General features: G+C 38.3%; 14 protein-coding genes, 2 long non-coding RNA genes and 1 pseudogene across 28 annotated transcripts; 11 read left to right on the top strand and 6 right to left on the bottom strand.

The window, feature by feature from the left end:
* Positions 1-9,153: 9,153 nt before the first annotated feature.
* LOC126588510 (histone H3.2) lies at positions 9,154-26,305 on the top strand. The gene is made up of 2 exons (XM_050253615.1): positions 9,154-9,260; positions 25,735-26,305. The coding sequence occupies exon 2, from the start codon at positions 25,755-25,757 to the stop codon at positions 26,163-26,165; it is 411 nt and encodes a 136-aa protein (XP_050109572.1). The 5' UTR covers positions 9,154-9,260; positions 25,735-25,754; the 3' UTR covers positions 26,166-26,305.
* LOC126588509 (histone H3.2) lies at positions 9,257-9,832 on the top strand. Its single transcript, XM_050253614.1, has one exon. The coding sequence runs from the start codon at positions 9,281-9,283 to the stop codon at positions 9,689-9,691; it is 411 nt and encodes a 136-aa protein (XP_050109571.1). The 5' UTR covers positions 9,257-9,280; the 3' UTR covers positions 9,692-9,832.
* Positions 18,043-22,326, bottom strand: LOC126588494 (beta-glucosidase 12-like). Its single transcript, XM_050253587.1, has 13 exons — positions 21,837-22,326; positions 21,609-21,678; positions 21,439-21,497; positions 21,252-21,327; positions 20,868-20,945; positions 20,512-20,599; positions 20,119-20,374; positions 19,877-19,992; positions 19,272-19,492; positions 19,150-19,181; positions 18,953-19,055; positions 18,715-18,823; positions 18,043-18,453 (listed from the first exon to the last, which is right to left on the bottom strand). Exons 1-13 carry the CDS (start codon positions 22,011-22,013, stop codon positions 18,228-18,230), a joined length of 1,611 nt encoding a protein of 536 aa, XP_050109544.1. The 5' UTR covers positions 22,014-22,326; the 3' UTR covers positions 18,043-18,227.
* A 147-nt stretch (positions 26,306-26,452) lies between the features above and the next one.
* Positions 26,453-28,919, bottom strand: LOC126589216 (G-type lectin S-receptor-like serine/threonine-protein kinase LECRK1; annotated as a pseudogene).
* Positions 28,920-29,533: 614 nt separating this feature from the next.
* LOC126588495 (uncharacterized) lies at positions 29,534-35,436 on the top strand. Of its 2 annotated transcripts, none has more exons than XM_050253589.1 (18): positions 29,534-29,746; positions 29,835-29,925; positions 30,029-30,082; positions 30,185-30,237; positions 30,328-30,361; positions 30,495-30,585; positions 30,970-31,061; positions 31,452-31,526; positions 31,797-31,888; positions 32,007-32,136; positions 32,803-32,892; positions 32,993-33,058; positions 33,318-33,409; positions 33,828-33,893; positions 33,998-34,064; positions 34,250-34,338; positions 34,640-34,766; positions 35,074-35,436. In XM_050253589.1, the coding sequence occupies exons 1-18, from the start codon at positions 29,547-29,549 to the stop codon at positions 35,116-35,118; spliced, it is 1,554 nt and encodes a 517-aa protein (XP_050109546.1). In that variant the 5' UTR covers positions 29,534-29,546; the 3' UTR covers positions 35,119-35,436. The 2 variants fall into 2 exon arrangements, with proteins under 2 accessions (XP_050109546.1, XP_050109545.1); XM_050253588.1 differs by having other exon boundaries at positions 29,829-29,925.
* An 8-nt stretch (positions 35,437-35,444) lies between these two features.
* Positions 35,445-38,270, bottom strand: LOC126588500 (G2/mitotic-specific cyclin S13-7-like). The gene is made up of 9 exons (XM_050253596.1): positions 38,011-38,270; positions 37,527-37,590; positions 37,384-37,438; positions 37,042-37,272; positions 36,827-36,955; positions 36,496-36,744; positions 36,254-36,415; positions 35,978-36,159; positions 35,445-35,883 (listed from the first exon to the last, which is right to left on the bottom strand). Exons 1-9 carry the CDS (start codon positions 38,051-38,053, stop codon positions 35,742-35,744), a joined length of 1,257 nt encoding a protein of 418 aa, XP_050109553.1. The 5' UTR covers positions 38,054-38,270; the 3' UTR covers positions 35,445-35,741.
* A 1,194-nt stretch (positions 38,271-39,464) lies between these two features.
* On the bottom strand, positions 39,465-40,178 carry LOC126588512 (histone H3.2). Its single transcript, XM_050253617.1, has one exon. It carries the CDS (start codon positions 40,076-40,078, stop codon positions 39,668-39,670), a length of 411 nt encoding a protein of 136 aa, XP_050109574.1. The 5' UTR covers positions 40,079-40,178; the 3' UTR covers positions 39,465-39,667.
* A 1,989-nt stretch (positions 40,179-42,167) lies between these two features.
* LOC126589215 (G-type lectin S-receptor-like serine/threonine-protein kinase LECRK3) lies at positions 42,168-44,653 on the top strand. The gene has a single exon (XM_050254419.1). It carries the CDS (start codon positions 42,168-42,170, stop codon positions 44,544-44,546), a length of 2,379 nt encoding a protein of 792 aa, XP_050110376.1. The 3' UTR covers positions 44,547-44,653.
* Positions 44,654-54,880: 10,227 nt separating this feature from the next.
* LOC126589214 (G-type lectin S-receptor-like serine/threonine-protein kinase LECRK3) lies at positions 54,881-56,579 on the top strand. Its single transcript, XM_050254418.1, has one exon. The coding sequence runs from the start codon at positions 54,881-54,883 to the stop codon at positions 56,531-56,533; it is 1,653 nt and encodes a 550-aa protein (XP_050110375.1). The 3' UTR covers positions 56,534-56,579.
* A 1,599-nt stretch (positions 56,580-58,178) lies between these two features.
* LOC126589213 (G-type lectin S-receptor-like serine/threonine-protein kinase LECRK3) lies at positions 58,179-60,581 on the top strand. Its single transcript, XM_050254417.1, has one exon. The coding sequence runs from the start codon at positions 58,179-58,181 to the stop codon at positions 60,579-60,581; it is 2,403 nt and encodes an 800-aa protein (XP_050110374.1).
* A 419-nt stretch (positions 60,582-61,000) lies between these two features.
* On the top strand, positions 61,001-65,945 carry LOC126588514 (serine/threonine-protein kinase BSK1-like). 6 transcript variants are annotated; one of them, XR_007611491.1, is made up of 9 exons: positions 61,001-61,462; positions 62,497-62,565; positions 62,931-63,021; positions 63,162-63,216; positions 63,553-63,626; positions 63,944-64,027; positions 64,786-64,919; positions 65,110-65,665; positions 65,802-65,945. XR_007611491.1 is itself a non-coding variant. In XM_050253620.1 (3 exons), exons 1-3 carry the CDS (start codon positions 63,934-63,936, stop codon positions 65,140-65,142), a joined length of 261 nt encoding a protein of 86 aa, XP_050109577.1. In that variant the 5' UTR covers positions 63,680-63,933; the 3' UTR covers positions 65,143-65,383. The 6 variants fall into 6 exon arrangements, 1 of the variants encoding a protein (XP_050109577.1); XR_007611490.1 differs by having other exon boundaries at positions 63,550-63,626; XR_007611489.1 differs by having other exon boundaries at positions 63,162-63,626; positions 65,110-65,205; positions 65,553-65,665.
* A 2,650-nt stretch (positions 65,946-68,595) lies between these two features.
* Positions 68,596-71,798, top strand: LOC126588485 (G-type lectin S-receptor-like serine/threonine-protein kinase LECRK2). Of its 3 annotated transcripts, none has more exons than XM_050253578.1 (2): positions 68,596-68,677; positions 69,408-71,798. In XM_050253578.1, exon 2 carries the CDS (start codon positions 69,600-69,602, stop codon positions 71,772-71,774), a length of 2,175 nt encoding a protein of 724 aa, XP_050109535.1. In that variant the 5' UTR covers positions 68,596-68,677; positions 69,408-69,599; the 3' UTR covers positions 71,775-71,798. The 3 variants fall into 3 exon arrangements, with proteins under 3 accessions (XP_050109535.1, XP_050109533.1, XP_050109532.1); XM_050253576.1 differs by having other exon boundaries at positions 68,602-68,677; positions 69,413-71,798; XM_050253575.1 differs by lacking the exon at positions 68,596-68,677 and having other exon boundaries at positions 69,276-71,798.
* Positions 71,799-71,898: 100 nt separating this feature from the next.
* On the bottom strand, positions 71,899-76,882 carry LOC126588491 (DEAD-box ATP-dependent RNA helicase 20-like). The gene is made up of 14 exons (XM_050253583.1): positions 76,729-76,882; positions 76,305-76,624; positions 75,976-76,155; positions 75,705-75,857; positions 75,312-75,475; positions 75,021-75,113; positions 74,709-74,794; positions 74,395-74,627; positions 73,776-73,994; positions 73,152-73,204; positions 72,857-72,949; positions 72,492-72,735; positions 72,322-72,388; positions 71,899-72,205 (listed from the first exon to the last, which is right to left on the bottom strand). The coding sequence occupies exons 1-14, from the start codon at positions 76,779-76,781 to the stop codon at positions 72,163-72,165; spliced, it is 2,001 nt and encodes a 666-aa protein (XP_050109540.1). The 5' UTR covers positions 76,782-76,882; the 3' UTR covers positions 71,899-72,162.
* A 9,826-nt stretch (positions 76,883-86,708) lies between these two features.
* Positions 86,709-90,462, top strand: LOC126588517 (uncharacterized). Its single transcript, XR_007611502.1, has 2 exons — positions 86,709-87,060; positions 87,609-90,462. It is a non-coding gene; the product is annotated as an uncharacterized LOC126588517 (long non-coding RNA).
* Positions 90,463-100,400: 9,938 nt separating this feature from the next.
* LOC126588516 (uncharacterized) lies at positions 100,401-104,441 on the top strand. 5 transcript variants are annotated; one of them, XR_007611498.1, is made up of 3 exons: positions 100,415-100,839; positions 101,036-102,541; positions 102,642-104,441. It is a non-coding gene; the product is annotated as an uncharacterized LOC126588516 (long non-coding RNA). The 5 variants fall into 5 exon arrangements; XR_007611500.1 differs by having other exon boundaries at positions 102,639-104,441; XR_007611499.1 differs by having other exon boundaries at positions 100,418-100,839; positions 101,036-101,524; positions 102,276-104,441.
* A 3,814-nt stretch (positions 104,442-108,255) lies between these two features.
* On the top strand, positions 108,256-111,205 carry LOC126588488 (G-type lectin S-receptor-like serine/threonine-protein kinase LECRK3). The gene has a single exon (XM_050253580.1). The coding sequence runs from the start codon at positions 108,525-108,527 to the stop codon at positions 110,922-110,924; it is 2,400 nt and encodes a 799-aa protein (XP_050109537.1). The 5' UTR covers positions 108,256-108,524; the 3' UTR covers positions 110,925-111,205.
* A 1,732-nt stretch (positions 111,206-112,937) lies between these two features.
* LOC126588487 (G-type lectin S-receptor-like serine/threonine-protein kinase LECRK3) lies at positions 112,938-115,615 on the bottom strand. The gene has a single exon (XM_050253579.1). It carries the CDS (start codon positions 115,501-115,503, stop codon positions 113,101-113,103), a length of 2,403 nt encoding a protein of 800 aa, XP_050109536.1. The 5' UTR covers positions 115,504-115,615; the 3' UTR covers positions 112,938-113,100.
* Between the last annotated feature and the right edge of the window lie 551 nt (positions 115,616-116,166).

Below are 116,166 nucleotides of genomic sequence, written 5' to 3'. Positions count from 1 at the left end.
CAAGTAGGGTTGGATACGAGTTCGAAGGAGAAATTTTGGGAAGATCTTGGAGACTTGGTGCAAGGAATTGCTCAGACGGAGAAGTTATTTATAGGAGGAGATTTAAATGGACACGTGGGCAGGGAGACAGGCAACTATGGAGGTTTTCATGGTGGCCATGGTTTTGGGGAGAGAAACGAGGATGGGGAAGCTATCTTGGATTTTGCAATGACATATGATCTCTTCTTAGCCAACACCTTCTTTAAGAAGAGAGAAGAACATGTGATCACCTACAAGAGTGGGTCGTCAAAAACACAAATAGATTTTCTCCTAATGAGGAAAGGGGATCGTATAACTTGTAAGGATTGCAAAGTTATACCAGGAGAGAGCGTGGCTAATCAACATCGCTTGTTGGTGATGGATGTACATATCAAAAGAGTAAGACAAAAGAACAAGACTTGGAAGTGCCCAAGGACTAGATGGTGGAATCTAAAAGAAGAAAAACAAGCCATTTTCAAAGAGAAGGTAATCACCCAATGTGTATGGGATAGAGAGGGGGAAGCTAGCCAAATGTGGGATTCCATGGCTAGTTGTATCCGAAAAGTAGCAAAAGAGGTATTAGGAGAGTCCAAGGGCTTTGCCCCACACCAAAAGGAATCTTGGTGGTGGAATGAGGAGGTACAAACAAAGGTGAAGGCTAAGAAGGAATGTTGTAAAGCCTTATACAAGGAGAGGACTGATGAAAATGGTGAAAGGTATAGAAAAGCGAAGCAAGAGGCGAAGAAAGCTGTCAGAGAAGCTAAGTTAGCGGCTTACGACGATATGTATAAACGACTAGATACCAAAGAAGGAGAGTTGGATATCTATAAACTATCTAGAGTAAGGGAAAAGAAGACAAGGGACCTAAACCAAGTGAGGTGCATCAAGGATGATGATGGAAAGGTTCTTGCTACAGAGAACGCGGTTAAAGACAGATGGAGAGGTTATTTTCATAATCTTTTCAATGAAGGACATGAAATGAGTGCTTCTTTAGGGGAGTTGAGTAACTCAGAAGAGTGTAGAAACTACTCTTTTTATCGTCGAATCCGGAAGGAAGAAGTGGTTGTAGCTTTGAAGAAGATGAAGCATAAAAAAGCAATAGGCCCAGACGATATACCAATCGAAGTGTGGAAACTTTTGGGAGAGACAGGTATAACATGGCTCACTGACCTTTTCAATAGGATTTTGAAAACGAAGAAGATGCCAAATGAGTGGCGAATGAGCACTTTGGTGCCTATCTACAAGAATAAGGGCGACGTACAAAATTGCATGAACTATAGGGGTATTAAGCTAATGAGTCATACAATGAAGCTCTGGGAGAGAGTCATTGAGCATAGATTGAGGCAAGAGACACGGGTTTCGGACAACCAATTCGGGTTCATGCCAGGGCGCTCAACCATGGAGGCAATCTATCTCTTACGAAGATTGATGGAAAGATATAGAGATGGGAAAAAGGATTTACACATGGTCTTTATAGATTTGGAAAAAGCGTATGATAGGGTCCCAAGAGACATTCTTTGGAGGATTTTAGAGAAGAAAGGAGTACGAGTAGCATATATCCAAGCTATAAAGGATATGTATGAAGGAGCAAAGACTGCCGTAAGAACTCATGAAGGACAAACCGAAAGCTTTCCCATAACTGTAGGATTACATCAAGGCTCATCCTTAAGTCCTTACCTTTTTGCGTTGGTAATGGATGAGTTAACACGACATATTCAAGATGATATTCCTTGGTGTATGCTTTTCGCAGACGATATAGTGTTGATAGATGAAACTCAGGAAGGGGTAAATGCAAAGCTTAACCTTTGGAGAGAAGTGTTGGAATCTAAAGGTCTTCGCCTAAGCCGATCAAAGACAGAATATATGGAGTGCAAGTTCAGTGCAAATGGAGGCCAAAACGAGTTAGGGGTGAGGATCGGAGATCAAGAAATACCAAAGAGCGACCGTTTTCGTTACCTAGGATCTATCTTGCAAAAGAACGGAGAATTAGATGGAGATCTCAACCATAGAATACAAGCTGGATGGATGAAGTGGAAGAGTGCATCCGGCGTGTTGTGTGACCGCCGTATGCCACTGAAGCTCAAGGGAAAATTTTATAGGACGGCAATAAGGCCGGCGATGCTGTATGGCACAGAATGTTGGGCGGTGAAACATCAACACGTACACAAAATGGGTGTAGCGGAGATGAGGATGCTTCGTTGGATGTGTGGGCACACGAGAAAGGATAAGATTAGGAATAAGGATATCCGGGGTAAAGTAGGAGTAGCCGAAATTGAAGGAAAGATGAGAGAAAATCGGTTACGGTGTTTTGGACATGTGCAAAGAAGGCCTACTGACGTTCCGATTAGAAGATGCGACTATGGGACAAAGGTTCAGGGCCGAAGGGGTAGAGGAAGACCTAGGAAAACTTTGGAAGAGACTCTAAGAAAAGACTTAAAGTACTTGGATCTAACGAAGGACATGACACAGGATCGAGCACAATGGCGTTCTAAGATTCATATAGCCGATCTCACTCAGTGACTTGGATTTTCCAAGTCTCCAACCGAGAAGTTTTCCTCACTCGGGAAATTAAGGGAACACTACCCCAACCTACATGCTCCACTCAGAAAGCTTCAACATACAAGCTTTAACAAAAGAAAATTCAAAGAACTTAGCGAAGAAGGCTTTGGTGTATTTAACACAATACGTTGAAATGAAGGAAAGCTTATTTATTGATATCCCCGATAAGCTACAAATATGTACATATACATGAGTCAAAATAAGCACACAAGAGGGAGCCTTCACAAAGGTTGCTTAGGAGAAGTCTCAGCAGTCGGTAGAGCCCCAGAAAGAGAAGGCACCGGAGGGGGATCATTTGGAGCCTCAGTACTGGACAGAACCCTAGAAGGAGGAGGCATCAGAGGTTGATCATTTGGAGCTTCATTACGCGGTACAGCCCCAGAAGACGAAGGCAATAAATGCCTTTGGAACAAACCCACAAATATCTGATGATCAAGTAAAACCTGACCATCAGTTTCCTTCATCTGGTCAAGCTTCCTCTTCATGTTTGTAGCATAGTCATGTGCGAGCCGGTGCAACTGTTTATTCTCATGCTTGAGCCCTCTAATCTCCTGTTTGAGACTCATCACTTCAGCCGCCAATGATTCAACTTGGCGGGTTCGAGCAAATAGGCGTTGGGCCATATTAGACACAGAACCTGCACACTGAACACTGAGAGCCAGCGAATCCTTAACAGCTAACTCATCAGACCGTTTGGAAAGTAGTCTGTTATCTTTGGGAGTGAGAAGGTTCCTGGCCACCACCGCAGCGGTCATATCATTCTTCATCACGGAATCCCCAACGGTAAGAGGACCAGTAGGGGAGACGAAGGATGGGCGCCATATGTTGTCTGGAGAAGGCGGGGCTGCCTCTTCAACAAGGTTCAAGTCAAAACGACGGTCGGAGGGGCCAGACATTTTCAAAGGTGTTGAAGAGAGAAGAGGTCGGACAAATCAAGATCTTAGAAGTGCAAGAATGAAGCTTCTACTGGTGGAGATTCAAGTGTGCTTTGGAACTTAATGCCAGCCCCTATAAAAATCTGCACTCGACGAAGCTTCAGAAATCGAAGAGGCGCCTGCTCAGAAATCGAAGAGGCGTTTGCTTTCTCAAAAGCTGGGCTGCTTAGAGATCACGAGGGTTGATCTCAGAAATCGAAGAGGCGTTTGCTTTCTCAAAAGTTGGGCTGCTCAAAGACCACGAAGGCCGATCTCAAAAATCGAAGAGGCGCTCGCTTTCTCAAAAGCTGGGCTCCCCAGAGACCACGAGGGCCGATATCAGAAATCGAAGAGGCACCTACTTTTCCAGCCTTTTCCAGCCTTGTCAGCACCTGTCACACGCACACTCAGTTTTGCGGAAATTATGGGCATTCTGTCAAAGACTTCTAGGGAAGTAGAAAACATATGAATCTTACTGTTCAATCACCCACTTCCCACACGCAACAATAGCGCATGGGTACCACAGATAACTTTGCCAAAGTTCTCTGCCAAAGTTGAGCACGTGAAGCTTGCAGCTCCCACTACATCGCTCTGACCAAGAAGGGTAAAAGAATAGCAAAGAAACAACACTAACAAAGTTTAGACTCATAAATTTTGAAGGTCTAGCTACCATATTATTACCCACAAGGGTAAAGGAACAGTACCACTGCTGGATAATTGGAAAGTCCCTGTGTGTCAACCTCTGTGCTTCGTGGCAAGGTAGACTAGCAAACATGCCCAACCTTTACTCACATTCGAGAAAACACTCCCAATAAGATTGCTTGCTCCAAAATCGAAGAGGCACCGTCCTCCGAATCTCGAGAGCCAGACTCCCAACATGACTACTTTCTTAAAAATCGAAGAGAGGGTAAAGGAACAGTACCATTGCTGGATAATTGGAAAGTCCCTGTGTGTCAACCTCTGTGCTTCGTGGCAAGGTAGACTAGCAAACATGCCCAACCTTTACTCACATTCGAGAAAACACTCCCAACAAGATTGCTTGCTCCAAAATCGAAGAGGCACCGCCCTCCGAATCTCGAGAGCCAGACTCCCAACATGATTACTTTCTCAAGAATCGAAGAGACACTGCTCCTCGAATCTCAAGAGCCAGACCCCCAGCATGATTTCTTTTTCAAAAATCGATGAGGCATCGTTCTCCAAATCAATCGAAGAGGCGCTCGCTTTCTCAAAAGCTGGGCTGCTCAGAGACCACGAGGGCCGATCTCAGAAATCGAAGAGGCACCTACTTTTCTAGCCTTGTCAGCACCTGTCTCACGCACACTCAGCTTTGCAGAAATTATGGGCATTCTGTCGAAGACTTCTGGTGAAGTAGAAAGCACATGAATCTTACTGTTCAATCACCCACTTCCCACACGCAACAATAGCTCATGGGTACCACAAATAACTTTGCCAAAGTTCTCTGCCAAAGTTGAGCACGTGAAGCTTGCAGCTCCCACTACATCGCTCTGACCAAGAAAGGTAAAAGAATAGCAAAGAAACAGCACTAACAAAAGTTTAGACACATAAATTTTGAAGGTCTAGCTACCATATTATTACCCACAACTGTAAAGGAACAGTACCACTGCTGGATAATTGGAAAGTCCCTGTGTGTCAACCTCTGTGCTTCGTGGCAAGGTAGACTAGCAAACATGCCCAACCTTTACTCACATTCGAGAAAACACTCCCAATAAGATTGCTTGCTCCAAAATCGAAGAGGCACCGTCCTCCGAATCTCGAGAGCTAGACTCCCAACATGACTACTTTCTCAAAATCGAAGAGAGGGTAAAGGAACAGTACCATTGCTGGATAATTGGAAAGTCCCTGTGTGTCAACCTTTGTGCTTCGTGGCAAGGTAGACTAGCAAACATGCCCAACCTTTACTCACATTCGAGACAACACTCCCAACAAGATTGCTTGCTCCAAAATCGAAGAGGCACCGCCCTCCGAATCTCGAGAGCCAGACTCCCAACATGATTACTTCCTCAAAAATCGAAGAGACACTGCTCTCCGAATCTCGAGAGTCATACCCCCAGCATGATTGCTTTCTCAAAAATCGAAGAGGCATCGTTCTCCGAATCTCGAGAGCCAGATACCACAGACCACTTTTTCAAAGTGCTCTGACAGAGTTAAAACATGTGAAACTGGCAGCTCCCACTACCGTGCTATGACCAAGCAGGGTAAAGGAATAGCATTACTACTTGTTGTTAGGGAGACTCCTATATATGTCGACCTCCATCCCCAACGGACAGGCAGACCTGCAAAAATGCTCAACCCTTCATCATATCTGAGAGGGCACTCCCAACGAAGCCTTTCGAAATATTCAGCTTTCTTTCCCCCCGATAATACCTCTGCAAACAAGCTATACTAGAGCAAGAATATCTCATATCATCAGGGTTAAAAGCAAGAGTATCCCATATCATGCTTTTTCCCTGTCTTTTCTTTTGGCCTTGTTTTTACCTGCAAGACAAGGAGAAAGAGAGCAATCAGTCAGCACTTGGAATCAAGCTTCCAGCCAGGAACTGACTGCCTGGAACCCTTACCTGATTACTTACCTGGCATTGCTCTCGAGTACTCATCTTCAACACCTTATGTTTCCAGGGAAGATTCCGCATCTGCTTGAGGAACAGATAGGGCAAGTGCGAAGGATACAAGGAAGCATGTGGAGACAAGCGTAACAGCACACGTGCCGATACATTCATTACTCTGTCAAAAGCAAAAGTATCCCATATCAGCAGGGTGGAACGTACTCTAGATTTGATGGACTTGTTTTGACCCTCAAATTCTTCAGTCGGCCTTATACTCTGGAGAAAACCAGAAAACCCTCCAGCTCAGTTCAAGAATAAGCATGTGGAAAGTTACTTCTTCAAAAGCAAAAGTATCTCATATCATCTCTTTTCATTTTTCTTCTCTTTATCCTTCATGCTGCTGCAAGATGGGGAGAAGGTGAACAATCAGTCGGAGCTCTGATTGCTTACCTTGTCTGTCACCTCTTTCAGCAGACCCCCTAGCTCGGCGACTTGGGGGACTCCTACTACATGGTTTGTATCGCGCTTGACCAAGCCTGAAACTACAAGTAAGCTTCAAGTGAAATTGATACATTACCTTGTGCATCTCCACCAGTTAAAGATACCACCCCTGGATGGAGGAAGAGTACTTCCAGAGAAGATGCCACATCTACCTATGAGACAGATAAGGCAAGTCAAGACGACACCACACTCCGATACTTAGAAGTTTCGTGATTACGAGATCATTCTCCCACAATATTTCCTAATGTCATTTGTACTAAATCATTCACTTGTACTCACTCAATGAGAGCTTGAACCTATGTACTTGTGTAAACCCTTCACAATTAATGAGAACTCTTCTATTCCGTGGACGTAGCCAATCTGGGTGAACCACGTACATCTTGTGTTTGCTTTCCTATCTCTATCCATTTATATACTTATCCACACTAATGACCGGAGCAATCTAGCGGAGATCACAAAAAGCGATCGTTTTCGCTACCTAGGATCTATCTTGCAAGAGAACGGAGAATTAGATGGAGATCTCAACCATAGAATACGAGCTGGATGGAAATAGTGCATCCGGCGTGTTGTGTGACCGTCGTAGGCCACTGAAGCTCAAGGGAAAATTTTATAGGACGGCAATAAGGCTAGCGATGTTGTATGGCACAGAATGTTGGGTGGTGAAACATCAACACGTACACAAAATGGGTGTAGCGGAGATGAGGATGCTTCGTGGGATGTGTGGGCACACGAGAAAGGATAAGATTGGGAATGAGGATATCCGAGGTAAAGTAGGAGTAGCCGAAATTGTAGGAAAGATGAGAGAAAATCGGCTCTGGTGATTTTGAACATGTGCAAAGAAGGCCGACTGACGCTCCGGTTCGAAGATGTGACTACGGGACAGAGGTTCAGGGCCGAAGGGGTAGAGGAAGACCTAGGACAACTTTGGAAGAGACTCTAAGAAAAGACTTAGAGTACTTGGATCTAACGGAGGACATGACACAAAACCGAGCGCAATGGCGTTCTAGGATTCATATAGCCGACCCCACTTAGTGGGAAAAGGCTTTGTTGTTGTTGTTGTTGTTGTTGTTGTTGTATCTTATATCCAAAATTAGTTGGACTCACATAATTAAAGTGTTCCTTAAGCAAGAAAGGAGCCACGTTCGGCAAAATGTGCGGATGGGAGAAAAAAAAAGTGTACATATTGCATATTGCAATCCACGTGATAAACATAAAAAAAAAAAAAAAATTGAGTACGTCGATATTTTTACACTAAGGGAGGGAGAGTTCAGCTAAGTCACACAATAAGCAACCTAATTTGGTGTCGAATTCGTCATCCACGAGATTCAAACCTAAGATCTCTCACTTCCAAGTGAAGAGGAATACTACCAAACCGTAGTACTGAGTGACATAAAAAAATAATTAAAAGTTTAATTTTGGTTCCAAAAAATAAAAACTTCTCACGTTTTACGCTATTCTGCACCTCTATTGCTTCAGCCCTGGTTTATGCTATTCTTCGGTTTTCCATATTAAAAACATAAAAATTAAAAAAATTAAAAAAAAAGGTCTCACGTTTCTTAACCACAAATCCTCACGAAACTCATCTCCACCACAAAACAGCCTCTTGTCCTCGTCCTCTCCTCCTCCCCTTTCAACCAAACTCAATTGGGGGTTTCATAAACAAGTTGGGATTCAATGAATCAAGTATCAAAATTTGACACGAAAACTTCACTCCACAAGCTATCTCTTGTCCTCTTGTCCTCATCTTATCCTCCTCCCCTTTCAAATTTTCAATCATACTCAATTAAATTGGGGTTTCAAAAACTAATGTTGGGGTTAAACGAATTTTTGTTACGCTATCCATCACTTACAGGTCATGCTATTCATAGAGTGGTTTAAAGAATTCCAAGGAGCTTTAATCACCCAATTTCTGCTCTTCATGTAAAAATTCTTTCAAAAAAGTTCAAACATTTTTTAGTGTAAATAACATTAACCTTCTTTAACAATCTCTTATAGCTTCGAAACATATTTTTTTCATGCGGTTTCTAATCCCGCAGCAACGCGCGGGCAATATTTCTAGTAACTTCCTAAAATAATCATCACATGAAATTTGATTGGGCTATAAACCATTACGAGGGGGCTCAGTGGTTGAAAACGAATATCAAACATGTATTCCACTTGTTATGTACTGGGTTCAATTTCCGACGCTGGTGAATCATAAGATGGTGGCGAAGGGAAGCAAAAATGTCTATGTGAGTCTTTTCAACTCTTGGAAAGATGGACTGTTGTAGCGAAATCATTAGCTGGTCTCATTTAAAAAAAAAAAAAAGAAATTGTTTGACTGGGCTGTATGTGTAAAACGGCCTGTATTGATATTTCACACACTAAGCCCAAATCCCAACAGCCCATATTCCCAGGCTCTTCAACCAACAAATAATAATTAAATTAATAAAACGAGAACCACCCCTCCCATTGGTTGAATCGTATAGCCACGGATCGAGAACTCAAAACCGTCGATTCGTATATAAATCAACGGCACATGCTCTCCCGCCGCGTCCTCTCCCCAAAACTATCACATGAAAACACAAAATTTCAAATTCCCGCTTTTTCTCTCCACTCCAAATCGTAAATAAATACCTCCAAAGCTTCCGCCACTTTCCATCCAATCGAAATCGAAATCTCTCAAATTTTCTCGAGAAACAAACACATCTTAAACCCTTCAAACCTCCACTTTCATTTTTCCAGATGGCTCGTACCAAGCAGACTGCTCGCAAGTCCACCGGAGGAAAGGCACCAAGGAAGCAGCTGGCAACTAAGGCTGCTAGGAAGTCTGCTCCGGCGACCGGTGGAGTGAAGAAGCCCCACCGCTTCAGGCCGGGAACTGTGGCTCTGAGGGAAATCAGGAAGTACCAGAAGAGCACTGAGCTCCTGATCCGCAAGCTTCCGTTCCAGAGGCTTGTGAGGGAGATTGCACAGGACTTCAAGACCGATCTGAGGTTCCAGAGCAGCGCGGTGTCGGCGCTCCAGGAGGCGGCGGAGGCGTACTTGGTGGGTCTGTTTGAGGACACCAACCTCTGCGCCATTCATGCCAAGAGGGTCACCATAATGCCCAAGGACATCCAGCTTGCTCGCAGGATTAGGGGCGAGAGGGCTTAAGAATCCCTAAATCTTAGGGTTTTGAATTTTCAGCAGAACGTAGTGGGATTTTTATGCTTTGTAATGGGTTTTGAAAATTGTTATGTAAAGTTGAAACCTTGGAAGATTTATGGTCAATCGAAGTTTGGTTTGATTTATGCACTCCATGTGTTTGTTAAAGTTTGCTTTGTAAGAGTCATCTAGAAGTATATTCCGAGGCTTAATGTCGCAATGTATGATTTGGGTGCTGCACTCCTCATGTAAATACAAGAGCCCTCTCGCGATTTCCTTTCTTCGATTCCAGTTTGGCCTTGACTTTTCAAAGAGACAGCTTGCTAGTTGCTAGTGAGTCGTTGCTCATAAACTCATACACAAGAATTCGGTGCTCTCTCGTTGCAGAATCCCAGCAGCTCGACTAAATTCCTGTGATTTGTCCTACTGATTGTGCTCAATTCATAGGTTCAATTTTATCAAAATTTCTAATATGTTAGACTATGTGTTAGTGCATTTATAATATATAATAGATGTTAGGGTTTTTATAATATATAATATGTGTTGGAATGATAATTTTGATAGAAAATTTTTGTTATATCGTAGGTAATTTTTGCAAACAAATTTTCGAAGCCATGTCTTATAGGAAACAACTATCCGGTAATATGAAAAGTAAAAAAAAAGCAAAGGATAATGAAATTACATAAAGTTTAAGAGGATCTCTTAATAAATTTTTTTCTACAAAGAATGAATCAATTGAAATTTTGAGAGAAACTGATGTTGGTGAAGAGTCACAATATGTTGGAGAGTTTCATGATCGTGAAATTGGTGGTTATGTGGAGAAAGATGTTAATGACGAGTCTCATGACCATGAAAATGGTGGTGATTTGGAAGAAAATGTTGATGATGAGTTTCAAGACCATGAAAATGGTGGTGATTTGGATTTAAATGTTGATAATGATCATATTGGTGTGGAGGAAAATATTGAATCTTCTGAACCTATTTTCCATTTAAACATTTATGATCCAAGAGTTTGGGATAATATTGTTGAATTGTGGCCAAGTAGCAACTCAACATCACCTTTTAGGTATTAAACAAAGCAAAAGAAAGAAAAAGACAATATAATTATGTCCCTTCCATGTTTTGGGGAGGAAAACATGGCACCTTGTCTAAAGTGAATTGTTTTGGCCATAACACCCGTGGGTTTTGGTTTTTAATATGGGGTTGTTGCCTTTGGAGAAATGATAGAGAGAAGAGAAGAGTGCATCAGAAAACAGAGAAGAAAAAATAGAAGTGGAGCATCCCCTCTTTGAAGAGAAGAAGAAAGTGCTCCTCTTTTTGGTTAGTAATCATCCACCAAGGTAGTTGTTGTTGTAATAGCTTTGAGCTATATGTATAGAGAATAAATTATTCATTATATTTCTTTCTCTATTTGTTTCTGTGGTGTATGAGAGCTATTGGGTGTATTGGGTTATTTGGGTTGTGAGATTGCCAACACTTTGTAAACTCCCATTTGGTTGACAGTGGATTCTTGGGTGAGCTCCTACTGCTCCGAGGACGTACTTCAGTTACATTGACTGTTGAGGAACCTCGTTAAAATCTTGGTATCTTTAATATTTTGTTCTTGCATTTTCATTTGATAAATTTCCTGTGGGTTAGCTTGAGTTGGTTCCAACGGGTTTGGTGTGCTATCCTAGCACAACAATTGGTATCAGAGCACTGGTTGCTCTTGGGTACTGTCTAGTTGCCAAAGATGTCAGACGGGCAAGATGAGAATCCTTTTGGAAGCAGCTCCGGGTTTGCAAGAACTACGGTGCAAAATGCAAAGTTCGAACTGGAAAAGTTTGATGGCACAAACAACTTCGGGATGTGGCAATGTGAGGTCAAAGATGTGTTGGCTCAACAAGATCTACTTGCCGCTTTGGGAGAGAAGCCGGAATGCGAAAAATTAAATTTGTGGGCTTGCTCTTCAATTCGGTTGTGCCTTGCAAAAACTCAGAAGTATTTTGTGATGCGGGAGACATTAGCAAGTGTGTTGTGGCAAAAATTGGAAGACAAGTATATGACAAAGAGTGCAGAGAACCGGCTACACTTGAAGAAAAAGCTCTACCACTTCCAATACAAAGAAGGTACAAAAATGATTAGACACCTTGATGCTTTTAATAAGTTGATTGCCGACTTGTTAAATTTAGATGAGGATACTAAGGATGAAGATAAGGCCTTAATATTGTTGAATTCATTGCCGGACTCTTATGAGCATTTTGTTACCACTATTATGCATGGTAAAGAAACTGTGAAATTTGAAGATGTGTCAAATGCCTTGATAAATTATGAAATGAGGCATAGAGATAAAAATCATGATAGTACCTCTGAAGCTTTATTTGTTAGAGGTAGATCATCGGAGAGAAGATCATCTTCTAGTAGGAAAAAATCACAGTCTCGACCTAGAGGAAACTCTAAAGGTAGAAAACCTTTGGAAAGGGATGAATGTGCCTTTTGTCATAATAAGGGCCATTGGAAGAAAGATTGTCCTAGGTTGAAGACCAAAGGCAAAGAAAGTTCTGAAGCTAATGTTGCTGAGGTTGAAACAGATTTTTCTGATTTTGCTTTAACCACTTCCTCATCATTTGATTGTGCTACTAAGTGGGTGTTGGATACGGGTTGTACTCATCATATGACTCCTCACAAGGATTGGTTTTCAAGCTTGAAAGAGTTTGATGGTGGAGTTGTGTTCATGGGAGATGACAATCCTTGCACAACAAAAGGGATTGGTACAGTTCGGTTGAAGTTGCATGATGGCATGGTTAAAGAGTTGACAGGTGTTCGGTATGTACCGAATTTGAATTCTTTGGGTACTTTGGAATCCGAGGGTTTTAGGTTTCATTCAGATGGACAGACATTGAAAGTTACTTATGGTGCACTTGTTGTGATGAAAGCTCCTAGATGTGGCCATTTGTATTTATTGCAGGGAAGCACTGTGACAGGTGAAGCATCTGTAGTCTCTGAAAATATGGGCACATCTGATTCAGATACTACTAAATTGTGGCATATGAGATTAGGCCATGCCGGTGAGAAAGCTCTACAAGGGCTTGTGAAAAAAGGTCTTCTAAAAGGTGCCACGACTTGTAAACTTGATTTCTGCGAGCATTGTGTCTTGGGGAAGCAAACTAGAGTGAAGTTTGGTACTGCTGTACATCAGACGAAGGGCATTCTTGATTATGTGCATTCAGATGTTTGGGGTCCTACAAAGACTCCCTCTTTAAGTGGTAGACATTGGTTCGTGACCTTTGTTGATGATTATTCAAGAAGGTCTTGGGTTTACATTATGAAGCACAAGAATGAGGTATTGAGCATTTTCTTGAGTTGGAAGAAAATGGTTGAGAACCAGACTGGGAGAAAGATTAAGATTTTGAGATCGAATAATGGTGGTGAATACACATCCGACCCTTTCTTTAAAGTTTGCAAAGAGGAAGGAATTGTGAGACATTTCAGTGTTCAGGGAACTCCACAACAAAATGGAGTTGCAGAAAGATTGAATCGAACCTTGCTTGAAAAGGTTAGATGTATGTTGTCTCAGTCGGGTTTAAGCAAGTCATTTTGGGCAGAGGCAGTTAATTATGCATGTCACATCATCAACCGGTTACCCTCAGCTGCTGTTCAGGGTAAGACACCAATGGAGGTATGGACTGGAAAACCTTCTTCTGATTATGACTATATCCGTATTTTTGGTTCACCTGCTTATTTTCATGTGACTGAAAATAAACTTGATCCTAGAGCCAAAAAGGCTATCTTTCTTGGTTTTAGTAGTGGTGTCAAATGTTACAGGTTGTGGTGCCCAGAGATGAAAAAACTTGTAATCAGCAGAGATGTGACATTTGATGAAGAAAGTATGTACAAAGTCTCTGAGAAGAATGTGAAAGATGTCCAACAGGTGGAGCTTGAGAAAGTTGCCTCTGTTACTTCAAATCCTATTTCCGCTGATGTCGAAGCCACTACAAGTGAAGAAGTTGGAGACCATGAGGATGTTGAAGAAGTTGAACTTGAAGATTCTATTCAAGTTGAACAGCAAGTTTCACCTCAAGAGTCTATTGCCAAGAACAGAGAAAAGAGACAAATTACCAAGCCAGCTCGGTATAGTGACTATGTTGCTTTTGCTCTTCCTATTATCATTGATGATATTCCATCCAATTTCAAGGAAACCATTGAGAGTGAGGAGAATGAGAGGTGGTGCAATGCCATGGGTGATGAGATGAATTCTCTCTTGAAGAACAAGACTTGGGAGTTAGCTAAATTGCCTAAGGGCAAGAAAGCTATCGGTTGCAAATGAGTGTATGCCAAGAAGGAAGATGCTGATGAAAAAAGCAATGTGAGATTCAAAGCAAGATTAGTTGCTAAAGGGTATGCACAAAAGGAGGGCATTGACTACAATGAAATATTTTCTCCGATTGTGAAGCACTCCTCAATTCGTATTATGTTAGCTCTTGTTGCACAATATGATCTTGAGCTTGTGCAACTTGATGTGAAGACGGCTTTCCTACATGGTGATTTGAATGAAGAGATTTATATGTGTCAACCGGATGGGTATATAGTGAAAGGGAAGGAGAACTTGTTTTGCAAATTGAAGAAATCACTATATGGCTTGAAGTAATCTCCAAGACAATGGTATTTAAGGTTTGATAAATTTATGAGAGGCCAAAATTATTCTAGAAGTCAATATGATCATTGTGTGTACTTCAAGAAGTTGCAAGATGGGTATTTCATTTTTTTGTTGATATATGTTGATGATATGTTGATTGCCTCAAAGAATGTTGAAGAGATTGAAAAATTGAAGAAGCAAATGAAGAATGAGTTTGAGATGAAGGATCTTGGTGAAGCGAAGAAGATCCTTGGCATGGAGATCACTAGAGATAGAGAGAAGGGTTTGGTCAGTTTGAATAAAAAACAATACCTTGAGAAGTTGATTCGGAAGTTTGGAGTTCATGATTCAACCAAACCGGTTAGTACCCCTTTAGCTCCTCGTTTTAAATTGAGTTCTCTACAATGTCTTAAAACTGATAAAGAGAAGCTGCAAATGAAAAATATACCATATGCAAATTTGGTTGGTAGTTTGATGTATGCAATGGTATGCTTTAGACCAGATATTGCTCATGCAGTTGGCATGGTGAGTCGATATATGCATAATCCAGGTAAATAGCATTGGCAAGCAGCTAAGTGGATATTGAGATATCTCCATGGTACTCGAGATGTTGGTTTATGCTTTGAGAATGATGACTCTGGTATTGGTCATTTTGCAGTTGGTTATGTTGATTCAGATTATGCAGGTGATCTGGATGGAAGGAAGTCTACTACAGGCTATGTGTTTACTATGGCTAAAGGGCCAGTTTGTTGGAGGTCCATTTTGCAGTCGTCTATTGCCTTGTCTACTACAGAGGCTGAATATATGGCAGTTGCTGAAGCTATAAAGGAGGCCATTTGGATACATGGGCTGATTAGAGATTTAGGGGTTGATCAGAAGCAGGTGGAGGTACATTGTGATAGTCAGAGTGCCATTTATTTGGCTAAGTATCAGGTTCATCATGCGAGGACCAAGCACATAGATGTGCGTTATCACTTTGTTCGTGAAATTGTTGGTGAAGGGGAAATCATTCTCCAGAAGATTCCAACTAATGACAACCCTGCTAATATGTTGACTAAGGTTGTTGGTGTCGCCAAGTTTGTTCATTGCTTGAACTTGGCTCACATTTTGTCTATATAAAGAAGGCGTTGAGCAATAGGAGTTTTTTGGAGCATTTGGCTCGGCATGAGTTGTTCTCTTGCTAGTGTTTGGGAGTGATTTTTTGAATCAATTGTGTTGGTTGGCTTATCATGGCTTTTTCGGAACTTGGCCAAGGTGGAGATTGTTGAATTGTGGCCAAGTGGCAACTCAACATCACCTTTTAGGTATTAAACAAAGCAAAAGAAAGAAAAAGACAATATAATTATGTCCCTTCCATGTTTTGGGGAGGAAAACATGGCACCTTGTCTAAAGTGAATTGTTTTGGCCATAACACCCGTGGGTTTTGGTTTTTAATATGGGGTTGTTGCCTTTGGAGAAATGATAGAGAGAAGAGAAGAGTGCATCAGAAAACAGAGAAGAAAAAATAGAAGTGGAGCATCCCCTCTTTGAAGAGAAGAAGAAAGTGCTCCTCTTTTTGGTTAGTAATCATCCACCAAGGTAGTTGTTGTTGTAATAGCTTTGAGCTATATGTATAGAGAAGAAATTATTCATTATATTTCTTTCTCTATTTGTTTCTGTGGTGTGTGAGAGCTATTGGGTGTATTGGGTTATTTGGGTTGTGAGATTGCCAACACTTTGTAAACTCCCATTTGGTTGATAGTGGATTCTTGGGTGAGCTCCTACTGCTCCGAGGACGTACTCCAGTTACACTGACTGTTGAGGAACCTCGTTAAAATCTTGGTGTCTTTAATATTTTGTTCTTGCATTTTCATTTGATAAATTTCCTGTGGGTTAGCTTGAGTTGGTTCCAACGGGTTTGGTGCTATCCTAGCACAACAAATCTTAATGCAAAAATGAGAGCCTTCTTGTAGAAAATGGACCAATTTGAGAAACTATTATCACCTATCCTAAGGACAAACTCTCTAGAAAATTTTCTTTACACTACTATGATCGAAAATTACGAACAAGCGTGAGGGCCTAGCCCCCCCCAACTTTGACTGAGTTTCAGCGCTCATTAATTTTTTTTTAAACATATGTTTCCGTACTAAAAAAGAGCACACTTTGAGCTTTCGCATTGGGCGCCCAAAAAGTTAGGATTGGCCCTGGTAAGCGCATATCTGACTGAAGGATCGATACCAATTTTTAGTATGTTATTGTACATATTATTTAAAGACATTGGAAACTTATGGATGGGAAATCCGATGTGCGGATCTTTCGAATTAAATTTTTAGGATTCTAAATTTGGTCATTGACCGCATTGACCGAGGGTTGACTTTTGGTCAAAATGTTATGAATCGTTTCTAAATATTGAAATTAACATTATTAGTTATTCGATAGAGCCTAGTGGGTGTAGTTTGGTCAGCGAGCCATTTTGGGGAATGTGTGCTTCGATTTGCATAAGGGTGGCACCTTACCGAAATTCACGTGATTATTGAACTATTAAAAGATATAAATGATATGTGTGATTTCTAGTAAGAAAATATGAGCTTGAACCATGTTAAGATTATTACGTAGAATTTGTACATATATGTGATTAGATATTGGATGTTGCCTATGGTCTTGTCTGATTAATTTGCATTGAGAGACCATAAGCATTCTAGGGGTGACTCCTCCTAGTTAATCCACATTTGGGGGTCACTACCTACTTTGTCACATTGCATCCATATGTGGTCCTGCCTGGTTAATCTGCATTGGGAATCACGTTATCGGATGGATGCCTATGGTTCGCTTGGTTAAACCGCATTTGGAGACCATACATATTCTAGAGTTAGGTTCCTTTGAGTGGTCCATAATTTATCTTCATTGAACCCTATATCTTGTGGATAGAAGTTACTCAAGGTTACTCTTGTGGTTGTAACTTAAGGTTATGATAATGGATATATGGAATGCATGTAGGGAAATATGGCAAACCTTATGGAGGTTGGTTTTATTAAACTATGATGTGATATTTGATCTTTGATTAATTAATGTGGTTAGATGTTAATATTGTGCATCTTTAATGCATTGAATATATTAGTTGATGTAGTTGAATAATTGTTGGTTGAAAGCAATGTGATATATGTGGAAGATGAATGACAATCTTGGCCGCTAGATTGTTTCGTTAAATAGACTGGAACCTAGTGAATCATATCATCAAGTTCCAGGAATTGAATGATTTTGAAACTCTATGTTTTTCCTGTTTAGAAGATTCAAGACAAACAAAACCTCATCTTAGGGGCAAGAAAATATAGTGAAGAAGTGTAATCGATGTGGTGGGACAACCCACAAAAGCCAAACTTGCAAGAATTCAATTACACTCTGTTCCAGCGCATGATTGTGAATGTTTTGCTTTGGGATTTATTACTTTATTGACTTTTATATTATTTGAGTTTAAGAACAAAAGATGCAAAGAGCTTATATGATATGTTTGCCAGTTTAACATATTGACTTTCAAAGCTTTGTGTTTTCAGATTATTCATGCATTAGTGTTCAAATATTTATTACTTAAAAAGGGTTTTTGTTTTTAATTCTTGCTTTCATCTTGGTTTAAACTTTAAAGGTTGCAAACATCTAAAGGTGTAGTTAAACGTTGCAGACACCCGAAGGTAGTTTAAAGGCTAATTTCTTAAATTCATGGGGATTAATTTTTCAAATTGGCGCCAATTTGCCAAAAATAATGTGGGAATTTGGAAAACTCTCTCATTCTATATTCAAATCTACAATATTATACTTGTGTTTTGGTAGTTGTGCGAAACCCTAATATTATGAATATATGAGAGTAGTGGCTATAACTTTATATGGGGTCTAAAATTTGGTTATCTGTCCAAATTTCCCCTCAATAATTACATTTATTATCTATTTAATTCATCTTCAAATTTGATACACAAACTTGGTGTTTCTAACATTTCGGATTGCGACACTTCTTGAGTCCTTCTTGAGGAAACTTTTGAACCAGTGTGCAGAGAGTTTCGGATATCTTTTCAACCCATTGTTGTAATCCACATAGTTGATACCAAATCGCACAGCGTATCCTATTTCCCATTCAAAGTTGTCCAGTAATGACCATGCAATGTATCCCTTCACTTTGGAGCCATTTCTACACCAAACAAAAAGTAGGAAAACTCAAAAAATTCAAGCCAATGTAATGATTAAATAAGGGGGGGTGCTTTTCACGCACCTCCTTTTACCCTTACACATCCTTGTTAATTTTTGTTCATTGATGCACTTCAATTCATTCGATTCGATAATCGAAAAAATTAAGAGGAGTGTGTGAGAAGTAAAAATGAATAGATAACACCACCTTTGAATAACCAAAGTGTGAGAAGGCCAACCATATATAGTGTTAATAAACACTTACTTGATTGCAGCTCGAACGTAACATAAGTGGCGATAATAGTAGTCAACTCTATTGGTATCATTAAGGGCTTCCTGGAGTGATAATTTAGGATCATTGAACTCGGATACACCTACAATATAAGATAGTTAAAATATGGGATACTCCAGAGTTTTCTACAATTTTTGTTTTCATATTGTATTTCACACCATTAATGTGAAATCTTGATGATGCAATAATTAAGGCAGTATTAGTTACGTACCACTTTCAGTAATGTAAATGAGTGGATCATTATACTTCTTCTTTATGTAGAGTAAAAGATCATAAACTCCTTTTGGATAAACGTATAACCAATCTGAAGCAGTCTGCAACTCGTACGAAAATAGTTTAGACCTTTAATAGTTATGTTTGAACAGGGAAAACAATTGAATTAAAAAACACTAATATATTGATGTGTACCGGTGGACCAATTGGGACGCCATTAAGCTCAACTGCCACAACATATATGAATATTAGAATCTAATTATATTGTAAGAACATATTTTTCAAAGTAAAAAAGCTAAATTTCAACTTGTGCTCACTAGTAACTTTGACATGAGAATCTGTTACGTAGCTTGCAGGTAAGGAAGAATTATCAGGTACGTCATTGCTTGAGTATCTAGCAGTATAATAATTTAATCCAAGAAAATCAAATGACCCAGTTAGCAACATGGATTCTTCGTTGGTGAATACTGGTAATCGATTTCCAACCAGAGATCGCATGCTCTGTGGATAATCCCCACTTGTCAATGGCTCCATAAACCTACCCAAAATCATGGAAATTTCAAACTCATAAGCCTAAATTATAGGTATATTGTCGACTTGTCCCAAAAACTTGTATACAGCTGCCAATTTTCCTTTGAACTTTAATTTTAGATGATTACTCTTAAAACTTTATAAAGAGCCAATTTCCTCTCTGACTTTGGATTTTAAAATTTTTTTATCCATCCATTTTGCCTTCATATAGTGGTCATGTGTTTGCCCACGTGATCAAGATGGATGTATAATTAGATGAAAATTTTCAAAAGTCAGAAGGGAAATTGGATAATTATAAAAAATCAAATTGATAGCTCTATACAAGTTCGAAGTGCAAATCAACAAATACATCCAAATTTTATTGATATGTATAAACTAACAATATACTTACCATCCAAACATAAAATCCAATGACCGTAATGCAGCATGTTTATCTTCCTTTGTCTCCGAAGCAGGAACAAACCAATATGTATTCAATGTTATTCCGATCAGACCCTTTTGAAATGCCTACACAAGAACATGAATTCGATTATAGCCAGAAGGAGATACAACCTACTACTATTTACTTGTGTAGAATTCTCAACTAGGACCTAATACATATTAAGAAAAACAAAAAGAAACAAATTAATACACCTGATATTTATCTTTGTACACTTTTACAGCAGCTGCATGAGCAAGAAGGAGATGGTGCGTCGCCAAGTATGGTTCGATTGCTGAATCTCCGCCGAGACAATTCCGATTTTGCCAATAAGAGCAACGCCCCGGTGCTTGAGACCCAACTGCAAAACCATTGTTTGAAACACTATGTGGCTCATTCAACGTGGTCCATTGCTTTACTCGATCACCAAATTCCTTATAACAAAGCTCTGCATAGTCTCTAAAATGATTGCTGTATATACACATTTAAGACATATTATATATACCGCCACAAAAAAACTTTATTCCACTATGTAAGTTGGCTGTATAAATCATAGAATGTCAATATTTATTTAAAATGGGCAGTTAGTTGTAAATTTGTTCACTTACATAATACGAGGGCTTAAGAAACCACCATATTCGTGTTCCAAAGCTTCAGGAACATCCCAATGAAAGAGTGTCACAACTGGATTTATACCTATATATAAAAAATTTGATTAAATTAATATTTTAATACTGCATGTAATTCTTGTTATATATTATTATTGGATAATAAAAAAAATGTTATTCTTATCACATTTGTGTAACATTTTTATAGAAATAAGACTTACATGTATGGGTGGACATCATCTCGAGATGTGATAGAAATATAGTAAAAAAATATGATAAATGTAACATTACTCGTATAAATTTTGTGTGCCTAACATTAATTTTATTTGATATGTAAATAAAGTAAGAGAAGTCACCATTGCGTAGGAGTTCATCGATGAGATTATTGTAATGTATGATTCCCCTCTGGTTCACGCCGCCGCTTAACTTTCCACCTGATGTTTAGTCAAAACAAGCAACTAAGCAAATAACACAAATTTTCACAAAAAAATAAAAAAATAAAAAAATAAAAAAAATCAGTTGTTATGTAACGATATTGATGATTGGTCTCAAGACTCCGAACCAAATAAGATAATTCATGCTACTTACTACCGTTAATTTTCTTCACTTGTAAATTAGAAATTTTAAATTTTAAAAATGACAAATTTCACAACAAATTTATTTTGGGCCCCTTTGTGTAAATGTATCTATTTGTATAAATAAGAACAAAAAAATACGATGAGTTGTTTGAATCAACTTACTTGGTAGCAATCTGGACCACGAGATAGAGAACCTATAAGCATCCAACCCCATGTCCTTCATAATCCCCACATCTTCCTATATAAATAATAACACAAAAAAAATTAAAAGAAAGAAGCTCAAAGTGAAGGTTCTTGTTTTTCAGTTTCGTTTGTTTCCATAAGCTCCAAAATTCTGTGATTATTTAACCTTATAGCGGTGATATTGATCAACAGCAACATCTCCATTGCTGCCATCTACAATTCTTTCTGCATTTAACCAAAATTTTATTTGGAATGAATGAATTCAATTTCACCAAATAATAGTAGCTCAAAATATTCATAATTTTAACTAATTGGTAATTAATTGACTAGAGAGACCTGGATGGTCGTGCGTGTAGGTATCCCATATGCTTGGTCCTCTACCATCTTCTTTTGCAGCACCTTCGAACTGAAATAATTTCACACAGAGCCAGAGGCACAACTTAGAGATCGATACAATGAAGAGATCGATGCCGATATTCATGCATATGGATGCTAATTGAAACAAAAACAAAACCTAGTACTAATATAAAGCAAAAGACAGAGTAACCTCCGAAGGGAATTGACCTGATAAGATGCTGAAGCTGTGCCAAATATGAACCCTGGTTCAAAACTACTTCTGCTGAGAGAGCCACAATGAATGGGCGGATCAGTACTGGCATCTGTGTCATTTGTCAATGCAACGCTAACTAGTAACACCAATAGTAACAAGCATACGATCCAACATCGTAATTGTAATGCCATAGTTTTGTGGTACAAGTATCTTCACGGGGTGACAGGAATCAAACACAAGACTTTCGAACACGAAATTATGAGTGCACGAGTGAATGCTCAAAAACTAGTTCAGCTACGTACACTGCCCTTACAATTGCAGGAGAAAAGCCTAAGAAACAGTTTAACTGGTACAAAAGAAGGGCCTGAAACCATGCCAAGAAAACAGAATGGGGAAGATCAGGAAACATCGCATCGCTTCATATATAGCAACAAGGGAAAGTATGGTGATCTAGATAAAGGTCGGCTTTTAAATCAAAAGATTTGGCTTTTGTCATCAGATCCTAATTAAAATAAGTACGTAAGTAGATTTTTTATGAAATTTATATTATCTCTTCGTATCTGATTCCGACTTTTAGTGCTTTTGGTGAATTGTATTTGTCTTCTTGTCATTGTCACATGGTTTGCGTGCGAACATTTTGTCCATTCAACTTTCTTTTAAGTCTTAAGAAATTTCAAAGAAACATTTATTCTATTCGTTGAAAGAGGGCATGAGAATGCTAAATAATTACATTTTTAATGTTTAGTGTGTTCGTACTTGGAAAAGTTTCATTCCTAATGGATTACAAAGGGGAAAGTAAAACCCTTAATTCACCTCGGAGCAAACCTGAAGTTGGTATACATCAAACAGATGATAAATTTTTTAGTGTGCCCAATATTCTAAAAGACGCTAGACGCTAGTCGAGCAGCGGGCGCCTAGGCGGATTAGGCGGATTAGGCGGATTTAAATAAATCCATTATATTTCGTTAAAAATAAATGTCTGTTTATACTTTAAATATATATAATTTCATCATAAACTACAAAATAGAAAGACATATATATTATGAAGTATTGGAACATAATGATCACATGGAGAACAAGCATATAATGTGTGTTCATTTAAGTATTCAACAAGTCTCTTATAATTTATTGAAAAATCAAATAAAATGCAAAATAAAAACTATCTATTTTCTGTCTAAATGAGTTGCAACCTAGGCGGGTCTGGGCGGGTTAGGCAGGTGCCTAAGCCGTCTAGACAAAGTGGCTTCACAACTTGTACAATAAGTGAATGGCTCTTAAGTTGGCTAATTGTTAGGTTTACATCACAATCACTCTACTATCGAAACTCTAATTAAGATCCATTCCAAATTCTATTGGTTTTAAAATGGGAAAATTTGAAATATGTCCAATTTTATAAGTCTACTTTTGAAATATGTCTAATTTTCAGTTACTTTTGACTTTTGAAATAGGTCTAATTTTCAGTTACTTTTGACCCATATCAAAATACCCCTTTTAAAATCCTCAAGGACATATTTAATTATTTACATGGATGAAAATATGAAGAAATAAGGATGTAAATGAATGAGTACGAGATAAACAATCTCCAATGAAAATATTCAAAACCGTCCTTACCACCGTATTTTCCTATATAAAAGAACTATAGAACTTCCAAGGAAGTGGAGCAGCTGTGTCTAGAGTACAGGAACTCACCACAGTATCCTTAAAAATCCGTACGTATAGGGGTTGCACAATGATTCCATAATTGGGGCCGAGATTGATTCTGGGTGAACAGAAATCCCACTGCTGTGGGCCGCGCAACAACTTCTATCATTGACCAGACAAGGCCCACATAATCTTATTCTTTTGTTTTTTTGAATTGATGGAAACCAACGATTCAGATAAATTTTTGATTTTGATTCTGATTTTGATTCTTATTGTTTTTATCAATGGTCACAATACTTTAACTAAATTAATAATGATTTTTTAATCTTTTAATCCTTATATTTGGAATTATATCTTAAAGATTTCTATTTGAGATAATATTCTTTTAAGGACTCGAATATTCTCTTAAAGTATTTAAATGAGTCATCAAAGGTGGTGGTGGAGTCCTAAAAATAGGAACTCTAGTTGAAGATGCTCTTTTCCGTCTTATAGTTAAGATATTTCTAAGAAACATATGTTCTGTTTGCGGAAAGAGGGCATGGGATTGCTAAATAATTTCATTTCTCATGTTTAGTATGTTCATACTTGGAAAGTTTTCATACGTACTGAATACAAAGGGGAAAATAAAACCCTTCATCCACCTTTGAGCAAACCTGAAATTGGTGTACACCAAACAAAAAATAAGGCAAACTCTTATCACACAAAATAGCTCCACAACTCTTATAATGAGTGAATGGCTCATAAGTTGGCGAGAGTAGACTAAAAGGATTACAACTAATCTCACCATCGTTACTAACCAAACTCTAATTAAATTGCATTTCAAATTCTATTGATTTTAAACTCCCCAAGACATATTTACTTATATGGTATTAGAATATGAAGGAACGATGGATTAAGAGGAGTGTTGAAGTAAATGATTGGCCATGAGATAAACAATCTCTTTATGTTAACATGATACATTTATTTACGTGTATCTTATATCTAAAATTGATTGGACTCACATAATTAAAGCACTCCTTAAGCAAGAAAGGAGCCACGTTTGGCCCAAGAGGCCGATTTCCCCACACGGTTTTTTATTTTTTGAAAAAGGGAACATATTGCATATTGCAACCCAAGTGATAAACATAAAAAAATGAAAAATAATTAAAAGTTTAATTTTGGTTCCAAACTTCTCACGTTTCTTAACCCCTTGTCCTCATCTTCTCCTCCTCCCCTTTCAACCAAAATCAAATGGGGTTTAAAAAACAAGTTAGGATTCAATGAATCAACCATCAAAATTTGACTCTAAAACTTCACTCCACAAGCAATCTCTTGTCCTCTTGTCCTCATCTTATCCTCCTCTCCTTTCAATCATACTCAATTAAATTGGGGTTTCAAAAATAATGTTGGGGGTCAAACGAATCATGTATCAAAATTTGACTTAAAAACTTCACTTCACAAGGTATTTTGTATGAGTTTACTTCATTAATTTGTTTTGGGCATTGTAATTTAGAATTTAGCTTTCCACTTTTGGAGAATTTTTATTCTATGATTTCTCCAAATTACATATCAACCCTATGTGTGTATATATAAGTGTTTTGTTTGGTAAACGGCAGTGTTATCCACAAATTCCATTTTACCATTTCTACAGTTCTCAATTTTTGACCGTAAGCGAGTGAAAATGAATTGAAAATGATCAAGAGACAAAAATTAAAAGGAGTGTGTGGATAGCACAACCTTAGTAAATTATTATAGTTTTTTAATTTGTGATTTTCTTGTTGAGGATGCCACTATCCATACAGATGCCTATCTCTATGGTTGATTGGGCTGTAAACCATTACGGGGTGGCTCAATGGTTGAAAACAAATTTCAGGCCTGTATTTCACATGTTACGTATTTAATTAAATTCTCGGCGGTGATGAATCACAAGATGATGGCGAAGGGAGGCAAAAATGTCTCTTTGAGTCTTTCCAACCCTTGAAAATGTGTCTGTGAGCCCATCTTCCCAGGTTCTTCAACTAACAAATAATAATTAAATTAAAAAAACCAAAACCACCTCCCATTGGTTGAATCCAAGAGCCACGGATCGAGAACCCACAACCGTCGATTCGTCTCGCCGCGTCATCACCCCGAAACTTTAACACGAAAACACAAAATTTCAAACTTCCCGCGATTCCTCTCCTCTCCAAATCGTAAATAAATACCCCCAAAGCTTCCGCCACTTTCCATCCAATCGAAATCGAAATCTCTCAAATTTTCTCGAGAAACAAACATATCCTAAGCCCTTCAAACTTCCACTTTCATTTTTCCAGATGGCTCGTACCAAGCAGACTGCTCGCAAGTCCACCGGAGGAAAGGCTCCAAGGAAGCAGCTGGCAACTAAGGCTGCTAGGAAGTCTGCTCCGGCGACCGGTGGAGTGAAGAAGCCCCACCGTTTCAGGCCGGGAACTGTGGCGCTGAGGGAAATCAGGAAGTACCAGAAGAGCACTGAGCTCCTGATCCGCAAGCTTCCGTTCCAGAGACTTGTGAGGGAGATCGCACAGGACTTCAAGACTGATCTGAGGTTCCAGAGCAGCGCGGTGTCGGCGCTCCAGGAGGCGGCCGAGGCGTACTTGGTGGGTCTGTTTGAGGACACCAACCTCTGCGCTATTCATGCCAAGAGGGTCACCATAATGCCCAAGGACATCCAGCTTGCTCGCAGGATTAGGGGCGAGAGGGCTTAAGAATTCCTAAATCTTAGGGTTTTGAATTTCAGCAGAATGTAGTGGGATATTTATGATTTGTAATGGGTTCTGAAAATTGATATGTAAAGTCGAAACCTTGGAAGATTTATGGTTAATCGAAGTTTGGTTTCATTTATGCACTCCATGTGGTTGTTAAATTGCTTGCTTAATTCAACCTGAATTAATTTTCTAAATTATTTATACTTTTGTTGGTTTGAGCAAGATGTGATCTTTTGCTTGATTGATCTGCTTTGTGATTCTATCCATGAAAGTGTTTGATGGTGTTTTGATTCGATTCAATTGAAAATACAGGATAAAATTGCTATGTCAATAAGTACTACTTGAGAGTATTGACTGGTTTGAACTTGTAATGGGGGATGGATCTGTTGGAACCGAGACTTGCTTGGCTCCTTTGAGCATCATTGTTAGTTTCTTTGTTGTGGGTCTCAGTGACGGATCCTCTTGAATGCACCACATTGCGATCATAACGTACTTCTCCATATTCTTGATGTCTCCCATTGCCTCATCATCATTCTGGAATAGCAGGTGCAGTTTGATTTGCTTGTAGCAATCGCACGCCCAATCCGCTAGAACCATTTGATCTTCATCCTTTGCCTCCTTGTCAAAGTTCCTCCTGCAGCATATAATCTCTAGCAGCATAATGCCATAGCTGTAAAAATCGACCTTTGCTGTGATAGGCATGTTTTTGAACCATTCGGGGGAAACATAGCCTCTAGTTCCCCTGATTCTGGTAGTAGTCTGAGTCTGGTTCACTTTAAAAAGTTTGGCCAATCCTAAGTCGGAAATTCTTGCTGTGTAACAGTCATCTAGAAGTATGTTCTGAGGCTTAATGTCGCAATGTATGATTTGGGTGCTGCACTCCTCGCGTAAATACAAGATCCCTCTCGTGATTCCTAAGGCGATTTCCTTTCTTCGATTCCAGTTTGGCCTCGACTTTTCAAAGATAAAGCTTGCTAGTGAGTTGTTGCTCATAAACTCATACACAAGAATTTGGTGCTCTCTCTCGTTGCAGAATCCCAGTAGCTCGACTAAATCCCAGTGATTTGTTCTACTGATTGTGCTCAACTCAACCTTGAATTCCAAATCAAATTCTTCAATCATAACGTTTAATCTTTTGACAGCAACACATTTCCCCTCATCGGACCCCAATACTCCCTTGAAGACGGTTGCAAAAGCACCACGGCCTAGTTCTTCTTTGAATCCATTCGTAGCCTCTTCTAGCTCTTTGTGAGTAAAATTTTTCAGATTCGTGATTTGATGAGGCTGACCCACCTTTGCTTTTCCGTAGTAGAAGCGAGAAACAAGAAAATAGGTTGTTAGCAATAACAAGAGGTTTAGAAATCCTAAGCTACTCAGCAGCACAGTTCCAACCATGATCAGAGTTGAATTATCTTTCTTTTTCATGTATCTGTCACCCGACCTCAAGGTCGAATTGTCTTTCCTTATTTTGACAAGACCTTTTACGCCATTGATGGGGTCGACTCTCCCGTTCAAAAGAGGGCTTCCCTTAAGCCAAAACTGTCCATTTCTGAAATTGGCCACAGCACAGAAACAATCAGCTAGGCAAGCCAGTGCGGTCACCAATCCTCCGTTACAACTTCATACTTTTCGTATTCAGACTCAGGCCAATCCGTGTTTTGCATTTCTTGAAAATGAAACTGATCCGTCTCTGGTGACGCAGCATCACAGCTTTGCGAAACAAAGTCCTTTTTGCATCCTTTCAAAACATCATCTGGATCAATGAAGCTATAACCAGGCGGACATTGTCAAATTATTCCTTGGTCATGTCTACATATGCTGTTGTAGCCACACGCGCCGCCGCCTTTCTCTTGCAGAATTGTTATGCAGATATTTGGCGATATGAAGGACAAACTAGTCCAAGCCATGATTGCCCCCTGCAGCACTTGTGCCAGTGCTTTTTGGATAGACATAGTGCCTCAAAACTCCATCATAGTCAACAGTTGCTCTCTGGTAAAAATCTTGGAACGAAACGGTGTTGCTTGATATCATATGAAGTATGCTTCTGTTCCTTGCAGTAAGGTAAATAGAGCCAGACATGTTGTAGATTACCTGAAAACAGCTATCCTTGGTGTCAGTTGACCAATAGATAGTAGTATTTGCAGAATCCAATGGGAAATGTGTTGTGTAAAGCAGGAGTTGTCCATTGGATTGTAGCACAAAGCGGAATCTTCCTTTCGAGTAATTTGTTGGCGTGTAGCGTGCGATGATTATGCCCTTTTGATTTAGAATCTGCAAAGGTAGGATTGTGTCGGTTGGCTGATCAAAACTCTGCCACAAAATGGTTGAATTTCGGTTAGCCAAAATGAAATTTCCAGTGTCGAGCATGGCTGCGTAGGAAACTCCTGTACCAACAAAATCAGCAACCGAAATTTGTTTGCCTGTTGCAACGTCATTGAGCATAAACCGGCCATCTGCAGTGAGTTCAACTGCGGATCCTTTTGAGACTAGAGTATCACCGTTGGCCGACCAGACAATGGTTCTTTCGGGTATTTTGTTAAACCATATGGCTAGTAAGAAGCCATGTTTACCGATTTCTTGGAAACCGAAAGCAAAGTCCCCGGATGGTGAGGCCCAGAAAGATTTATTGTGCAGTGCAGTGAGGGTTGATCCTAATGAGATATTTTTGGTTTGATCAGTTTGAGCTGCGGTGAAAAATGGCAGCAGTAGAAGGAGAAGCAGAAAGCACAAAGGAGATGCTAGTTCAAAGTCCATGATTGGAAGAATGATATCCTCTAGGGACGGAGGAGTTGATGGTGTATTGACAATTTATTTGAAGTTTAATTGAGACTTGTTCTATGCACAACAGCAGCTTCTTTTTTTCTACATCATTTTAATTGCAATAGGGGTAGAAGTCGATTTGTGTAGAATTAATTATGTACGTTAAACATGCAATAGGGGTGTTGGAGGCATCTGAAAAATGTAAAATATGTAAAGTAATGCATAATTAATGAATTTGCTTATGTGAATTTTAGTCAGTGCGTTTTCTTTGAGTATACAAAATTATGTCGAATTTTTTGTGAAGAAATTGATTTTATAGGGCTAAAGTTTAACAAAAGACACAAATAGTTTATATGAAGCTGTCTCAAATGAATCAAATCTTTTGCACCAAAAACAGGTGTGACCTCTTTGTGTCTCCAATTATTGTTTGACACATATTACATTTACGACAACAAAGTTTAAAAAAAATTAAGTTTATAAATACGTGTTAGTCAATGATTGAGGTCACAGAGAGACCACACACATTTTCGGTACATAAAATTTGACAGACTAGTATATAAATGAAGGAATAAGCTGTTGGTACCAATTCAAATGATTATCCACCCGATTCAATAGCCGGTTATGAATGTAGATGATCCGACACCCAAACCAACTAGAAAGCGCGCGTATGTAGCACACAAACAACATTACATGGCGGGAAAATTAAACCCTAAAAAAAACCCCAAATTCAAACCTCTCAATTCGCACACTGAAGCTCTCATGGAAAAATACTTGGTCAATCTCAAGCCCTCGTCTCAAAATCCCTGCAAGCCTATCTCACGGTAATTACGAATCGACAACCTTTTTCGATTTCCCTGCTTTAATTTTGTATTGATTTTCAATTGAGGGTTTTTGTTTGTTTAGGTGCAGATGGAGTCGGAGCATGATCGAATTGAACGGAAGATTCGAGCCCAATTACCGCCATTCCGTCTCCGGTTTACTCATGGAATCATATTCGGAGGTGCCCAGTTAGTTAATTTTGATATTCTTGAGTTTATCAGTTAGTTCAGTTAGCTGCATTTTGCAAGTACATTGATAGGTTGTTACTTTGATGTTTGATGTAGCTTAAGAAATTCCCGCATTTGTACCACGTCAATGGCGGACCATGTCAAACTCATGTATGTAGTGTTACAAACCCGGAAAGCGGAAATCCAATTTGTTATGATTATTAAGATTTAAAATTTTGATTATGTTTGTGAGGTTTTTTTTATTTTTTGTAGTTGAATTGGATCGATAATGGAGCATTTCTTTATCACCAAGCGTTAATCCCAAAGTCGGTAACTGTTGTATAAACATATATGTCCATTTACTTGTGTAGTTCATATGTTGTGAAAAAAGATTGCTCATTTAAACATCTTTACAGGCAAGGAATCTCTGCACTGGATTTTGACCAAAAGGTAAATACATTTTGAGTTGGGTTGTTTCAGTATGTGTTACTGTGTTCGTGTGCGTGTGTGCATGCTGGTTCTACTTTCACTTCATTTCTCGTATTTACATTTTGTTTTGTCTCCTTGATAACTTTATATTCAGGGAATATACCTGGCATCTGTGACAAAATCGGGGTGCTTAACAGTGCATGATTTCGAAACTCTTTATTGCCAGAGTAATGAACCTTTACTCTGTAAGTTTGTTCACTACAACTTTTTATCTCTTCTTTCGGCATATATTTATCTAGGCGCTGCTCATAATTTCTGGGCATATTACATCGGTGATGCATATTATATAGTCTGCTGAGCTTGTACAACATTGCACAAAACTAATGGATACAGTTCAAATGCACAAACCTTTGTATACATGCATTTTTTAGGTTTAACAAATCTCATAGCTTTGTCCTTTTTCCCTTGAGCTTATAGTTGATGTTCAAGGAAGGATGGAAAATAGTACTTAATTTGAAAAGTTGTAGCGCTTATCATGATTTATTAAGTGTGCTTGCAAATTACTGGTTGACACTTTTGCTTTAGAAACCCTCCTTTAATTAGCTATTTTCTTCCTCCTTTCCTGCTAGGCTTGAAGGAAGATGAATCAAAACATGTGGTGCACCTTTCTTTCGATCAACAACTAGACTTTGTACGGTGGAATCTTGCTAACCAAGATGAGGTTTGAGTTCAATACAAGTTTTACGATAGATACTGTTAATCTAATAAGGCTGCTTCATTGTGCTTTATAATTTGCAGTCGTGACTCCACAGAACTATATGCATAATGGCTATTCTTTTTCCAACTGATAATTTCTCATGCTTATCTTATGTATGCATAATTTTCAGCCTATTACTTTTATTTTACACTAATGATACATGGGGTTATTATTACTGTGTATATGCTTATATTCTTCTTACTTGAAAACAAATGGATTTGTAGTATGTTGTACTGTTAGTTTAGAAACCTTTGTTATGTTGTTAAGTACAGCACATTTAAGGTTGATTTGTTTTAATTGGTTTCTCTCTCGTGGGTTTCTAACATCAAGATTTTCCTAATTTGTTTATGTTAGGTTGTTTGCACATCTACAAAAAGGAATGAAGTACTTATATTTGATATTAGTTATATCTCATCTAAACCATCCCAGGTAAGTTTCTCTCCCTCTCTTTTCTTGGTTAAGAGAAAATTTAGAGGAATAAAAGTGCTCAATTGTACTCACAGACATAGTCACAGGCGCACAGATACGTATGTACCACATGCGTGACTTAAATGAGGATAATGTGAATTTTTAGATTTGCAGTTCCAGTCAGGCTATATAAACTTTGATATCTGATAAGCTTCTCTATACGATAAGTTTCTGTGGACATCTATGCGATAAATACTTATATTTGATATATATCCTTATTTTTTGATCCAGGTGTTAAGGACAAGACATAGTGTTTCCGTCTTTGGGTCTAATATTCATAAGGGCCTTACTGATATTGCTTCTACTTCACTTGATGATTCCAGGTTGGTGAAATAAAGAGACAACGTTATTCTTGGGACCATTTTCTGACTTTTGTACTTATTTTTTACTTGTATCAGTTATATTGTCTTTCTGACAGCCTTCCTTTTCTGGTGATTTTAGAATACTGGCTTCTGATACACATGGTGCAATCAACGTATGGGACAGAAGAAAGAGCACATTTCCATGTCTTGAACTCACTACAGATTCCCGTGGCACCCTTAATAGTATCCAATTGAATGTGGAAAATCAGGTCTGTAACAATTCACAACATTTTCTTCAATCTTTTACTTTTACATATATATGGGAACTTGAGATATGCACAGCTTTTAGGAAAGCATGTAACCATGCTTTTGTTTCTTTGTGTTATGAACCTAGTACATAATAAAAAATTATGTTTAATAAGTAGAAATCATCATGATTATGAATGAGGATTACTCATTCAAACTTATATATTTAGATACTCTAGATTTCTAGTTATGTCAATTATCTTAAGGTGAAAGATCATTTAGGAAGAAATATGTCAGGCAAGGCATTTTCTTAAAACCAGGAACTCAGTCATCATAGTTCAGAGGGTATGGTAATTCCTTTTCAAGTTGATGATGACCCAAAATTGAATTTAATTATTTTTTGCAGTTGCATGAAAAAGAAAACTGGAAGCGTCTAAATGATTAGACGCAGTGTGGTGCACTCTTTAGTCCCTATATGAGTGAATTTTCTCATAGTTTTCGTGTGAATATAACAGGAAAGAGATTCATAGAAAGACCCAAACTAACTCGTTATACAATAAGAGACTAATGCTTGGAAGTCTCAATTAAAGCTCTTGAATTTGGAAGCATGTTCTCAGTCGATATCCTACGCTTTCTCCTTTCCATGAGTAAATTTTTCCTCTAAACAATTTTACACATTTTTTTTTCAGATCGTTTTTGGAGCTGGAAAGAATGGATTTATTTATATATGGGATCTTCGTGGTGGAAGAACATCTTCTACTCTTCAGAGTAATAAAGAAGTAAAACAACAAGAACTGAAAATCAGCACCCTGACACAATCCTAGCAGTTCTGCAAAATGAAATACTAATTTTCTGTTTCATTTTTTTTGGTTTCTATAGATACGCCATCCACCTCTAACATCATTGAAGTTATCATCAATGTTAGAGAAAATTGGGCCTCTGAAGGTATCAAATATGTTTATTATTTACAAATACTGTTTTAGGAAAAAGAATTAGTATTGTTCATCCAAATTTTTTTATGCATGTTACCTTGTAAGTTTTGAGTATTATATATTGCTTCATTGAAGCCAAAAACTATTGACACATTAATATCAGGAATGTGAACTGTAAGGTCAATCATAGATTCATAGTAGACCTAAGTTATGTAAATGTCATGTTTTGCGTATTTTAATTTAGACAACTAAATGTTCTCATTATTTTTCAGGCACAATCAGACATTGTTTCTAAGGAGATACAATCCATAAATCTCGATCCATCTTGCCCACATCAGTTGGCATTCCACCTTGATGATGGTTGGTAGGTCTAGGGAGGAGTTTTCTTTCCTGTTATTATTGGTGTTGATTAATTTTGTATGCTAATTTTTGAATAAAAAACTTGCCTCTCGCTGCAAGTACCTAACAATATGAACCTAGCTGGAATACTGTTCTGAACACGTCGGACGCATGATAATTTCTCTTTCAAGAAAATATTATTTACAAGAGATTTGGTTTACAGTAAAAGGGAAATGTACCTTAGAAAACAATAGGAATGAGTGCTTGACATGTGACAATTCTTTTGGGGGTAAAGCAACTCTTCAACATATTCAGGACTTGCTGTACTTGACAATACAGCCTTTAATAAATTCCCGTTTAGAATAAGATATAGTTTTTTTTTACCGAAAGCATCATTCTAACGCACTCTCCATTGCTTCTTGCTCGTGCCTCGTTTAATGCAGGTCAGGTGTTTTGGATGTTTATAATTTCCAAGTTACACATATTCATTGTCCTCCGCCTGCTTGGTTGTAAGTGTTACTCATTTAATATCATGTGTTAACCTTAAAAACACTATAAATTTGTTTTTAATAGCTCTATTTGTTTAATGTTTCCCTTCATTCTGATGGCGTAGAAATGATTCTGGTGTGTCAGCTGATCTGTTATATTTGAGAAAACCTTCATGGCTGCCAATAAATTCGGTAAGGACTTACTGCTGCTTGCATACTCCAAGTCATTTCTAAAGTGGTTGATTACAATTGGTGGTACCTGGAGGCTGTAGCAATCCTACAAGATTTTCATTTTCTTGGCCTTAAAATTTAATTTTGTTGTGTCGACCACTAGTATTGTACAGAAAAGTCTTAAATCTGTCACTTTTATAATGCAGATCTATGTGGTTGGATCATCAACTGATAGTGGGATTTATATTTTGGATTTCTATCCCAATTCAAGCTCTCCTAGCCATGTGGACTACATGTAAGAAACTCTACAACTTATGACCTAAAAAAATTATAAGGTTGGTGATAAGAACAGTAATGTGACCATCAGCCTCTGCGGCTGAGGGTTTCTTATCGAATACATAATCTGAAATGATATGAACATTCAGCAGAACTAATAGCACTTTTTACTTTAGAAGGATGGTTAGATAAGAGTAGAAATGTGGCATTTACTTCACTTGCCTTTTCCCCTTCTATAATTGTCTCATTTTCGGTTTGGTCCTTGTGGGAACGTTGTTTATTTTGCATTTTGGTTAACCATACGTTTCTTAATCTTGTAGAGACGATGCACAAAATCTTTCTGGGGTAAAGAATCAAGATAAGAAAAACAGGTTTCTTCCATTGTCAGAAAGAGTTACGGCATGTGCAGTTCATCCTCTCAACAGTACCATCATTGCTGGAACAAGGGTATGTACTCTCGAAAGCCTACTTTGTGATTCAGTTTTTCAAATCCTATAGATTCTATAAAATCCTATGACATGGTTTCTACTTTCTACTCCAATTATACACACGTACGTGAAGGAAAATGGTTCGCAATGTAGGAACGTGTCTAAACATTTGACCCAACCTGTGCTTTCAATCTATTACTTTGCAGTGTTTCCGTTATGAATTATTTTACCATGAATCTCATATTCGTACACCTTTATACAGTAACACTGATGAGTTTTCGTTGTGAATACATAAGGCCTGATACTTTATGGATGATTGGTTTCAGAATTCATCTTTGCTCGTGATTTCGCAAAGTCACAAGTCATGTTAAAGTGACCAACTGATGCTGTGGTGACTTGTATATCTCTACCAGTGTAAGCAGAAATGTCCAGTGGTCAAGAAACAGCTGCAAAACGCTAAACCCCGAGGCTCTTATGATTTGTGCAGTTCATAATTTGTCAGCTCGTCTGCTCATGTGTTATACATATCCAGGGGACCAGAGGAGGAGTAGAAGTATTTTCTTTTGTAGATTGTTGTAGATCGTAGTGAATAGTTTGTTTTGAGAAGATTCTCAGAGATCGTGAAATTGTACGTTATGACCCAAAATAACATATACATTATTATGGATGAATATATTTTTGTCTATGGAGATCACAGTTGGTACTCGAATCAATACGACAATTCTCATTAATAATGCAATTTTGCACTGCAAGATCAAAACTGAAAATGCAGCTTGAATTGCAAGAAAAGATTGCACCAAATCTGGTGTTTACGGACTAAATTTCAACAGACATGACCATGGCTGTATTGTTGTAGCAACAACAGTGACAAATCGGAAAACTGATGATATACAGGACTAAAGATAAATGCCGAAAGACACTTGGTATTGTAGAACAATACACGGTTTTGAAAATCTTCGTCTACAAAAAGTAAACAGGACTCAGAAGCAACACTTCATGAAGATGGCTGAAAACTTTTGGCTGGAACGGAAAGAGCAACAGCACCATAATCCGGCCTTGAGAATTTCCTGTAAACTGCTTGAAGTTTACTTTCCGCTGCACTCAAGTGAAGGCCAACCAAGAGCTTGGCACAGTCCCTGTTGCATTACAAAGAACACACCCGAATTAGTAAACATACACAACTGTTTTGCAAATCACAGCTATACCACACAGATTCCAAATGAAATTTACCTCAACTGGTCTTCAGAATAGCCAGTGTGGTGCTTCAAAGTTTCAGTCCAGAAAGGATTCTTATTGAGAGTATAACGCGCAGCATAGACGGCGGCAGCAGATATCATGGATGGGGAGTACAGAATGATAGTTGGATAATGCAGGATTCCGAGCTCAGCTAGAAAAAAAACCATGTTCTTCGTCTGCATTAGATCAGTAAGTAAATTAGTACTTGTCGGTTCAACAAACAGAGTTTTAATGTTTCTGTTTTACTGAAAACCACAGAAAATTAACTACCTCCTCATCAGGCGAAACAGAAGCTTTGATGTACCGAGACAGGAAGACATAAGGGGTGGGAACTGTCAAATACCACTCCAGCTTCCCCAGGATTTCTTTCTCCATGCGTAGTATCTGATTGCTGGTGTATGCATAGTCTGACAAGCAAACAAAGTCATTCACCTGCATATCGAAAACCCCATTTCAGATCAAATTCCAACTCTCAAAATATGATGTCACTAAAACAACTCAAGGAACACTACCTGTGGAGCCCATATTTCCTCATATTTGGATGCTATGACCATAGAACTAATACCAATTAGCTGAAGTTCCCTCCTAGAAATAATCTTCTTCGAAAGGTACCGATCAATTATGTTTACAGTCAGGTAAAAGGTTTCAGGCATCAGTTCAAATTTCCTGTGAACATCTATCAACCAGTCTATGAGGATTGATCTCATCTTTGTATTTATGTCTGGCTGAGAATCCATGTAGTCATGAACACGGCTATCATCCTGCATTCCAAGATTTCATTTGGTAAGATACGAGATAAGGAGAAGGGGAAGTTGATGACTAGAGGAACAGAATACAACATACTTCAGTGAGCTTGTAGAACTTGTATAAATCATCAATGTATTCCACCACTGCTAATTCATCGTTGACATCAGCTGAATCGATTTCAACAATCTTTTCTTTTGGCTTGATGTTCACTCCAAGAGCCATAGCCTGCAGCAAACAAAAATTTCAAATACTCCAACAAGGAATACTTAAAAACTCAACACCTGTTATGCCAAAAGAAAACCAAAACTGACCTTGCTTCGAGCTGTGAGGATCGAAGTCAGAGTCTTGACTTCCTTCCGCCCTTCTTCTGGCTTGCATCGATTCACAGGCTTCTTCTTTTCTTCTCCTTCATCAGAACTAATAACAACCACAGCATCAGATTTTGGCTTGTCAATTTCCTTCCTGGGAACTACCTTCTTGGCAGGAACACGCTTTCGATTGAGAGCTAGCTTATCATCAAGTACCGGCAGCACCACAGGGTTCTATAATTTAAAGAATCCAGTTCCATGAGCACAATTAACTCCAAGTTTCAAAAATCAAAATCCATAAGAACAAAAATAATGTGGCAAAAAGCTGTGGTAAATTATTATTACCACATTGTTAACTCCTTTTTCTTGTCCCTTTGCTATCAGTTGTGCATGAAAACTCCTGCAAGTCAAGAATTTGTTAGTTGATTGCTTGTGTGTTTGCGGAAGAGAGAGAGAGAGAGAGAAAGAGAGAGAGAGAGAGTAGAGACCTAGTGATGGGGCGATTGCCAATGTCCTGAAGAACTCGCCTGTCCCTTCTGAGTGCATCACCACCTTCAGGAAAAACAAACGCGAAATACATCAATATCGAAGAAACCAGCCATTAAAATATGAAGATTTCCCAGAAAAAAAAAATAATAATCTGAATCGCTACAATACAACAACAAGAAAGAACACGAAATACTTCCAGAATAAAAAGCCCCAATTAATTAACCAACAGTAAACCAAATACCCAGAAGGAACCCATCAAATCCAACACTCCGAATTAAAAAATATGAACAAGAAAAGAAACGGGCAGATCAAAATAAACAAGAAAATTGATAAACCCCAGAAAAAATTGCATCAAAAGAACCCAGAAATTTAAATGGAGAATTGAACAAAACCCAGATAGAATCACATCAAAAGAACCCAGATTTTTAAATTTAAAAGATTCAAATTTTCAATTCAGAAATCAGAAATGGGATCGGCGAATACCTTTGGGTTGCTGTGGTACAACCGCTGGTTTGGCTTCCTCCATTGATGGCTGAGATCTCCTTATCGCCCTCTAGAGTTTCCGGATTCAGTGACTTTTCAAAGGAAAATCGCCTTCTTTCTTTCCCTGCTTCGCTCTGCGCTTTGCGTTTCTTGTCTCAGGAGCCTAAAAGCAAAGCAAACGGTAATATCTGAAGCTCGCGAACCGACGTTAGGCCACAACGGTCGAATTCTTTTATTCGAATTTCAATCGTTGGATTTTGGTGCACGGCTGCAATTCATTTTTGAGATTGGTTTAAAATCGTGGTTTACTTGGTAATTCAGTCATATTTGGCATTTGTCAATGCACAAATACGAACTTGGGCTGTTTTTACCATATAAGCCAAAATATGGAATTTTTATTTTATTGGTTTTTAATGAATTAATTGAATTTTATCTTATGACATGGACAAGTAATTAGGGGGATGTTAAAGAGATTACCTACTTAAAATCATATTCCGTGATCACATGATGTGGAGGTTGAGGGCAAGCTTTAGTACAACAAAAATGTTGCTTCTTTGTGATCAGGTTCGAATCGTGAGAACAACTTCTTTGTAAAACAATGATAAAACTGTGTACGATAAACATTCCCTCGACTCTCGCTAAACTAAAAGTCTTATTGATTTGAGATTGCCATTTTTAAGATGTGGAAGTTGATTGTTGGATTTATCTTAAATAATTTTAAATGAAATCCAACAACCAATCGTCTCATTGTATAGCCTATAAAATATGGTCTAAAAAATTTATCTGGAGCATACAATATATGTTCATAAGGGAAAACCATCTAATTTGCCAATTTTGGGCAAACCAACTTCCCCATATGGGTAAAGATATGGGCCTTGAGTTTCGTTGTTTTGGACCTCTCCCCAATGCACCTCCTCAAACCTGGCTAAAGCCCAATAAATTTGGGCCTTTACATTTTGACCTTGGGCTTCCAATGGTGACCTAAATATTGGCCCAGCAAAAGAAAAAAAATTGAAAAAGATTTAGGCCCGGCCAAAAGGTGGAGCTCATGCATGCGAGTAGGATAACAATATTTTTGTTCATTACCGTCAAATAATATTGATGTTGATCATTATATTTATCGCTATTAAATAAATTTAAATATCAAAATCTATGTAGTTTATAGATACAAAATTTTAAATTCATTAAATAATGATAAATAAAATAATAAGCATAATCATCACATAAAAACGGTAAGCTAAAAACCTGAGTGAGATGCACAGAAGAGAACAAATGCACAAGCATTTAAAATTTTAGAGTGAGTTAACTTTAGGGGTGAAACCAAAAATTCCAAACCGAACCAAAAAAATCCCTATCCCAAACCAAAAATCTAACTTGAAAGCACTGACGTCAAAAGAATGATTACTTTCATGATTAAACCACATTTTAAGACTAAATGGGAGGAAGAAATCATATAATTAAAACAACAAATCCAATTAGCCATTAGATTTCAAACATATTATACCACAACAGTTATCGAAACAAACGACTTGTCGTCTAAACACGAACCAAATCTTTAAGATCTGGAAATTCCAAAACAAAAGATCCGTCCACAACTAACTACACGTCGTTTAAACGCCAAAGGCTTTGAAACCCCGAAATTGCCCTCCAAATCTCATCAAGCCCTCTCGCCCCTAATCCTCCGAGCGAGCTGGATGTCCTTGGGCATAATGGTAACTCTCTTGGCATGGATCGCGCAGAGGTTGGTGTCCTCGAACAGTCCCACCAAGTACGCCTCCGCCGCCTCCTGGAGCGCCGCCACGGCGCTGCTCTGGAACCTCAGATCGGTCTTGAAGTCCTGGGCGATCTCCCTCACCAACCTTTGGAATGGCAGCTTGCGGATCAGGAGCTCCGTGCTCTTCTGGTACTTCCTGATCTCTCTCAGCGCCACCGTTCCCGGCCTGAAGCGGTGAGGCTTCTTCACTCCTCCGGTCGCCGGAGCAGACTTCCGGGCTGCCTTGGTGGCCAGCTGCTTCCTTGGGGCCTTGCCTCCGGTCGATTTCCGGGCGGTTTGCTTGGTGCGTGCCATCGAGAAAATTGAGAGGGATGGTTCTACGCGTTCTGGGACCTGTTTGTTTCTCGGGAAAATTGGGGAATTGGAAACAGGAAAGTGGTGGGAATTTGGATTGGATTTTGGTGGGTATATATAGGTGTGTGGGTGGAGGGAAATGTAGATTTTGTGTGCGTGTTTTGAAAAGGTTTGGAGGGAGATTTTGGAGCGTTGATAAGGTTTTAGTGGACGACTAGGATTGGTTAAGTGGAGTTGCCGAGATTGCGATCCGTGGTCTCTTGGACTGTCCAATAGGATTAATTTCTCTTTGGTGCATATTTATTTATAATTTTGTTTATTTACGATATCAAGAAAAGGAAACTTGGCACAATGATATTGGGCGCATGGCCCATTCCAACTTGGGCTTTCAAATTTCATACACACATGAATCGTGGTTTTATAGGTTAAATCGCTGTTCACACGGCACGTTGTGTCTTTGATTTTTGACAGTGGTGAATTATACGATGATGATCAAGAGGAGTTTATAATGCTTTTGTGAGTCTTTTTGGGCTTTAAAATAGTGAACTGACATATCAAAACCACCGACTAGTCCCTTTTAAAGAAAATAAAAAAATACTGATACGTGTACTATTTGACAACTTTGTTCAAAATTATATTGAAGGATATATGTGTATTATCCAAAATTTTAAAATTGTTTTGTTAAAATTTTCACTAATATGTTGGAAATATGTGTGGAATACGTGAATTCTACATGCATGACTGAAAAACATGTTAAAAAGTACGTGTATTAGGTGTGTATATACACACAAGTATAGTACTTTGGAGTTAAAAATATATGTAGTTCAATGAATCATTTGACGCGTACAACAAATCAAAGTATTTTTAAAACATATGATAACATACAAACAATTGCGACCTCAAACAAATTAGAGAAATTGGTTGAAATGATGAAAAAACAAATTCTATTTTCTAGAATAATTGTTTTTCGAAATTTTGTCAGTGTTCCATCAATATTAAATCAATAATAACTTAAAAAATAAAATTTTTCACAATTTCTATATGGTGTTCCACTTGTGTTCCCGTCACAATGAAAAATTTTCCTTGAAAGTCACCCCTCAAAGAAACATAGAGCGTACTTCAATTCGGAGACAGCGGAACCGTCAGCTTCTTGCTTGTATTATGGAATATTTTTACAAATGAAATAATATACTCCCAAAGATTTACATACACAATCTTAATTGGAAAGGTCCAAATTGAAGACTGCACCACCATTTTTTCCTATGGATCAAACTCTTGTTCTCAATATCCAAATTGAAGACTGCCCTACCGTTTTGGCCTTTTCTGCTTTCAATTATCCAAAAAACCATTGCTTGATGCATCTTTTAAGGTATTAAAATACATCATATTTAGGCTCAGACATTTATTTAGTGACAAAATCATTGGATCAAGAAGTCTAACAAGGCAGTGATAGATAATATCAATGATTTTATAGCAGTAGGAAATGCTTGTGGAATGATCCGTGACACCTTTTTATTTACATAATTTTGTACACATGTTTTTGTGAGACCATAATGTTCCGAATTACCTATCTTTTAGAACATTATTCATAGATCATCTTTGCAAAAAATTAGACAAGTCCAAAACCCCTATGACATTCATTTGTAGTGAAGAATATGGCCGAATACAGTTCTACAAAGAAACCCTACAGTACCCTTAATCCAACGGTTGTGTGGTTTTAGATTTGAGTATTTATTGTACACACAATCTTTGAGGGAAGATTTAAAAGATAAACGGTTTGGATGGTTAAAATACATTACGAAATAGGCAAAAAAAAAAAAACGTGTGTAAAATATTGTATAAAAAAAGGGGTGTCACGGATCCTTGCCCATTTTTAAAAGGATTTACTCTGCACTCAAAGTCATGTAGCTTAAATGGTTAAGAGCATTTATCCATAGAGGTGTCCATTAAGTTGTTACTTACACAAAAATGCATCAAACCCTAATGATATAAATGGATGGTCCATGATTTTAGAGCGAAAAAGATTTATAATATATAGGGATGTACATAATGTAATGCAATGCAAATGAGTAATATGCTCTGTGGAACCATGGCTTTTGTAATACCACATGCTTTATGCTTTCTTCTCATCCTTATACATCTTCCATTTTTCACCACCTCTCAAACTTACCCGAATATATCTTTAGGCTCATCCCTCACTGCTCTGGATGACAACGCCTTCTGGCCCTCGCCGTCTGGCGAATTTGCTTTCGGTTTCCAAAAAAATGGTAACGGCAGTGGCTTCTTACTAGCCGTCTGGTTTGATAAAATACCCGAAAAAACCATTGTCTGGTCAGCCATTAATGGAAAGCTGGTGCAAAAGGGATCCACAGTTGAACTAACTGCAGACGGTCGGTTGCTGCTCAATAATACAGTAGAAGAATCAATATCGATTTGGGATGATCAGCCTGCTGCTTCTGGAGTTGCCTATGCAGCCATGCTTGACACGGGAAATTTCGTGCTGGCCAACCGAAGTTCATTCAATTTGTGGGAGAGTTTTCAGCATCCAACTGATACAATCCTCCCCACTCAAATACTCTACCCAGGCAGCACACTCTTTGCGCGCCATTCGCTAACAAATTACTCGAAAGGAAGATTTATGTTTAAGCTAGAGGCTAATGGTACTCCTGCACTTTATACAACCAATTTCCCATTTGATTCTCCTAATTCTCATTACTGGTCAATCCAAACGGTGGGAAACTATCAGGTATTCTTCGACCCGTCTGGTTTTATTTTCCTTACAGACAGTGAACAAAACCGAGTTGCGGACATCGTACCACCCACCACGCAGTCATTCAAAGATTCATACCAGAGAGCTACTCTTGACTATAATGGAGTTTTGATGCACTATATGTACCAGAAAAAAAATGGCGGGCCTTGGTACAGTGTGGCATCCTTACCGACAAATATATGCACGGAGGTTGTGGAAACAACAGGCGGCGGTGCTTGTGGGTTCAATGGGTTATGTGTCTTGGGGGATCAAGGACCAACTTGCGAGTGCCCTGATGGTTACACGCTAAGTGATCCAAATGATGCGCTGAAAGGATGCAGACAGAACTTCACTGCACAAAGCTGTGATGAATCCTCACCAGAAACACATCTTTTCGAAATGAAAGAGATGCAGTACACGGATTTTCCTAACGGAGATTATATGCATTTTCAGCCTGTAAATGAGGATTGGTGCAGAAAAAGTTGCTTAGCTGATTGTTTTTGTGCTATTGCCATCTTCTTGGAAGCGAGCGGCGATTGTTGGAAGAAGGGGATCCCTCTTTCGAATGGGAGGAAGCACCCTGATGTTGGTTGGAAATCTCTGGTCAAAATAAGGAAAGACAGCCCATCAGCCCCTCGTGCAAGCAAGAAAGATGATTCAGCTATTATCCTTGTTGGATCTGTTCTCATGCTAGTAATAACCCATTTGGTCATTTCTCTAATAACCTATTTGGTTATTTCGCGTTTTCATTATAGAAAATCGAAGGTGAGTAAACTTTACCCTGGCATTGAAGGCATTAATCTGAAATGCTTCACTTACATGGAGCTAAAACAAGCTACCGACGGATTCAAGGAGGAACTAGGTCGTGGTGCCTTTGCAACGGTTTACAAAGGAGTTCTAGCATCCGAGAATGGGAAATATGTTGCTGTCAAAAGATTGGACAGTATGGTCAGAGAAAATGATTTCGAATTTAAAGCTGAAGTGAGCGCAATCGGGAGAACAAATCACAGAAATTTAGTCCAGCTACTAGGTTTCTGCAACGAAGGGCAGCACCGAATTCTTGTGTACGAGTTTATGACCAATGGCTCTCTTGCAAGCTTCCTCTTTGGAGAGTCAAGGCCCAGCTGGTATCAGAGAAAGGAAATTTCCTTGGGAACCGCGAGAGGACTCTTGTACTTGCATGAGGAATGCAGCAGCCAAATCATACATTGTGATATTAAGCCTCAAAACATTCTACTAGATGAGTCTTTCACAGCAAGAATTGCCGACTTTGGGGTAGCCAAGCTTTTGAAGACGGACCAAACTCGAACAACTACTAGGTTCAGAGGAACAAAAGGGTATGTGGCCCCTGAATGGTTCAAAAGCTTGCCTGTCACAGCAAAGGCGGATGTTTACAGCTTTGGAGTTATGCTATTAGAGATTGTTTGCTGCAGGAAGCATTATGAACCAAAGATGGAGGATGAAGATCAAATGGTACTAGCTGATTGGGCGTATCGTTGCTATAAGCAAAATACACTGCGCCTGTTGTTAGAGAATGATAATGATGAGTCAATGGATGACCTCGAGATGATGGAGAGGTATGTGATGATTGCATTTTGGTGCATTCATGAAGATCAATCACTAAGACCAACCATGAAGAATGTCACACAGATGCTTGAAGGAACTCTTGAAGTCCCAATCCCACCAAATATCTCTTCATTATATGTTCAATCTAACTGATAGAAATTATTGGTTTCTGGATATCAAAATATGTCGATGTTCGATCATGTAATGAAGGACTTAAAACTACAAACTTGGTTAGTCCTTGGTGTGTAACAAATTTTCTGCAACCAGTATTTCAGAAGTTGAAAGCAAGTATATATCAATTTATGAAACATGTCAATTACCGTGCACGAACAAACTCAAGCCCATTTATAATTTCAGAAGTGCTAAATAATACCCAACGGTCCAAACCCAACCAATCCAAGAAAACATGATCTGGTTAGGAAGTTACAACAACAACAACAACAACAAAGCCTTTTCCCACTAAATGGGGTCGGCTATATGAATCCTAGAACGCCATTGCGCTCGGTTTTGTGTCATGTCCTCCGTTAGATCCAAGTACTCTAAGTCTTTTCTTAGGGTCTATTCCAAAGTTTTCCTAGGTCTTCCTTTACCCCTTCGGCCCTGAACCTCTATCTCGTAGTTACATCTTCGAACCGGAGCGTCAGTAGGCCTTCTTTGCACATGTCCAAACCTATTTTGTGTACGTGTTGATGCTTCACCACCCAACATTCTGTACCATACAACATCACCGGCCTTATTGCCGTCCTATAAAATTTTCCCTTGAACTTTAGTGGCCTACGACGGTCACACAACACGCTGGATGCACTCTTCTACTTCATCCATCCAGCTTGTATTCTATGGTTGAGATCTCCATCTAATGCTCCGTTCTTTTGCAAGATAGATCCTAGGTAGCGAAAACAGTCGCTCTTTGGTATTTCCTGATCTCCGATCCTCACCCCTAACTCATTTTGGCTTCCATTTGCACTGAACTTGCACTCTATATATTCTGTCTTTGATCGGCTTAGGCGAAGACCTTTAGATTCCAACACTTCTCTCCAAAGGTTAAGCTTCGCATTTACCCCTCATGAGTTTCATCTATCAACACTATATCGTTTGCGAAAATCATACACCAAAGAATATCATCTTGAATATGTCCTGTTAACTCATCCATTACCAACGCAAAAAGGTAAGGACTTAAGGATTGTTGATGCACACAATCAGTGAGGACTTTGGTACAACAGAAAGTATTAAGTTTGTGATCTTTGCTAGATTGCTCTGGTCATTAGTGTGGATAAGTATGTAAATGGATAGAGACAGGAAATCAAACACAAGATGTACGTGGTTCACCTAGATTGGCTACGTCCACGGAGTAAAAGAGTTCTCATTAATTGTGAAGGGTTTACACAAGTACATAGGTTCAAGCTCTCCTTTAGTGAGTACAAGTGAATGATTTAGTACAAATGACATAGGTTCAGGCTCTCGTCTTCACTTGCCTTATCTATCTCATAGGTAGATGTGGCATCTTCTCTAGAAGTACTCTTCCTCCATCCAGGGATGATATCTTTAACTGATAGAGATGCACAAGGTAATGTATCAATTTCACTTGAAGCTTACTTTGTAATTTCAGGCTTGGTCAAGCGCGATACAAACCATGTAGTAGGAGTCCCCCAAGTCGCCGAGCTAGGGGATTTGCTGAAAGAGGTGACAGACAAGGTAAGCAATCAGAGCTCCAAGCAATCAGTCCCAGATCAGAAGTTTGATTTCGAGTTCTGGCTGATTGTTCTCATTCTCCCTATCTTGAAGGTAGCATGAAGGATAAAGAGAAGAAAAGGAGAATAGATGATATAAGATACTTTTGCTTTTGAAGAAGTAACTTTCCACAGACTTATTTTTGAACTAGGCTAGAGGATTTTCTGGTTTCCTCTAGAGTATAAGGCCGACTGAAGAATTTAAGAGTCAAAACAAGTTCATCAAATCTAGAGTACGTTCGACCCTGCTGATATAGGATACTTTTGCTGTTGACAAAGTAGTGGATGTATCGGCACGTGTTCTATTACGCTTGTCTCCACATGCTTTCTTGTATCCTTCTCACTTTCCCTATCTGTTCCTCAGGCAGATGTGGTATCTTATCTAGAAGCCTAAGATGTTGAAGATGAGTACTCGAGAGCAATGCCAGGTAAGTAATCAGGTAAGGGGTTCTAGGCAGTTAGTTCCTGACTGGAAGCTTGATTCCAAGTGCTGACTGATTGCTCTCTTTCTCCTTGTCTTGCAGGTAAGAACAAGGCCAAAGGAAAAGACAGGGAAAAAACATGATATGGGATACTCTTACTTTTAACCCTGATGATATGAGATATTCTTGCTCTGATGTAGCTTGTTTGCAGAGGTATTATCGGGGGGAAAGAAAGCTGAGTATTTCGAGAGGCTTCGTTGGGAGTGCCCTCTCAGATATGAGGAAGGGTTGAGCATTTTTGCAGGTCTGCCTGTCCGTTGAGGATGGAGGTCGACATATATAGGAGTTTCCCTAACAACAAGTAGTAATGATATTCCTTTACCCTGCTTGGTTATAGCACGGTAGTGGGAGCTGCCAGCTTCACGTGTGTCAGAGCACTTTGAAAAAGTGGTCTGTGGTATCTGGAAAGCTGATGTTGCGTGTGAAGATTACAGACAAACTTTATCCAAGGAGATCTGGCTCTTGAAGTTGAGAAAGCGGTGCCTCTTCGGTTTTCGAATAAGCATTCATGTCGAGGATCTGGCTCTCGAGATTCGGAGAACGGTGCCTTTTCGATTTTTGAGAGAGCAATCCTGCTGGGAGTCTGGCTCTCGAGATTTGGAGAGCGGTGTCTCTTCGATTTTTGAGAAAGTAATCATGTTAGGAGTCTGGCTCTCGAGATTCGGAGGACGGTGCCTCTTCGATTTTGGAGCAAGCAATCTTGTTGGGAGTGTTTTCTCGAATATGAGTAAAGGTTGGGCATGTTTGCTAGTCTACCTTGCCACGGAGCACAGAAGTTGACACACAGGGACTTTCCAATTATCCAGCAGTGGTGTTGTTCCTTTACCCTTGTGGGTAATAATATGGTAGCTAGACCTTCAAAATTTATGTGTCTAAACTTTGTTAGTGTTATTTCTTTGCTATTCTTTTACCCTTCTTGGTCATAGCGATGTAGTGGGAGCTGCAAGCTTCACGTGTCTAAACTTTGTAAGAGATATTTGGCAAAGTTATTTGTGGTACCTATGAGCTGATGGTGCATGTGGAAAGTGGATGATTAAACAGTAAGATTCACGTGCTTTCTACTTCACCAGAAATCTTCAACAGAATGCCCGTAATTTCAGCAAAGCTGAGTGTGCATGTGACAGGTGCTGACAAGGCTGAAAAAAGCAGGTGCCTCTTCGATTTCTAAGATCAGCCCTCGTGGTCTCTTAGTAGCCCAGCTTTTGAGAAAGCAAGCGCCTCTTCGATTTCTGAGATCGGCCTTCGTGGTCTTTGAGCAGCCCAACTTTTGAGAAAGCAAACGCCTCTTCGATTTCTGAGATCGGCCCTCGTGGTCTCTGAGCAGCCCAGCTTTTGAGAAAGCAAACGCCTCTTCGATTTCTGGGCAGGCGCCTCTTCGATTTCTGAAGCTCCGTCGAGTGCAGATTTTTATAGAGGCTGGCATTAAGTTCCAAAGAACACTTGAATCTTCACCAGTAGAAGCTCTCTTCTTGCACTTTTAAGATCTTGATTTGTCCGACCTCTTCTTTCTTCAACACCTTTGAAAATGTCTGGCCCCTCCGATCGTCGTTTTGACTTGAACCTTGTTGAAGAGGTAGCCACACCTTCTCCAAACAATATATGGCGCCCATCCTTCTTATCCCCTACTGGTCCTCTTACCGTTGAGGATTCCGTGATGAAAAATGATATGACTGCTGCGGTGGTGGCCATAAACCTTCTCACTCCCAAAGATAACAGACTACTTTCCAAACGGTCTGATAAGTTGGCTGTTAAGGATTCTCTGGCTCTAAGTGTTCAGTGTGCAGGTTCTGTGTCTAATATGGCCCAACGCCTATTTGCTCGAACCTGCCAAGTTGAATCATTGGCGGCTGAAATGATGAGTCTCAAACAGGAGATTAGAGGGCTTAAGCATGAGAATAAACAGTTGCATCGGCTCGCACATGACTATACTACAAACATGAAGATGAAGCTTGACCAGATGAAGGAATCTGATGGTCAGGTTTTACTTGATCATTAGCGGTTTGTAGGTTTGTTCCAAAGGCATTTATTGTCTTCATCTTCTGGGGCTGTACCGCGTAATGAAGCTCCCAATGATAAACCTCTGATGCCTCCTCCTTCTAGGGTTCTGTCCAGTACTGAGGCTCCGAATGATCCCCTTCCGGTGCCTTCTCATTCTGGGGCTCTACCGACTGCTGAGACTTCTCCTAAGCAACCTTTGTGAAGGCTCCCTCTTGTTTGTTTATTTTGACTCATGTATATGTACATATTTGTAACTTATCGGAGATATCAATAAATAAGCTTTGCTTCATTTCAACGTATTGTGTTAAATACACCAAAGCCTTCTTCACTGAGTGGGGTCAGTTATATGAATCTTAGAATGCCATTGTGCTCGGTCCTGTGTCATGTCCTCCGTTAGATCCAAATACTCTAAGTCTTTTCTTAGAGTCTCTTCCAAAGTTTTCCTAGGTCTTTCTCTACCCCTTCGGCCTTGAACCTCTGTCCCGTAATCGCATCTTCTAACCGGAGCGTCAGTAGGCCTTCTTTGCACATGTCCAAACCACCGTAACCGATTTTCTCTCAATTTTCCTACAATTTCGGCTACTCCTACTTTACCTCGGATATCCTAATTCCTAATCTTATCCTTTCTCGTGTGCCCACACATCCAACGAAGCATCCTCATCTCCGCTACACCCATTTTGTGTACGTGTTGATGCTTCACCGCCCAACATTCTGTGCCATACAGCATCACCGGCCTTATTGTCGTCCTATAAAATTTCCCTTGAGCTTCAGTGGCATACGGCAGTCACACAACACGCCGGATGCACTCTTCCACTTCATCCATCCAGCTTGTATTCTATGGTTGAGATCTCCATCTAATTCTCCGTTCTTTTGCAAGATAGATCCTAAGTAGCGAAAACGATCGCTCTTTGGTATTTCCTGATCTCCGATCCTCACGCCTAACTCATTTTGGCCTCCATTTGCACTCCATATATTCTGTCTTTGATCGGCTTAGGCGAAGACCTTTAGATTCCAACACTTATCTCCAAAGGTTATGCTTCGCATTTACCCCTTTCTGAGTTTCATCTATCAACACTATATCGTCTGTGAAAAGCATACACCAAGGAATATCATCTTGAATATGTTCTGTTAACTCATCCATTACCAACGCAAAAAGGTAAGGACTTAAGGATGAGCCTTGATGTAATCCTACAGTTATGGGGAAGCTTTCAGTTTGTCCTTCATGAGTTCTTACGGCAGTCTTTGCTTCTTCATACATATCCTTTATAGCTTGGATATATGCTACTCGTACTCCTTTCTTCTCTAAAATCCTCCAAAGAATGTCTCTTGGGACCCTATCATACGCTTTTTCCAAATCTATAAAGATCATGTGTAAATCCTTTTTCCCATCTCTATATCTTTCCATCAATCTTCGTAAGAGATAGATTGTCTCCATGGTTGAGCGCCCTGGCATGAACCCGAATTGGTTGTCCGAAACCCGTGTCTCTTGCCTCAATCTATGCTCAATGACTCTCTCCCAGAGCTTCATTGTATGACTCATTAGCTTAATACCCCTATAATTCATGCAATTTTGTACGTCGCCCTTATTCTTGTAGATAGGCACCAAAGTGCTCTTTCGCCACTCATTTGGCATCTTCTTCGTTTTCAAAATCCTATTGAAAAGGTCAGTGAGCCATGCTATACCTGTCTCTCCCAAGACTTTCCACACTTCGATCGGTATATCGTCTGGGCCCACTGCTTTTCTATGCTTCATCTTCTTCAAAGCTACAACCACTTCTTCCTTCCTGATTCGACGATAAAATGAGTAGTTTCTACACTCTTATGAGTTACTCAACTCCCCTAAAGAAGTACTCATTTCATGTCCTTCATTGAAAAGATTATGAAAATAACATCTCCATCTGTCTTTGACCGCATTCTCTGTAGCAAGAACCTTTCCATCCTCATCCTTGATGCACCTCACTTGGTTTAGGTCCCTTGTCTTCTTTTCCCTTGCTCTAGCTAGTTTATAGATATCCAACTCTCTTTCTTTGGTATCTAGTCGCTTATACATATTGTCATAAGCCGCTAACTTAGCTTCTCTCACAGCTTTCTTCGCCTCTTGCTTCGCTCTTCTATACCTTTCACCATTTTCATCGGTCTTGTCCTTGTATAAGGCTTTACAACATTCCTTCTTAGCCTTCACCTTTGTTTGTACCTCCTCATTCCACCACCAAGATTCCTTTTGGTGTGGAGCAAAGCCTTTGGACTCTCCTAATACCTCTTTTGCTACTTTTCGGATATAACTAGCCATGGAATCTTACATTTGGCTAGCTTCCCCCTCTTTATCCCATCCACACTGAGTGATTACTTTCTCTTTGAAAATGACTTGTTTTTCTCCTTTTAGATTCCACCATCTAGTCCTTGGGCACTTCCAAGTCTTGTTCTTTTTTCTCACTCTTTTGATATGTACATCCATCACCAACAAGCGATGTTGATTAGCCAAGCTCTCTCCCGGTATAACTTTGCAATCCTTACAAGTTATACGATCCCCTTTCCTCATTAGAAGAAAATCTATTTGTGTTTTTGACGACCCACTCTTGTAGGTGATCACATGTTCTTCTCTCTTCTTAAAGAAGGTGTTGGCTAAGAAGAGATCATATGCCATTGCAAAATCCAATATAGCTTCCCCATCCTCGTTTCTCTCCCCAAAACCATGGCCATCATGAAAACCTCCATAGTTGCCCGTCTCCCTGCCCACATGTCCATTTAAATCTCCTCCTATAAATAACTTCTCCGTCTGGGCAATTCCTTGCACCAAGTCTCCAAGGTCTTCCCAAAATTTCTCCTTTAAACTCGTATCCAACCCTACTTGAGGTGCGTACGCATTAATCACATTGATGAGTTCTTGTCCTATTACAATCTTGATTGCCATGATTTTATCTCCTACCCTCTTGACATCTACAACATCTTGTGTCAAGGTCTTGTCCACGATGATGCCAACACCGTTTCTCGTTCTATTTGTGTCCGAATACCAAAGTTTAAACCCTGAGTTTTCTAGATCCTTTGCCTTAAGACCAACCCACTTAGTTTCTTGTAGGCACATAATATTTATCCTTCTCCTCACCATAACTTCCACTACTTCCATAGATTTTCCCGTTAAGGTTCCTATATTCCACGTTCCTAAACGCATTCTACTCTCTTGAACTCTACCCTTCTGTCTTAACTTCTTCACCCTCCCCCGTCCCATAGGATCAAAGTACTTCTTTTGTGTGTCCTGTGTAAAGTTGATAGGAGCATATGCTCCCAAACAACTTTGAGTGGAGTCGTTCGAAAAGAAGTTTCTATGGCCCCCTTGCTCATTTAACACTGCATCCGGGTACCGATGGAGATACAACGACCCTTACTCACTTATCATTGTGCTCGGGCCACACAGCGCGCCACTTACGGGTGACGCCCTAGCTTTAGCGCGATTTCGTTCTGGATTCATTTTCATAAGGATTCGACGTAATTGAGGAGTGCCGGCTGTCGACTACCTGACGCCCTCCCCTTCCTCCTTTACCAACGAGGAAATTAGATGCAAATAATTATGTGATCCGAGAAGGAACGTTAAACAAAGAAAACTGCTGGTTAGGAAGAGTTAAGAGGCGTAAAACAAAAGAAAATGCGGATTAGGGTTCCTTTTACTTTTTCGTGATTTAAATTCATTCAATATTCTGCACCGTTTTCTTCTTTGAATCAAGCCATTGTTACTGGTGACGATCTATTGATTGTATAGCTTAAACTTTTATGCTTCCTCTTATCCATCCTCTGAAATCATCATAAGTTCCGAAGCTTGTTATTTTCTTAGGCATCAAATGATTATAGATAAATGCATTAGAAACACAAGAAAAGAGATGATCAATATGCCAAAGAAAACCTCAAGTTTTGGTGCATACACACATACATATACATATTTTATCCATACACACACGCACATATATTATATATTATCTCTACTAATTAATAAAACACTCATTGCCAACCAAAATCCTATAAAATTATTGTTTTATCCTCTAATTAAAACAAAACATGAATAAGAAATATGAGGCAGAAATGTAATTTCACACAACCAAATTTTGTTGTTTTTTTTTCAAAGTCTCATCTACATATAATCCTAACATATCTCTAATTTTTTTTTAAAAAAAGAAAAAAAAGAAAAAATCTTCCCACTCCCACATTTTCTATTACTCTCTTCCTCTCTCCTTCTATTTGAAAAACAATTTTTTTTTTTTTCACACACTTTGTGTGTGCCCATATGCTAGTGTTAGTTTAATGTTAGTCATTCGGACTTTGCTATCTAAAAGTGACGTGCATTTCAAGGCTAGAAAGAAGTGACCTCGCCCAATTAGAAATGAGTCGAATTGTTGTTTAAGTTAAACCGATTGTGTGGACGTCAAGCAATCCTACTGCATATGATCCATAAATTATGGACCATAATTAACAGGCCGGCAAATCACTGACTTTTCATTTGTCGAACCCATCAACTAGATGTTGCAACTTAGGTTTTAAGTAGATTTTAACTTGGATATTTCACTCTTGATACTTGCGTTAGGGTTTCGTTGAGAATTTTCGCTTTGTTTTGTTTTTTCTATATATTAGGATAATATTTTCAATTTTATTTGTCAACTTTGGATATGATTGAAAAATTAAGCGTAGCAAAATACGATTTTTGTGAAACTTGAGTATAGTAAAATGGAAATTACTCTATATTACATATCAATAGAGTGAGTACCATGTAAAACATCCATGGACCGAAAAATAAAATGTGTTCATAAAAATGAAGGGTTCTAATTAACCGAGGCATTAAGATTGGTTTCTAGCCAAATTAGAGTGAGGACGGCATCCTTCAGCTGTCCAAAGATTCTTTGAAGCTGGCTGCCAAATATGATCTCTCTTGGTTTTTCGTCCGGCATCTCATAAGCATTAAAAATATAAGGAAAACTAATGAAAATGACTTGAAAACTTTGAGTTTTAACGAAAATGACAAAATAAAGGGTAAAGTGAATAGTACCAGGATTGACTTTTTAGTGTAAAAATGAGGTTTTTCGTTAAAGTGAACATTACCGGCAACTTTTCATTAAAGTTTCTTAAAATATATCACACAACACCTATGCTTACATATAAAGAATCTAACTGAAAAATATTTGTGGAATAATTCGAAAAGGCCAAATCTCCATCTCTCTTGTTGCAGCAGCAGTTTAGTTTCTAAGACAGTTCAAGTAAACAGTACACATCATGTATTTGTAAGAAATCATTATCTAATTACAAGAGTGATTTTTCCAAGCAACGCATCGACAAGGGAGGACTGCATTCTTTTGGAATCTTAGAAAACTTAGGTGGGAAGCAAACGCGAGAAGAAAGTATATTAGCTTCAAAGGACCAGAACAATTCACATCCAGTTAAACATATTGGATGGATTGTCGATGATCTTAAGGTAGCGTAGATGACTAAGGATGGGATGTAGAAATATAAGGCAAATAATTCTGATCGACGGTTTTCATCATTGACTCTTTAGTTATGTACCATGGCTTTTCAACCACCATATCCTTCACCCTTTCTTCTTCTTCTTCTTCTTCTTCTTCTTGTCCTTCTTATACAGATAATGCCCTTTCCCGCCACTGCTCAAACTCAGAAAATCATATCCTTGGGCACGTCCCTCACTGCAAAAGACGGAAACTCCTGGACCTCACCATCCGGCGACTTTGCTTTTGGTTTCCAAGAAATCGTTAAGCATGGATTCATACTTGCCATCTGGTTCAACAAAATACCAGAAAGAACTATTGTCTGGTCTGCCAACGGCGATAATCTAGTGAAGAAGGGATCCAAAGTTGAACTCACGGAAGATGGCAGGCTTATGCTCAAAGATACTGCAACAGTCACACCAATATGGACAGCTGATGCAGCTAGTGGAGTTGCCTATGCAGCTATGTTCGACACGGGAAATTTTGTGCTGGTCAACCAAGATTCAAAGAATTTGTGGGAGAGCTTTAATCAACCAACTGATACAATTCTACCCACGCAGATAATAAATCAAGGTAGCTCACTCTTCGCTCACCGCACACCATCAAATTATTCAAAAGGGAGGTTCCAGTTTACAGTGAAATCTGGCGGAGATCTCTCGCTTTATAATTTAAATTTCCCATTGGATTATGTTAATCTTGTTTATTGGCCGCCAACAGGCACCAAGTACAATGGTTTTCGGGTCACCTTCAACCAGTCTGGATCCATTTACCTTACAGCCCAGAACGGAAGCATAGTTTATATGATCTCAAACAATGCAGTTTCACTGGTAGACTACTATCAAAGGGCAACTCTCGAGTATAACGGAGTTTTCAGGCACTACGTGTACCCTAAAAGCATTAACTCGAACAGTGTGAACACGGAGCATGTGGCTTGGTCCTCGCTTTCCTTCATACCTTCAAATATCTGCACGTCCATCACGGGGTACACAGGCCCTAGTGCATGCGGGTTAAATAGCTTATGTAAAAATGATGAGGAAGGACCAGTTTGCTTGTGCCCGCATGGATACAGCTTTGTTGATCCAAGCGATGAGCTGGAAGGATGCAGACAGAACTTCGTTTCACAAAGTTGTGATGAAGCCTCGCCAGAAGATCATTTTTATTTTCAAGAAATGCAAAACAGCGATTGGACTACCGCATCTTATGAGTATTTCAATAATGTAAGTGAAGATTGGTGCAAGCAGAATTGCCTAAAGGACTGTTTCTGTGCCGCTCTCGTTTTCACAGAGGATGTCTGCTTGAAGAAGGGAACTCCTCTTTTCAACGGGAGGATTGACCCAACTCTCAGTTCTAAATCTCTAATCAAAATGAGGAAGAATTCTACAAATGAAAGAAAGCATGACGGTTCAACTTTCAAACGTGTCGAACCAGTTCTCCTAAGTAGTTCGGCTTTTCTGAACTTCTTCTTACTATTCATAACCTGCTTTCTTGTTTTGCGCTTTCTCAATGACAGAAAAGCAAATGCGAATATGTTCTACCCGGTCATTCAAGGGATTAATCTGAAATGTTTCTCCTACATGGAGTTAAAACAAGCTACCAACGGATTCATGGAAGAGCTAGGACGTGGTTCGTTTTCAACGGTTTTTAAAGGAGTTTTAGCGTCTGATAATGGAAAATGTGTTGCTGTTAAACGACTGGACACGATGATTGGAGGGAATGATTTGAAATTCAGAGCAGAAGTGAGCTCAATGGGCAGAACAAATCACAGAAATCTAGTCCAACTACTAGGGTTCTGCAATGAGAGGCATAACCGAATTCTTGTGTACGAGTTTATGAGCAATGGCTCCCTAGAAAGCTTTCTTTTTGGAGGGTCAAGGCCAAGTTGGTGCAAAAGAAAGGAAATTGCCTTGGGAACTGCAAGAGGGCTCTTGTATTTGCATGAGGAATGTAGCAGCCAAATCATTCATTGTGACATTAAGCCTCAAAACATTCTTCTAGACGACTCTTTCACAGCAAGAATTTCCGACTTTGGAGTGGCCAAGCTATTGATGATGGATCAAACTCGTACGGCTACTAAATTCCAGGGAACAAAAGGGTATGCAGCTCCTGAATGGTTCAAAAGCTTGCCTATCACAGTGAAGGCGGATGTTTACAGCTTTGGCATTTTGTTATTAGAGATTGTTTGCTGCAGGAAGCATTATGAAGCAAAGATAGAGGAACAAGAACAAATGATACTGGTGGATTGGGCGTATCATTGCTCTCAGAAAAGTAAACTGCACCGGCTGTTCGAGAATAATGAGGCAAAGGATGACCTGGAGGAGATGGAAATGTATTTGAAGATCGCATTTTGGTGCATTCAAGACGATCCAGCATTTCGACCAACCATGAAGAATGTCATACGAATGCTTGAAGGAAATGTTGAAGTCTTAACCCCCCCAAGTCCATCCTCATTTTAGGCTCAATGGAATTGGCATTAGAATAATTTCATGTGTTTGATCATCAAGAACTCAAAACCACGAATTTGGTTAGTCCGATCGTCCTCAGTGTGTCAACAAAAAGTAGAAATATTTTTTTTTTCTCCTCTCATTTGTACTTTGAAAAATTTAATATGTTGTAACAAACTTTCTCCTCTGTAAACAATTTTCCTTGTATTGCAGCATTTTCTTTAATGTCTAGTTGTCTACCACCAAGATGAGCTTGCACGTAATGAACAAAAAAATGCTTACAATGCAGGTCTTGCATCAAAGGTAGCTAGACATGGCCTGTTTGAAGACAAACTGAAGTGAGATATCCAGAGATGGCATCGTTTAAAAATGTTCTCGACATTTGGGAATGCTTAGCCGCCTGAGAGTTCCAAGATTTACCGTCAAGTGACAAGAGTTAATTTGTGTTTTAATTTACAAGTAGAAATGTTTGCATTTGTGGAAAATGTGAATATATAATGTTGCACATAAGTAACAAATCAAATTACATATCAACCCATCGTTAATCAGTCAAGGTTATTTTCTTCGGAAGTGCTAAGTAATACCAGTACCCAACTAATAAAAAAAAAAAGGTCGTACCCAGTGCACAAGGCTCCCGCTTTATGCAGGGTCTGGGAGAGGTGAATGTCGGCTAGCCTTACCCCAATTTATGGAGAGGCTGCTCCCAAGTCTCGAACCCGAGACCTACCGCTCATGGGCGAAGGTACTTGCCATCGCACCAAGTGCGACCTCTTACCAGTACCCAACTAATGCCAAGCAAAATTGATCTGCTGCGGATTGAATCATACGATTTTGAAGCCTTTATACACACACACAAACTTCACTCATATTTGTATTGAAGCGTTTTTTAAGCCATTAAAATTACTTGGTAAAACTTCTGAATGCCAAAGCTGCATCAACATCCAAATCAATAGAGATATGTAGACTAATTTTCTAAGGCTAAATTTTCAAGCTTTCAACCGTATATAAAACCATTTGAAGTTTCGAAGATCCTGTGTTGATTTCTTTTATCCATCTTAAACATATAAAATACATCGTGCGACACACTTGTAAAACTCAGACAATAGTCAACGAGTTCCTTGTATGAGTCGGTTAAACAAGATCGATGATATAGAAAAATTAATGTCTTTTAAAACAATGTAGAAAACGAAGACTTATGGAATGATCCAAATATAAATCTGAATCTCCACGCCTATCTGCTTACACCAGAAGTTTATATTGTCTAAGACCGTCATTAAACTAAACATGAAATTGTTATTCAATAAATGAGTTTTTCAATATGCTGAACGAAGAATCTATTTGCACAGATTGTGAATATGCTGAACAAAGAATCAGTCTACACATCAAAACAACAAGAGATATCATTTACATAGTATTTATATATTAGTCTTGTTAGGGAACATTTGAGTTTTCTATTTGTCCTAGTATTTTGATGTGTATACCAAGGAAAGGACTGCATTGTTTGGCATTATCGCAAATTCAATTAAACCTAGTGTTGGGGCTGTCGATGATCTTCAGGTATTGTAGATGACGATTTCCGGAAATGATGGTGTATATATGAACATTGTGTAAATGGTTCTCAGCAGAAGCTTCACCATTAACTCCTTCATTATGTACTATGGATTTTGAACTACCATATAGTGTTTTCTTTCTACTTCTCCTTCTAGTGATACTACCAATTTCCACTCCAGCTCAAACTTACAACAATATATCCTTGGGCTCATCCCTCACTGCACTAGATGATAACTCATCATCCTGGCGATCACCATCTGGTGAATTTGCTTTCGGTTTTCGGCAACTGGGAGTAGATGGGTTCCTACTAGCTATCTGGTTCAATAAAATACCAGAAAGAACGATAGTCTGGTCAGCCAATGGGGGTAGTCTTGTGCCACAAGGATCTCAGGTTGAACTTACAAATGATGGCCAATTTATGCTCAAGGATAAAACTGGAAAGCAAATATCTTTTGCTGGATCTTTGGGTATTACTGGAGTTGCCTATGCAGCCATGCTAGACACCGGCAATTTTGTGTTGGCCAACAAAAGTTCAAAATATTTGTGGGAGAGTTTTGAGGAACCAACTAATACACTTCTACCAACGCAGACTTTAAATCGGAACAGCAAACTCTATGCTAGCTACACGGCATCAAATTACACGCCAGGGAGATTCCAGTTTGCGCTAAAATCTGATGGAGAACTGTTGCTTTATACAACAAATTACCCATTGGATTCCCGTAATCATGATTATTGGTCAACACACACTGAGGGCAGCGGTTTTCAGGTCATCTTCAGCCAGTCTGGCTCTATTTACCTTACGGGCACAAATGGTAGCATACTTAATATGCTATCGGACAATACTTCTTCAACGCAAGATTTCTACCACCGAGCAATGCTCGAGTACAATGGAGTTTTCAGGCACTATGTCTACCCTAAAAAAACTGGCTCGGGTAGTGTGGGAACGAGGCGCCAGGGTTGGTCTTCTTCCTCCTTCATACCTTCAAATTTATGTACCTCAATCTTAGAAAGCACAGGTGGCGGTGCATGTGGGTTCAATAGCTTATGTAGAGATGATACTGAAGGACCGGTTTGTGAGTGCCCAGATGGATACAGCTTTATTGATAAAAATGATGTGCTGAAAGGATGCAAGCAGAACTTCGTTTCTCAGAGTTGTGATCAAGCCTTTCCAGAAACACATCTTTTCGACTTTCAAGAACATGAAAACAGAGACTGGCCTCTTTCGGATTATCAGCATTTTCAGCCAGTAAGTGAGGATTGGTGCAAGCAGAGTTGCCTAAGTGACTGCTTCTGTGCCGTTGTCATTTTCAAAAATGATGACTGTTGGAAGAAGGGAAGTCCTCTTATGAACGGAAGGATTGATCCCACTGTTGGTAAAAAAGCTCTAATCAAAATAAGGATCGATTCTAACAATTCAAGAAAGCATTCCAATTCAATTCCCAACCTCGCTCGGCTAGGTCTCCTCGGTAGCTCCGCATTTCTGAACTTGCTCCTGCTAATCATAACCTGTTTACTTTTTTTCCACATTATCCATCACAGAAAAGCAAAGTTGAGTATGCTTTACCCGGGTGTTCAAGGCAATAATCTGAAAAGTTTCACGTACATGGAGCTGAAAGGAGCTACCAACGGATTCAAGCAAGAACTAGGACGTGGGGCTTTTGCAACGGTTTTCAAAGGAGTTTTAGCATCCGAAGATGGGAAGCATGTTGCTGTCAAAAGATTGGACACTATGGTCAGAGAGAACGATTTGGAATTCAAAGCTGAAGTGAGCGCAATTGGCAGAACAAATCACAAGAACTTAGTCCAGCTACTAGGATTTTGCAACGAAGGGCAGCACAGAATTCTTGTATATGAATTTATGAGCAACGGCTCTCTAGCAAGCTTTCTCTTTGGAGAGTCAAGGCCAAGCTGGTATCAAAGAAGAGAAATTGCCTTGGGAACTGCAAGAGGGATCTTGTATTTGCATGAGGAGTGTAGTATCCAAATCCTACATTGTGACATCAAGCCTCAAAACATTCTTCTAGACGACTCTTTCAACGCAAGAATTGCTGACTTTGGAGTGGCTAAGCTTTTGAAAATAGAGCAGACTCGAACAACGACTAGATTCAGGGGGACAAGAGGTTATGTGGCCCCTGAATGGTTCAAAAGCTTGCCTGTCACAGTAAAGGCAGATGTTTACAGCTTCGGCATTTTGCTATTAGAGATTGTTTGCTGCAGGAAGAATTATGAAGCGAAGATGGAGGATGAAGATCAAATGATACTGGCTGACTGGGCATATCATTGCTATGAGCAAAACAAACTGCACCAGCTATTCAGAAACGACGACGATGAGGCAAAGGATGACATCGAGGAGATGAAAACATATTTGATGATCGCGTTTTGGTGCATTCAAGAGGATGCATCACGAAGACCGACCATGAGAAATGTCACACAGATGCTCGAAGGAACTGTTGAACTCTCAAACCCACCGAATCCATCATCATTATACGTTCAATGTAAGGGATTGTGATCGTAATTGATTCCTGAAGTGTCTCCATAAAAATTTAGAAATCTTCATTTCTGCTCTATAAACACCATTGCTTTTTTCTGCCATAAACAAAAACATGCATGCAGACCTAGTTATAAACAAATGCCACCAATGTTTTAGGACACCGCCTTCAAGGGTTAAACGTCATCTTATAGTTATAACAACAAATTAAAGGGATTTTCCTCTGTTTTCTTTATTATTTATGGATATATTACTTTAGTCTAAAGAAAGCATTGCAATTGGCACTGTTCTTGACTGTTCATTGTACCTGAATTTCACTTTATTTACGAGGCTGCCACTGAGTCTCTCTGCCGCTCATTTTCACGCCGCGTGTTGATGATCGTGGGAAGGCAGGGGTGCGATGGGTCTGTAGGGTTTCGAACGGGTTGGCTGGGTTAGAGACTTTCATTTCCTTTCTTTGTGAGCTGCAGTGGGACTCGATGAGAGCATGCCGTCGGGAGAGAGAGCGAGTGAGCAAAGAGAGAATAGAGACAGGGAGGGAGAGAGATAGAGATTTGGTGAGAGGAAGGCATGCGGCTTGCAGGCAAACAGAGTCACAGGGGGTGTACGATTGGAGGGAGAGAAAGGGGTTGGTTTCGAAAGCTCTACCTTAGGGTTTAGGGTTGTTCCTGCAAGATTTCAACAGCGTTTTCCCTCTTCTCCACTATTTTCCTTCATTCCCTTTTCTCTAAACCAGAAAACTAGATTCCTCTTCTGGAGTCTCTCCCAGTGTGGAACCCCCGCCACCACCAGGCGCCACAGCTGCGTCAAAGGTTTGCGTGTTGAATTTCACATCAACGGCATCTCCCTATAACCTAGGAGCTTGGTTCGGATCGGCCGATTCCGGAGGCCCTACCATCGAGGTTAGTCTGAAGCGATTCCTATCTTATTGACTTATTGCATGTCAAAATCTGCTTCAAATTTGTGATTTAATATAATTGGGCTTTAGAAAAAAAATTATGATTTTGTCTAATCCAATTGAATGATTAGAAAAATTTTCATTAAATTTTTGGGTTCCTGGGGGGTTCTGAATCGTGATGTTGAGAGAGCTTGGTTGCTTTAATTGCTAATGAAATTAGCTCCTAAACGTTCATAATTTGCCTTTTTTATGTTCATTCTATATTTTATTTGAGTTCAGATATATATGTGTTTTTTTTTTTTTTTTGTGATATATTGCTGATGCCAAAATATCATATTTACAAGGACAAAGATAGCAAGGTTCTAAATCAAAATTTTATCCTGGTTCTGCTGCTGGGTTCACTATTAGTAAAAGGCACATGAAATATGGTATTGATTTCAGAGCCTTTGATTTCTCAGAATGTCTTCATATATCGAATGTCATATGAATTTAGTTGTAGTTAATTTGTCAAAGTTTGTTGTTGTTTAGCTTTTTCAAATGGCAGCCTTAGTATTTGCCCAGTATTATTTGTGAATTCCAAACTTTGCTTATAATTGTAGGTATGTAAAAGCTGCCAATTGGATTTGTTCCCCAAATGATAATGGCATACTAATGTAATGGTTGTTCTTTTGCTTTGATGTACGAGTAAGAAGATTGTTTTGCCCCTTATGTATCTTGCTTCTTTCTGTTCCACGAAGTTGCCAAGAAAAAAAGTACTTTGTGATCGTTTTATGGTGATGTGTAGAAAAATTTGTCTTTTTTTCTTTGTATTAGCAACCTATTACCCCTTCATGAGCATGTTCAGTTAAGAAACTTTAGATTTTTCTTCTGTTTAATTTCTCATCTGATAGTTTCAATATTAATAGAGTCCAATTAACATCCATATTGGAATGACAATCGAGAAATGCAATGACATACTTCTAATTCCATCCTCATTAAGTGTCTTGGTAACAATCAAGAATTGAATGACATGTTTCTCATTGTTTGTTTCTGTTACAGATCTACAAAGGATGATGAAAGCATTTCGTCATTGATCTTTGGAGAAACAGAGGCATGCATATAAAATATGTAATTACCCAGAACCTTTGTTTCAGTTGAAGCATGTCATCAAAGAGAGTAGTCAATTAACAGTTGCCAATTGATATTAGGTCTTAAATATAATTTTAGCTTTCATTTTTTTTTTTATAAATTAAAACTTTTTACAGAGTTTTATTTTTATGTAGATGGGTGAAATATATATATATATATATATATATATATATATATTGTAATATTACTTTGATTTGCAGATATGTCATTGCAGCAATAGTACATATATTTTCAATTTAAACATCCTATATATTTTCATACTGCATGTTGTCTGGGTAACCTCAAACAGATATGTCAAACATTTTTTTTCTAATTTGTTGTAGTGTTTCCATTTTTTGGTGCAGAGCTCCACGATTGGCTAACGTGAATCTTGGTATCTTCATATGCATGCAATGTTCAGGGATCCACAGTAGTCTTGGGGTACATATATCAAAGGTATAATTTTCGGTTATGCAAAAACTTCAAATTCGTTTTTTTATTTGTATGGTACTCAATTCCATAGTTTATGCGTTATGCTAATGAGTTTCGGTTCTATTTTTCCCTGCATTATTATGATGATTTGGATGCTTTTGTAGGTGAGATCTACCACTTTGGATACATGGCTCCCAGAGTAGGTTGCATATATCCAATGTAAGTACCAATGCTGTTTTACCAGCTTCTTTCCATTCTGGTAGTAAGGTCATTACTCTGTCAAGCAAGGTTGCACTGAGAGTGAGAACACCGAGGGCACACTCTCTTACCCTCACTGACCCACATTAAAAAAGAGGCACATTATGTTTGCACCCTATTTTCGCATATCTCTGTAAATTTAGCTATTTTTTATCCAGTTTTTTTTTCCATTAAGCTTTCATCTTGCTGTTAATTTAGGTGTTTTCTATCTGTGTTGGTCCATCTACTTATACTTTTCAAATGTTGGTTCATCTTATGTTACTTATGAAATGATAATTATCGCACGAGGAGAAGCAGAGGGCATTATTGCAAATGCAGTGGAGAGTTTTGGTAATAAGCCACAAGAGGGCCTAGAAGTGAATTCAAAGAAGGTTGGCTATACAATAGATTACTCTCTCTCTCTCTCTCCCCCCCCCCCCCCCCCACCCCCCCACAAACACAGATTAAATTACTATAAGTTGCTTAGTTGCAGTTGATTGGATGTATTGGTTAATCTTAATTTTAGTCCACATAAATTACCATGGCTGTGGAAATTGAACTAAAAAGTACATTTCTTTTTTAAAATTGAATTTTTTTTCCTATATAAGACTTTTCGTTTCTCGATACTAAGTCTAAAATAGAGATTTCAGAGCAAAACATTGATCCAGTATAAGTGAGTTGTGATTTTGTAGTTTATTTATGTTTCCAGATAAAATCTACGAGATTAGAAAGAGAAAAAGGGCAAAGGAAAGCTATGGTGACTCTCGGAAGATGGTTCAAGTCTCTGTTGGAGGTACATTGGATTTATGTTTATTACGTGTTTAGTACATTGTTTGGACTATAGATTTGGATTGAACTCAATGTTGTCCGTGTATATAAATATATGTGCATAAATATATTTTTGTGTGAATATATGTGTGCATATAGATTTATACATTGTTAGGACTAATAATGTTTGTGCTGTTGGGATTTTCGATTGGGATTGGGGGCTAACAAGGACTAGGGATGTTGGATAGCATCTTAATTTATATGGGAGTTGATCTTTTCTTCTCTGTGAATCAGGATTGACGATTTCATTTTGCACAGGCCATACTGATTAAAGATGCTATGGTGTTGTCAAAGATAAACCTGACATATAAAGTTGGATATTTCAAAGTTGCATGTTTTCTGTTTAACCATTTTGTTTTTCCTACTTCTTCAGTTTCAATCTTACTTTCGACTACTACTTTTAAGATGTTGTTTTGGCTAGACTTTTGGATGAGGCCAGTCCTGCAAATATATAATTTTCTCTTCTTTTACCTAAGATATTGATTTTTTTTGTCATTCATCGCTTTGAAGAATGCATTTGATCTGCTTGAGCATAATATTCTGATCTCAAACCACTTTCACAAAGCTGATTTATTATCTACACGTGTGCTATTTTCATTTCAAATTGTGACTGCTATTTTGCTTTTCCCATTCTCATATTCCTAACAAGTGACCTCTGAAATTTATTGCCTATATCTTTTCAAAGCGCTTCAGGTATAAATTCACCTCACACTTCCTTGACAGGGGAGAATCAGACCATTGAGTGGGCTATACGACTAACAGTTGCTCTGAACATTGCCAAAGCATTAGATCACTGCAGCAGCGAATGCCGCCCATTGTACCATGATTTAAATGCATATATGGATCTCTTTGATAAGGTGTTGTCTCAAATTTCCTTTCCCAAACGATAATTAATAAAATAGAGGACCAATTAAGTCTTTGAAAGACAAATTTCTTTGTCTACGTTGCTGAGTATTTGGAGCTTGCAACTTTCATTGGTTATTATATTTGATTGAGTTAAAGTTGGATTTCTGGATTTTGACTTTTCCATTTGTTTCTCTGTTGCAGAGTTGGCTTCATTTCAGTCCAGTAACTCTCTAAATAGGTCCAATAACTCACTAAATAGGCAAGTCAAGAAGAATTCAGCGTTGCACGCCTTTTTTGGTATGCTGTTTAAATCTGTATGTCATTTTATTCATTCTTCATGTTTAACTTTGTTCTGCAGGCTTCCTATGGCTAACTTAAGCATTTAAGTTATTCATTTGTTAAAGATGTTAGCTATTTTGGAACAGTTTGAAAGTTAATGCATGACTCGATGATGACTTTTAGCTTGCCCCACTTATCTTTCACGCTCTCACTTCATTCATGTGCTGAGTCATGGTTTAACTATCTAAATTCAAGAACTTAAAATGGCCAGCAGGCTAAAAAGTGATTAGATTTTGAGATGCATATTTTGGTTTCTCATTATTTCTTTGTTTTGTATTTTTCATTTATTAATGTTCTTTTGGCAGCTTATTTGATTGTATTTGTGGTTTCCCGGGGACGAACAAATCCTCTCCTTAAACGTCGATTCTCAGAAGAATCACATTTCTGATGACCTCTGGGAGAGAATGATTAGTTGGAGGTTTAAGCTTTTGATAAGATACAAATTGAAACATTAATTTGTGTTTGTGTGTTTATCTATATATATATTATTATACATATGTGTAATCATTTGCTGCTCTACTTAATCATCATATTTTTTATTTGGGTTTCTGAAGTTCCGGGACGAGTTCGCCGCGACCAAAATTGATGCCTTACTTCGATTCCAAACTCTCCAAAGCTGCCTTCTTTATAGATCATCAAAGCAGTGCTGAAATTCTGAGAAGGTATATTTAGAAACAATTATTGAGTTTTACCAAAAATTTTGCTCATTTTTTTCTTCTTCATTTTCTTATGAAATTTAGGTTTTTGAGTAATGGGTTAGGAATTATTTCTTAATCAATAATAGGTATTGTAGTTGAGCTGCAAATAGTGTTGAAAGTATTAGATGATCTTAGTTGCGTGAGATTATTGTGTTTCTAATCCACCTAATTCATTTCAAATAGTGGCGATTCTTGGTGTACCTGAATAACCCATACTAAGTTGAATGTATATAAAAAGCCAAGCTGCTTATCTTATCGACGTCATTCACTCATGTATCCCTCTGTTCATTCATGACAGTTGGTTCCCGCCGCAACGCGCGGGCTTATTATCTAGTTTACTACTAAGAAATTGTTATAGAATTTTTTATAATTTTTTTTTTGAATCTGTATATATCCATGCATGCATATATGTATGGTAAGCACAAAATATGTATATAATAGTGTCTGAAGTAGCTAGTGTATTAACATTTAAGTTGTTCAACAGAAAATTTATAGATTGCAAAAATGAGATCTAACTTGCGTGATACAGGAATTGCAGTGGTTAGTGGTGATGACAACATGTTTGCTTGAGGGAATGAGTTAAGAGGTATTAATTCAGGGAGAAAATTAGTCAATTATAAAAGTTAGGGCGTAATTGACTAAAATTATAGTTAATGAAGGAAATTGGTAGCTCCTTATAAGTTCACTGTGTTGAGAGTAAATCCCACATTAACGGTTGATCGCATTTTGGTGCATTCAAGGGGATCAATTAGTGCGACCGACCATGAAGAATGTCAGGCAGATGCTTGAAGGAACTGTTGATGTTTCAGTTCCACCAAATCTATTGTCATTGTATGTTCAGTTTAGTTGATCACAATAATCATTGTTGCCCCCAAAAACCGCCTAAGCGAGTCTTAAAACTAGTTTTTTAAGACACCGGATAAAGCATGCATGAAATGAAAAACAAGAAGAAGGCCTCTTAAGCCAAATGAACTAAACTGACCTTATAGTGAGTGCCATCCTTTAGCCGTTCAAAATTCTTTTTCAGAGAACTGCCAAAGAGTGATGAAACATTCGCAGTGGACAACAACATAATCAGAAAAATCTTAGCACATGATGTTCTGGATATTTGAGAACACCGAACTATTGAAGTAATAAATTTAGTAATTTACTTCTCTACAAACGAATTAACTGAAAATGAATCGGCATTACTTGAGTGAAAAACAAAATGGTTGCACGAAAATGACCTTTTATCTGCTGCCAATTAAACTTGTCACATCCAGGCCTGGGGTCCACCACATCCCAGACCCGCTTCATCACCATGGCACGATATTGTCCGCTTTGGGCCCCGACTACGCCCTCACGGTTTTGTTTCTAGGAACTCACACTAGAACTTCCCAGTGGGTCACCCATCATGGAATTGCTCTCGTGCGCTACTCGCTTAAAACTTCGAAGTTCCTACGGAACCCGAAGCCAGTGAGCTCCCAAAAGGCCTCGTGCTAGGTAGGAATGAGAATATACATATAAGGATCACTCCCCTAGGCGATGTGGGATGTTACAATCCACCCCCCTTAGGGGCCCGACATCCTCGTCGGCACACTTCCGGCCAGGGATTGGCTCTGATACCATTTGTCACATCCCGGCCCGGATCCACCACATCCCAGGCCCGCTCCACCACCATATATAGCACGATATTGTCCGCTTTGGGCCCCGACTACGCCCTCACGGTTTTGTTTCTAGGAACTCACATGAGAACTTCCCAATAGGTCACCCATCATTGGATTGCTCTCGCGCGCTACTCGCTTAACTTCGAAGTTCCTACAGAATCTGAAGTCAGTGAGCTCCCAAAAGGCCTCATGCTAGGTAGCGATGAGAATATACATATAAGGATCACTCCCCTAGGCGACGTGGGATGTTACAAAACTGGGATTTCTAGAGGGAGCATCTTATAGCCTCTAAAGCTACTTTCGAGACACCTTGTAAGCCGAGTTCTAGTGTTATAAGCAGCATGGTAACAAAAGCTTCACCTCCACCGTTATTTCAGTATCATCACAAATATGTGACCATACTGAGTGTTCTAAAGGTCTTTGCTTAGGACCGTGTAGGTGCTAGGTTGCTAGTCATTGCCCTAATTAGTCTCTATGCATTTAAAAAATTAGAAAGTTCGTCTAGACTTGCCTAGGCCCTTGCCTAGCCACCTAAACCCTTATAGAGCCTTGGTGGGCATAAGCGGGCATGGTGGACCTAGGTGGGTCTAGGGGCTTAGGTGGTTTTGTGACTTTTTTACTTGCTCTTTTATTTATGAAAATTGTTTGGTGTGCCGACTCTCCCTTAAACACAAAATAGATAACCTTCGTTTTGCATTTTATGTTTTCAATAAATTGTACTATACTTGCTGGACATTTGGATCAACACTTATACATGATTGTTCCCTATGTTTTCAATCTATTATAGTACTTTATAATTTATATATCATTCTAATTTTGCATATTTTTTGCAATTTTAAGTAGAGACTTATTTAAAAACCCGCCTAGGCCTTATGCACTAGGCCTATACCCACCAAGTCCCCTAAGAGCTAGTCCCCTAGTTCTGTAAATTGGGTGCCGTTGTATAGGATTGAAGGTTAAAGGCTCATATGAAAACTGAGTCTCCCGCCATGGAATGGAATATTAGATAGAACCTGCAATGCACCAGCATTGCACTACAAGAGTACAGCAGGTTTCCATCATTGGGTCCTCATCCGAAACTGAAAGGTATTGCATCTTTAATCTTCTTCTGCAACCTCATTTCCTTTAATCATATTCTAATTCAACTGGCACAAAGATTAGAAATATATATATATATATATATATATATATATATATATATATATATATATAATTTGCTATCTCACATAATTAGTAATGTGTCCGGCTGCCTTCATAAATCATAAGGGAAGAAGACAACAATTGTTTGACCACTTTTGCAGCATTATGTGGCTGTGACTCGGTGACTGCGAGAGGCGTTTTTATTGCTAGGACGGCAAACAAAAGCAGAAATACAAATTGCTTAAATTCGTCTTTCAGTTAAGCACTAGTCCTACTGCAAATGATTTATACTTAATTAGTTCGTTGCAGTCAAGCACTACTTTTGATTAGTACTAAAAAAATAGATATAAAAATTATTAGACGTGAGAAGAAGACACAAAAGGAGACAGAATTCGTAGACTACTTTTTTTAATGGATTCTTGGTGACTGACAAAAACTGGGAAAAAAAGAAAGATATAACAACGGCATGAATGTGAGGTGAGGAAAATTATACACACAAACATATATATATGTTCATGTCTAAGGCTCTTAAGCCAAAGTGAAAATTTCTCTTGTTACCATGGCATTTGAACCAGCATATAGTTTTTGCTTTCTACTTCTCCTTCTACAGCTGCCATTTTATACCTTTGCTCAACCTCCCATGAATATAACTTTGGGTTCATCCCTCATTGCACAGGACAGTAACTCGTTCTGGGCATCGCCATCTGGAGACTTTGCCTTCGGTTTCCGAAAAATTGGAGATAATGGTGGCTTTCTACTGGCCATCTGGTTTGACAAGATACCTGAAAAAACTATTGTCTGGTCAGCCAATGGAAATAATCTAGTGGCAAAAGGATCCGCGGTTCAACTCACCGAAGATGGTCAGTTTATGCTTAGTGATATTGCAACTCGCAGACAAGTATGGATTGCTTCTTCTTCTGGAACTGGAGTTAGCCATGCAGCCATGCTGGACAATGGAAATTTTGTGCTGGCTAATGGAAATTCGATCGATTCGTGGGAGAGTTTCGATCATCCAACTGATACAATCCTACCTGCTCAGACTCTACATCAAGGCAGCATACTCTTTGCTCCTTATACGCAGACGAATTACTCAAAGGGAAGATTCCAATTTACACTACAGACTGACGGAAACGCTGTGCTTTACACAACGTATTTTCCCTTGGATACTCCTAATTCTGCTTACTGGTCGACGCTAACTCAGGGTAGTGGCTTTCAGGTAATCTTCAACCTGTCCGGTTTTATTTACGTTACAGCCAGGGATGGAAGCATGCTTTATATGATATCACCAAGTACAGTTTCAATACAAGATTACTACCAGAGAGCCACCCTTGAGTATGATGGAGTTTTCCGGCACTACATCTACCCGAAAAGCAGTACTAGCTCAAGTGTCAAAAGGGCTTGGTCTGCTTTGTCCCTCACACCTCTGAACATTTGCACAGTGATTTTGGAAGGCACGGGCGGTGGTGCATGCGGGTTCAACAGCTTATGCAGAAATGATGATGGAGGACCAAGTTGCCACTGCCCGTATGGTTACACCTACGTTGATCCAAATGATGTGCTGAAAGGATGCAAGCAGAACTTCACTTCCCAACGTTGTGATGATGCCGCACTAGAAACAGATCTTTTTTACCTTCAAGAGATGCTGAACACAGATTGGGCTTACTCTGCTAACTATGAGTATTTTCAGCCAGTAACGGAGGATTGGTGTCGCCAGACTTGCTTAGGTGATTGTTTTTGTGGCATTGCCTTTTACAAGAACAAGACCTGTTGGAAAAAGAGTATCCCTCTCTCAAACGGGAGGATTGACCCTAGCGTCGATTGGAAGGCTCTGATCAAAATAAGGATAGACAATTCTACTTCAAGACAAGCGGGGCAGGATTCAACAAAGAAAAGTTCTTCAGCTTCCGTCGTCCATGGATTAGTGTTCATGGTGATTGGCATGCTGGTCGTGTTCCTTATGTTGGCAGTAACCTTTTTTGTTGTTTGTCGCAACTATTTCATAAAACCAAAGGTAAGTCAACTTTCCCCGTTCATTCAAGGCATCAATCTAAGATGTTTCACTTACATGGAGCTAAAAGAAGCTACCAACGGATTCATGGAAGAACTGGGTCGCGGTGCTTTTGGAACAGTATTCAAAGGACTTTTTGCGTCGGATAACGGCAAATTTGTTGCTGTCAAAAGATTGGACACCATGTTTAGAGAAGGTGATCATCCAGAATTCAAAGCTGAAGTGAGTGGAATTGGTAGAACAAATCACAGAAATCTAGTTCAGCTACTAGGTTTTTGTGATGAGGGGCACCACCGGATTCTTGTTTACGAATTTATGAGCAATGGCTCTCTGAACAGCTTTCTCTTTGGAGAGCGCTCAAGGTTACACTGGTACCTCAGAAAGCAAATTGCCTTGGGAATTGCAAGGGGGCTCTTGTATTTGCACGAGGACTGCAGCAGCCAAATCATACATTGTGACATTAAGCCTGAAAACATTCTTCTGGACGACTCTTTCACGGCGAGAATCGCTGATTTCGGATTAGCCAAACTTTTGAAAGCCGACCAAACTCAAACGATCACTGCAATCAGGGGAACGAAAGGCTATGTTGCCCCTGAGTGGTTGACAAGCTTGCCTGTCACCGTCAAAGTGGATGTTTACAGCTTTGGGATTTTGTTATTAGAGATAATTTGCTGCAGGAAGAATTTTGCGGAGGCAAAGGATGAAAAGGAAATGGTACTAGCTGACTGGGCGTTTAATTGTTATGACCAAAGGAAACTCCATCTGCTGTTGGAGAATGACGAGGAGGCTAAGGATGAAAAGGAAATGGTACTAGCTGACTGGGCGTTTAATTGTTATGACCAAAGGAAACTCCATCTGCTGTTGGAGAATGACGAGGAGGCTAAGGATAACATCAAGGAGATGGCGAAGTATGTGACCATTGCGTTGTGGTGCATTCAACAGGATCCGTCGCTACGACCTACCATGAAGGATGTCACACACATCCTTGAAGGTACCGTTGAAATCTCAATTCCAGTACTGAAACCATCGTCGTGATATTTTATCATCCAGGACTCAAAACCATTAAAGTGGTAGAGGTAGAAACCTCATCAGTTTCGTGTAAGTGATCGTATGACTAGTGTTGTGTGTGTCGATCAGGCATCCAAAAGATTGTGCGAAATTATGGCTTGTCAATCGCGTGTTCATCTTCATCGATTTCTCTAAGGGTAATTAAGCCTCCAATTAAGATGGAAATTTCCTGACTGATTTCTGCAAATTTATAAACGAAAGGTTCCGCACGTAAACTTGACAAAATAAGTGTGACTTTCACCAACAGATTACAGAGGATGTGCCCCCCCAAAACCAAGTAAATCTGATGCACAGTCCCGTTTCCAAACACAACCATATTGTTCAAAATATACTCCACATCCATTCTGAGTATGCCCTAAGCAGTAGCGACGCCGAGGGCTCCTTTTCTTTCTCTTTGCCTGTAACCAATTAAAGTTATGATATATATGTATCAATGCACTCAAGTTTAGGGTATGGAAATTACAAATTAAGTTTCAGAAATAAAATCGCAAACATAATAAAACATCAAATTTACCTCTCATTGTCAGCGATACTACGGTACTCCCTCAACTTTCTGCTGCTTTCTGGCCAGATCTTATAGACTGTGACAAGTGAAATGCATGATAGTTAAGAACCCCATCCATCACGGAATTCCAAGGTTCGGACAGCCATATGTGTTTTTGAGTGCTTCAGACAGATGGTTACCTCTGTTATCCAATTTCTTTCTGATGTCGAATAGTGCTGACATACGACCACTGGGTTTAACTCTGCCAAAATATATGGTTTTCACTTTGCCAGTAATCCCCCACCTTGCAACTATTGCTCCATAAGCATTCATTTCACAAGCCGTGCCATCAGCAGCCTCAAGAGTTACATAAGTTACTCTAACAGGAATGCCGGACAAGCATTCGTATGCCTCCACCACTCTCACAAAATGCAGTTGAAGTTTCTGAAAAAGAAGCCATGCAGAACATCATATTTAAACAGGTACGCCATTAAAGATTACTCGTAAAACAGAACATGCTAACGTAAGAAGTAGACCATCAGCTTTTACAAATTCCAGTTTTAACCTTTTTTTCATTGACTTTGTCCACAGCGAAACTGGCAGTAGTTTTAGCCTCGGGACAATGCGGATATATTGGAAAGTAAACAACACCTGTAACCTGTTTATATAAATACAAGTAGAACAACTTTATCAACATACAGCCCTTAATTTTGGTCCTGTATGCAAATGTGCAGTGAACTACGTGTGTTAGACCAGTGGTTGAATTTTGAATTTTATTTGCCACAAAAAATGGGTAATATGCAAATGCAAAGTTAGGTAATAAAGCTGTGGCGCAGTAGCCCACACACATTCGTATATACCTTCTCACTCAGAAAGCTAGCTGCTCCGCGAGGGATTCCAGGTATGAAGCTTTCTGGAAGACATCAGTTCATGGCCATATCATAAATCCAAAAAAGAAGTGAATTCCAATTGTACTTTCATACCCAAAATAAAATATATAAATAATTGGAAGTCAAAGATTAACCATACGTTCGCATCATACCCAAACCATAAACCACACAGAAGAATAAACAGTGAACATCGTCAAGTCAATATATGGAGGATGGGAGCTAAACTAGTTTTAGGCATAAAAAAAAAAACAGAAACGCCCAAACACTAGTTCTAACGGATGTGTAATATAAAGTTTGAAATTTATTCATTCTATGATTTATGATTCAATTTTTTTTTTTAAGATACTAAAGAATAAAAATCCAAATGGCTGCAAGATAAGCAATCTTATCAAAGCTCGAATATTTATATTAAACCCTACGAAATCATATGACAGCATCTGGTACACAGGGAGAAGAAAGGACAGGACAAGGTGCTCTTTTCATCAAAAAAGACATCCACCATTCCATACAAACGACCTGGAAGATCTATGCATCACGTGTGTATATGACAATGTGTGTACAACATTATTTAATCCAATGTTTATAGTTATTCACCTGGATATCTTACATCACGCCCCAGTGCTGCCAATTCAGGACCAACCTTCTGTCCAGCTTCCTTGAGTAAGATGGTAAGTTCCTTTGCGCATCTAGCATTAGCAGTTGTAAAGAACGTGTATGCTGTTCCTTTTGGCTCAGCAAGGACAATGCGGTAAACATAATCATCAATGGATCCCGGAAAGTCGTAATTGATAACATATTTCACATTCTTCAGAACTGCAAATTAAGCATGAAACAAAGTGATAAGAAACAAGGCTTCGGGCCAATTCACAGGCTAAATGCATTCAACAAAAATTGCTAGGGTGACAAACCAACACCCCCACAGTAACCAAACAAACCCTAGGTTACTAACAGGGCAAGACTTTGGAAAGGGGGATGTCGACTAGTAAATTAAATAAAGCTTTCAACTAGTGAGGAGATTGAAGAAGATACTTCTTTCTAAATGAAATCATAATATAACAACAACAAAGCTTTAACCCACTAAGTGGGGTCGGCTATATGATAATTATAATAGTAATAATAAAATTATAACAGTAAAAAGAGAAGTAACTCTTAAAGCACAAGCAAAAAAACTTAAAAGAAAGTCTTTCACAAACTAAAGAAACTCTATTGATACCTAGATCACGAGCAGCAGCATCAGTTGCAATCATTATGGGGATATAGCCACCTTGAAACCCAGAGACAATCTGGACCCTATCCGATTGACATACGTTTTCATTAACAGAGACTGCGTAACCTTCATCGGAAAGCTTCTGAGCGAGGAGGTTACATGATTCACATCCTTTCTTTATATCCATGAATATCAGTATTCTGCTGCCATCTGCGATGTCACCTAGCAAGCCTACCAATCTGAAAATTTGAAACCAAATCAGAAATGTAGATATAACCTCAAACTAACTGCAGAAGATCAAACATTAGAATATCCCCAACTCGTTATATTTCTGATCTTCAGCAACGATGTCAACAATTTGGTCTATTGGATGTGTAGCTTTCAGAACTGGAGAACCTACATCAACCTGTTCAACATCCAAAGATAAATGTCAAACAAGTATTGGGTATTACACCAAAAAATAAATACGCCAACATTGAAGATAGAAGACATTTTGTGACTGCTAATTTCAAACAAGTACCAACTGTTGCAATCACAAGATAGAAGACTTTTGGTGACTACTAATTTCATCCAGTTACAACAATTAAAAATGACCAGGTGATGGTAAAAAAAATTAGTAAGATATATATTACTTTGCATGCGTCACGAAGGAATGGCCTGGCAAGTTCATCAGCCTCCTCTGGCCAGCTACTACCCCAGAACAATTTTTGACAGTCGGGGGGAATCTGTATACAGAAAACCCAATATACAATTTTAAACCGAACATAAACTTTGAGATATAAATACATACACACGTGTGTGTGTGTGTGTGTGTGTGTGTGTGTGTGTGTGTGAGTGAGGGGATTTAAAAATGCTAAAGATTTCCACCTTTAAAAAAACAACACCGCAAGTATGAAGAGCCAAGTAGGGGTAATATCTCAAACCTGAGAGATAACTTCTTGAACTTGAGACTTAAACTCCATGTCTTCTTCTGTTAGCTTCCAATCAGCACCATCCAACACAAGGTATGTGACCTTTCGCAAGTTTGTACGACACGACTCTAACGCATTAAGCACGCCATCAGGTGTGTCAATTAAAATTCCAACTCCTGAGCCAAAATATTAATTGCAATCAATAAGAAGAATAACAATATACTCAAACAACAAGCCCTCCTTAAAATCACCACTTAAAACAAAATCAATTTAAGGGTCATGTTACCATTACTAATGCCTATAACAGAATATCAAGTAGATAATATCCAAAACATGAAAGAGCGTACCAGTAGCACAATAATAAGAATACAATGTAAAACGTAGTTCATCACCACCACCACCTACCACATGGCACACGAGAATTTTTATAACCAATCAGTTGCTCGCTGCATAAGGCTTCGATGTGTGCTGCAGCAAATTTAGTACACTCTTGTTGGATTTGAATAGAGCGGTCGGGGGTTGGAGCTAAAATCAATACTATTGGGCCATCTCCACAAGCTGAAGAAAAATTATAAAACGGAAAACTTAATCCTGATAAATATAAACAATATACGAACATGATTCAAAGAGCCAGGATTTGATTATCCTAAGGATGACTAACATGTAACATACTCACATAGCTTTGGCCGGGATTTCATATGGACAATTGCAGGCAACAGATACGCGAGCTTCTTCCCGGATCCTGGTGGAGCAATACCAATGATATCACGGCCCTCCAAAGCAATTGGCCATGCCTGAGCCTGAATTGGTGTAGGCCTGATGAATCCAGCGTTTAAAAATTCTTCCTTAACATATTCTGCAATCAAGATAAAATCATATCAATAGAAAACTGTATGTAGCTAACTTCCGGCAAAGAGTAATTATCTCATGTAAGTATATATATTGTAACAAATAATACAAGAAGGAAAAAAGAAAAAGAAAAGAGAGAGAGTAAAATGTAGGTACCTGGAAACGGAGTGCGACCCAAAGTCCTGATGGGGTTTGGAACATCACGGCTTGAAACAGTAATTCCCCTCTGTTGCCTATACTCTTGGACCTCTACGGAGGTAGTAATTTCCCTCTCGACCTCGACCTGGGTTTTAGAGGTGCCGCCTTGAGCAGTAATTTCCCTCCGCTTCTGCTTCTGCTTCCGCTGCCTTGATGACTCCTTGACTCGAAGAAGAGTAACAAATTTGGTGCCCAATTGCACTCGCCCATTCCTAACTTTTGAGGTGCCTTGAGCAGCATCACCATCATCATCACCGACAGCATTCAACCCACCGAGTCTGGAACAAACAACACAAAATTATCATGTTTTTCTTCAATCTCAAACTTTAGCAAGTTTAAATTCATATCCAATTGCCCATGCGAGAGAGATAGAGAGAGTCACCTTCTTCTTGTCCGAGAACACTTCTCATTGCGATCATTGGAGCGCTTCACCATATTCGAGATACCTTATGGCTTAAGCTAGGTTTTCGAAATTTTGGTACCAATCATGACCACGATGAGCGAATGAAAAACCATGTACAGTCATTATTTTATTTTTTGGAAAACACCCATTAAGCACTTACAAGGTGTTCAACAAGTGTCTTTCTCACACCTACGCCTAAACTTACCCCTTTTATCTTTTATTTGTTAGACCTACTCCTGCCTAAAATTTTAGGCATGTTTTGGTTTTGATTCTTACACTATGTTTGGACGAAGAAATTTAAGATTACTAAGAAATTTTAAAATGACGGAAATTGAAATGACAGGAATTCATTTTGCAGAATTTGTGAATTTTGTTGTTTGGTTAAACTAAACGAACAATGGAACTGAAAATGGAATTTGTTAATTTTAAACTCCTAATCATAGAAATTGGGAAATTACACCTATTTACATGGAATTTAAACTTGGGAATTAAGGCCCCAAATTCCAAGTTTTTTTTCCACGCGGAAATTTTAAATTTCTATTTTTATAAATCCAAACAAGGGAATTGGTGCATGTCAATTTATAAATTCTAACTTTTATCTAAATTCCAAGTTTATTTCCCTCATCCAAACATAGTGTTAGCGTTGGTGAATCGCACAATGCATGGTTGTCAGGAGGAGACTAAAATGCCTTTGTGAATCTTCTTCCGGCCTATGGGAGGGTGGACTACCGTGACAAAACCACCAGCTGGTCCCCTTTTAAAGAAAGAAATAAAATAAAATAAAATGTTTAAAGATATGAATTAAAATAATAGAGACTACCATGACCAAGTAGAGGCAAATACGTTTGCACCTAATAATTAGAAATAGGGGCAAAAATTGATGATTTCCGCACCTAATAGTTAGTAGTGGCGGATTTAAAAATTACACCTAAAAATAGCATTGCTATTGATAAATAGGGCAAATAAGCATTTATTTTCACCCCAAATAGTTTTTCTGCCACGTTTATGGTATTAAAGGCGATTATTAAGGCCCGTATTTTATTATATATATTTGATGACATTTTGATTTGTTATTATTGCATTTTGGGAATGGTACGATTTTCAATCACCCATTAATTATTCGATTGTATTCTCATATTTTTAGGGTCAAATATATTTACGATTATTTTTACCACTACCACCCTAGACGAAAAAATAAATTGTTAACAGAAAATTAATATTAAAATGATCGATACTTCAATTGATTATATACAAATGGTACAAGTATCATGAAGAAGTTTAAATCGTAGATACAAATGGTAGTCTAAAAAAAAATGTCTAATCAATCTTCTACATCCCAACTACCAAAATGATGCAAAGTTAAACCCACAAAATAGAGATGAGGAGAAGAATATGAAGGAACAAGAAAAATGGAGGTAGGAGTTTGTGCAGTGAAAGAAGATCATGAGAGAAATATGGGGAATGTGCATGTTGGTTATCCTATAATTAAGGTTTTGATAACTGTCTTATTCATTTGATTAATAAGTAAAAAAATAATTAATATAAGGAGATAAATGCTCGTAATGTAAATTATTAAATTGAAAAAATTAATAAGTTATATATATATATATATGTATGTATGTATGTATGTATGTATATTAGAGGCTCGTTTATCTGACATTAATAACCAAATTTTGTAGATGTGGTTTTTTTTCACCCCTAAAAGTAGCAACATTAATAGGGGCATTTATTGTTCACCTGTATTAGACCATCTCCAACCTTTGGAGTAAAACCTCAAATTTTTAGCCCTGAAAATTCAGGTTTTAACTCAGAAACACATTTTCTGCTCCAACCATTATGGCCTAAAATTTTAGCCTCATATTATTAAATAATGAATTGAGGCTAAATTAAAAAAAAATTATGTAGACTATTCTAAATTAATTTTATGAACATTTTAACCTAAAAATATTTAAATTCCGATCAATATTAAAAAATCACTAAATCGACACATGAAACTTATGAAACACTGTGGAAGAATATGAAACACATGATAGAGATGTATAAACACAAAACGCATGAAACAAATGACAATTATTAAACTACATAAACTTAATACAAACGACAATTAATAAACTACATAAACTTAATACAAACGATAATTAGTAAACCACATAAATTTAATAGTGACATCGATAATTTGGTATAGTCATAACTTGTACATTTTGCCTTGTGCTCCCTAGGTGCTTGCAGCAACTGACAAAAAAGATATGTGACCTCTAAGGCAAATTCAGATGTGACGCTTTTGGTATACAACATCCATAACATTTTTTTTTTTTTGGTAAACTGGGCAATATATTACCAGGGCAAAGATGCCAATAGTACACATGAAGCCTACACCGAGGCAAGCAACAAGCACAACAAAAATATCTGAGTGATATAAGGGGGAACATGGTAGAAAGACGATGCATCATATGCAAAGAGTTCGCCCCTTACATTGCCCAATCAAACTAAAGGTAGACAAGGTAAATCGTCTTTGTTAAGGACATTCACCAACGAAGATGGTGGTCTATCGACCCATTAAACATCGCTCATATTTGAAAACCTTACCGATGCAATCCAATCCGCCACCATATTGGCTGATCTTGGAACCCAAAACCAGCGACAATCCTGAAATAAATCCCCTAACCATTTAACTTTTGCCAAAGTAGGGTAGGCCTCCCAGCTACCATTTTCCAACGATTCCCCTAAGCAAGAGATGGACTCTAGAGAATCAGATTCTAGTATGACGAATCTAAATCCCAGAGATATACCCAGCTGACATCCATGAAGATGGGCCAAAGCTTCGGCCTGAGCAATATGGTTAGCCTTGATTGAGAACCTAGTAGCTGCTAGAAACTTACCATCAGCATTCAGCACCATCATCCCAACATAGCTCGAACCACTCAAAGCATTCCAACTTGCGTCAACAATTAATTTTATAAATGGAGAAGTTGGAGCGGTCCAATAGGCAGCCGGAGCAGCATCCACAGAAACAGATGGTTGATGATTCAAGGAAGTATGGGTCACCTTAGAAAAGGCACCAGCCGAAGTTGAAATAGCAAACATGATCTGAGAGGGTTAATTTCCTTCTAGTTAAAAATGAAATTGCACCTAGCTTTCCATATGTGCCAACATGTAAAGGCGGCGAAATAGAGAAACCTTTCCTTTTCCTGATGAGACCTATTATTAGACATAATGATGGAATTAAGCCATTGAGCCCATGTCAAGATCACGTCCCTGTCGACTTGATAATTTAGTAGCTGTAACACCCTGAATATTTTAAAAATGATGTGGATATTCATTTTATTGTTTATGTGGAGGAAAAAAATTAGATAGATCGATTTATGGTTATGAAATTCGAATGGGGAAAAATGTGAAATCATGTTTCCGGATTAAGAATTAATTATGTCGTATAATTTTTTGTTAAGTGGGGAATGACGAAAATGCCCTATTTGGTTAGCGTAATTATACGAGGATGTATTTTATCGTAATTCTTGAAATATTTGAATAGAGGACGACCTTATGAGTGCGTAGGTTTAAACGGATCTTAATTTCGAGTTAGAACGGAGAAGTTATAAGCCTCGGACGTGGTGAGAACTTTAGACACGTGGACTTACTATTAGAAGTAAGTCTCTAAATTTGGTCAGAAAATTAGGAAGTTTCCATGGGAGGAAACTGACCCAAAAAGGCCCAGAAACTCTAACCCAGTTCGAGACCCAGTTGACCCTTGCGACATCCCATTTTCTGACGCCGATTCCGGCCAACTTCAGTGGAGTTTTTCGACGCCACCACCACCATCTTGAACCTCTCACTCCCCTCTAAAAAATCAAACCAAGAACGACCTTGATTAACCACCATATGTGGTGGTGTAAGGCCATAAAAACCGATGAAAACCAATGATGCTTCGGCCACCTTTTTCATTTTTTCGATGAATCGGCGAAGCGATGGCTGATGCCACCACTTGGATTTTGTAGCCCATCATCCCAGGAGTAAATCCCGACCAGCTTTGATCCCGTTGAACCACTGTGGGCAACGAATCAACACCCAGAAGCTTTAGGCACCCATATGTTTTATCAACTAAATTGACCCTCTTTCGTCCACTTTTGGACTTCGTGGTAGGTATAAAACTTGTTCCTCTTGTTAAGCTCTATCTTCCTGTAAATTTTGGTAGAATTTGGAGTTCTTGGTATTTAACTGGCATTTCCTGAAGATCCTCTTTAGCCTGTAATGCTCGTTCTACCATCAAACAGCGTTCCCTCATACTCATTCTGCGGAGATGCTCAGCAACCCTTCATTTTTTCTCCACACCACTCATCGTATTCCTAACCTTCTTTCGTGGAGAATTAAGCAATTCCAAACCATGTTGGTCTGAGCCCCCTTCTAACCTGCAACCCTCTTATTCTTTCTCTTTATCTTTTCCATGCCTCCCTGTTTGAGGGTATGATAACACTGTCGAACCCCTGTTTTGATCTTGGTCAGTGCCTGGCAGTTGGCCAACCGATAATTCTGTATCCACCCCTATTGCTTGATTAGTAGCCTCATCTTGTACTTCCTGTATCATGAGCGAAGAATGACACAATTGCCTCGATTGCATGCTCATGATGTGTGGATGCATAGACTGCATTGGCCCATAGCCCATTATAATCTGATGGGTCAGTATGGGAGTGTTATCAGTCATAACCCATTGCGGATGGTTGGTTCCCCATTTTTCATTGTTATCCTTTTGCCTCTGCCTTTTCCTATTCTCCTTCTTCCCGTTGGGGGCCTTTTCCATATACACATATTCGCTTGAGCTGCCTCTCTTCTCCCTAATCTCATCGTGTTTTGGTGGCTCCACCGTCCACTTGGAACTGGAGCTAGATCCATGCCTCACAGCACCAGCAACCATTCTATCCCCCATACTCACATTTAAAGCTCTAGGAAGAACCACATCGTCCTGAACTGGTCTGGTTTTGATCTACTCTCCATATCCCGCAGCTCCTCCCTTTGTCGGTTCAAACGTGCATTCATTGTTTGTATGACCTATTCTCCCACAACAGTAGCAGAAGTCTTGCAGCCCTTCATATCTAAATTCAACCCAAGTATCCTTGTTGTTTTCCCTTGGTAGCCAGCAGCCCGTGGTTAAAGGATTCCAAGTGTTAACAATGATTCTAGCACAGAGGAAGCCTCTTGCCTTGGATGGATATTCGAATTCCAGAAACTCACCTATTTCTTGAGCAAGACGCCTTACATTCGCTTCAGAAGTCAAATACAGTGGCATTCTATTGATCTGCACCCAAAATGGGACTTATTAAGGGTACAAATGTAATACAGTTAGTAATATAGTTAGGTAGTTAGTATTTGGTTAAAGTAGTTAGGATTTCTATATAAACAGTATGTGTAATCTTCATTTGATCAGTTAATACAAATCCTATTTCTCTCTCTACACTCTCTCACTCTAGAATCTCTCTTGTTTCTCTCTATCTTCTTCCTCTTCCTCTGTATCAATCCTTCATCTTTTACAATGTAATTAATATGGTATCAGAGCCACCAAGGCTCATGCCATGGATCTTGGTGGTCGATTCCTCTTCTCTCATTTTTTTTTTCTTCATTACTTTCTATGTTTCCGCATATTTGATCCCAATTTTTGTGTTTAGTTTTGGGGTTTTTCCTCTGTTTTGTGGAGATCAATGAGTGCTTGACTAGACCATCTTTGTGAGTCCTCGAGGAAAGCCGAATTGCGGCGTTTAGGGACAAACCCACCACCATTTCTCACTCAGGTTTTGCTCAGTCTTGGATTTCTCAGTGTGTGAGCGAGAAAGGAAACCCATGGTTTCTGAATGTCTCTTTGTTGGTTATTTCTTGATGGGTGTAGTACTGCTTCGTGGGATTTCACAGGTGTAGGTCCTGCAACCTCTTGCATCTTGGCGATCATGCGTTGGAATCAGAGCCACGAAGCCCATCTATTCAACTCCAACAACTACTTTCCTTCAAATCGTCCTTCGAAGCGTGCTGGGTTTGCTGGGTGCAAGCCATTGGTGGGTTGGATTGGATATAAACTGGTCGACTTCGAGAAGAACAACGAGCTCCTGCGATGGGTTCTGGTTTGCTTCCTCAGCGTTCTTTAGGTCAAGATTAAAGTTCTTATCAGTGTGATATTTGGGAACTGAAGATTCATGTTTCGTATTTCTTTATGCACTCCAACTGTTTGTTTGATTGTCTCAGTGGAAAATTCTATGTTAATTTGTGTATTAAGGTCGATTGCCATTAATTGTTTGAAAAGAAAATGAAGGCCGATTGCCATTGCTGAAAGATTGATTCTTTGATTGATTGTTGGGTATTTTATACTCAAGAATGCCGATTGCCAAGAGTTGTTCATTTGTTGAAATTGTGTTCATTGGTGAAGATTAAAATTGAGAGTCTTTTAGGTATTCAACAAGGTGAATTGTAGTGAAATGTGAATGAAAGATGCGATCTTAAAGATGGGGTTTGATGGTTTTGAAGATGGGTTCCAATTCTTGTCTCTCTGCTTCCCTGATTTTCTGCAATTCTGTTGAGGAGTTTGTGCAGTAATTTTTCCTTATCTCAGCCTACAATGTCGAGTCTAACCAGCTCAGTTGTTAGCATGTATCTACAGTAAGTCCGGTTATACGTTGAAGTTTGAAGAAGATGTTAACGGTAAATCCCACGAAGGGTAATTCCGTTATGTGAATAGGTCAATCCCACGAAGGGTAGAAGAAGTTGTTACCGGTAAATCCCACGAAGGGTAATCCCGTGTTTTGAGTAGGTAAATCCCACGAAGGGTAATCCTACATAGATGTTAATTTTTCAGTTGTTGAAATTGTGAAGGCCGATGCCATTGTGAAGGCCGATGCCATTGTTCAAAGAAGTTGTTTTTTGGTAAAATCCACAAAGGGCGATCCCGTGGTGCTATAGTTAAGGCCGATGCCATACTATAGTTTGTTAATTTTCTAAGCCAATGTTAAATGTAGTTGTTGACGGTAAATCCCACGAAGGGTAATCCCGCAAGAAATTGTTATAATCGGCATGAGGGTGTGTTACAACTTTATAAGAGGTTGTTATTTGAGTGAAGCTCATGTTAGAGGCAGTATGGTTTTGTGTTCCCAGCAACTACAGAGAAGATATGTTGTTCATTCCGCTGTTTGTTTAAAGGATTTTGAAAGATAACTATGGGTTGGTGAATCAGGACAAGTCAGCAAGGTCTTTAAATGAAAGCATACTGTATTGGATAATCTGTAATGCAGGTGCTACGAACTCCTTGGGAAAGCCTCAGTAGCACGATCTTCTGATAGCAAAGCCTCTTCATAAGTCAAATTAGTTTTTCTAGAGACTTTGCACATCCAAATTCTCTAGCGATACAAGTTTATCCGGTTCAGATATTCATTGTAGTCTCGAAATATCTCTTTTGTAGTTCGAACTTGGTATACAAGCTCATGAGACTCCAAATCATTAGGCAGTTCAGCCAAGGGAAACAGCTTTCTTTTCAATAGAGGCATCCTTATTACTCAGTGCTGATGCAATGCCAAGGCACACAAACTTGCATATGGTTAATTCAGTTCAATGGAGACCTTGACCCAACTGAACGTACGAAGCGGAGAATGGGAGAAGATATTGTTGTTGTGCGTTCATGGGATACACTTCCCTTGTCAAAGCTTCTGTCCTCTGTTTCTACAAGTTGCTGCTGCTCATTGGAAGTATTTTGAACTTTCTGTCCTCTGTGTTCTATTTTCTGGTTTCATAACAGTGATTGCAGTTGAGATTGAGGGGGAGTATTAAGGGTACAAATGTAATACAGTTAGTAATATAGTTAGGTAGTTAGTATTTGGTTAAAGTAGTTAGGATTTATATATAAACAGTATGTGTAATCTTCATTTGATCAGTTAATACAAATCCTATTTCTTTCTCTACACTCTCTCACTCTAGAATCTCTCTTGTTTCTCTCTATCTTCTTCCTCTGTATCAATCCTTCATCTTTTACAATGTAATTAATAGGACTAACTCTCCATATTTATTTCCTCTAACGCCAGCTCAGGAGGCCACCCTTTAACCGAGAAATTTTGTTTCGTGACTGCCTAAGGAACCTGATTAAGGATTTTAGCTACAGTACTTTCATTCGGAACTATTATGATAAAGGTGTTGTCCTGGACTCATTTGATTTCGATTTCGCCCCAATCTCTCCAAGCAGAGCGAAGAATATTTGGGACCCCCCACTTGTTGGGATTCCTATTGACCAAAACTGAGCCCACCAATTTGACACCACCTTCCATTGTGAACAGATCCATGGACTTGTCTAGATGGACCACCAATTTGTCCACATTAGATTGCGCCATTTGCCCTTTGGCGTTACGTTGAGCCCAGATCGAAGTCGCAGAAGTGTACAACAGATTAGTAGTAGAAGACTTGTTAAAATTTTTCCTTGGGAGAACTGTACTTCTATGCCTTTCAGATTCATCCTGTTGATCTTGTACTGAGTAAAGTAGAATCACAAAAAGAATTGTCGGTTGAACATATCTTTTGTTTAGTGAGTGCATTTTTGCTCATCATCCTATTTATCACTGTTAGATGAGTTTGAATTTTGAGATTTGTACTTATCCACTACACGAATCTCAAAATTCAAATTCATCTAACGGTGATAAATAGGATAGTAAACATACACTACACTAAATAATGGTGAGAAAAAATGCTCCATTTGTTTAGTAGAGTTAAATCCCTCATATTCTTTAATGCTGACTCTTTGGTAGCTGACTCGATCTTCTTTTCAATAAATGTTGTGTTAGGTGGGGGTATAGTAATTTCCTTTCACTTTACCTGGGCTACCAGATCTGGATCCGCCATAAATTCTCCTTCCCCTAACCAGTAGCTGGTTGTTGATCCATCCCCCACTCAAGAAATTTTTAATTGTGACGGAAACACAAGTGGTACATCACGTGTTTTAATAGGAGTGGTGTGAAATTTTATTTTTTAAGCCATTAAGTTTTTAGCACACATATCTCACAATTTGTATAATAACACGTAATGTACTACTCCGTATATCGATTACACTGAAAAATTTCTCCAACCACTCCCACAACGGAGAGATGGAATCACTCACAAAGGAAGCTCTCACGGAGAAGAGGACTTGTTATTTCTCTCCCTCTCCACTTTCTTATTTTTCTGCATTCACTTCCACCTTTTATTTATGACGATACAGTACGTACGTAGTGCCTTTTTTCTCGATCACAAGCATACCATGGGTTGGATATTTTTTTTTTTGAAAAAAAATATATTATCTACAATTTTATTTATGTGCTCGTTCAATAATTGACTAGTAATAATGTGGTTCAAATTCGTTTTTTACGAGAATCGAGCTTAAGACTTCTCAGGTCCAAATAAAGATGAATATTACTATACTATAATATTAAATATGATGCATACATGCTTTAAATATAACAAAATAATTTAAATGAACCGACGTCAACAAATTGAACGTGAATGGTGAATATCAGAATGAACAGCTTTCATGCTTGCATGCATATGGTCATACTTAAAACGTGCATGCTTCATATATGCCAACACCGAGGGCCTGCACATCTTACACACCTTTCTGTTGTAATTCAGTCTGGCGTTTGGCGTTTGAATGGTACTTGGTAATCACTAATTAGAACATCTCCGATGAAAATTTTAAAATGCATTCTAATGGGGATTTCAAATTTGCTGGTTGTGTTGTTACCTACATATATCCAAGGAGGTTTCACTCTACGGGGGCATATATATTGGTCTTAAGCAATTAATTGGACCCATCCAAAATCCCATGGAGCACAAGCGTGCGAAGAAGTGTACGGATGAGGGCCCCATAAAGAATAAATGGTGTCCTCCGTGGTTGACCGATAAATCCTAGGCTATAAAACCCAGCGTATTAGCCTGCAGAGCTCTAAAACCGTGGTTTTCACTAAAATGGCAAACCGTGATTAGAGAAACAAGGTTTTTTGAAAAGAAATTGAAAATCCATCCGGACTGCATTAGAGAGAGAGAGAAAATAAATAAATAAATAAATATATATATATATATGTATATATGTATATATGTATAAATTAAATCCTGCTTGCAAGAGAGTAAAAACCCCGGCTATTACACCACTGAAGAGAGAGAATGAGAGTAAGCCCAGCTCTCATATCATCTCTATATCTGTGCGTGATAGAGAGAGAAAGCTGGAGAGATATTTAGCATAAGAGAGCGCGAGAGATAGTAAACCCAAAATCCTTCAACCCTCTCGATCAGGTGAAAAATGGCGCCGAAGCTCACTGCAAAACAAAAGTAATGTCTCTTATCTGCGAATTTCATTTTTGTAAATAGTTTTGTCGATTAATTTATTGTTTCAAATCATCATGCCCGTTCGATTAATTTCCAGAAATGGTTTTGTTCGATTAATTTCCATTTTCCAGTATTGCTTTGTTTCGATTACTTTCCATATGCTTTATTTCTATTAATTTCCAGAAATGCTTGGATTCGATTACTTTCCAGATGGTTTGTTTCTATTAGTTTCCAGAAATGCTTGGGTTCAATTAATTCCATTTTCCAGTAATGCTTTGGTTCGATTACTTTCCAGATGCTTTTCTTTCTATTAATTTTCAGAAATGCTTGGGTTCGATTACTTTCCGGATGCTTTGTTTCTATTAATTTCCAGAAATGCATGCTTGGGTTCGATTAATTTCCTGTTTTCAGTAATGCTTTGGTTCGATTACTTTCCAAAAATGCTTTGTTTCTATTAATTCCTAGAAATGCTTAGGGTTGGATATTGTGTCGGGTTGAGATCGATGGGGCTTTTTATCATTTTTTAAATTATTTTAAAAATTTTAATGTAGGAGAGAGTATATATTAGCGATGGCAGACTTCAAGCTTACTGACCAGTGGAATAACAGCATCGAAGCATGGTGAGAAAAGCTCAAGAGTGTTGATACTGTAAACTGGAGAAATGAAAGGTGTGTTCTTCCTCCCGTTCCACACATAATCAGACATAAGTAATTTCAAAACTCCTACAATTTGACAGTGCGACTAAATAAAAGGGTATTCTTTTTCCTCTTATATTTACAGGTTTGTATTTTATAAACATGCTTTTGAGTTGCGTTTGCTTGTATATATATTTTTGGATAATGCTATGGAGATTAAATTTGTAGACAAAATACTGAAAGCTAAATGACATAGAAGTTGACGATTGATTTATTAATTAAACGTTGATAAATGTGCTCAATCTTATTGATTACATGATATATCTACGTTTAATTTTGTATAACATGAGTACATTTTGGTTTAAATAGTATACATTTTTGTGTTAGGTTTATGGTAGATTTGAGTTTTCAATTGTGTAAGTGTGTTGAAACTTGAAAGAGAATAATTTGTTAAGATAGTATTAAAATAGACCTAAAAATTTGCCTTTAATTAAAACTTATTATCTCAATTCGTTCCAACAAAGCTTACACCACCCAAAAAACAACACTGATCAATTTGAAAATCAAAGCTTGTTGGGAAGCTTTGGACACCTCACTTCTTTCAAGTTTGAGGTCCAGTGGCAGCTTGCCATGTGTCCAGCGAAAAGGAAATCTAATCTCTGTTTTCCTTTTCTTTATGTCACTAAATTTCATTTGATGCGATACTATTAAAGAAAGAGTAATGTTAGGTAGGGCCAAACTTTTTAAATTAAATTTGCAAACTAAATAATATGATTGTAGATGATTGGATTATTAATTAAGTGTTAATTACCATGCTTGTTTTTTATTGGGAGCCATATGTGTGTCGATTGTGATTTGTGGGGCAGTATCAGCATAATATTATATTCCCACGGGAGAGATACATTCACTATCTCTAGAGAGTATTATATTGGGAGTTTTCAAGGAGAGGGCACTCAAGGCCTGAATGCTAAGGGATGTGGCGGAGAGAAATAGTGTACTTTGGAAAATGGGTGTGATGAAGCCAGAATGCGATGTCTCTTTGGAAGATGGCTTGCGATACGCAATGAAATTTGGCATTCCACTTGAAGAGGAATGACCTCTAGACAGTAGTGTTCGGCCAGTGGGGAATCTCAAATCCTTCAAAATAGTGGACTACAAAAAAGTTGACCAAAAATATGTGGTAAGCATATGATGCGGCAATTTTCGACCCACCATCACATCGCATAGCAAGGGGAATGCCAGCAGCATATGCTTTATGGTTACACATTCTTTTGGCCAACGTTTTTGTAGTCCACTATTTTGAAGGATTTGAGATCCCCACTGGCTGAACACTGCTATCTAGAGGCCATTCCTGTTCAAGTGAAATGCCAAATTTCATTGCGTATTGCAAGCCATCCTCCAAAGAGATATCGCAGTCCGGCTTCATCCCACCAATTTTCCAAAGTACACTATTTCTCTCTGACACATCCCTCAGCATTCGAGCCTTGAGTGCCTTCCTTGAAAACTCCCGATACAATACTCTCTCTTGAGAGTGAATGCATCTCTCCGGTGCAAATATAATATTGTGCTGATACTAGCCCACAAATCGCAGTCGTCACATATATGGCTGCCAATAAGAAACAAGCACGTTAATAGACATTTAATTAATAATCCAACCATCTACAACCAAATGATTTAATTTGCAAATTTGATTTTAAAAGTTTGGTCCACCTAACATTACTCTTTCTTTAATAATATCGCATCAAGTGAAATTTAGTGATAGAAATAAAAGGAAAACATAGATTAGATTTCCTTTTTGCTGTACACATGGCAAGCTGCCATTGAACCTCAAACTAGAAAGAGGTGAGGTGTCAAAAGCTTGGGAGATTTATTATCCTACCACAACAAAGCTTTGATTTCGAATTGATCAGTGTTGTTTTTTTGGTGGTTTAAGGTTGTTGTCACGAATTGAGATGATAAATTTTAATTAAAGGCAATTTTTTAGTTCTATTTTAATACCATCTTAAAAAATTATTCTCTTTCAAGTTTCAACACAATTGAAAACCCAAATCTACCATAAATCTAACACAAAAATGTATACTAGTAAAACCAAAATGTACTCATGTTATACAAAACTAAACGTAGATATATCATGTAATTAATATGAATTAGCACGTTTATCAATGTTTAAGTAATAAATAAATTGTCAACTTTCATGTCATTTAGTTTTCAATATTTTATCTACAAATTTAGTCTCCCTAGCACTATCCAATACTATATATACAAGCAAATGCAACTCAAAAGCATGTTCATAAAATACAAACCTATAAATATAAGCGGAAAAAGAATACCCTTTCATTTAGTCGCACTATCAAATTGCAAGGGTTTTGAAATTACTTACGTTTGATTATGTGTGGAATGGGGAGAAAGAACACCTCTTTCATTTCTCCAGTCTACAGTATCAACACTCTTGAGCTTTTCCCACCATGCTTCGATGTTGTTATTCCACTGTTCAATAAGCTTGAAGTCTGCCATCGCTAACATACATTGTGAAATCCCATTCCCGGATTCCATTGTTCAATAATTCGTAGTTCGTATTTTCAAGAAATTAATATTATTTTCCGTTAATTTAGAAGCCTTAGTTATGAAGTTTGATTTTATTAAAATCCCGCGACACTAAATATTTTTAGATAAAGTCCAATCTCACGAGCAAGTAGAGTGAAAACTGCCCGTGAAACGAGATTGTAACGAAGGAGAAATTAATAAACAAGTTTACGGGTATTTTTGTAAATTTAGTTTAATCCAAGATATTTTGGATGTTTGGGTTTGCCGGGGCGGGGGGGGGGGGGGGCCGCGCCCTTTCTTTTTCCTACTGCGTTTTCTCTCCGAGGAGGGGGAGAGAACTCTTTCTTCCCTCTTTGTCTCATTTTTGGTGGGGGGTTCAGGGGTTGCAGAGGGAAGGAAGTCGTCACTTCCCACCACCTCTCCCAAATTCATTTCGCCGTCGATCACCATCACATCTTGCTTTCCTCCATCTTCCAACCCCATATCCCTATGGTATAGATCGACTCTACAACCCAGCTTAAATCCAGTTGTATAAGTTGGAGACACAGGACAACTAGAATTGAAGGAGGGAGAGAGGGTGACAGAGAAGGCAAGGATGAGAAAAGGAAGAATAGGGTCAAGGAAGGTGGGTCTGAATCATGAAATAAACATGGTTTTGTATGTTGTTATCCAATGGGTGGAAAGCCTTGGTAATTATTCTCTGACTCTCTTAATTCCTTATATGGTTATTTATTTGGATGCTACTATGGGAAATTAGTCTTATATGCGGTTGCTGTATATGTAAGTTTTTATATGAATATACTTATATGCTGCAAAAGCTAGTTTTATGTGCCAATACCTAAACCCTAGTTTGATATAATACCTGAAAGTGATATTTTGTATAACATCAATTATTGGGTGGAGTCAATTACCTATCATATATTAGCCCTGTTTTTCAAGACTAGTATTATGCAGATGCTTGTTTTTATTTGTTATCTATACAAAAGCTGAAATGACTGCTTCGGTATAAAAGTTGAAATGACTATTGGTTCAATTTATTTGATACCCATTTATAGTTCCTTTGGGATCAAAGTGATAATCTGTTCATGACATACACTTGATTAAATGGTTTGAGAAAGGTGTAGCAGAGGTAGTTTCCTCCGAGAATGGCACTGTGCTCAAGTATAATTAACCAAAAGCATACCATTAGAAGTATATATGCCCCCGTAGAGTAAAACCTCCTTGGATATATGTTGGTAACAACACAACCAGCAAATTTGAAATCCCCATTCGAATGCATTTTAAAATTTTCATTGGAGATGCTCTAATTAATGATTACCAAGTACCATTCAAAATCAAAATTATTAAACGATTGGTTTGGTTAGAGACTACAATTCCGTCGACTCTTAACTCGTCACATCGCTTGACATTTGACGATATTTTTTTTTTGTATAACATTATCAGTCCTGAATGAATCTGAGAGGAACATAATTGATATAATATATATATATATATATATATATATATATATATATATGTATGTATGTATGTATATCTTAACTACTATCATGCGAACATTAAAGGACAAATGACCTGTCTAAGAATTTCTGATCGAGTAACCTAGCTAAAATCGTCAGCCGAAAAATCCTACGCCCTAACCTACCCCATCGGCCACCCCACTCCACCACCGGCAAAACCCTTCCTTTTTTATACTCTCTATCTCTCTCTTTTCCCCCTTTCTCCTCTCTTTCTTTCTCCTGCACCATAAATGCTTTGGAGTTGATGATGGAGTGGGTTTGGGATTTCTGGAACTAGCTTTTCGAAGGGGTGGAAGTTGATGGAGGAGTCTTCAATGATGATTTTAAGGTTTCTCATTCCCTCTATATATCTTCTTTTTTTTATTTTTAGTACAATAATATATTTTTGAGAACTTTTATGAAAAGAGCTTAGCCTAAATTTATTTTAATAAGAAACCATGCTATAATTTATTTAATTAAAAAGACTTAAATTTTAATTAAAAAAAACCTTTAAATTTTAATAAAAATGATAAAAAGAACTTAAATTTTAATGAAAAAGACATAATTTGAATATTAAAAAAAACTTTTAAAAAAAATCTGACACGTGGACTCACGCGTCCTCACACAAACGGTTTATAAAACTTTTTACAATTTGAATATTAAAAAAAAAAATCTGACACGTGAACCTACGCGTTCTCACACAAACTGTTTATGAAACTTTCTACATTTTGAATATTAAAAAAAACTTAAAAAAAAAATCTGACACGCGGATCCACGTGTCCTCACACAAACTGTTTATGAAACTTTGTACACTACTTACTACACTGTTTATGAAACTTAACATTACTACACTGTTTATTAACAATACTACATTCTTCTCTCTCCTCTTCTTGAATATTCTTGGCACATTCTCACCTTCCAAACAGATTTTCTTCTCCTAATTTTCTTCGATACTCATCAAATTTTCTCTGTATCTCTTCAATTTCTTAACTTTTTATACCAATTACTTAATTTTCTATGTATCTCTTCATTAGTTTCCCTTGTTAAAATTTCTATCCTAAGATTCGTTTGCAAGATAAGGATAGTAACTTTAACTAGATATTTGAAGAAGGTTTCACGAATTTCACATGATCATATTATATGGATTCTAAAGGTGGAAGGAAACGTAGAGGGAGTGGAAGCGGTGGTCGAGGTGTGCGTGGGATGGATTTTTGTCTGGGAATTGGATATAATACGGAGTCTAATAATTCTTCATCGTATACGGTTGCTAGTCGATCTGTTACAGTAACTCGTACACATCATGCACGCGCTTTTTGTTAGGTAATTTTTTTGTTTATTTTTCATTTCTCTTGTCCTTGTCATTAAATAAAATTATTAAATGGTTTTTGGTTAAATTCTAAAATTTTGAAAATTATTTTCATTAGTTTTTCTTATATTTTACACTAAGGGGAGGGTGAATTCTGTTAAGCTCCATAAGGGACAACATAATTTGGTATCAAATTCGTCATCCCCGAGATTCAAACTTAAGACATCTCACTTACAAAGGAAAAAAAATACCACCAGACCTTAGTTTCTGCTTCAAATTTATGCAAGCAAAATCAAACCAAAAAAGGTAGGTAAGAGAGAGATTAGACGGTCGATTGCATGTGGTGGGGTTGGTCGGGGATGAGCTCATTAATTGACATGTACATATCACTTGCTACATCAGATGATACACTAATGTAGTATAAAAATCTGGTATCATTAGTAGAAAAACATGTTTGCGTGACGAAGCAAATTTCGTCACTCAAAGTATGTTTGCGAGACGCAAAACACAAAACGTCGCGCAAATGACCTTTGTGCGACAACACTTTGCGCGACGAAGTCTGATGTCGCGTAAAACAACTTTGCGCGACGTAGGTGCAACTGCGTAGAGTTGATAATTGGAAAAAAGATGTGTTCGCATCTTCTTCTTGGAGCCATTTAACGCGTGACTGCTGTTGCAAAAAACTCTTTTCTTGTGCGCTTAATTTATCCACCTTTTTTGAAATCTCCTTAATTTCTTCAACATTTTGCTTTGTAATTCTCCTAGTTGGCATAATAGGTCATCAATTTACCCTCTTCTCATTTAAATTTCTTTCGACTCCACTGAATAAGCTTTGAGCGACAATCGTTAAGTTTCTTATGCCAATTCCCATTCGCATCCCCATCATTATGCCTCTGCCAGCAAGAACGCATCAGCTCTCTACAGTCATCTTCCTTGGACCAGAATGCTTCGAACTGAAATAACTTTCTTCCTCTTTTCATCCCAGGGTCACACTGAATAATGATTGGATAATGGTTCGAGCCCAATATCGTACCATGTGTGACAGTAGTATTCAGCCAGAACTCTTGCCAAAGGCCATTGGAGAGACCACAGTCTAGCCTCTCTTCCACCAACACCCCATTTCTAGTACCTCGCCAGGTGAATGCCAGTCCATTGTAGTCCAAATCCATAAGCTCCGTGCAATTCATAAACTACGCCAGGTGGTTAGGGCGATTATACAAAACCTGAGTCCTACCCGATTTCTCCGAATCCCATATGAATTCATTAAAGTCACCTCCGCAGAGCCACATAATAGATGTGGGCCTAAAATGAGAGTTCATCCACCCCCAAAATTCCTCTTTCTCATCTTGGTACGAAGTTCCATATACCCCTGTTACCAGCACCCAATTTCGTGCTCCCACTTCTCTAGCGATAGCATCAATAACGTTTTTAGAAGAATAAGATACCTCAACTTTCAATAAATCATCCCACCATAAACTTAATCCATCAGCTTTCCCAATTGGAGAAACATTGAAGCCCCCCCCTTCCCCCGAGTATCATATTGGACACCTAACACCATCTATTCTATTATCTTTCATTTTGGTTTCAGAGAGAAAGATCATAGAGGGTCTTTTTTTTTTATAAGCTCAAATAGGGCATGAACTATCGTGTCCGACCCTAGACCACAGTAGTTCCAAAATAGGTACGTCATGGTGAGCGTGCGGCTGTTGAAGGCCAGCCGCCACCACCTTGGGAAGAATTTCCCGTTCTTCTTGCCGTCATTGCCCTCCTTTCCCTCTCTGAGACTTCCTCCATATAATCCCACATTTCTTGGTATTCAACTGGCACTTCCTGAAGATCCTCCTCGGCTTGTAACGTTCGTTCTACCATCAAACAACGTTCCCTTAGGTACCGTTTGGTACGTGGGACGGAACGGAACGAGTCGTTCCATCCCACGTTTGGTGCGCCTAAAAACTGTAGAACGGGTTGTCCCATGGGACGAAATTTGGCTGATTTTTTGTTCCACCTCTTCCCCCTGGAACGACCCGTTCCACATCCGTGGAACACAAATTTATAACATTTTATGACAAAATTTCTCCTTATCTTTTTCAATATTTACATCATCTGTTCCGTCCTGTCCCGTCCTGTTCCGTTCTGTCCCGTCCCGTCCCGTCCCGTTCCGTTCTGTCCCGTCTGCGTACCAAACGGACCCTTAGGCCATCTTTAATCGATGGCTGGCCAGAGGGCTGGCCCTCCAAGATTCTCCAAGATATTAATATTTTAATGAACAGTACAGGGCCATATTTGCCTTTGTCTCCAACCGAGGGCCAGACATAATTTATTATTTAAAAACTACAATTTAAATTCAAATCTAACGGCTAAGTGACTTCATGTTGTTAAATGTTTTTTTATGTTGTATAATTTGTATGTTGGTTAATGTTATTTAATGTTGTTTCATATTGTTTAATGTTGTTTCATGTTACTTAATTTAATTTAATGTTGTATAAATGGCCTAGGAAGTTATAGGAAAAAAATAGAATTGAAAAAAAATATGAAACAAATTTTGTGAAATAGAAGTTATAGGAAAAAAATGGAATTTAAAAAAATATGACAAATTTTGTAAAATAGAAGTTATATGAAAAAAAATATGAATCAAATTTTGTAAAATAGAAGTTATAGGAAAAAAATAGAAACAAATTTTGTAAAATAGAATTGAAAAAAATATGAAACAAAATTTGATTCATATGAAAAGGAAGAAAAAGGAAAAAAAGAAGAAGTTTAAATTCATATAAAAAAAAATAAAAAAGTTAATAGAACGGCTAGTAGCCGTTATATTAAAAAAAATTCAAACTATTAGTGTCGGTTATAACCGACACTAATAGTAATTAAAAAAAAATTTGCCTTTGAATAACTATTACTGTCGGTTATAACCGACAGCAATAGGAAAACATTAAAAAAATAAATAGCCAGCCAGCCCTTCAGCCCTCTAGCCCTCTCCGATCCCGTGGGGCCCTCCCAGATTCTCGAGCCCTCTGACCTAGCCCTCGGTTGGAGACGGTTTTAGGGCTATTTTCGGCCCTCTGACCCTCTGGACCCTTCGGTTGGAGATGGCCTTATACTCATTATGCGGAGATGCTCAACAACCCTTCCTCTTTTCTCCACACCACTCGTCGTATTCCTAACCTTCTTTCGTGGGGAGTCAAGCAATTCCAAACCATGTTGGTATGAGCCCCTTTCTAACCTGCAACCATTTCCTTCTTTCTCTTTACCTCTTCCCTGCCTTCCTACTTGAGGGTAGGATAACATTATCGAACCCCTATTTTGATCTTGGTCAGTGCCTGGCAGTTGACCAACCGATAATTCTGTATCCACCCTCATTACTTGATTAGTAGCATTCTCTTGAGTAGTAGCAACCCTTCTCTCCCCCATACTCACAGTTAAAGCTCTGGGAAGAACCACCTCGTCCTGAACTGGTCCGGTTTTGGTCCACTCTCCATATCCTGCAGCTCATCTCTTTGTCGGTTTAAACGTGCATTCATTGTCGTATGACCTATTCTCCCATAACGATAATAGAAGTCTTGCAACTTTTCATATCTAAATTCAACCCAAGTATCCTTGTTGTTTTCCCTTGGTAGCCAGCAGCTCGTGGTTAAAGGATTTCGTGTGTTAATAATGATTCTAGCACGGAGGAAGCCTCTCGCCTTGGATGGATCTTCGAATTCCACAAACTCACCTATTTCTTGAGCAAGATGCCTTACATTCGCTTCAGAAGTCAAATACAGTGGCACCCCACTGATCTGCACCCAAAATGGGACCAACTTTCCATATTTATTTCCTCTAACGCTAGCTCAGGAGGCCACCTTTTAACCGAGAAATTTTGTTTCATGACTGCCCAAGGAACCTGATTAAGGATTTTAGCTACAACACTTTCATCCGGAATTGTTATGATAAAGGTGTTGTCCCAGACCCATTTGATTTCAATTTCGCCCCAATCTCTCCAAGCAGAGTGAAGAATATTTTGGACCCCCCACTTGTTGAGATTCATATTGACCAATACTGAGCCCACCAATTTGACACCACCTTCCATTGTGAACAAATCCATGGACTTGTCTAGATGGACCACCAATTCGTCCACATCCGATTGCGCCATATGCCTTTTGGCGTTACGTTGAGCCCAGATCGAAGTCGCAGAAGTGTACAACAGATTAGTAGTAGAAGTCCTGTTAAAAATCTTGCTTGGGAGAACTGTACTTCTATGCCTTTCAGATTCACCCCGTTGATCTTGTACTGAGTAAATTAGAATCACAAAAAGAATTGTCGGTTGAACATACCTTTTGTTTAGTAAGTGCATTTTGCTCACCACTATTTATGTGGTGTATGCTCATCATCCTATTTATCACCGTTAGATGAATTTGAATTTTGAGATTTGTGCTTATCCACTACACGAATCTCAAAATTCAAACTCATCTAACGGTGATAAATAAGGTGATGAGCATACATCACACTAAATAATGGTGAGCAAAAATGCTCCCTTTGTTTAGTAGAGTTAAATCCCTCCTATTCTTTAATGCTGACTCTCTGGTAGCTGACTCAATCTTCTCTTCAATAAAAATGATGTGTTAGGTGGGGGATGGTAATTTCATTTCACATTACCTGCGCTACCAGATCTGGATCCGCCATAAATTATCCTTCCCCTAACCAGTAACTGGTTGTTGATCCATCCCCCACTCAAGAAATTTTTAGTTGTAACGGGATCATAAGTGGTACACCAGCAATTAATTGCCTTACCCACTTCCTCTTAGCTGGGTCAATTAATTTCCAAACCACCTCCGCTTAGCTGGGTCAATTCACTACAGATCCGCAAACCTACCCACTTGGGAAGCCAACCAAAGTAAAAGGGTGGAATAGAAGCAGATGGAGTAAATACAGGGTACGGAGCACCCTACCACCACCCCACTCTTGTTACCAATTAATTCGGAGTGAACGCTCACATTCAAATGGACGATCTCTTTTACATGCATTATGTAGTCATTTGGCAATAAACAAATACGTATTATTCTTATCGCATCAATCAATCGCGTATATATGTACATGAAATACGGAAGTAGAGTCTATCGAAATCGCTATATTTAAGACTTGTTTAGGTCATGGCAAGAATAAGCAAATATTGAGCACCATTACATACAAGGGTGACCTGAAGCCAACAAAGTTTTCTACTTTGCAGAGATTGGGGGGAACATCTATCGTACGTAACCTTAATTATCGTTTGTTTTGCAAAGAGACTGTTTTGACAACTCAAACTAGCGACCTCTTAGTAAAAAAAAGAGCAGCATTTATGAGCACCATTACATACATACATACATACATACATACATACCTACATATACATACACACACACACACACACACACATATATATATATATATATATATTATATCAATTATGTTCCTCTAGGATTCATTCAGGACTGATAATGTTATACAAAAAAAAAAAAAAATATCGTCGAATGTCTAGCAATGTGACGAGTTAAGAGTCGACGTAACTGTAGTCTCTAACCAAACCAATCGTTTAATAATTTCAATCTTGAATGCTACTTGGTAATCACTAATTAGAGCATCTCCAATGAAAATTTTAAGGCTTTTTATTCGAAATGATCTCTGAGATTTGCACCATCCATGATTTTGGTCCCTGAGATTTAAAATCAATAGAAGTAGTCCCTGAGATTGTCCACCATCCATAATTTTGGTTATTCCGTTAAAAAACTCTGTTAAGTTGAGGGTATTTTTGTCAAATCATTGGCTTTTTATTCAAAATGGTCCCTGAGATTTGCATCATCCATAATTTGGTCCCTGAGATTGTCCACCATCCATAATTTTGGTCCTTCCAATAAGTTGAGAGTATTTTTGTCAAATTAAATTCTCCACATGCTTTTCCACCATTTTTCTCTCATTTCTCTAAAAAAAATATCCCTATGTTGCTAATTTTGGCAATGATATCAACTCTTCAACTATTATTAAAAACAATTTGGCATCAAACTCAAGTAAATTATCGCAAACGGTACTTAACTTTTTCCCTTTCGTTAATTTTTGGAAAAAATTGTACGTACAGTTTGCAAAATATCCTTATTCTGCTCCCCGTTAATATTTTGCAAACTGTACGTACAGTTTTTTCCAAAAATTAACGAAAAGGAAAATGTCAAGTACCGTTTGCGATAATTTACTTGAGTTTGATGCCAAATTGTTTTTAATAATAGTTGAAGATTCAATATCACGGCCAAAATTAGCAACATAGGGATTTTTTTTTTTAGAGAAATGAGAGAAAAATGGTGGAAAAGCATGTGGAGAATTTGATTTGACAAAAATACTCTCAACTTATTGGAAGGACCAAAATTATGGATGATGGACAATCTCAGGGACCAAAATTATAGATTATGCAAATCTCAGGGACCATTTTGAATAAAAATCCAATGATTTGACAAAAATACCCTCAACTTAACGAAGTTTTTTAACGGAATGACCAAAATTATGGATGATGGATAATCTCAGGAATTACTTCTATTGATTTTAAATCTCAGGGACCAAAATTATGAATGGTGCAAATCTCAGGGACCATTTCGAATAAAAAGCCAAATTTTGAAATGCATTCTAATGGGGATTTCAAATTTGCTGGTTGTGTTGTTACCTACGTATATCCAAGGAGGTTTTACTAGATCTATGGGGGCATATATATTGATCTTAAGCAATTAATTGGATCCATCCAAAATCCCATGTGTACCATGTATTACAAGCGTGCGAAGAACTGTACGGATGAGGGCCCATAAAGAATAAATGGTGTCCTCCGCATGGTCTAAAATATCTATACTATCCCGATATTTCCATCGAAATTTCAGTGTTTTTGGATTTCCGATATTTTTTTGGACTACCGATATTTCCGATATCATCGATATTTTAGACCTTGCTAAGTCATTCATGTATCTTACATGCAATGTATAAAATGTAAAATATTGTACTAATTCATTATATATAAATGATTATGGTGTGTTTAAACTTCTTTCATTAATTACTACATATTTTATACTCACAATGTTTGCCAGCTCGCTATATAATCAATTTAAATCAGTTATATCTATCATGCAATGCATTTCTTTCCAATTTTTTATGATAAACTAATATATAATTGATTAAATAAACATCCTGCAAAGTTTCAATAAAATTTTCCAAGTTTTTCTTACAATTTCTATGGTTTTTATTCAATTTTTATCGATATCGATAATATCCCGATATTTGCATCGAAATTTTCTTATTTTTAGACTACCGATATTTTCGATATCATCAATATTTTACACGTTGATCCTCCGTGGTTGACCCATAAATCCTAGGCTATAAAACCCAGCGTATTAGCCTGCAGAGCTCTAAAACCGTGGTTTTCACTAAAATGGCAAATCGTGTTTAGAGAAACAAGTTTTTTTGAAAAGAAATTGAAAATCCATCCGAACTGCATGAGAGAGAGAAAAAAAATATATAAATTAAATCCAGCTCGCGAGAGAGAGAGTATAAACCAGGTTATTACACCACTGAAGAGAGAAAAATGAGAGAGAATGAGAAAGAGAGAGAGAAAACCCAACCCAGAAATTCTACAACCCATATCATCTCTGTGATGGAGAGAGAGAGTAAACCCAACCCAGAAATTCTACAACCCATATCATCTCTATCTCTGCGTGATCGAGAGAGAAAGCTAGAGAGAGAAAGAAAACCCAAAAAACCTCCAAACCCACTCGATCAGGCCAAAAATGGCGCCGCCGAAGTTCACCGCAGCACAAAAGTAACGTCTCTTTATCTGTGCATTTCATTTTTTTTTAAATATTGTCGATTAATTTATTGTTTCAAGTAATCGTGCCCGTTCGATTCATCCGCTTGTGCACCCAAAATACCAGAAAATAAAACCATAAAGTTTCTGTATGGGGTTGAGATCGATGGGGCTGTGGTATTTAAAATTATTTTCTAAATTTCATTTGCAGAAGACGGTATATGGGAAGGATGGCAGAATTCCAGCTTTAACACGCCTAGTTTGGTACTGAGGTTATTATTAAAAAAATGATCATAAAAAAAAGTTATGAGTTTTTTTATGTTTGGTAAACATTCAGCTTCAGTTTTTTATCATAGTTTTGGGTGAAAAAAACCAAAAACACAAAGCTGCAAAACCCAGCTTTGAAATACTAGTTTTTTTTCACATCTGTTTTACATAAAAATTTATCAAACATTATAATACTGTTTTTTTTTTCAAAAGCACTTTTATAAAAAAATTTACTAAACAATCTGATACTTTATTTCACAGTTACTTATTCTCACATCACCGCAGAAACAATTTTTTTTTTAAACCACAGCTATACCAAACCACCAATGGCATAATAGCTTAGAAGAATGGTGGGAGAAACACAAGAGTGTTGATACTGTAGACTGGAGAAATGAAGTGGGTGTTCTTCCTGCCGTTCAACACATACTAAGACGTAAGTAATTTCAAAACCCCTTATTTTCATGAAATAATTGGAGTTAACTGGTTCATTCTCTCTGTTTTTAGACTAAACTTCCATTCATTCTAAACGATATGGGTAAGTTTTGTCCAAAAATATATATACATGAATTGATAAGTTTTCAATAATTAATTCACAAAATTATACTTTTTTGTAGGTATATTCCTTTTCCGCTTATATATATTTATAGGTTTGTTTTTTTATGAACATGCTTTGAGTTACTTTTGCTTGTCTATCTAGTTATTTGGGGTATATGATACGTTTAGTTTTGTATAAGATGAGTACATTTGGGTTTTAGTACGTAGTATACACTAGATTTCGGTTTTAAACATTTTACAACTTTGTGGTATGTCCGTTTATGCTACATTTTGGTTTTAAACATTCTACAACTTTATGGTATGTACGTTTATGCTACATTTGCATTTTGACTGATGACGTTTTTAATTGTGTTGGAACGTGGAAGAGATTAGTCTTTTAGTTCGTTGAGTTAAAGCTTCCTATAGGCTTAAACCACCAAAACACAACACTGATCAATTCGAAATTAAAGCTTGTGTATGATATTATGAATAAATCTCCCAAAGCTTTTGACACTCACCTCTTCAATTTTGAGGTGCAATGGCAGCTTGCCATCTCTCCTTTCCTTTCGGGCACTTAATTCCATTGATGCTATATATATATATATATATACACACACACACTTAAAGAAATTCCTTGTTTAATTCTTCAGCCATCTGTGTGTCGACTGCTATATGTGCTGCGGTATCCGTGCAATATTGTCACATATTCTCTCTCGAGAGTATCGCTTTGGGTTTTCAGGGAGAGGGCTTTCAAGTCCTGATGCTGAGGGATGAGGTTGAGAGATATGATAAGCTATTGAATATGGGAAAAATGAAACCAGACTGCGATATCTCAATTGAAGACAGTTTGAGGTATGCGACTCAGTTTGGTATTCCTTTCAAGGAGAGATGGCCTCTGGGGACCAATCGACCGGAGGTATTGTACTGTTTCATATTTAATTTTATTTAATTAAGGGATTGTCAGTTGCGTTGGGTTTAGGGTTTTTATAATAATATTTTGTTATTTGTGAAAGAAGATCTGCAAGCATACAAAGTAGTAGACTACAGCCAAATCGGGGCAAAGGATAGAGTGACCATCAAACACATGTTGCGTTAGTTCACGTTATCTGCGAAATAATTGTCGGTCCTGCATTTGATGACTACTCGATTGTAAGTATCTGTAGCTCTACCCTTAAGCCATGGTTTTGGGTAGTGTAACAGTGTTAAAAACATGGTTTGCTTTAATTAACAATTCGTTTTGCATATGGTTTCTCTTGCACAGTAAATTCACACCACACCGGTGCTTCTTTATTAGGCTTAGATACAATGGTAGACTTAATGAAAGATGATATATGATTGTTCAGTTGGAATAAGTTCAAATTTGTAAGTTGATGATCTGACAATGCAGCTACAAGCGATGGCAACAAGCTCTTTTTACGAAAATGCTAGGCTAGCTAGCTAGCCATCATCTCATTCATCGAGCTAGCTCTGGAGGAATGATTATGGGATAAAATACCGTGAAAAGCGAATTAATGTCTACATAAGCAAAGCCTTGCTGCCCCCAGTTGTCGCCCTAGGAATTCATCACAATCCAATATTCTCTTTGTCCATCTCCAGTAACTCCCTACCCCACCAAGACCATGGTGTGATGGATTTTGGCTCTTCTAATTGCTTCTTTCTCAGTTCGTTTATTATTTGTTAATAGGACATCTATGAGAAAGAATCAACCAGAAGAGGCAAAATTCGTCACGCCATGGTCTTGGTGGGGTGGGGAGTTACTGTAGATGGATGAAGAGAATATTGGATTGTGATGAATTCCTGGGGCGCCAACTGGGGGCATCAAGGCTTTGCTTATGTAGACATTAATTTGCTTTCTACTGTATTTTATCCCATAATCATTCCCCCAGAACTAGCTCGCTGAATGAGATGATGGCTAGCTAGCTAGCTAGCATAGCATTTTCGTAAAAAGAGCTTGTTGCCATCGCTTATAGCTGCATTGTCAGATCATCAACTTACAAATTTGAACTTATTCAAACTGAACAATCATATATTATCTTTCATTTAGTCTACCATTGTATCTAAGACTGACAAAAAAGCATAGGTGTGGTGTGAATTTACTGTGCAAGAGAAACCATATGCGTTAATTAAAGCAAACCATGTTTTTAACACTGTTACACTACCCAAAACCATGGCTTAAGGGTAGAGCTATAGATGCTTACAGTCGAGTAGTCATCAAATGCAGGACCGACAATTATGTCGCAAATTAACGGGAACTAATGCATCATGTGTTTGATGGTCACTCTATCCTTTGCCTCGATTTGGTTGTAGTCTACTACTTTGTATGCTTGTAGATCCCCTTTCACAAATAACAAAATATTATTATAAAAACCCTAAATCCAACGCAACTGACAATCCCTTAACTAAATAAAATTAAATATGAAACAGTACAATACCTCCGATCGATTGGTCCCCAGAGGCCATCTCTCCTCGAAAGGAATACCAAACCGAGTCACATACCTCAAACTGTCTTCAATTGAAATATCGCAGTCTGGTTTCATTTTTCCCATATTCAATAGCTCATCATATCTCTCAGCCTCATCCCTCAGCATTAGGCCTTGAAAGCCATCTTCCTGAAAAATCATATATCATCTTTCATTTTGTCTACCATTGTATCTAATCCTGATAAAGAAGCACCGGTGTCGGTGTGGGGTGAATTTATTGTGCAAGAGAAACCATATGTAAAGCACAATGAAAGAGATTGCCAGAATCTTCACTTCTACATGTCATACAATTATACAATCAATTATAAAGGCAACAAATAACACTGGCAAATTCAATCGAAACTGCATCCTACTTACAAGCTGCCGCAGGTTTTTCTTCGAGTCCACCAAGCCAGCCAAACAACAGTGAGCAGATACAGCACACACAAAAATAGAAACATTTAGTCCATACCATTGCATCATAATATTTAGACATTCAATCAAACAGGAAAATATGCACCTCCCCGGCAGTTGATGGCGGGTGGGGATGGCATCTCAAATCCTCACACAACTTAACAATTACATCGAAAATTAAAACTAACCTTGAAGCACATGCTTCCCTGCATCCTCAGTGAAAAATCAACCTGCATCATCAGTTACTAAAATTAACAAACTTTTAGTCCATTCAACAGTCCAACTACATCAAGCATCCCTATAATACTTGTCATGCAATAAAGATCCTCACGCTTTCAGATTACCAAAACATTAGAATTTAAACAAGAAAGCTTTAATTTTCTATCAAAAAACCCAAGAGTCTTTTTTTTTTTAACAGAAGCTTGAGTTTTATCTGAGCTTGGCCAGCTAAAACACCAAGAACCGAACTATCTGCAATAAGTTATTCAAGACCCTTATTACCCCATTTGCATTCTACTCCTGGAAAAGCAATCTCAACTGCATAAAAAGTAAAATGTTTGTATGAATTTGTTCAGGATATATAATCCTAAAAATGTTCCTTTGTAGTGTGTGTTTATGAGAGAGAGAGAGAGAGAGAGAGAGAGAGAGCTTACTCTGCTGCACCTGATACAAATTTAAAACGAAACTCGGCATAAGGAGTTATAACAGCCATTGTTCGCATGTAATGCAATATCTTGGCCTGCACATGCCAAAAACTTTTATTACGTAAAATGGATCAAGCTTAGTGAACTGCACTGAACAACATTTTTCTAAAACTAATCACAACACATCAGATTGACATATACGGTTAAGAATGTATGAACCGTAACGTATTAATATGTCATCAGTCGGTGACTTAGCGCACACACACGGTAACTTGTCCAATTTGGCAACTTCCTTCAATAACAACTTGGATCTCAGCTCCATGCCACCAAACCTTGTTATCCCATTTTTCATGTAAATGGACACGAGGAATGTTCCTGAAAGCATAAACAAGCGTCATTATGATGCGTAACAAGTGCTTAAACCTTAAAAAAGAAGTATATTCTTTTCTGTTGGAACTTCCATTTTATGATAGTATTAACCAAACAGACACTATTTTTTTATAGGAATGATACAAACACTAATACCAGCATATGCAGATGTATCTTAAAATATGCCGCAGTCATACCGAAGAATATCTATATCCAATATCCAGTCAGGCCCTTCATACATGACAAGAGCTCTATAGGAAGCCCTGCACTCATCTTTGACCAAATCAATGCCTGCATAAGAAAACAGAGGTCAAAACGGGGTCATACATATGGAGTGCTATAGATAATAATAACAGAAGAATTTCATGAACATATTTGTAAATAAAAAGAAAAAAGAATTTCATGAACATGTACGTGATATGCAAAATTGTGGGAAACAAATTCAACCTCCATTATTAACCATGCAAATTCCTAGACTTTAAATTATAACAACAACAACAACAAAGCCTTTTCCCACTAAGTGGGGTCGGCTATATGAATCCTAGAACGCTATTGCGCTCGGTTTTGTGTCATGTCCTTCGTTAGATCCAAGTACTCAAGTCTTTTCTTAGGGTTTCTTCCAAAGTTTTCCTAGGTTTTCCTCTACCCCTTCGGCCCTGAACCTCTGTCCCGTAGTCACATTCATAACAAACAAACGAAAAAAATTAATCAAATTCCCAATTCATAGGCTCCGTTTGGCTCTTGCTCCTACCTCCAGCTTCCGTTCCAAATTCCCAATTAAAATCTTCTGCCAAAAAACCGTAATTTGGGAAAAAGAAAAAATCCCCAAATTTGGAGGTAGGAGGAAAAAGAAGAAGAAGCAGCAGAGAAAGCTAGGATTTTGTTAGGTACAGCTGCATAGCCGTTTGAACTTTTGAAGGCGGACTGTGCTTTTTCATTGCGGGTTTTTCTCTTTCTTTTTTTATTCCGAAGTAAGCAAAGAAAATGGAGATGTGATGAGCATGGACGGTGTCGATTGAGGGTTGGATTTGACACTTGTTGGACATGTGTGTACCCCATCAGCACTTCTCTTTGACCGTTTTTTTCTTTCGCGCCGAATGATAAGAGGGAAGGAGGACAGGCCGTTCTGTTTTCCCGCTAACATGTTGTAATTTGTACATGTGCGTGTAACACAAATTATACCTTACAGGCAAGGTTATCAAAAACGCTAGGCGGACGACGGATAAGAGCTAGTGTCTAGGTGGATTCATGTAAATTTATTATATATCTTGTAAATAGATACATATTTACAGTGCCGTGAACAGTCTGCTGCGACAGTGCTCTAGTAAATTGTTTTAATTCTGATGCGTATCTTTTGTGCCTTTATTGTTCGTGGTTTAGTTAAATGACTCAATATAATCATAGTGTTGTTATGCATATTCGAGATACCTTATGGCTTAAGGTAGGAGAAATTTTTAATTGTGACGGAAACACGGATGGTACACCAGGTGTTTTTATTTAAGTGGTGGAAAATTTTATTTTTTAAGTTATTAACTTTTTAACACATATATCCCACTATTTACATAGCAACACGTGGTGTACTACCCCGTGTGACGATCATACTGAAAAATCTCTAGTTAGGTAGGGCTTCGAAATTTTGGTACCAATCACGACCACGAAAACCGTGTAGAATCTTGTTTCGGTTTCGATTTAGGATCGATCGTGGTTGTTCAAGATCTATTTGGATCAGGCCCATCAATTAATTCGGTCTAGTTCTATTTAGGCTCATCATTTGGACCTGGCCCATGATCGAACCCTGTAATTGTTATTTTATTTTGGAAAACACCTAACTCTTCAAATTTCTATAAAATAAAATGATACTTACACCCATATATACAACTATTGTAAAACACAGTGTTCAACAAGTTAAAATCGTTCTCACACCTACACTTACCTTTTTTTTTATCTTTTATTCTGATGAAAAAAATACAACGGATGAAAAATATTGCATCCTCTATTGATATATCACAATCTAAGTCATCTTACCCGTATTGCAAAGGAATTCATTTTTCTCTTTAAGGCCATCTCCAACCGAAAGGGCTAAGTATAGTCTCGTCTAGAATTATAGCCCTGTAAAATATTATTTGTAAATGAACAGTGTCAGACTATATTTATATACCATCTCCAACAGAAAAGGGCTAACATAGGTCCTCAATCATTTATTATTTTTAAGTTTGTTCTTTAACTTATTGGTACTGTTACATGTTGGTATTGTTACATGTTTTTAAGTTTGAAGACCAATACCAAACCAAAATTTCGGTATTCTTAATTTTCGGGATTCTCGAAATATTTTCGGTATTTCGGGATGGTTTGGTATTCCCAAATTTCATACAAATTGAAATAACAATCATTCATAACAAGTTAAATTAACATGCAACCAAAATAAAACAAGTAACAAACCCAAAAGCAAAAAAATAAGTTACAAACCTAATATGTTTGAAAACTAACAATACAGTTTTTTGATTTTGTGTTGAAAAAATAGACACATTTGTGGGAGATTCGTACATGCAAATGTGGCGATAAAGGACTATGATTACTACCTGTAGACTTATATTGCTACTAGTAGTTAGCAACCGTTCAAATGTATAATAATATATATATATATATATATATATATATATAAAAAGATTGAACCATTCCAAGAAGAAAGTTTCCAAGTGATTTCCAAATATATAAAGATTGAAAAGAGACTTGCCATCCTCCCAAGTATAAAACCTGAAAAATACCTGTCCTCCCAAATATAAAACCTGAAAAATACTTGGCCGGTTGTCCCAGAGTCAGCAAACCATGACACATATCTTCGACCTGACTACTAATTTAATCACTAGAAGTCTCTGTAGTTGCCGTGCTGCAGATTATTCTTTCAGTGATTAGGAAAGATATTATAGTTTTAAGTGATGTTTAATCCATTTATTGAGAGTTTGGTTAGCAGTTTGATCAATCTGTAGCCTTTTAGCAAAACACTCAGATTACCATGGCTTTTGCTCTGCTATATCTTCTTTGCTTCTTCCTTTTCATGATTCTCCCATGTTCCATCCTAGCTCAATCTTCCGGAAACATTTCTTTAGCCTCATCTCTCACTGCACTAAATGATGATAACTCGTCATCATGGACATCACCATCTGGTGACTTTGCCTTCGGTTTTCGAAGAATTGGAAAAGATGGGTTCCTACTAGCCATCTGGTTCAATAAGATACCAGAGAAAACTATTGTCTGGTCAGCCAATGGGGACAATCTTGTGCAGCAAGGATCCCAATGTGTACTTACAAGTGAAGGCCAGCTTATGCTCAATGACGCAACGGGCCAGCAAATATGGTATGCTAATTCTGCTAACGCAGAAGTGTTTTATGCAGCCATACTTGACAGTGGAAATTTTGTTCTGGCCAACCGAATGTCAATTAATTTGTGGGAGAGTTTTGATGAACCAACTGATACAATCCTACCCACACAGACTCTAAGTCAAAACAGCATGCTCTTTGCTCGCTACACGGCAACAAATTACTCACGGGGAAGATTCATGTTTACGCTTCAATCTGACGGAAATCTCTTGCTTTACACAACGAGATTCCCACTGGAGACAAAGAATTATGCTTACAGTGCAACCATGACTATGTATACCGGCTTTCAGGTCATCTTCAATCAGTCCGGCTCTATTTACCTTACTGCACAGAACGGAAGCATACTGAAAATGATATCATCCAACACAGTTTCGATGCAAAATTTCTACCAGAAAGCGACTGTGGAGCATGATGGAGTTTTGAGGCACTCTGTTCACCCCAAAACCGCTGCATCAAGTGCTGGAAAACCCATGGCTTGGTCCCCTTTGATCTCCGAACCTTCGAATATTTGCTCAAGAATTGTAGGAGCCATAGGTAGTGGTGCATGTGGATACAACAGCTTATGCAGTTATGATGATAAAGGACCAACTTGCCAATGTCCTTATGGCTACACATTTATTGATCCCAATGATGTCTTGAAAGGATGCAAGCAAAACTTTGTTTCACAAAGTTGTGATGAGGCCTTGCCGGAGACAGAGGATTTTTATTTTCACGAGATGCAAAACGCAGAGTGGTTTGACGGTGATTATGAGCAGTTTACATCGGTACCTGAGGATTGGTGCAGACAGAATTGCTTAGCTGATTGTTTTTGTGTCGTTGCCATTTTCAAGGAAGGAGAGTGTGTGAAGAAAAGAATTCCTCTTTCGAATGGGAGGATGGACACAAGTATTGGTGGAACAGCTCTCATCAAAGTAAGGAAAGGCAACTTTACCTTGAAACCTGAAGGTCCAAATACGAAAAAGAAAGATTACTCAACCTTGATCCTCATCGGATCAGTGCTCTTGAGTAGCTCGGGATTTCTGAACTTGATTTTGCTATTAACAACCTATTTGGTTGTTTCTCATATTTCTTTCAGAAAAGCCAGGGTGATTCAACCTCACTCAGTCATGCCAGGTATGAATATGAAATGTTTCACTTACGAGGAGCTAAACGAAGCTACTAATGGATTCAAGGAAGAACTAGGTCAGGGTTCTTTTGCTACAGTTTTTAAAGGAGTTTTAGGATCTGATAATGGGAAATCTGTTGCTGTCAAAAGATTGGACACTATGGTTGGAGAAAATGAGCTGGAATTCAAAGCTGAGGTGAGCGCAATTGGTAGAACAAACCACAGAAATTTAGTCCAACTGCTTGGGTTCTGCAATGAAGGGGAGCACCGAATTCTTGTCTACGAGTTTATGAGTAATGGTTCGCTAGCAAGCTTCCTCTTTGGAGAGTCAAGGCCGAAATGGTACCAGCGACAGAAAATTGCCTTGGGTACTGCAAGAGGGCTGTTGTATTTGCATGAGGAGTGTAACAACCAAATCATACATTGTGACATTAAACCTCAAAACATTCTTCTAGACGACTCTTTCACTGCAAAAATTTCTGACTTTGGATTGGCCAAGCTTTTGGGAACGGACCAAACTCAAACTACTACTCGAATCAGGGGAACCAAAGGTTATGTAGCCCCTGAATGGTTCAAAAACATGCCTATCACAATGAAGGTGGATGTTTACAGCTATGGCATTTTGTTACTAGAAATTATTTGTTGCAGGAAGAATTTTGAAGAACATGCGGATGATGTAGATCAGCTGATACTAGCTTATTGGGCATATGATTGCTATATGCAAAAGGAGCTGCATTTGCTATTGGAGAAGGACGAAGAAGCGATGGAAGACGTCAAGATGATGGAGAATTACGTGATGATTGCAATGTGGTGCATTCAGGAGGACCCATCACTGAGACCGACGATGAAGAAAGTCACGCAGATGCTTGAAGGAACTGTTGAAGTCTCAGTTCCACCGAATCCATCGTCATTTATGAGTGAAATAGTTTAAGTGGTTGTTTCCTTGTTATTTGATCATCGAAAACTCAAAATCTTGAACTTTGTAGTTCATAGATAGTCCTTCATAATTTTTTGTTGAAAGAATGATTGTACATGTTGAAGAAAGTTTATGTTCCATCATATTTGCGCATTCAATAGCATACATTTGCCATCCAAGTTAAGTTCCTTTAAAGCAACACAATAACAAAAGTCAAAACATGCTTGGGAATTTGTAAATTTTATTTACTTTCCTGTCTAGAAAGTTGAATATACAAAAAGGTCCAATGCATATATATTTTTAGGAATATTTAGGGTTTGTATTAAATCAATAAAAGTTACAATATTAATAATATATTAGCAATATTTATGTTAATTATTAATAGTCAATTATGTATTGTGATACTTAAATAAATTTAATATAAACAAAAATCATAAGATCTGCCACTACGGTTGGCACCCACTACAGCTGGCACCCCGTTCTCATTTTTTTATATAGTTTAGTATAGGGTCAAGATGAATTCAAACACTGCATTGCATTTTATGTTACGCAAAATCTGTAAATTCAGACTCTGCATTATAGTTTTTGATTTATTATAGTCAAATTAGGGAAATCTAATATTCGAATGGTATATTAAAAAATCCAACATTAGATGAGACTAGTCAAACATAAACAGATAAACTGCAATGCTTAGTCTGAATCCAAAAGAAGATAAAATCACAAAATAGAAACATTGCAGTGCAGGCATGCCATGATCCCGAGATAATTCCAGGATCTAAACGTGACCTTAGGACGTAACTATACAAAAACATAAAAATCAAACTAGATTCGGTACTTCAATAAAATATATAAAGAAAGTTCCTAATAAACAATAACAGTCACTTAATATTACGGTATAGTAGTATTCATCTTCACTTATAAATGAGAGGTCTTGGGAAGCTTAGCCCACATTATTGATAGCTCATTGTGAAGTTTAGCTCACCCCCTCCCCTTAGTATAGATAAGATCGTTTGTTCAAAACAATAATAATAAAAATAAAAAAAAATTCCCGTAGGCTTGCAAAGTGAAGTACTAAAATGAAAGGTAAATAAAGGCAATTAAGGAACCTAGTCACTCTAGATGCTCAACACTAACACAGCTACAGTTGAAAGTCCCACATATCTAACGATTCCCATCAACCTATAAAACTACTACTGCACTGTGAAAATGGTGCACCGGGTAAATAAAACTCGGATAAGTTGTGAAACTAAAGTAGTAGTATCACATGTATCTAACAATTTATGTCAACCTCTTATAAGCCTCATTTCACTGATACGGCTTTTTAACATTCACAACCTCACATGTCACTTTATGTGTGGCGAATTTTCAAGCAAAAAACGTGGATAACACAAATTAAGTGTTGTGGGGCACGCGTAGCCGTTAGGCTTCATACGTAGGCCAACCTACTTTTATACCATGAAGATAGTTGAGGTTCCTCCATCGATAATTCCTCTATCTTTTCAAACATAGAAAATGACGGACCATGTTTTATACAACTGATAATTCCTCTATTTATTCGGACATTTTAAGAGAATTATGTACATTCAATACCATTAAGAACTATATCACAGATCATTGATATGCCAATAAATTACCAACACTTCAACAATCAAACAAAATGACAGAACTATAAACTCAAATATAAAACCAGTTAAAAGCATACCTGCAGAACTTGAACTCGAAGAAGCCATAGTAGCTTCACCACCAAACAATCTTCTCCTCTTTAGCAAAACTCGAGAGCTCTTTGAACAATAGGTATTCAGTACAAGATGAGCCGTATCTTTGCAAGAGCAGTGATTGAGGTTAAATACAACATTAATCCAACTCATTCTCCTATTAGAATTAGTGTTGAATTCTAAAACAAAACCTTTTCACGTAATGAGTGTACAAGATCAATTAGTGCAAGATCCAAAACCTTTTCCCAAAGGAACACTAAAAGCACTCATAATCCTACAAAAACTAGGATTCAACCGAACACCTTATCAAGACTTTTCCATTCAAGAATTCATCCAATATTATAGCTAATCCTCAAACATGTTTCATAATCATATTCCAACATACCATACTACACGTTAAGAGCAAAGAGTACTTGAAAATGAAAAATACACAAACTTTTGATAGACATAAGAAATGGGATTATTATTGGAAGAACTTAAAGTATTGAACTTATGAAAGAAGATGGATCGGGTGGAGCTGAGACTTCGACGGTTCCTTCGAGCATCAATGTGACTTTCTTCATGTTAGGTCTAAGCGATGGATCCTCCTGAATGCACCATATTGCAATCATCACATACTTTTCCACCATCTTCATGTCATGCATTGCCTCATCGTTATTCTTGAATAGCTGGTGCAGCTCATTCTGCTTATAACAATCGTACGCCCAATCAGCTAATAGCATTCGACCTTCATCCTCAGCTGCTGCGTCGAAATGCTTCCTGCAGAAAATAATCTCTAACAACAGAATTCCGTAGCTGTAAATATCAACCTTGGTCGTGATAGGCAACCTCTTGAACCATTCAGGGGCCACATAACCTTGCGTTCCCCTGATTCCGGTCATGGTTAGAGTCTGGTCGATTCTCAAAAGCTTTGCTAAACCGAAGTCAGAAATTCTTGCAGTGAGAGAGTCATCAAGAAGAATGTTTTGAGGCTTGATGTCGCAATGTATGATTTGGCTGCTACTTTCCTCGTGCAAATACAACAGCCCTCTTGCAATTTCCAAGGCGATTTGCCTCCTTTGGTACCAGTTTGGCATCGACTCTCCAAAGAGGACACCTGCTAAAGATCCGTTGCTCATAAACTCATACACAAGAATTCGGTGCTCTCCCTCGTAACAAAATCCAAGTAGCTGGACTAAATTTCTGTGGTTTGTTCTGCCAATAGCACTTACTTCCGCTGTGAATTCCAAATCATTTTCTCCTACCCTAGCGTCTAAGCTTTTGACAGCAACTCTCTTCCCATTATCAGAGGCTAGAACTCCTTTGAAGACTATTGCAGAAGCACCGCGTCCTAGTTCTTCCTTGAATTGGTTCGTAGCATTCTTTAGCTCATCATAAGTGAAATGCTTCAAATTCATACCAGAGATGACTGGATGAGTTTGACTCACCTTCGCTTTTCTCGAATAGGATCGCGAGACAACCAAATAGGTAATCAATGGTAGGAGGAAGTTTAGAACCCCAGAGCCACTCAGGATGACTGATCCGAAAAGGATCAAAGTTTTATAGTCTTTCTTTTCTGTGTTGGCACCTCCACCTGATTTCACATTCGGATTTCGTTTCCCAACTTTTATCAGAAGTTTTCCAGTAAGATTGGGATGAATCCTCCCATTCGGGAAAGGGAGTCTCTTCTTAACACATTGTCCGGTTCTGAACAATGCCACACCACAAAAACAATCATCTAGGCAATTCTGTCTGCACCAATCCTCAGATACCTCCCTAAAATCCGCGTAATCTCCGCCGTAATAATCTGCGTTTTGCAGCTCTTGAATATCGAAAAGATCTGTTTCCTCCTTCGAGTCTTCACCACAACTTTGTGGAACAAAGTCTGGCTTACATCCTCTGAGCTCATCATTTGGATCAATAAAGGAGTAACCATTTGGGCACTGGCAAGTCGGTCCTTGATCTTCAAGCTTACATAAGCCGTTAAAGCCACATGCACCACCGCCCCTAGATTCCAAAATCGACATGCAGATGTTTGGAGGTTCGTATGAGGAAGTGGACCAAGCCATATCCCATCTTCCAGAGCTCGAGCTAGTGTTTTTCGGGTAAACATAGTGCCTAAATACTCCATTATACTCTAGTGTTGCTCTCTGGTAAAAATCTTTCATTGAAACCATAGTGGATGATAAGGGACTGAGTAAGCTTCCATTCTTGGATGTGACGTACATAAAGCCAGACTCGTTGAAGATGAATCGAAATCCAGTATTTGGATTTTGCACCGACCAATAAGCTTCATTGAGAGTATCTTGTGGGAAATTTGTAGTCGCAAGTACAAGATTCCCATCAGGTTGTAGCGAAAACAGGAATCTACCAGTCGAGTAATTTGTTGCCGTGTAGCGCGCATAGAGTATGCCATTCTGATTTAGAGTTTGTGAGGGTAGAATTGTATCGGTTGGATGACTAAAGCTTTCCCACACATTGGATGAACTTCGATTCGCCAGCACAAAATTTCCGGTGTCTAGCATGGATGCATAGGCAACTCCACTACCGGCAGATTGAGTGTACCATATTCGCTTGCCAGTTGCATCATTGAGAATAAACTCTCCATCGACCGTAAGCTCCACTTTGGATCCCTTTGGCACTAGATTATCCCGATTGGCTGACCAGACAATAGTTTTATTTGGTATCTCATCGAACCAAATGGCTAGTAGGAACCCATCTTTTGCTACTTCTCGAAAGCCGAAAGCAAATTCACCAGATGGTGATGGCCAGGATGAGTCATCATCTTTTAGTGCAGTGAGGGATGAGCCTAAAGAAATGTTTTTGGAAGTTTGAGCTAGGGTGGAAAATGGTAGAAACATTAAAAGGAAGAAGAGAAGATTTATCAGTGGACAAGCCATGGCAAAATTACAGAGGGACTCTGTTTCAATCAATTGCAATGTTTTTTTTCATCCTCTTCAAGTATGAAATAAAAAACTTAGCTGCTGGATGACGATGTGATTTCTTCGTATTAAATAAGAGGATCAAACCACAACAAGGTCAACAATGAGCTCATTTTCGTGGATCATTCAATTTCGCTGGAATTACTTGGAAACTGTCTTCTTTGACTCAGTCAAGCTTCATGTACTTTGTTCAATGGGGTGTGCTATCCACACATCTTATTTTACTTCTCACACACCTCTTGATAATTTATGTCCGTTGATTTTCTTCAATTCATTCGATCTGATGATTGAAAATTAAAAAAGTATGTGAGAAGTAAAATAGGGTACGTGGATATCACAATTTCTGCATGGCATGTAAAATTATTCTTTTACTCTGAATATTCCGCGAGATGCATGGTTGAAAGTTTAAGACACTATTAATTTTTTTTTGAATGAATAGTATGTTATGGATTTGAAAAAAGTTGGCCTTCCACACTGTGACACTATAAAACAAATTAATTAATAATGATAAATTGCACAAAACTACTTCAATTATGTGTCGTATAACAATTTCATACATCATGTTTTAAACATTACAATATCATACCTTAATTTACGAATTTATTGTAATGTCAAACATTC

This window comes from Malus sylvestris, chromosome 11 (assembly GCF_916048215.2).
Source record: "Malus sylvestris chromosome 11, drMalSylv7.2, whole genome shotgun sequence".
In the NCBI taxonomy this organism is placed as follows: Eukaryota; Viridiplantae; Streptophyta; class Magnoliopsida; order Rosales; family Rosaceae; genus Malus; species Malus sylvestris.
The sequence above is the reverse complement of the archived record's forward strand: the minus strand, read 5'-3'. Positions and strand labels throughout refer to the sequence as shown.

What these genes read in the sequence shown, in the direction of transcription:
- LOC126588509 (XM_050253614.1), top strand. Translation starts at nt 9,281, where the DNA reads ATGGCTCGTACCAAGCAGACTGCTCGCAAGTCCACCGGAGGAAAGGCA.
- LOC126588494 (XM_050253587.1), bottom strand. Translation starts at nt 22,013, where the DNA reads ATGGCATTACAATTACGATGTTGGATCGTATGCTTGTTACTATTGGTG. An exon ending in CTACACGCACGACCATCCAG is followed by an intron (nt 21,498 to 21,608) that starts GTCTCTCTAGTC and finishes GGTTAAATGCAG; the next exon opens with AAAGAATTGTAGATGGCAGC. An exon ending in GCGTCCCAATTGGTCCACCG is followed by an intron (nt 19,056 to 19,149) that starts GTACACATCAAT and finishes TACGAGTTGCAG; the next exon opens with ACTGCTTCAGATTGGTTATA.
- LOC126588510 (XM_050253615.1), top strand. Translation starts at nt 25,755, where the DNA reads ATGGCTCGTACCAAGCAGACTGCTCGCAAGTCCACCGGAGGAAAGGCT.
- LOC126588495 (XM_050253588.1), top strand. Translation starts at nt 29,547, where the DNA reads ATGAATGTAGATGATCCGACACCCAAACCAACTAGAAAGCGCGCGTAT. An exon ending in GCGGACCATGTCAAACTCAT is followed by an intron (nt 30,083 to 30,184) that starts GTATGTAGTGTT and finishes TATTTTTTGTAG; the next exon opens with TTGAATTGGATCGATAATGG. An exon ending in ACTTCACTTGATGATTCCAG is followed by an intron (nt 31,889 to 32,006) that starts GTTGGTGAAATA and finishes TGGTGATTTTAG; the next exon opens with AATACTGGCTTCTGATACAC.
- LOC126588500 (XM_050253596.1), bottom strand. Translation starts at nt 38,053, where the DNA reads ATGGAGGAAGCCAAACCAGCGGTTGTACCACAGCAACCCAAAG. An exon ending in AAAAAGGAGTTAACAATGTG is followed by an intron (nt 37,273 to 37,383) that starts GTAATAATAATT and finishes TTTAAATTATAG; the next exon opens with AACCCTGTGGTGCTGCCGGT. An exon ending in AGGAAATATGGGCTCCACAG is followed by an intron (nt 36,416 to 36,495) that starts GTAGTGTTCCTT and finishes TTCGATATGCAG; the next exon opens with GTGAATGACTTTGTTTGCTT.
- LOC126588512 (XM_050253617.1), bottom strand. Translation starts at nt 40,078, where the DNA reads ATGGCACGCACCAAGCAAACCGCCCGGAAATCGACCGGAGGCAAGGCC.
- LOC126589215 (XM_050254419.1), top strand. Translation starts at nt 42,168, where the DNA reads ATGGCTTTTGTAATACCACATGCTTTATGCTTTCTTCTCATCCTTATA.
- LOC126589214 (XM_050254418.1), top strand. Translation starts at nt 54,881, where the DNA reads ATGATCTCAAACAATGCAGTTTCACTGGTAGACTACTATCAAAGGGCA.
- LOC126589213 (XM_050254417.1), top strand. Translation starts at nt 58,179, where the DNA reads ATGGATTTTGAACTACCATATAGTGTTTTCTTTCTACTTCTCCTTCTA.
- LOC126588514 (XM_050253620.1), top strand. Translation starts at nt 63,934, where the DNA reads ATGTTTCCAGATAAAATCTACGAGATTAGAAAGAGAAAAAGGGCAAAG. An exon ending in GGTTCAAGTCTCTGTTGGAG is followed by an intron (nt 64,028 to 64,785) that starts GTACATTGGATT and finishes CTTCCTTGACAG; the next exon opens with GGGAGAATCAGACCATTGAG. An exon ending in ATATGGATCTCTTTGATAAG is followed by an intron (nt 64,920 to 65,109) that starts GTGTTGTCTCAA and finishes TCTCTGTTGCAG; the next exon opens with AGTTGGCTTCATTTCAGTCC.
- LOC126588485 (XM_050253575.1), top strand. Translation starts at nt 69,291, where the DNA reads ATGGCATTTGAACCAGCATATAGTTTTTGCTTTCTACTTCTCCTTCTA.
- LOC126588491 (XM_050253583.1), bottom strand. Translation starts at nt 76,781, where the DNA reads ATGGTGAAGCGCTCCAATGATCGCAATGAGAAGTGTTCTCGGACAAGA. An exon ending in GAAATCCCGGCCAAAGCTAT is followed by an intron (nt 75,858 to 75,975) that starts GTGAGTATGTTA and finishes ATTTTTCTTCAG; the next exon opens with CTTGTGGAGATGGCCCAATA. An exon ending in ACAAAGTCAATGAAAAAAAG is followed by an intron (nt 72,736 to 72,856) that starts GTTAAAACTGGA and finishes CTTCTTTTTCAG; the next exon opens with AAACTTCAACTGCATTTTGT.
- LOC126588488 (XM_050253580.1), top strand. Translation starts at nt 108,525, where the DNA reads ATGGCTTTTGCTCTGCTATATCTTCTTTGCTTCTTCCTTTTCATGATT.
- LOC126588487 (XM_050253579.1), bottom strand. Translation starts at nt 115,503, where the DNA reads ATGGCTTGTCCACTGATAAATCTTCTCTTCTTCCTTTTAATGTTTCTA.